We start from the raw sequence: 138,443 nt of genomic DNA on the forward strand, positions 1-138,443 counted from the left end.
GACTAGAGCAGCTAGTCATAATTTGGGGCCCTGAGGATGTTCCAGTTGGGAGTAGAAATTGGTGATAAGGATTTCTTTGATGCAGTTTTGTTTATTTAAAAAGAACATGCAAACTTCTGTGTCTCTGAATGCAGAAGGAATCAAATAGTAGGAAATTGCTTCTTTGGCTCACAGCACCAAGATCACTCTTTACAGCCTGCCCCTCCGACCCAAAAATTCTCTTCCCAGGTTTCTTCCAGGTCAGATACTAAGCTGTCTCAGTTTCTGTGTGTTCTTCCCTCTCGCATACATCCATGCCACTGAACATAAACATTACACAGCAAAAATTTCTGGATGTGTTCACATATTCCTTTTGTCTTAGGTGAAGTTTATCTTTACAGTATGTTAACTTAAGGGTGCAGTCACACCTGTTAATTTCAATGAGGTTTTAACTCAACCCATAACAAGATTTCACCCAGCTCCTAACAGACCCCTTCTTGCTGCCATTGAAATAAATGGTAAGGTTTGCATTGACTTCAGTGGAAACAGGATTAGGTCATTACTCAGCTGATGGAGGTGGTAGAAGGAGAGATGGGTTTGACCAATGCCAATTGTTGGTAACAGTCTGTTTAAACGTTTGTAATATGAACCCAGATATAATTCTGTGGATACAATGTGCATTTTATAACAAATTAATAAATAGTAAAGCAAAATAAAAATAAAAAGAGCTTCAGATGGACAAAATGCCATGTTCTCATCTCATGAAACTTTAAATGCCGCCAAGATGATATTTTCCACTCAAAGCTGCCAGGCTAATAATTTGTAATCTATTCTGTTAGCCTGGGGCAAATCTTGTGTGTAAGAGTTTAAGAATATTTGAAAAGCAGTTAGAAAAGAAACGCAGAAACCCATTTCTGTAGGTACCTCTGAGGACTTCTGTAATCCATTTTAAATCAAGAAAGACTGGAATACATCCTAAATGTATGATAGTGCTTAACTCTCTCACTCTGTCTGTGTGTGTCTACAAGGAAAAAATCCCCCAGATAAACCATGGAAAGCATCCCAATAATATTGGAAAATATACCTCTGAAAAGATCACTATTTGTGCCTGAAAAGGGGAACTGTACATTTGCTTTTGAATAGTAACATGTGATAGACATGTCTGCTATGTTAAATGTGTAATCAGAGGTTTCACTCGGTTTAACAAAATCGTTAGAAATAACATATCTTTGGGTGTCTTAACATGCTCACTCTGGAATATAGTAACATAGAGGGATCTGATGACTGTATCACTGTACCTCTCTAACCAAAAGCCCAGTGTTATAATGATTATTGTATTGTCTCTGATATTTACACGGCGAGGATTTGTCAACCTCTTAAAACTCCCTAAACAAACAAGTAGAAACTCTAATGGGACCGAAGAAGGAACCGTAGCAAACATCCAAGAGCCCTATCCTGCTCCCATTCAAGTCAACAGCAAAGTCTCCCCGGGCTTCCCTGAGCAGCCCGAGGGAACCGTTCCTGCTCTCCTAGAGGTAGGCGAACGAATGGAGAGACGCGCAGGGACCTCCGGCCCAGACTCCGCACCCTCCGCCGGAGAGGGACACAGCCCAGTGACCCACAGAGATTTCTGATGCGGAGCAAAACCGAACAGGAGCGAACTGTCCGTCCTCTCCCAGAGGAAATAGCTCACTTCTGGGAACTAACAGCTCCCTTCAGCAGGTGGCAAAGCTATCAGCCTGGCTCCCCAGGCTACAGCCCTTTCCTCATCTCGCACGCGGCCGGGCGCCTGGGTTGCCCAGCTTCGCGTTATTTCCCTTTAAACTGGTGTCAGGTACCGGGGAGAGGGAGAGCGGGGGGAGGAGATGGCTGGCGGGTTCCACAGGCTCACGCAATGCAAACTCCGCACGCAACTGGGAGGCGACAGGCAGAGGAGGGGGAAACTTTCCAACTTCAAAAACCCTGAAGATGAACGCGATTTTCCCTCCTGCCCCAGAAGTCCGCGATCCCGCAGCCCCGCCAGCCGTTCAGCTGGAACCGCTTGGCTAAACGTTCACCGAAAGGCAGGAAACCTCGAAGGCTCAGCCAGTCCAGACGGGTTGGGGCCAAGGGCCATTGACAAAGAGCGGGGTCCCGCAGGGAAGAGCCGGGCGGCTGCGATTTGTCAGTACCGGGCAATTCGAGAAGGGCTAACTGCGGGCTGGGGGCTGCAGCTGCCAGCGGCTTTGAAGCCACGAGAACCAGCGCCAGGAGGCTGCCCAGCCCGGCTCAGCTCAGAGGGACCCTAAACTGTCCTGTAAGCCGCTCACACTCCTCATTTTCTCCCGCAGGTTTTGGCTGCCCCATCACCCGGGCTCCGTGCGGGGATCCCACCTGGCTGGTGTCAACTGAGTCTGAACGAGGCAGGCTGCTGCAGTGCGAGCTCTGAGGGGTTGAAGCGCTTGGAAGGTTAAAACAACGCACGATGCGGGATCGGGTGCAATTGGCATTTGCCTGCACTTGACCTGCCAAGCTCGAAGTGACAAGAACCTGGGCGTCTAAGGAGTTTCCCACCGTCTGCCTGCTGAGTGCCCTGCTGGTGCTGCCCAATTGCACGGATCACAGCTGCTGCAAGCTGCCCGGCCCAGAAATCTCTGATGGAAGCGTTTGCCAACAGGTCAGTTTTATTAGAGATTTTTTTAAAAAGCTGCCTTACCCCTTCCTCTTCCTCTCCCCCCTCCCCCCCCCCACTCAAATTAAAAGACAAAATGTGAAGCACGTTTCGATCGTTGTCTAGGAGCTATTAGTCACCACACTGGTAACTGGTATTTTGGGTCTGAATGATATTCCTGGATCACTGGGGCTGTGCCCATCTCCCTCAACCCATGCGTGCACACGGACTGTTACCAGTTCATGCCTACAGCTAATTCAAGTCAAGAAGGGGGAAATCTTGTCCTGATTTACAGGGTCTCTCACTGTTTCCTTCCAAAGGCAATTAGGAGCGTTGCGCGCATCTTCCAAAGGGACAGACGTGCGGTCACCACAGCTGGCATCACCTGCCAGACCTGTATAAGGAAGGAGCTTCTTGCAGCTTCCACCTCGCGGCAGCTCCTAACAGCGAGCGCATCCTCCTCTTTTCCCCCTCTCCTGCCGCGGGCGCCCGCAGGCCACGAGGCGAACTCCCCCTCTCGGCCGCCCCAGACGCCAGTGGGGCTTCATTGCGGTTTTCGCTCAGCACCCAGCCCCGCGCTAGGCGCTTTCTAGGCACATCTCCGGCTCCGCAGTGACAGGATACGCATCGCTCGCTGGCGCCGGTATCAGACCGTGTTCTATTTACACGGGCCTCCCCTGCGAAGCCGGCACATCTGCATCCCCCCTTTGTCCAGCCTTTGGCTGCACGGCAGATGCGGGCCCATGAACCCTTCCTTCAGAGCCCGACCTGATCTCTCCTTCTCCCCGCAGCGCGGCCCTCCGGCGGCTGGGAGAGGCGCTCCCCAGCATCCCGCCCCTGCAGAACGCCCTGCTGCTGCTCCTCTCCCTGCTCGCCGCCATCCACCTGGCGAAGCTCCTCCTGCGGCAGCGGCGCCTGGAGCCCCCGGGCCCTTTCCCGTGGCCCCTGATCGGCAACGCGGCTCAGCTGGGCAGCGCCCCGCACCTCACCTTCGCCCGCCTGGCCCGCACCTACGGCGACGTGTTCCAGCTGCGCCTGGGCAGCCGGCCCGTGGTGGTGCTGAACGGCGAGCGCGCCATCCGCGGGGCGCTCGTCCGCCAGGGGGCCGCCTTCGCCGGCCGGCCGCGCTTCCCCTCCTTCCAGCTGGTGTCCGGCGGCCGCAGCCTGGCCTTCGGCGGCTACTCCGAGCTGTGGAAGCTGCAGCGCCGGCTGGCGCACGCCACGGTGCGGGCCTTCTCCACCGGCAGCCCGGCCCCGCGCCGCCTGCTGGAGCAGCACCTGCTGGGCGAGGCGCGGGCGCTGGTGGCGCTGCTGGTGCGGGGCAGCGCGGGCGGCGCCTTCCTGGACCCCTCGCGCAGCCTGGTGGTGGCCGTGGCCAACGTGATGAGCGCCCTGTGCTTCGGCCGCCGCTATGGCCACGGCGACGCCGAGTTCCTGCGCCTGGTGGGGCGGAACGAGCAGTTCGGCCGCACGGTGGGCGCCGGCAGCCTGGTGGACGCGCTGCCCTGGCTCCAGCGCTTCCCCAACCCGGTGCGCGCCGCCTACCGCGCCTTCCGCCAGCTCAACCGCGACTTCTACAGCTTCGTGCGGGGCAAGTTCCTGCAGCACCGCGGCAGCCTGCGCCCCGGGGCCGCCCCCCGCGACATGCTGGACGCCTTCATCCGCCTCCAGCAGGAGCAGCCCCGGCTGCCGCTCGAGCACGTGCCCGCCACCGTCACCGACATCTTCGGGGCCAGCCAGGACACCCTCTCCACCGCCCTGCAGTGGCTCCTCATCTTCCTCCTCCGGTGGGTGCGCTCGGGCGGGGCCAGCAGCTCCGAGAGCCGCCGCGGGCACCCAGCGCGGAGGGGCGGGGGCTTAAAGGCAGGGGTGAAAACCGGGGGCATTTTTTCCGGGGCGGGGCGGGGGGGGAGTAAGAGTTGTGTGTAGAAGATAAAGCCCCTAATATGGGGACAGCTGGTCCCCCTAGCACCAGCGGAGTGGGATGGCCGCCCAGGCTGGGGCTGCCATTGCTCCCTGTCCCTAACCAACGTCCCAACCCTTCACCTCAGCACCCAGCATGAACCGAGCATCCCTGCTAGTGCAAGAGCCCAGCCCTTCTCCTCTCCCTCCAGGCCATGAACTAGACCCCTCCGAGGGGAGGGAGGGTCGAGTGGCTTTGGGTAGGGGAGACCTGGGTTCAGTTCTTGGCTCTGCCATGGACCCGCTGAGTGATCTTGGCTAAATCACATCGTTTGTGCCTCACTTCCCCATCTGTAAAAGCGGGACAATGCTGCTTCCCTACCTCAGTGGGGTGTTGGGAGGATAAATACATTTAAAAGACTTTGAAGAGTGCTATACAAGAAATAGGTATCCCTCCCTTCTTACCTACCGCAAGCGGGGATGAACCTAGAGTCCCCCTTAGTGCATGATCCTAGACCCTCTTCACTACTGCTGCTACATCATCCTGACTCCAGCTGTTTCTTTGCAGCAGCAGAACCCCCTGGTGGCTGTCTTGGGGAAGCCGAATGTGAGAATCTTCTCACAACTTTATGAAAATAAAATCCTCTAAGGGAAACATGGCAATGACCTCCCCTGTTTAAGGCAAGAGCTGCCAGCAAGGGTTAAAATAATTTACAAATACAGAGCCTGATTCTGATCTTTCTTGGGGGGCGGGGGAAGAGATCAAAATCGGGCCAACCTGGCTTTTTGTGGTATTAGGCAGGGTGGGTTTATCATCAGTTTATAAGACCCAGGTATGGCTACATCCTGCTAGCTGAAGTCTAAAGAATAAAGTTGCCCCTTGCCAGTCAAAATTTCAGCGTTTTGGGAAAATATACCCCATCAGTTTCATTAAAAAAATTAATCAGTTTTCTTCTCTTCCCTGCCATGCTTCTGAAATGTGACAGTGAGGTTTTGTCACTGATCACATAGCAAGACTATTGCTTTCCCCACTCCAGTTCCTTCAAACACAATTAGATGCAGCTGTTGGAAAGGATCCATATATAAAAGCCAACTAAAATAAACAATGCTTATAAACTAATAAGTCTAGCTGTGCAGAACATTTTGTGTGACATAAGACAGACAAGTTGGAGTGAATCCTGCAACCAAAATCTAATGTATTAAATATGCTCCATGAACAAATTGGCCCATTATTAGAGGTGAATGCTTAGATTGCCAGTGAGTGCAAGCATCAAGCTGAACTGATCTGGTTATTAGCTCTTTGGTTCTAGTAGAAAGTAAACATAAATTAACAATCCTGTATTTGTGTGCACTAAAGTACCTTGGTTGTTCCTGATTAACTCACACGGAAGCTCTGGGAAAACTGCCAAAAACTAAAGATATTAAAAAAAAAAAAAAAAAACCCCAGTGCGATCCAGTAAACGTTGCATAAAGATACAGGCTGGCAAAAAGGCAACAAAACAAACTCAAAAAGTAACAGATTTTACCCGGTCAAGATCAAAGAGATTGTAGGAACAGGATATCTACTTAAACAAGAGAAAGAGTTCATGCACCGGTTTACAAACCCTCTATTATGTTATTGCTCCTATAATGTGGGTGTCTTTATTACGGTTGCATGACTAGTGAAAAACAACCTCAAAGCATTAGAGCAGGTAGACCCCTTGGGCAGCGTGTGCATATAAACGCACCATAATATTCACCTCGCTGAAAATGATTGGACTCAGCAAAAATCTTATGGTTGGAAGAGGCATTTAAATAGCAAGAAACTGGTGTTTACCTCCTTTTCATCTCCCCGCGTTTCCTTAATCATTTGCATTTTCTGTGGATCTTATCTCCTTAGGCTCATCTACTTAGCTGCTGCTTAAAAAGCGGACATATTTAACACCTGAAAAGTAGGGGGATAATTTCTAATATTTACATAAGCTGTCTGGCATTCTAACTGGAGTACTTTACATTTGGACTTTGTTTGCCATGCAGACATATATTTCACAAAGTGATCTGACCTCAGTCCTCATCCTCAAAGGAAACCTTTACATTTTCAAAAGATGAGCCTGAGAGCTTAAATTCATAACTTTGCAAGACACTAAAAATCCTGGTCTTAGTAAAGACACTGGATTTATGGTTTATTACAACAATTTGTAACCCACTAAATTCCCCTTTTTGTCTTATGTCTACAGAGGTGTTAATGGGCCACTTCACCTCGAATAGTCCCTTAGTTTAGCATAAGTAGTGCTTTTTTATCCGTTTGATCCTTGTATTAGCTGTGACACTCTGAATACCTTTCCCAGACTTGAGGAAGAGCTTGGTGTAGCTCTAAAGCTTGTCTCTCTCACCAATAGAAGTTAGTCCAATAAAAAATATTACCTCACCTACCTTGTCTCATGCAGACATACTGAGAGAGGGGGAGATACAAGAACATGAAAAGCCCAAACTTGATGAGTTATAAAAATCAAAACTTCCCACATCTGTAATGTTTTGAAGACAATAGAGCTATGTTGCTTTTAGACAGGGAAGGAATGAGGGCTTAAAAAAAAAAAAAAAACTACAACAAGGAGATCAGTCTATTTTTTCCTCTCTCTCTCTGACATTTTTGCTTGTTTATTTTTTTTATAATCTCTCACTAGGAAATCCTTCTCCAAGTTTATATAACAAATTTGGAATAATTTTTTGCTAGTGATCCGAAATACAATGCAGTACCATGAAAAAGTGTATTTTGATATGTAAATATCCACAAACAAAGAGCTCATGAACTTTCTTATTATGATAATTTATCAGATAAATATTTTAGTTTTAAAAAACACTATATTACACATGGTTTAGAGCTGTATGTAGTCTCGTATGTGTTAATTCAAATACCAATGCAAACAGATTTAGAAGTTACATACAGAGCTGGTTAAGAACCAGAATTTCCATTCTGTGAGAAATTCCTACTGGGGGCGGGGAAGGGGAGAAATAATTCTGATTTAGAAGGAAAGCTGAAATTTAAAAATTTTCTACAGAACAAAAATTCCAAAAAGATTCATTTAGTGTCATTTAAATCCATTTTGTTTCAACTTTTATATTGCATTAAAATATATAATACACATCTGAAATATTAAATGTAATATAAAATAAAAATTTAATATAGCAGTCTAAATTAAACAAATTGAAACACTATTGAAACAAATCATTTTGACTTTTTCCCCACTGAAAATTTGTCAAAATCAACGTTTCCATGAAATACTTTATTTTGACACAACTGCATTTGAGAAAAATTGTGACAAAGTTTGAGCAGCTCTAGTTAAATACAGTTCTTTCGAAAAGGAAGTCTGTTGTTTGAAAATGTAGATTATATTTGCATAGATGACTTGTATATATGTAATAAATATATTTTAAATCCCAACAGATATCCAAAGGTGCAGGTTAAAATGCAAGAAGAAGTGGATAGGATTGTTGGCAGAGATCGCTTGCCCTGTGCAGAAGATCAACCTCATTTGCCCTATGTTATGGCTTTCCTTTATGAATCCATGCGTTTCAGCAGCTTTGTGCCAGTCACTATTCCACATGCCACCACAGTCGACACCTCCATAATGGGCTACCTCATTCCAAAAGATACAGTCATATTCATCAATCAGTGGTCAGTGAATCATGATCCAGAAAAATGGTCCAACCCAGAGGATTTTGATCCAACAAGATTCCTGGATGAGAATGGATTCATTAACAAAGATCTTACTAGCAATGTGATGATTTTCTCATTGGGTAAACGTAGGTGCATTGGAGAGGAGTTATCCAAGATGCAGCTCTTTCTCTTTACCTCCATACTGGTACACCAGTGCAATTTTATTGCTAATCCAAATGAAGACTCTAAAATGGACTTCACCTATGGGTTGACCATTAAACCTAAGCCATTTACAGTTAATGTCACTCTTAGAGAGACTATGGATTTGCTAGATAAAGCTGTCCAAAGATTGCAAGCAGAGAAAACAGCTACTGAAAATCATCTATCAGCAAATCTATGAACACTGACATTTGAATAAAATATATAAGGATGCTCCCGCCTCTCTCTTTTTAGACTTAAAATAAAATAAATAATAATAATATGCTGTGCTGGTGAGCTCTTTGTAATATACCAAGTACCACAAAACACAGGGGAGTGGAATTGCCCAAGCATTAAGCAGGTCCTCTTTTTTAATTCCAGAGAGAGAGAGAGTGTGCCAGGGGAGCCTTATAAATACATTAAGTGCTGAAATACAGGCAAAAAATGTGTGATTTGAAAGTAAATTTGTTTTTGGTGAACAGGCAGAAGAAAACAGTTATTTTAACACCCTCCTCATTAACTGCCTGGCTGCAGTGTCCTGTCTGCCACTCCTTGCACAACACTTTCCATGTCTCATTGCAGCTCTCTCAGCTCTAGTTTGCCTTCCAAGACTCTACATCCCAAAGTGAAATCTTATCTGGAAACAGGTGCCTAGATTGTTGGAGCCAGATTCTGCAAGTGCCCTATGCAGGGAACTGCCATGGGCTCGTGTTGTGTCCTGGGACGTGTGCTGGGATGTGTTTCAGTGCCTTGATGATAAACTTTCAAATGAAGTTGGGTAAAATGCCAAGCTTGCCTTTAACATTCCAAAGTATTTAAAGTATGACTACAAAGAGACTTGTTTATGAGCACAACAGAATTTTGAAATGTATTTCATAATCTATATGTGAACAAATGGAATGTACTGAAATTCATTACATCTCAAGCAGAAAGATTAAAAGTGGTAAGTCACCAAATGGCAGATATGATATATAATCCATTAATTTATTCATAAGCAGAAGCAAAGGTACTGATCAAAGGAAAAACAGTAGATATTTTCATTAGGAAAACCTAAAGGATGGCCTTTTATTGTGGATTGTTTATTTTCTCAGCTAAAAGCTTATGCCGGATTTTGCCAATCTTTAGGCACATGCCAACACTTAATCACATGAGAAGTGCCATTAAAATTCACATAGATTTGCAGGAGCACTTGTCTCTTAGAACTTGTGTGCCACTAATCAAATAACATGTGGAATAGATATAGTTATGTTCCTATAATCATTCTATTAGCTGGAGTTAAAATTATGCCTATGATGGTTCATCATGTACTATTAATGTGATCTACTTCCTGTAAGGACATGAAACATAAAATAATGGGAGTTTGGGTTACATACAATTATTGGGGCCCAATCAGGATAATTTGAACATTTTGTAGTTTGCATTATTTCACAAAACACTTAAAAAATTTCAAATAAAGAGCCTTGTGATCAGCTGTTAAGTAAAATATACATGAGAAGTATTTCAGTCTTGAACCACTGTGTAATGGTTATATGGGACAATGAACAACACTCAGAGAACTTGCTTTTTAATATATAAAAGTGCAGACCCTGCAAAGTGTTGGGCACCTCCTGTGAGACACAAACCACCCTCTACTCTAAATGAAATCCATGGGAGTTAGGGGCACTCAGCACATTGCTTGAGGTGAATAGGCTATTGCAAAATCAGACCCTATGGTATATAGAGGAATATGGGCCTGGTGCTATAAACAATGGGACTACCTGATAGAGTGAGGACTGTTCACATGAATAAAGATTTGAAGGACTGAGCCCTATATTATACAGTAGGTAACAATCCTACCCTCTATTGATAGCAATGGCAAAACTCACAGTGGTGTTGGATGGGAGCAACACTGAGGTCCTGATCCTGATCCCACTGAAGTACATAGGAGCTTTGCTATTAACTTCAAAGGAATCTGTCAGGGTCTTTAAAGCATTGCTCCCTAAACCCAGGTAGTAGGGACACACCTGACTCAGCTATTCCAAATCTCTGATTCTGTAGGGAATGTACGTCCATGTTTTTCAAAACTAAACATTAAAAATCAAAGGCTTTTTTAAAATCTAAAAGGGGTATCCCTCAGTTATTTTGTGGACTACATAATATCTTTGATATCCCAGAACTTAGCCTATATCTGTGAAATGCTGTATAACATACTTAACATGTTCATACTCAGATCAACACATTTTTCATTTATACTTTTATATGTCCATAATAAAGGCTCTAACCTTCAACAGAATAGTTTTTCTAACTCAAGGATCATTGTTTTCTATTTCAGTAAAAAACCAATACCTTTTTTGTAATTTTGTACTTCTCCCAAAAGCTTTAAAATATGTATGTGGCTTCTAACATGACTGTCATTCATACAGTCAAAACTGATTTCTGTGGATTTCTATGATCAGGTGATACACAGTATAAATGCTTGTCATATATGTGCATCATACTATCACTGTAAAATTCTTCAAGTTTATTAATACTCAGAATGTATGCAGTTCTTAAACAGCTAATCTTTGTGGTCATTTAAAGATGGATCACTGTATTACCAAAATATTAAATAAAAATTATTCTTACAATAAATCTGCTGAGTTTATACTTCATTTTTTGGGATTTGGATAAACAAAACCATTATTTCTGTTGCATGCTTAACCTGGGAAAAGTCAAATGATGGTGTGGCCCCCCCAGAGTTAGTCAGGCCAAAGAATTGCTTTGTCCCTGCTAGACTGCAGTGACCTAAATATTTTCCCCCTGAGATTAAGGCAGAATCAGTTTGGGGCATTATTCTTCTAGTCTTTTTGCATTCTTTCCTCTTTCTCCATCTTTCCCCTCCCCCTTTTATCTTTGGGTGCCCATCCCACCTCTTGGTCTTCCCAAAACTTCCCCCTCACAATCTCTTATTTTTTTCTTCCCCCAATTTCTTTTATGTGAAAAACATTCCCTGCTAGCATAGAGAGATTGTGGCAGAGTTATCTCCCCCACTTCCTGTTCACCTTTCCCCAATCTCTGTCACACCACTTTGTGTTCCTCCTTTCCTGGTTCCTCCCCCTTTCACTGGTTCCACCACTCCTGACTGCTTTTCTTGTCTCCTCTCCCCTTCTCAAGTACCCCCTTGCCCATTGTCTTCCAACTAACCAACCCACCTAATGTCTGTGCTTCATAGCAGAATATATTGGCTAGCCAGCTGTCCAAAGCTGGAACTCAGACTCCCTCTTCAAGGTTAACTGACACATTTTGACTCTCCATTGTTGCTTCTCCAGTGCTAACAGACCCTCTTGTGCTGATGCAGCCAGGGGAACTTGGCTTGCGGTTTAGACAGGGCAACAGCAGCAGCCTGTTCCTGCCAGTTCTCAGCTAGCCTGAGGAAAGATGTGGGGGTAGAATTTACAGTTGCTGAACAGGCAACAAGAAACTTCTAAATCATGTCATTTTAGGCCAGCAATCGCAGCGTACAGAAGTGAGGCTGAGTGAAGTGCTAAACTTTCTGTTAGACTCCACCAGATCCCAGTTTAAAAATGATGATGGCTGTAGCAATGATTCTAGATTGGGCAAGGGTGTATCCAACAGCAGACAAGTCACACCCCCGTCAGATTTCCTAATGGCATAGGGTCGTCACCTCCCTAACCTGTGACGGCGGTTATTATGGCAACAAGGGAAAAATGGGTGGTGCTCTGAGACCTATCTGCATCATGATAGAAACAAGTAGAAAAGTGAGTCACAGTTAAACAAATACATTACAGAAATATCTTATTCAAATCCCCAAATTATTTCTGAAATGCTCTTGCTGTGTTGTAAAAATGGGGGCCTAGCAGGTCTACCCCAATTGTGACCTCAACGGTCAGAACCTTTTAAAAACCCACTTCCCAATCCCTTATAGCAATAAGCGTGGATGTAGAGAGGTATAAAAGGGAGACAGAACAAAAAAAGGAAAAGGTCTCCTGATACCATCCAAGGAATATGCTGAGAGTATGTCTGGTAAACAAGAGAAGAACGAAACCAGAAATTAATGGATCAAAATGGGTTTATTGGAGAGTAGGTCTATGGTGTCAAAATAATGAGAGCATGGGCTTGTGACAGATGCTTTGGAAATGGAATAGTCAAAGACTATTGTATTAATGTTATATGTATCTTTAAGGCTTTGCTAGTGATTGTCAGCATGCAGGAAGTAAAGACACTACAGATAATTAATGCAAATCTTCACTGCTGAAACAATGTGGGCAGAGACCCAAAGTACTTTAAAAACATGCCAGGGTCTTCTTGTAGACTAGAGGATGAGTGATCACCTGGTAAGTCAGGCATGCATACAAGCTGTTGATATTTATTTTTTAAGGTAAGTTTTCTTTATCATGCTTTTGTTCTGAATCAAGAGTACTTGGCTTTGTGAAAGTTGGCTAGTCACTGAATAACATTTTCACTGCCTCAGAGAACAGGACTGCAGGTGCTGAACTGAAGTCAGATCTGCTCAGGTGATCACAGTGAATTGTGGGAGTCTGCAACCTAAAAACCCAGCCAGGAAGAAGAGAATGGCAGAATTCTGTCCCCAGAAAGGTGACATCTACAGACCAGAGACCAAAACGGGGTGCCTCGAGGTGACCCTTAAGGGGTCAGAGGTGCAATTAAATCAGGAATTGTGACAGGGCTCTCCTGCCCATCATCTGCTTTCGGGGTTCATAAAGAGAGACGTTGGGGTGGGGAAATTGAATGGGGATTCCATTCTTGGGGGATTTTCAGGGGAAAGGCTGATAGGCCCCCACTTCACTCCAGATATAGTCCTTTTTCATGAGCCTGAAGGGTCATAATGACTCCCAGACCTCAACGCATCAGTGAGGACCTCTGACCATCATCCCTGCACCAGCGAGGACATCAGCCGTATACATGTGAGATTCTTCTGTCTTTCCTCCCCTTGTATGTTCTTTTCTATCCCTCACTGTCTCCCTTCCCTTCCCCACTGTCTCTCACTCAGCTTTTCATCTGATCCTGAGACCAGCTGTACCTCATGGCACAAGCATAATGAGATGAGACAGCATATCTACTTCTGCCCAGCCTGAGACAGACCGGTGAAGGAGAGGGACTTGACCAGACCAGCCAGATGACATCCCAGACTGCAGAAATGAGCCAGAGTGCAGAACAACAGCTACCATAGCTGCCCTTGCATGATTGTCTAGTAACCTTGTACTTCAAGATCAACAAAAGCTGAATTTCCCCCACATTTACTGTCCTCTCTCTCTCTCCCCCTTGTGCCTGTTTTGTCAAGGGCAAGGACAATGATCATTTGCAATTCAGAATTGAACAGAAGAACTAACCTTTTCTTCCCCACTATGAAGGAATGCTAGAGAAATAAGAAACTAACCCAGTGGTTTTCAACCCATGGTCCTGGACCTCTGGGGGTCCACAGACTATGTCTAAGATTTCCAAAGGGATCTGCATCTCCATTTGAAATATTTTAGGGATTTGCAAATGAAAAAAGATTGAAAACCACTGGACTAAACAACAGCCTCTCTCTGAAGAGGAGACTTTGATAATTTTTGATTAAGCTTGTTCTGCAAAACCACAATTTCAGAATGCTTTATATTTTGTTTCAGATTCTTTTCCTGCTCCGTATCCTAGTCAATAGATATCCAAATATTGGTGTGAATTTATGAGTGCGTTTGCTATGGAACTCAGCAGGCCCATGTCTTCATACTCAAAACCCCAAACCATGTGACTATTTAGTGTTGAATAATGGCAAAATCATGTTAATGCCTTTGACTGTCCTGGTCCTTTTATTCCATCGAAATTAACACAAAAGGTCTCAAGGGCTCAGTGATTTCACAGAGCTTGTGAAGACAGCCTCCAGCACGTTCATCCTCTTCTCATCGGAAGAGTTATCGCTTTCTTTTCCTTGTCTTGGTCAGCTCCTGAAAGCACTGTGTGCCTTCTATTCAGGCTGTGAATTGGGTTCAGTGGTAATAAAGAATTGGAAGATACTGAGAGAGTTACACGGCTGCCATGGGTTTCTTGGAAAATCAGTAGCTCCTGAACTGTGTCAACATACATGCAAGAGAGGGAGTCATATAAGCTGAAGCAATAAATACAGTAGAAACTAGGGACACATACTAACCAAGGGCACTATCATGTTTCCATTAAAGCCAAAAGCAAAACTTCCATTGACTACAATGGGAGCAAGATTAGACCCAGAATGAGAAGAACAAATGACAAAATGCTAAAGAACCAGTTCTGTGGTGGAAAATGATTTTCAGTGGCTAGTGGGAACCAGGTGAGCAGGGTCTGGGGAACAATTCACAATCAGTAGAAGGAGAGGCGAATGGGGCCATCAGCCCAGGACCAGGGAAATTATGAAGGAGGTGAAGACAGACCTGGAGAAGATTAACAACCAAGACCTAACTGAGAGGGTCTTAGGGTATCAATGGGGACTGCCCAGGCAGTGCAATAATGCAGACTGGGACACTGAGCAGAGAAGCACTAGCACAAGAGAGAGGGAGAAAATGCAGCTTACTCAAGAGAAGCTAAAAGGAGCCACAAGCACCAACTTCAGATGGAGACAGTGTGAGACAATCAGGGACTGGAAACAACTGTGGTGTGCCCATACACCATGCCAGCACATTTATGAGCTGCCTGCCACCTTGTCCTGCTCCTGTCACCTACACTGGTCACTCGAAGCTGCTCCATGTACTGAAGGACAACTAGTCCTTCTTCAGTGGTATAACTAAAATGGTGTAAGTGGTGCAGTCACACCAGGGCCAAGGTTATGGGGCCCACCCAGGGGAGCTGCTGGGAAGAGTGGAGCCTATTGGCCCCCTAGGGCAAGGACACGTAGAAAAGGCATGTGGGGGGGGGGGAATCACAGTGCCAGGGGACGTGCAGGGGTGTGGAGATGCACCCTCCCAAGAGGCACGGTGCAAGGTAAAAGTATTTTGCCACTTTGCATGGAAGTGTGGGGGAAACTGGGGGAGGAGGAATTAGAGCGGGAGGTGGTGGGGGTTGGAATGTGGAGCTAGGGAATGGGGAGTTGGACTGGCACTGTGGGGGAGATGGAGAGGGCAGATTTCAAAATTGGAAAATTCTTGCCCCAGGACCCTCTGGGGCCTATTACCCCACTGTCCCTCAGCACTTGGAGCAGTTTGTGCTCCCTCCTGAAAGTATAAAGGTGGAATGTGCCAGCTCAGAGCAGGGCCTCCTGCTCCCTCTATTCTCCACCCAGTCTGAGGGGTGAAGATCCACTAAGGCTGTTCTCACCAGATCTGGGAATGGGAATGAAGATCCCTTGATGCTGGTGCTGGAGGGTGACCTGTGTAGGCGGAGTGCATCAATTGACGGAGGGAGTGAGGTGTGGTGGGGGATATTAATTCTGCAGGAGCCTGTGGAGAAGGCTGTGGGGATGACCTGTGTGGGAAGGAGTGTTTGAATTGTGGAGTAGCCTGTGGAAGGGGCTATGCAGGGAACATGAGTTGTGTGTGTGTGCGCATTGATTACAGGGGGGCTCTGTATTTGGGGAGAATCTGTAAAGTGTGTGGAGTCTATCTTTTGTGTGAGAAGCTGTGTGCGTGGGAAGGTCTGTACCAATCGTGGAGAGGATCTTTACTGTGTGGGGATTTGCATCAGTTATGTATGGGCTTGTGTAGACAGGTCTGTATCAGGGGTGTGTATGGAGAGGCAGAATGGAATGGGGTAGAATTAAATAGCTGTACTAAGGGGAGCACCAGAATGAACTGGTGGTGGGTGACTGACTCAGTTATTGATTTTCAGTGGGGGATGGAATTTCTTTTTTTGTGGAGGGGAACCCTCACTAAATACCACCACGTATTCCTTCCCCACCCCTCCCCCGCATCTGACACTTGGTGATATTGTGACCCAATGGTTCAGTAACTAGAGATGGAAGTCTGCCATCTAATCCATATCTGAAGGTGAATCTAAATTATTCCCACAAGAGGGAAAAGACGACGCTTTCAGTTCTTTTGTACATATGTGTAATCATAATAATGTGGCTGAAATGGAGAGGTCATTTCTGCCTTCCTTGTTGAGCAGTAAGGCTCTGAAAAGCTCCTTATGTCAGATTCTGATGGCATAAAATGAGCGTGATGTCCAATCTGCTGCAGAGCACTGAGAATTGGTGCTGCGTACCTCTTGAACATTGTGTGAGAGAGAAACCGGCCTCTCTATCATAGTTTATATTTTAACCCTGTTTTATATTTCAATTGATGGTTAATTATAGTTTTTTCACTCTACTTAGAAAACCATAAAAGGTATGGACCATGGACTGATTCTCTGTTGTTCGCTCAGGCAAAAAGTGCCACTGAAGATTAAATCAGCAGCTTTCATAGTTACTCTAATGACAAATAGATTTAAAAAAAAAAAAAGAGAGGAATCGGTTTGTATCATGGCTTTCCCTTCGCTTGGTGAAGTTCATTCAAGCATATAGCTGCTGGAACACAGTGTCATGCTTCCACTTGTTCCATGTTAGAACTACACTCATCTTTCTGTTCCTGGCAGAGAGGAGGTAGAGCTGTACCTACACTGTAGAACAATATGCCCTGCAGAGAAGCTTTCTGGGTATCCTTTCCAAGTGGCACAAGAACAAAGGGGAAGTGTTTTCCGTAAGCTTTCTCTCAGGTCTCTCTCTTTCTGGGACACCTTGTGTATTCTTGCCAAGCCAGCATCTTCCAAGTGCGTGAGAAGTAAACCTGCCACAGTGAGTTGACTGCAAATTAGCTAATACATCCTGAGAAAAAGTACTTCCGAAAATAAAGTTCAAAAAAATGAAACAAGGTCAAATCTTGAAGATAGGAAGAAATCAACCTGAGACAAATCTTTACTATATTTGTTAAGAAGCATGCAGTACAGTTTAGAAACAGATCTAGTTAAAGCAGTGCAATCCTCTAGCATGGCAGCAGTTATTCCAGTATAAAGGTGCTTATATTGCTATAATATATTCCTCTAGAGCAGTGGTTTTCAACCTTTTTTCATTTACAGACCCCTAAAAAAATTTCAAAGGGCGGTGCAGAACCCTTTGAAAATATTAGACCACAGGTTGAAAACAACTACTCTAGAGGAGACACCCCTAGGGAATAAGCTACACTGATACAAGCACCTTTAAATACTGATATACATGTGTTCACACTAGTGGGTTGTACTGATTTAACTATATTGATTTCTGAATTGATAAAGTTATGGCAGCACAAAAAGTGTGTGTGGACCAGCCTTTATTCTGTTCTTTTTCAATTTGATATACCACCCCCCCCCCCCCCCCCATGGCTTCTCTTTCTAGCATCTTCTGTTTGGAGCAGCATTAACTTCATCCTAGGAATTTTTGCCAGTGTGCTACAGGAGCATACTATTATGGGTTGGATTTTAACTTATGAGTCAAGCGTAACCACCACTTTGCATTCAGGATAAATCTAAGGAAATCGTTGCAATCATATGACTGAAACAATTCACCCGCCTCCATCCCAAACACAGGCCCACATCCCCAGCTGAAACTCAGAAATTTGAACTACATAGGCCGGGACTGAGCCGGTCGTTGTTTGGGTAAGGGTGTGTTTGAGAGTGAGAAAGAGGGCAGAGACACAGAAGCAGCCAAGCAGAGAGTAGCAGAAATGCTGGTAATGGGGCCCCGAAAGAAAGCTAAGAAAGAAAGCTATTTAGGCCCAGAGTGCTGGCTGGAAAGGCAGGTTTGGAACAGCAGCAAAGGAACTGTCTCCCACTGTTTGATTGCAACTGTGTTCAGAGAAACAGGACTTTACGTAATCTTTGTAAATAAAAAAAGATGGCATCAAAGAAGTTACTTGGCTTTGGCTGCATCCATCAATTTCTCTCCCTAACTGGAACAACCCACAAAACCACCAATTTAGCTAACTGCTCAGTCAAAAGGGGTAACAATACCATGTTGAATGGCTGGTTGATGTACCCCAAACCTGCGTTGTTCCCTGGAGGAGCATCCACTGGTGTAGGAAGAAGATAAGGCAATGTAACATAGCCACTACTGCCCTCCTTCTGGTTCGTTAGGCCAGATTTAATGTGATTTTATGCACATTTTGTTCCTTCTGAGTAATGTAGGGGATCTCTTGGCCCAGAATGATCCATCAGAGGCTTTTCCGCTGCTGCATTGTCCTAGCAAGTCATTCATGACTTCCACAGATGGTTCTGTTTTCTGAACTAATGAGAACCGTATGCACTGTCTAATCTCCCCTAAAAACCAATCCCAGCACAATCAAGAGAAAAATTCACCACTTGACATGGGGAACCAAGAGCTGTCTTGCCCACAGGATCAGGACAAGAGTAATCAGGAGCAAAGGACAACAAATGGAGAACTGGAATCTTTAGGTGTGAACAAGTCTCCATCAGTGAAAGTTCCCTCATCTTTTAATCAGTTTTAGCACTATTAAAATTTTGAATGATGTCATAATTCCCCTTTGAAAAACAGAGAACTGTAGGCATTTAGCTTCACTGTCAGAGCTCTTACCATACTGACACTAAGCAGAATAGCCATTCTGTTTCAAATAAGGATTGAAACAGGGCCTTGGTTACCCAGTGCCAGTTTGGCATATGAACTCAGTCATTTGGTTGAATATTGAACTGTGATGTTTGAACATTTAAGTTTTCCTCCCTGTCATTCCAAAAGTTACTTCAATACTATTACTATGAACATGTGTTTCTGTGTGTAAATATGATAAATGTGTGTTACTCTAGAATTTGTTTTCTTTTACCTTCTGACTACAAAGTAAAAATTTGTTTGACTAATCAACATTAGCAGGGTTTCTTTTAATCCTTTCCTTGCTGTATAATTTGAATGTGGGTATCCATTAAATATAAACAGTTCTCAAATGAAGATACACTTCAAATATGGGTAGGAGCAATTCAGATAAAAAATGAAATAAAAATATGAAAAATGCAATTAGAAATTAAATTCTGCTCCCTTGCTCATCTCTGTTGATCTCTTCTTTGCCTTCATCACTTGCTGCTCAGGACTAAAATTACATGCTCAAAAGAATTGTCTTAAACCATAGTAAATGAAGACCTACAAAACCCCAAACTAAGCTTCATCATGTTATTTTAATAAGACCAGTACCCAATGACTCGTGTTAGAAGACTGGGTCTTTTCCCAATACCCTTCCTGATGCTTGTACATATTCACATATATCTATAGATAACTGATGCAACCAATTTTATTCATTATACTCTAGGAAATGCATCCGCCCTGAGAATTTTAGAAGGTTCATAAGGTACAGTGCAGTTTCTCTTATATTTAAGAGCGTGGTTTATTGTTTTACCATTTCCATTGCTAAATGTAAACATTGTAAAACTATCTCACCAAAGATGACGTATTACATTTCACTTGTTCATTTCAATGGAGTTGTAAACCTAGGTAGTTGTCAAGGTTCCTTCCCCACTCTGAACTTTAGGGTACAGATGTGGGGACCTGCATGAAAGACCCCCCTAAGCTTATTCTTACCAGCTTAGGTTAAAAACTTCCTCAAGGTACAAACTTTGCCTTGTCCTTGAACCCTATGCTGCCACCACCAAGCGTGTTAAACAAAGAACAGGGAAAGAGCCCACTTGGAAATGTCTTCCCCGAAAATATCCCCCCAAGCCCTACACCCCCTTTCCTGGGGAAGGCTTGATAAAAATCCTCACCCATTTGCATAGGTGAACACAGACCCAAACCCTTGGATCTTAAAAACAATGAAAAAGCAATCAGGATTTTAAAAGAAGAATTTTAATTAAAGAAAAAGTAAAAGAATCACCTCTGTAAAATCAGGATGGTAAATACCTTACAGGGTAATCAGATTCAAAACATAGAGAATCCCTCTAGGCAAAACCTTAAGTTACAAAAAGACACAAAAACAGGAATATACATTCCATTCAGCACAGCTTATTTACCAGCCATTTAAACAAAAGGAAATCTAACGCATTTCTAGCTAGATTACTTACTAACAAGTTCTAATACTCCATTCCTGTTCCGTTCCCGGCAAAAACATCACACAGACAGACAGACCAACTCTTTGTTCCCTCCCCCTGCTCCCCCCCGGCTTTGAAAGTAACTTGTCTCCTCATTGGTCATTTTGGTCAGGTGCCAGCAAGGTTATCCTAGCTTCTTAACCCTTTACAGGTGAAAGGGTTTTGCCTCTGGCCAGGAGGGATTTTATAGTTCTGTATACAGAAAGGTGGTTAGCCGTCCCTTTATATTTATGACAGTAGTCATACTAAGAATCAAAACAACGGCCTATGCAAATTCTTACCAATGTCCCCTCCACACAAAATTTGGAGGACTGGGGAGGGAGAAGAGGAGGTTGCCTCATTTATAACCTTTATCCTAGTGGTTGGGGCACTCATTTATGATGTGTGAGGACCTGGTATAATACCTCCCTCTCCCTGATGAGCACAAAGGATCTAAACAGGGGTTTCTCACATCTCCGGTAAGTGCCCTAATCACTGAGCTATGGACTATTCTGCTGTGGCTCTCTCTCCAGCTCTGTTGTTTTAGCTGTTCCACTGTGTGTTAAATAATTAAATATTAAATGAGCCAGAGAAAAGTGAGAAGGACTATAGCTCAGGGCTAGGGCACTCACCTGAGAAGTGGGGAACTCATGTTCAAATCCCATCTCCTCATCAGGCAGAGGGGGAACTGAACTGAACCAGGGTCTTCCATATCCCAGGTGAGTACCTTACCCACTGGGCTAACAAGTTATAAAGGAAGCTGCTGCCTCCTCTGGCCATTTTGTGTGGTGTTAGGCAGGCAGCTAACTCATTCTTGCAAGAATTGGCCTCAGGCACCTGACTCCAGGCTACCTTCAGCTCTTTGCAACCTAGTATGTTTTTAGCTTATAAAATGATTAATCTAAAACAGGATGAGAATAATGCTTGTTCTTGAGTACAGGGAAATTGGACAGCTCTGCTAAAGTCATAATAAGATATGATTATCACATACTCAAAAACCAAAGTGTTCCGAACATACTGCAAAAGCAATATGCATAAAAACATCTGGTTTTGTACCTACTGTTCCTGACATTTGAAGACAAGATACAAAAAAATATGAAGAAATGTATCCCATTCAGAGGGACCACACAAGATCTATGTGCCATTTAAGTCACACTGAAATCTTCATAATAGATCTTAAATAATGACATAAATAGCACGTAAGCCTGGTGCATGTTGTCTGCACAGGAGGATTTTCACCATGGACGATTGCATGTTCGAGCACGTCTAAACTGCATGAACACTGGGAAGCCTGAATATGAATACCAGTAGGAGATCCCTGCCCTAGTCACCCTCCAGTTACACCGGTTGAGGATTTCTCTCATGGCATAACCGGATGCACAGATTTTAAGGTCTAGGGAACATTATGATAGTCTCTAATCTCATGAATACTACAGCTCATAGAATTTCACGCAATTATTCCTGCGCTGACACCAATAATCTGTCAAACTTTTGGTCTCCTTAAGAGAGCCATCTGGTCTTAACTTAGAAACACCAAGTGATAGAAAATTTAACACCCAGCTCCTGAATGTGATTACATCAGGCTAAATTTTCATTTTTGAAAAAAATGTAGGTTTCTTGACCTCAGGGTTATGAAGAAAAGTCAGAAAACATGAACCAAGTGTATCTATTGGAGTGATCCCTGCCTGAGTCTACTGAGAGCCTGAGGTATCAGCTCCAGGAGATGTGAACTGCTCCATTTATCTCACTGGAACGTGAGCTCCAGGAACCACCACTCTAGGTTATCCCGCTAACACTAACACAAACCCAGAAGACAGTGTGTGTGGCAGGAAGAGATGAGTACAGAGGGCTTGGCTCCCCCACCCAAGTAGATACATGACAACTGCTCAGCTAAGTAATGAGGGTGCCTCCTGCTGCAGCCTCTGCTTCGGGAGGTGGGGGGAAAGGAGGCAGAGAGTGGATCCCTGCTACTACCCTTAATGCTGCTCCTCAGAGGTCTTATGCCAATACCTGCATAGAAGGGGACCCCACTTCTATGCTACTCCAAAGGAGGGGTGGGACCACAGCATGTGAGCAAGGCTGCAGGGTTGGAGCCATTAGGAGCCCCATGTTATGTTGTTCTTTTGGCTTTGAATTGCTTTAATTCAGTACTGACCACATCTATTGGGGGTAAGCAGGCAGTGGAAGAGAAGATTTGAACTCAAGGTCTTCTGGCTCGCAGCACAGCACCTCTTCACCTAAGCTCCAAGATATCACAGTTCGTCATTCGAAATGAAAACTGCTGAAATATGGGTCTTACCACATGAGCTGGGACATTAGAATTCATGGGTTGCTTATCTTATCTAGCTGTAAAAGTGCAACTCTCCTCAGAAAAGCGATGCTGTGAACATGGTAGAGAGCGATTCTGCAGCCGGAGCCTCCCATATGCTACCAGAGCCAAAGAGTTCAGTTCCAAATAAAAAGCCGTTTTAGCATACTGTCAACACTGCAAACTGGAGATGGTTTGAGCACAGACAAACCTTGCCCTTGTTAGCGAGAGCTGTTCTGTTGTAGAAAGGGAGGTACAATTTGAATGGGTCACGCAGAGGGTGCGCGGCCCTTGTGCGATGAAAAGACCCACTCTCTGGGGATCCCTTGCAAAGGGCAAGTAAGGTACAGGAAGGGGGTCCCACCAATGTATAGCAGAGTTGACTAAGGGGCTCTGGTGAGGGGGATTCCTCACCTCCCCACACACATCTGCCCTGCGCCCAGGCCAGGCACAAAGGTGAGGATTTGCCACCGTCAACAACAGCATCAATTTGCACTTTGGTGGTTTGTAAATGACTAGTGTCTCTTGGAACTAAAAGAGTCTGTTGTTTGCTTTGTGGGGGTAGATTTTAAGAACATGCACATACTTTATATGCCACAGCTGGAAACACTTTCTGACTGCACCTGTTTTGGAGTCACAGACTACTTACTTGTCTACATTGGTTTTAAAAAAAAAAACAAAAAAAAAACCAAAACTTTATTACTTCTTTTTTCTTTTATCCACACAGGAAAAGTGCATTTTTCCATCTTTCTATAAAACTCACACCAAATTAGGAGGCATATTTTATGTTCCATTTCACACTCTACTGATGTGCTTGTAAGAATTACCTTAGCGGGTACCCTCTCTGGTCTCTTTGAAATGGGACCAACCATTGTTCACATGCAATAGATTACATACAGATTTAAATTATTCAGTGATGGTTCCACTTTATTTCTAAACCTTTACAGCTAAAGAGTCCTAAGCAGGTAGCTACTCAGGTGACAGCGAATGGAAAATATTCCATTTACTTGTGGCCAAGGCAATTCACAACTGATTTCCCCAACCTGATGGGGAACTGAAAATCTGTTACTTTAAAAGAACAAAACTCTCAACACACAGAATGAGAACCTAGCACAATGCGAGTCATCTGTTTCTAGTATATGGGAATCAGTTGAAACAGAAATATAATACTGTTGGTAGATGAGTGGGCCAATATGTACTATGGTGTTCATATGTTATAACGTTAAAGAGGAGTCCGGTGGCACCTTAAAGACTAACAGATTGATTTGAGCAGCTGAAGAAGTGGGGTTTTTACCCACAAAAAGCTTATGCTCAAATAAATCTGTCAAGTCTTTAAGGTGCCACCGGACTCCTTGCTCTTTTTGTGGATACAGACTAACATGGCTACCCCCTGATACTTAACATTAAAGAGGGACTTTCAAAGGCAGCTAAGTGACTTAAGACCACATGTGATTTTCATGCTTCTTTGGCATTTCTGAAGGTGTCACCCTTAATCGTTACATTAAAATTGAAAACAAACCACCAAAACCCTACATAATCTCCACACAAACTGGCAGCAGAAACACTGCTAACTACATTTGAGTATTTGCACAGAAAAAGAGACATGTGCAACTGGTATAGTTAGCGGTTTCCTTTTAACTAAGCTATGGAATATTCTGATGTGGGTCTCCCTCAATCTCTCCTATTGAAGTTGTTCCACTTTAATTGTATAAAATAGTTAATTAACTATTAATTAGAATGACTTCATAGTCTCGTGGTTAGGATAGTCATCTGAGGGGTGGCCAATCTCTGTTCAAATCCCTTCTCCCCCAGAGGCGGCGGGACTTGAACTAGGAGTCTCCCACATTCTGGGCGAGTACCTATCCATGAGGCTAAATGTTACGAGAGAGCTCCTCCCTCTTTCCCCCACTCAGTGTGAACTCACCTGAGGGGCCTCATCTGGTAGAGCAGCCTCTGAGCACACATACCAGATTTCTGCCCCTCTCCTTCTCCCCACACACAACTCGGGTGGCCAAAGGACTTTCTTCTCTGGCCTGTGCATCACTCTGGGGCTTAGATGACAGATAGGTGCCCAGGTGCCTAGAGGGAGGAAGCAGTGTACATCCCCAGACAGACACATAGGAGCCTAGGGAATTTTTACTGCAAAAATTTAAGTGCCAAGTGAATTTAGGCACCTGTAGGGTCAGGAAGCTGCCAAGTGGGAGTTTTGTGGATTACAGTGACATCTAAAAATAGGACTTGGGCACCTAAGTACCTTTGTGGATCACATCCCAAGTGAGTTGCCCAAAGTCAGACATAGAAAGTTTAGCAGAGAGAGAAAGCAAAGTCAGGTTTCACCAGTCCCCAGTGAGCACTCTAAACCCACAGGACCACCCTTCCCTGGGATTGGGGTCAACAAGCATATTAGCTGATGAGATTTGGAACATGGTTTAGTGTAGACCAGAACAAACTATGTCTACCATCATATCAGTGAACCATGATTAAACATAATGTTACATTAGGCATGAGCTTAAGCACCTCCCTGTATGCTGTAGCGAGGAACATAAGAGGCGATATACATGGTTAATTTTATGTCAGCTTTCCTGCCTTCATAATCTGAATACTATAGAGTCTAGCAACTGCAGTGTGCATAGAGTTAACCAAATGTTTTACTGTTTAGTCGTCAAAACCGTCAGGCAGAGAACAGCCTACCTCACCGCTCAGCAGCTGCGCAAGCAGCACGAGATCACGGTTGCCATCACATCATCTTTCTATATTTTCATTTCTTTTTACTATCAATACTATCAGAATAGCTAAATAGTTCCACATGTTGGGGTAGAACTAGGCGCTTTCATGTGGTCACTGTTCCTAGGAAAACCACTCTAGTACTGGATTTCATGTTTTAAAAATCTAGCTCTCAGACGTGCTTCCCTGCACATTAACATGGGGGGAAATATGGCAAAAGGCACAGATAGGGAAAAAAAATCTCTAAAACCACTTTCAGTACAGCAAACCTTTGGATGGAGTAGCAAAAATAGTTCACAGTTAATTTCTGGAGACATATGGTGATTAAACTGGAGGGATTTTTCAACTTTATTTTTTATTGCTTCTGAGATCATGGGCAGGCAAAACCTCAGGAATCCGCTATTTTCTCCCCATCCCAGGGACATATATTAGGTCAATTTTGTGGTGTATGTGATGCCCATGAAAGGGTTAATTTGGAAGCTGAAGCTTTCAGAAGCTGCTACAAACAGCACTATGCCCTCAGAGTAAATTCAGCCAAAGAGAAAGTGTTCTGATTTGTGCTTCATTGTGAGTCTGTCCTCACTTACCAGCCTGCTGGGGGATGGAAGGGAAGCCCAGGTTCTCTCTGCCCTGTGCATTCACTTCAGTTCCTATTTAGCTCAGTAGTTTTTCTAAGTTGCATTTGGATTCTTAATCTGTTTCTCCACCTTAGAATTTGATATGGATGTCCATCACCATGGTATCTGAGTGCCTTCCACAGAAAATCAATAGCAAAGTCCCTAGAGGGCTTCATGAAGTCTAGTCCATTCTATATTTGGTCTTATATGGCACTCATCACCGTAGTCTGAGCACCTTCCACTGGTGCATTAAGCAACATGACTTAACACCCATCAAGTGTTGTCCGTTCTCTCATCCTCTCCCCAGAGAAATGGGTGCAGTGGAGTGTCTTGTTCTGGTAGTTATTGGGTTTTTTAAAACATATACGTTGCATGGATTAAAACCACCTCACAAAATAGGAAAAGAAACCCACAGATACAAGCCCACCTTTTACCATGATGATTATGAAATAATGAATGAAATACTACACACTCATTTAAAAAGTTACCCTCCATGAATGAGTGGGTGAGTAATGGGATGTTGCAGTCTATAGGATTTTATAAAAATATGCTAATCAATATGAATATAATGTAACTGGAATATGCTTCATGCAAAAGGTCTCTTGTAAGGTATCATTACAAAGCTTATCATCCATTGAGTGTGGTCATCCTATTTGTATAAATGTATCACTCTTGTATCTGAAACTAGAAATATGAAATATAACTCTGAAGGCCTATTGTAATTATGCAAAGTGTGGGCTTTTAATGGTGGTTTGGAATCTTGATGGCTCCCATTAACCAGGACAGTTGTCTGTAGATAGTTCTGTTTTACTTGTAAGTCTTCCTGTATGTGTGTGTGTGTGTGCTGGCAAGTGGGTAATGAAGTCTTACAGTGACATGTGATCACGTCACCTGAACTGGAATCCATCTTTAACCTGGTGCTTTCCATTGAGAAGGAGGGGGTGGGAACCCAGAGAGGGAAAAAGGATTCCCACCTTATGCAAAAGGTATATAAGTGGGTGGAACAGAACAAAGGGAGGCAGCCATCATGAGAATCCCCTAGATACCACCTGAGCTGGAACAAGGGCTGTACCACGGGAAAGGATTGTGCCCAGACTAGGAAGGTGTCCAGTCTGTGAAGAAAAAAAAAAAACTTATTGGAGCATCTCTAAGGGTGAGATTTTCTGTATTCAGTTTTTATTACTGTACTAGACTTAGACTTGCGTGTTTTATTTATTTTGCTTGGTAATTCACTTTGTTCTGTCTGTTACTACTTGGAACCATTTAAATCCTACTTTCTGTATTTAATAAAATCACTTTTTACTTATTAATTAACCCAGAGTATGTATTAAATACCTGGGTGTGGGGGGGCAAACAGCTGTGCATATCTCTCTGTCAGTGCTATAGAGGGCGAACAAGTTATGAACTTTATACAGGGTAAAACCAAATTATTTGGGGTTTGGACCCCAATGGGAGATGGGCATCTGAGTGTAAAAGACAGACACACTTCTTAAATTGCTTTCAGTTAAGTCTGCAGCTTTGGGGCCCGTGGATCAGACCCTGGGTCTGTGTTGGAGCAGACTGGCGTGTCTGGCTCAGCAAGCTGGCGCTCGAGTCCCAAGCTGGCAGGGAAAGCAGGGGCAGAAGTAGTCTTGGCACATCAGTTGGTAGCCCCAAGAGGGTTTATGTGATCCAACCCGTCACAAGTAATTTCACAGGGCTTTCTTTCATCAAATCTATTTTTATTTCCTTTTGCTCATCACAAGAGACACTGCTGGGGCCTAATCCAAAGTCTGTTGAAGGCAATGTCTGTTGAAAGAAAGACTTCCAGCGACTTCAGTAGACTTTGGACCATGTCTTTAATAAGGTCTGCCACCTTGTCCCAGATTAAACAGGAAATGAAACAAAGTGGGCAGAAATAAAACTGTTCACTGAGCTGCTTTTGCCTCTCCATAAATCTTATCAGGCAAAGGAGGCTCAAGGCAGAAGAACCCATTGAGCTAGACTGTGAGTTGGGAAATGAGACTATGGGACAAAACAGAAGCAAAATACCAAAGCCCTGATTCAGGACTGACGTGCTTCAGTCCTCTTGACTTCCTGAAAATGGAGTGCTTTCCTGAATTGGGCCTTAAATATATCTTATTGTTCTCCCAGTGCTTTTCTTGTTGCTATAACTGCCAAAATATCTTTGATGGATAATTAAAAAGGACAGACACGTACTTCAATTAAACAAAGTGATTAACTGTCCAAGGCAGGTAACAAATGGAAATGATGCAAAACCCACTCAAGGCCATGGGAGTCTTTTCATTGGCTTCAGTGGTCTTTGGATCAGGACCTTAATGAAAATTTTATTTTCACCAAATGTCAAATGAATGAATGTCTAGTTTCAGACGGTGACAGGCAGAGAAATAGTATTTGTCAATGTGATGGTTTTCACTGTAAAGAAATATTGGTCTTGTAATGCAGACTTAGTTTCTCTTGCTAACCAGAGGGGAAACAGCTTATAATCATAGAACTGAAGGACTGGAAGGAACCTTTATAGATTGAAGGACTTGAGAGATCTTCTATTCCGGTCCCCTACACTCATGGCAGGACTAAGTATTATTTAGACCATCCCTGACAGGTGTTTGTCTAACCTGCTCTTAATCTCAAATGATGGAGATTCCACAACTTTCTTGAGCAATTTATTCCAGTGCTTAACCATCCTGACAGTTAGGAAGTTTTTCCTCATGTCCAACCGAAACCACCCTTACTGCAATTTAAGCCCATTGCGTCTTAATTTTTTTCTCCTTCCTCCTTGTAACAGCCTTTTATGCACTTGAAAACTGTTATGTCCCCTCTCAGTCGTCTTTTCTCCAGACTAAAAGAATCCTGTTTTTTCAATCTTCCCTCATAGGTCATGTTTTCTAGATCCTTAAATCATTTTTGTTGCTCTTCTCTGGACTTTCTCCAGTTTGTCCACATCTTTCCTGAAACTTGGAGCCCAGAACCGGACACAATACTCCAGTTGAGGCCTAATCAGCATGGAGATGAGCAGAAGAATTACTTCTCGTGTCTTGCTTACAACACTCCTGCTAATTATACATCCCAGAATGTTTGCTATTTTTTGCAAGAGTGTGACACTATTCACTCATATTATATAAGGGTTGAGTGAATAAGGGGGCTGGCATGTTTGGGTTAACTTTCCTTAATCTTTCTTGTCTTAAACCTTTCAGGTGCTTCTGTACTTCCTGGTTTGGGCTGAAATACCAGGAAGAAAGTTATGCAGAAACCACTAAGGGCTGGGAATCTTGAGTGGAAAAGGCTGTTCTTTCCAGTTGCCTTGTCTGATTTCTTCGGCTGCTACAGTTTCACTGTATCTTCCCAGTTTTGGGAAAGGCAGAGAGGGGACAGATTGTTCAATATCATCTCATGTTAGTTTGTGGCTAAATTACATTTATGTCACTTACAATAAGACCAGTCTGCATTCAGACAGTGGACACACACACACACACACACACACACAAAATACAACCTATTCTCATGAAAACACTACCTGACAGGTCATGCGGGGGGGGGGGGGGGAGGGAGGAGAAGAGATGACATGACTCCAGGTCAAACATCTTCTGACCACAATCCAACCCAGTTCTGCTAGTGCAAGATTAAGGATCGAAACAGATACAGAAATAACATCAGTTAGTGTATCACCTCCTCCCTTGCATTGCACATGCTGTATGTATTAAATACAATATAAATTAAGTAGCCTAACTAGTAATCAAAACTACTCTGCATGTGGCTGTGGGAGAGCAAATTTTACTTTGAGACTCTTCACTTCTGTGTTTTCTGACTGTTTAGTGTGTCAGGGGAATCAGGGAAAAGTCAAAGCCAAACTTCAGGGGGTGGGAACTATGCAAACAGACAACAACATACAGGAGTTTGCCAGAATTCCTGCAAACTAAAACCATCAAGTTTTACACAGTTCTGCCCAGGATTTTATTTTTATGGACATATTTCTTTCTGGGCACAGGCTCATCTGTCTCAGGTCAAACCTATTGACAGGCTTGTGGTTGGTGTTGAATGGCCCGCCCATCTGCTTGGTGCAAAATCACTTAACAAGCCTTGAAATCCTGGCTCTAAACTCATTGGCTTAAGGTTACGTTTTGGCTCTTTCTGACTTGGAACTCGACTGAAAATACCATTTGGTTTGGCAAGAAAACTGGAGTGGATTTAATGCAGCATTGGTGGGTGGTTTGCTGATTACAATCTTGAGATTATTAGCTCTTTAGGGAGGAGGAGGGATACAGATGCACATTCTAGTAATTCTATACTGGGCAGATACTACAGCCTGGCTTTTGATTTAGGAAATTTGGGCAGTGTAGCTCCGCCACAAAAAGGCAGGCAGAGGAACACTAGAAGACTGCCTCCCAAAGCTCCCTAGTGCACAGAGGAAGCCTGCACAATGCTATACCCCTTCATGTGATTTGGTATACTCCCCCCTGCTAGCCTGGTCTGCTGGCTAGCATGTGGCAGGGGTCAGAGCCATGGTTTCACCTGCTCCCTTCCTGGATCCATGCACCACTAGGGAAGTAGTGAGGGACTCTTTGCACTGCCCTGAGAACACAGACTGCAATTTGATCAGAGCCCTACCTAGGCTGCAACCCCTAATGCATAACAGCCATGTTTAACCAATTAGAAATAATCTCCTGCAAGGAAGACAATTCAGCAAAAAAAGGGAACTAAAATTAACAAAACACATTGGCACTTTAATGCCCTTGTATGCAAGATGGGAATATTCAAGAGTACAAAACACTTTTTCTTCAAGCCACCTTATCCTTCCAAAGAGTGTAAATTAAAAGTTCCAAAAGGATATTCTGGAGGACAGCTGTTTTAGTACTTTTCTATGCTTCAGGGTCTTCAATTGGTTTTGGATCCCTACCCTCTGCACTATATTTTTTGTACCCATTTTCTTTTAAAAAAAGATTTGAGAGTGAATTCAGAGCTCAAGATGATGAAGGAAGCCAGGCAAGTGCTGAGTAAGCATTTCTCCTACCGCAGCTCAGTACTCTGCTACAGTACATTTGCTGTGCAAGTGCCAGACCCCCTTTAAGTAGAGACTTTTTATATTCATGCTGAATTGTGTGGTGGTTTATTGATATACATCTGCTAAGAACTAGAGAATTGAGCTAAAGTCCACTGAAGTCAATGAGAGTCTTCCCATTGACTTTAGTGGGCTTTGGATTACAACCTTGGAAAAGAACAATTTTTCTCTTTTATGGACTCAGATTAGGATCTGAACTCAGGTCCCTAGCAGAGGAAGGTTAACACATTGATTTGCAACAGCCTTTACCCTTCTTCCGTCCCTCCCTGAAAAAGGGGATGAGTGGCCAGTGACAGAAACTGACTGGCCTACACCAAAATCAGTGTGCATTGTGTGACTATTAGCTAGCACTTTCTCCCTCTCTAATAAAAAGTCCACAGCTGCTCATATCTTCCTCTGATAGAGTAATTATCTCCACCTAGACCCCATCCCATGGCTGAGTTCCATTGGAGTTGCTGAACTTAAGGTAGTCAGCTGCAATTTCTTATCTTTTTATAGGATGGGTTTTAACTCTCTCCCTACCCAACACTGGACATGGCCTATATTATGCCCTGTCTTATCCTGTCTCTTGGGAAAAACACTTTGTGAACCCACCTAAACCCCTAAACACAAAAAGGCCAAGTAGTTTTTGCATAACTCCAAGATGAACTACTGCACAAATCAAACTTCACAACTCCACTGTTTAATGGTTTTTAGAGAAAAAATGTAGTCCTCATCCATTTTTCATATCTATACATTCATTTCAGTATTCAAAGGTAAAGCAGAGATTAAGAACTTGAGTCTGATCTGATTTACACCAGTGCAAATCAAAATTATTTTCACAGAAGCCAATGGAGTTACACTGGTTTCCAATGAAATCAGTCAAGCCCCATGGTTTTTATCCAATAATACTCAACACACAACATAAATAAGACCTTACTGTATGCTATTGTTCAACTACACACTGTTCTTCATCAGGAGAAACATTCCCTCACTCAACAAGTTTCTACTACTCTCTGGATTTTTTTAAATACCTCAACAGATTGATCATCTGTTTCAAAGCTTCTCACAGAGTAGTTTTCACTTAGAACTGCAAACCAGATCCTCAGCTGGTATAAATCAGCATAGCTTAATTGAGGTCAATGGGCCAGACCCTCCTTTCCCTGTCTAAACTGGCATAGCTCATTGCTAATAGAGCTACATAAAGGAGCTATACTGATTTACATCAGCTGAGGAGCTGACCTGCAATGGGTACAGTACTTTTATAAAGGTCCAGTAGTGAAGACTGTAATTAACCAGAGTAAGAAGAGATTAAATAAAACAATACAAATCAAATAAAAAATAGTCACATTAGCATTTTGGCGCTCAACCCACATAAATCTTTGTTTTATGTTAATTAACTGTTCTCAGACAAGGCAACAAGTGGCAAACATATTTACACTATTAAAGGTCTTTTCCTTGTGTTGTATTTTAAAAGACTTTTAGTGTGCATGAAATTCTGCTAAAAATTAAAGTGCTGAAAATTTCTAATTATATGCAACATAAACAATGATCAGAAAAATCAAGGTGTTCAACATTTTTTCAAACCCTTCATTCCGTTATCCTACTTACCAATGCATATAAACATGAATGCTAGGCGCAGAGAGAGAGCACAAATAATCCATGTAGGAAATGGCTTGTTTTAGTAACTAGGGCCCCAATGCTGTAACTGGCTCAACACAGGTAGGCTCTTGTGCCCTCTGGGAATGCCATTGAAGCCACAGGGACCTAATCGAAGTCAACAGGCTCCACACAGGCATTTGTCTTCCTGCATGGAACAAAACTGCAGGATCAGGGCCTTGAAGTCCTCCTTTTCAGGACATAAGGGATTTCATAAAATAAATACTATCATGCCTATGGGTAATATCCCTACCAACAGTGCAGGAAGTGAAACCAGATATTATAGGGATAACAGAAACATGGTGGAATAGTAGTCATGGCTGGCATACAGGTATTGAAGGGTATGTGCTGTTTAGGAAAGACAGAAATAAAGGCAAAGGTGGTGGAGTAGCATTGTATATCAATGATGAGGTAGACTGTAAAGAAATAAGAAGTGATGGAATGGATAAGACAGAGTCTGGGCAAAAATCACATTGGGGAAGAAAGCTACTAGAGCCTCCCCTGGGATAGTGCTTGGGGTGTGCTACAGACCACCGGGATCTGATTTAGATAAGGATAGAGACCTCTTTAATATTTTTAATGAAGTAAATACTAATAGGAATTGGGTGATCATGGAAGACTAACTTCCCAGATATAGACTGGAGGACAAGTGCTAGTAATAATAATAGGGCTCAGATTTTCCTGGATGAGATAGCTGACGGATTCCTTCATCAAGTAGTTGCTGAACCAACAAGAGGGGAGGCCATTTTAGATTTGGTTTTGGTGTGTAGTGAAGATCTCATAGAAGAAATTGCTGTAGGGGACAACCTTGGTTCGAGCGATCATGAGCTAATTCAGTTCAGACTAAATGGAAGGATAAACAAAAATAGATCTGTGACTAGGGTTTTTGATTTCAAAAGGGCTAACTTTAAAAAATTAAGGAAATTAGTTAGGGAAGTGGATTGGACTGAAGAACTTGTGGATCTAAAGGCGGAAGAGGCCTAGAATTACTTCAAGTCAAAGTTGCAGAAACTATTAGAAGCCTGCATCCCAAGAAAGGGGAAAAAATTCATAGGCAGGAGTTGTAGACCAAGCTGGATGAGCAAGCATCTCAGAGAGGTCATTAAGAAAAAGCAGAAAGCCTACAAGGAGTGGAAGATGGGAAGGATCAGCAAGCAAAACTACGTTAATAAGGTCAGAACATGTAGGGATAAAGTGACAAAGGCCAAAAGCCATGTGGAGCTGGACCTTGCAAAGGGAATTAAAACCAATAGTAAAAGGTTCTATAGCCATATAAATAAGAAGAAAACAAAGAAAGAAGAAGTGGGACCGCTAGACACTGAGGATGGAGTGGCGGTTAAGGATAATCTAGGCATGGCCCAATATCTAAACAAATACTTTGCCTCAGTCTTTAATGAGGCTAATGAGGAGCTTAGGGATAATGGCAGGATGACAAATGGGAATGAGGATATGGAGGTAGATATTACCACATTCGAGGGAGAAGCCAAACTCGAACACCTTACTGGGACTAAATTGGGGGGCCCAGATAATCTTCATCCAAGAATATTAAAGGAACTGGCACATGAAATTGCAAGCCCATTAGCAAGAATTTTTAATGAATCTGTAAACTCAGGGGTTGTACCGTATGACTGGAGAATTGCTAACATAGTTCCTATTTTTAAGAAAGGAAAAAAAAGTGATCCGGGTAACTACAGGCCTGTTAGTTTGACATCTGTAGTATGCAAGGTCTTCAAAAAAATGTTAAAGGAGAAAGTAGTTAAGGACATTGAGGTCAATGGTAATTGGGACAAAATACAACTTGGTTTTACAAAAGGTAGATCGTGCCAAACCAACCTGATCTCCTTCTTTGAGAAGGTAACAGATTTTTTAGACAAAGGAAATGCAGTGGATCTAATTTACCTCGATTTCAGAAAGGCATTAGATACGGTTCCACATGGGGAATGATTAGATAAATTGGAAAAGATGGGGATCTATATGAAAATTGAAAGGTGGATAAGGAACTGGTTAAAGGAGAGACTACAACGGGTCATACTGAAAGGTGAACTGTCAGGCTGGAGGGAGGTTACTAGTGGAGTTCCTCAGGGATCAGTTTTGGGGCCAATCTTATTTAATCTTTTTATTACTGACCTTGGCACAAAAAGTGGGAGTGTGCTAATAAAGTTTGCGGATAACACAAAACTTGGAGGTATTGCCAATACAGAGAAGGACCGGGATATCATACAGGAAGATCTGGATGACCTTGTAAACTGGAGTAACAGTAATAGGATGAAATTTAATAGTGAAAAGTGCAAGGTCATGCATTTAGGGATTAATAACAATAATTTTTGTTATAAGCTGGGAACTCATCAGTTGGAAGTAACAGAGGCGGAGAAGGACCTCGGAGTATTGGTTGATCACAGGATTAGTATGAGCCGCCAATGTGATATGGCCGTGAAAAAAGCTAATGCAGTCTTGGGGTGCATCAGGCAAGGTGTTTCCAGTAGAGATAAGCAGGTGTTAGTACCATTATACAAGGCACTGTTATACAACATTTTACAAGTACCGTTATACAAGGCACTGCAGTTCTGGTCTCCTGTGTTTAAGAAGGATGAATTCCAACTGGAACAGGTACAGAGAAGGGCTACTAGGATGATCCAAGGAATGGAAAACCTGTTTTATGAAAGGAGACTCAAAGAGCTTGGCTTGTTTAGCCTAACCAAAAGAAGGCTGAAGGGAGATATGATTGCTCTCTATAAATATATCAGAGGGATAAACACCAGGGAGGGAGAGGAATTATTTAAGCTCAGTACCAATGTGGACACAAGAACAAATGGATATGAACCGGCCATCGGGAAGTTTAGACTTGAAATTAGATTAAGATTTCTAACCATCAGAAGAGTAAAGTTCTGGAACAGCCTTCCAAGGGGAGCAGTGGGGGCAAAACACATATCTGGCTTCAAGACTAAGCTTGATAAGTTTATGGAGGGGATGGTATGATGGGATAGCCTAATTGCGGCAATTAATTTATCTTTGACTATTAGCGGTAAATATGCTCAATGGCTTGTGATGGGATGTTAGATGGGGTGGGATCTGAGTTACCACAGAGAACTCTTTCCTGGGTGTCTGGCTGGTGAGCCTTGCCCACATGCTCAGGGTTTAGCTGATCACCATATTTGGGGTTGGGGGAAGACTGGCAGAGGCCGTAGGGGTTTTTTGCCTTCCTCTGCAGTGTGGGGCACGGGTCACTTGCTGGAGGATTCTATGCACCCTGAAGTCTTTAAACCATGATTTGAGGACTTCAATAGCTCAGACATAGGTTAGGGGTTTATTACAGGAGTAGGTGGGTGAGATTCTGTGGCCTGCATTGTGCAGGAGGTCAGACTAGATGATCATAATGGTCCCTTCTGACCCTAAAGTCTATGACTCTAATTTCTGTCTTCCTCTTTGTTAGCCCCCCCAAAAAAATAATTTACCTCCTTAAGGGTAACCCGTCTTCCAGGTGTTGTCAACAGCAAAAAGGGCCACGTTCAATTTTCTGGAGGTTCCTTCTGAAAACAAATATCTCCAGCTTGAGCCCCCACCCAGAAACCTAGGAAACTACATACAACCACCCTGGGTGCCCTTGATAAGCAGTATTTCCCTACTCACAAGCACCAAGTGTAGGAGTTTAAAACAGAGAACTTTAGAGAGAGGAGAGAGGGGAACAACAGAATGAACTTGGGAAAGGCAGCAATTACTACATGAACAAGATCTGTTAGGCAAGACTCCCACCCCCACAGGCTGTTTTAACAGTAGTCCCAACCTCAGACCTCCACTTGCTCTCGGGAGTGGCTCATACATTCTACCCACTTCCCTCCTGCCCAGCTTCCCCACTCACAGTTTGTTGTCCTGGGTGTGTGGTATCCAAGCATTCTGGAAAGTCAGTGAAGCTCCAGAGGCTTTACAACCTGACCCAGCTGGAGTGAGGTCAGCTTTGATTGCTGCATAGGAAGGCCTACACCAGAGTCTTTCAAATAGGCTGCTGCAACTTCAGCCCAAGACACCTCAACTCCGCATTATCCACTACCTCAAAGCCACCTCAGCTCTAGAACATCCACCCACTGTCTCAGCTGCGTGCTAGTCACTGTTTTGTAGCTAGCTCAGCTCAGGTCTTTGGAGAGGGCTCTACAGTACACAGGGCCTATAACAGAATCCTTACCAGGAGACACCCTCCCCTCAGAGGATAGAACCTTTTTCTTTCCCGCACTCACGTTCTTTCTCGCTCTCTCTTAAAGCTGCCCCACCCAACTGTAGTAAAGGTTAGGGTGACCCCTCACTCCAGACACAGGTAGTGCAGTTCTCTTGTCCCTTAATTTCCCAACAGGAACCATTTTATTGCCCCCAAATGTAGAACGTTAACTGTTTGTTAACCAAAATGCCCCCAAACTGTCACAACTGAAATGCAAATAGGGCCTGGCCCATTTAGTCATTCTCTGTTGTTCACCAACAAATGCTGGCAAAGCTCCCTCCCCTGTGGAGCCTCTGTCCCTGTGCATGAGCTCTCAAGCAGCTCTGGGCTGCTCTTCTCCCATTTCACCAACAGATGTCAATAGCGAACTCCCATCTCTAGTGCTTCAGGACACAGGTTTACATCAGGATTCAGATACGGACTTAGGGGGACAACTTTAGGCACCCAAATTTGACAGTGATGGCTACAATGCCTGCAGCACTGTGTGTGCTAAAAATACTTCCATTCTCATTTGCCACAGTTTTAAACATCAATTTCTCCAGAACAAAAAGAGACTCGGATTGAAACAGAAATGCACCTACCACTACAAAGCCACCAGCGGGGTAGGAAGAAGAGGCTGAGGCTGACTTCTGTTTCAGCCTTTAACCTAGTGGCTGGTGTAACTCACCCAGGAGGTGGGAGACCCCTAGTTCATGTCCCTCCTTCTGCCTAATAAGGACAAGGGATTTAAACAAGGCTCTGCCACCCCTCAGGTAAGTGATCTAACCACTGGGATAGACAGTCATTCTATAGTCTAGCGGTTAGGGCACTCACCTCAGAGGTAGCAGATAACTTCCTCTTCTTCAGGCAGAGGGGGGAATTGAATTAGCAGTTTCTCACAACACAGGTGAGTGCCCTAGCCAGTGGGCTAAAGGTTACAAGAGAGGGGGCCGTCCCCTTGGCTGTTTTGTAGAGTTAGGCAACCTTTGCATACACCTAATGGATAGGGGTCCAGGTTTGTCACAGAAGTCATGGATTCCGTGACTTTCTGTGACTTCTGCAGCGGCCAGTGTGGCTGACCCTGCGGCCAGCTGCTCAGGAGGCCCTGGGGGCAGCCCCCAATGGCCGCTGCTGAAATGGCTCTGCAGCCAGCCGCTTGGGCAGCCCCACAGTGAGCTGCACTTGTGCTGCTGGAGCAGCCCCAGTCCCGGCTGCTGCTCAGACGGTCCCGGGCAGCCGGCCCAGGGGACTGCCCGAGCAGCAGCCAATGCAGCTGGCCCCAGGGACCGCCTGAGGAGTGGCTGATGCAGCTGGCCCCGGGGACCGCCTGAGCAGTGGTCACAGGGGCTGCAGGAGCCCCTGTCCTGGGTGCCAAAGGCTCCCCTCCTCCTCCAGCAGCGCTCCTCTCCTAAGATTCAGTCAGGGGTATTTATGGTATAAGTCATGGACAGATCATGAGTCATGATTTTGTTTCTTGCCCGTGACCTGTCCATGACTTTTACTAAAAATACCCATGATTAAATCATAGCCTGCTAATGGATAAGGCCCCACTTGTGACTCAGCCAGCCACATGTCAATCTTCCTTCTGGTTTGTGGATCACTCTGGGGCTTAGGTGGGAGATAGATACCCAGATGCCTAGAGTGAGCCAGCAGCACACATGCTCAGAGGCAGAAACACAGATGTCTTCAGAACTTTTACTACAAAAAATATAGGCACCAGAATACTTTAGGCACCTACACGGTTAGGTTGCAGATGAATAGGAATTTTTGTGAATCACATTGGCACCTAAAAACAGGACTTAAGTATCTAAGTACCTTTGTGAACCCCACCCTAAGTGATGTAATTAGACACGCCTTCAAGGCAGCATAAACAGTGTAATAACAGGGTGAAAAACTATAGCCTGTGTTATATAGGAGGTCAGACTAGATGCTCATAACAGTCCCTTCTGGCCTTAAAATCTATTAATCTGTACTAAAAAATATAGAACTAATGGGTTTTAAGAAAACCACTGCTGATGGACTATTGATTCAAGCTATTGCTGAAATGACCATTTGTCCTGGTTTTTCATATGATGTCCCATTATCCCAGGAACTTCTTTCAAGATACCGGAAAAGTCTCAGTTTTTCATTTAACCAATAAAAAAATTAGTTATATAATAACTGCAAAACATTTGTTCAAGGCTTTTCTATAATGAGTAGAATTTACTCTGGGTGAGATTTTCAAAAGTGCCTAACTGCTAAGGAGCAACAAATCCCACTGAAAGTCAGCTGGCTGCTTTTGAAAATCTCACTCTCAGGGTGCAATCCTGACCCCACTGAAGTCAAAGGGAGTTTTGCCATTGATTTCAGTGGGGCCAGGATTTCATCTGGGCCTTTGCCAGGAATAAACAGTCCAGTACAACCAGTGTTTAGTGTGATCCACAGTGTGTTGAGCAAACAGAAAAGTCAAATGAGTGTAGATACTCCTCAAACTACTCTTAACTGAATGTTCATTATGATTGTGCAGGGTTACATGATAAACTCATTCAGAACATTAAGCAGAACACATTCTCCACTCCGGAGCAAAGAGCACATGTTCTGCTGAGTCAGAAGCTGGCATACAGTGATGCCAACACGCATTCTTAAATGTTCTTTTGTATGAATATTTTGTCACACTAAAAATGTTCCCACGAAAGCATCCTGTTTTTTTATTTTGAAGATCTGATAACCTTAGGTATTGCTTTAAACTTAATACATTACTTTATATTGTGAACCGGAGGAGAGACATTATAAGATTTTACCCAGTGTTTTGGAAACTACCCACGCTAGATAACAAGACACAATCAGGAGTCTTACAGAAGATTTTTATTTCCCCCTAGAAGATTCTCTCCAGCATCAGCAAGATGAAAAAATGAACGTCTGAGTTCCTAAGCTTGGGAAACAACTTGCACCAACTTTGCTATCCTGGCCCTTATTTGACTGATCAACATTGTAAAGGAAATGTTACCCTGTGAAGTAACTGCAATTCTTTCCTCGGATGGGTGCTCCACTTCAGGTGCACAGGCACCTCCTGAGCCCTTGATCAGAAATTTCTAGCTAGCAGTGCCCATTTGGCCCACACAGGTGCCCTATGTCTCCTAGTGGCAGACACCAAGACCGGGGCTATATAGGGGTGTGTGGGTGAACCACCCCCAGTTCCTTTTCCTCTCAGTCATCCCCTAGGGAACGACTGAAGCAGAGGGGAAGCAGGATGGGTAGTGGAGCACCCATAGGGGGGCACATCTTGAAGAACTATAGTTTCTGTACAGGGTGAGTAACATTTCCTCCTCCTTCGAGTAGCATCCCTAGAGGTGCTCCACTAGTATACAAGCAGTATCCCCCAGAAGCAGAAAGGAGCTTCAGACCAGGATCCAGAACTGAAGATAGTACTGCAGAGCCAAGTACCACATCAGATCTGATGGCACAGAACAGGGTGTAATGTTTTGAAAACGATGGACTGAAGACCTGGTAGTGGCGCTACCTATCTCAGATACCAGGGTATTCTTCAAAAAAGCAGTAGACGGCACTTGTGATCTGGTTGAATGTGCTCTCACCACCAGCAGGGGCCTGAGCACCTGCTGACTCGACCCAATATCCATTGAAAGTCTTTGGGCAGAAATGGGAGCCCCCTTACACCTGTTCATTAGGATATGAATAGGTGGACACACTAGTGTTCTGTCTTGGGCTGAAGAGGGAGAGAAAGAACGGAGGGTGGTTCACCCACATGTCCCTATATAGTCTTGCTGTCTGCCACAAGGAGGCATGGGGAGCACGTGTGGGCCAAATGGGCGCTGCTAGCTAAAAATCTCTGACCAAGGGCTCAAGATGCATACATGCACCTGAAGTGGAGCATCCTGGAAAAGGGCAAATATAGTGCCCATCTATTAAAAGGGAAATAAGGACAACCCGGAGAATTACAGACCAGTCAGCTTAACTTCTGTACCCGGAAAGATAATGGAGCAAATAATGAAGCAATCAATCTGCAAACACCTAGAAGATAATAAGGCGATAAACAACAGTCAGCATGGATTTGTCAAGAACAAATTGTGTCAAACCAACCTGATAGCTTTCTTTGACAGGGTAACAAGCCTTGTGGATGGGGGTAAGCGGTAGATGTGGTATATCTTGACTTTCGTAAGGCTTTTGATACTGTCTCACATTACCGTCTCATAAACAAACCAGAGAAATACAACCTAGATGGATCTACTGTAAGGTGGGTGCATAACTGGTTGGAAAATCGTTCCAGAGAGTAGTTATCAGTGGTTCACAGTCATGCTGGAAGGGCATAATGAGTGGGGTCCCACAGGGATCGATTCAGGGTACAGTTCTGTTCAATATCTTCATCAATGATTTAGATAATGGCATAGAGAGTACACTTATAAAGTCTGCGGATGACACAAAGCTGAGAGGGGTTGCAAGTGCTTTGGAGGAGAGGATTAAAATTCAAAATGATCTGGACAAACTGGAGAAATGGTCTGAAGTAAATAGGATGAAATTCAATAAGGACAAATGGAAAGAACTCCACTTAGGAAGGAACAATCAGTTGCACACATACACAATGGGAAATGACTGCCTAGGAAGGAGTACTGTGGGAAGGGATCTGGTGGTGTGGACCACAAGCTAAATATAAGTCAACAGTGTAACGCTGTTGCAAAAGAAGCAAACAGCATTCTGGGATGTATTGGCAGTATTGTAAGCAAGACACGAGAAGTAATTCTTCCACTCTACTCCGTGATGATTAGGCTTCAGCTGGAGTATTGTGCCCAGTTCAGGGCACCACATTTCAGGAAAGATGTGGACAAATTGGAGAAAATCCAGAGAAGTTCTAGAAAACATGACCTATGAGGGAAGATTGAAAAAATTGGGTTTGTTTAGTCTGGAGAAGAGACGATTGAGGGGGGACATGATAACAGTTTTCAATTATGTAAAAGGTGGCTACAAGGAGGAGGAACAAAAATTGTTTTTCTTAACCTCTGAGGATAGGAGAAGAAGCAACAGGCTTAAATTGCAGCAAGACAGATTTAGGTTGGACATTAGGAAAAGTTTTCTATTTGTCAGGATGGTTAAGCACTGGAATAAACTGCCTAGGGAAGTGGTGGAATCTCCATCATTGGGGATTTTTAAGAGCAGGTTGGACAAACACCTGTCAGGGATGGTCTAGATAATACTTAGTCCTGCCTTGAGTGCAGGGGACTGGACTAGATGACTTCTCAAGGTTCAGTTCTATGATTCTATCCATAGGGACACTATTCAAAGAAGAATGACTCTTTCGGACATATCCAGGTGTTGAAATTCTATCCACCACACTGGTCATTTCTTTCTATAAACTGGAAACCATAACTCCAGTTCTCTTCACTTGTTAGGCTGGAAAAGTTTATCCCCATTCACAGCTGACAGCCTTTAAATGTGTTTTTTCTATCAGAGCCCCATTGGTACCCAGTGAAAATCATTTATATGACAGCAGTGCCTCATTTGGGCTAGGTGCTGTACAAACACAGAGTAGCAGACAGTCCCTCTCTCAGACAGCTTACAATCTAGGAAGACATGGGATGGGAAAGGAAACAGAGGTGAGGTGACTTGTCTAAGCTCACCCAGCAGATCACTGACAGAACCAGGACTGAAACCCAGAGCTCCTGAGTCCCAGTCTATTGCTCTAGCCCTCTTAATACAGTTCTAAAATCTCTGCCTGTTTACTGAAATTTAGTAAAACGTTTTATTGAAAAGGCTTAACATTTTAAGGAAACAGAAACCTGTTCTCATTTTCATTCTAATATTTTGTTTACCAGTGACATAATGCAGGGCTTACACAGACATACAATGGATCAAAAAAGCTTGCTTTTTATACACTGCCAGGAATGATCTCACAGGCAGTTTGATTTGTTTCAAGGTCTACTTGAGAGGATCTATGGTACATAAAGCACTAAAAATCACAGCATAACTTTATGTATAAAGGAAAATCCAGGTGCTGCAGGAAGTGATGTTGGTGATTAAGTAGGTACTGCTCTCTCCTCTGAATTTGTATTGAATAAATGTTGGAGCATAGTATTCATGGTCACGAGGGATCCACTTCCCATGGAAAAATGTGGAATTTGCATTTTTACAAAGAATCTTTAGTTTTTACATTTTGTGAAAAAAAAACAACCCATATACAATAGAACCACATACCACTAGTGCATGCACAGGAATATAGGAAATTGACACTTCAGCCTTGGGCAGCTGGGCTCTGGCTGTCAGCCCCAGGCAGTGGGGCTCCGGCTGTCAGCTTTCATTTTAATCACAGAAAAAACCGTGCATTTTTGTGTGTTTTTATTGGAGAATTTTGGGCTTTTATATCACGGAAAACTAGGATGGCTGGCGGTCACTGTACCACAGGAGTTGCTGTGTTTTGGATAAGATTTAAAGTATAGGTTGTGACTTCTTGTGCCCATTAAAAAGTCAGAGGACCACATACATTCCTTTGTAGGTAAATCCCCCAAATTCCCTGAAGTTCACTAGGGACTTCATTGGTGCTAACAACTTTACATGGAAGATGTTCAGATACAATCATGAGGGGCAGAAGTAAAAATGCAAAGATCTATATAGAGATAGAAATAGGTAGATAGATAGTAAATCCATGTCTACCTACATTCCCCTGGTAGCTTCCTTTCCATATTTTTGGAGATGCTTTAAATATTATAAGAGTTTTAAAAAATAATTGGATATAGGAGTTTTCACTTCGTTTACTAAACTATTTTGTCACCTAGTGCTTTTGAACAGCTTCTATATTGCTTTGAGAAGTGGTGGTTTAGTGAATTTAGTGAAGCTTGGTAAAGAACTTTGGGATTCTGCAGAATGAAAGATGGTAGCTCTCTAAATGTAAAATTTTCATTATGACATACTTACTGTTGATATACGACCTACTAAATTAATATTACAAAACATGATTGAGACTGTAAGCTCTTTGAGGCAGGGACTGTCTCTTACTATGTGAATGTACGTGCCTGCTGCAATATAATCCTGATCCATGACTAGGATGGAGATCAGCAAGCAATATCTGAGAGTATTACTTTTATTGCAGTAAAGCACTGCACTCAGCCCTATACAACACGGTACAAAAAAATCATTGCCCCAGAGAGCTTACAATCTAAGCATAAGAAAAGAGACAGAGATCCAAGCAGATTGGGAGAGCATAAGAAAACAACAATACTAGTCAGCATGATAAGCAGAGGTCACAGCTATATATTGGTAGTGGCTTGGTCTCTTCCACGCTGCCTAAAGATTCCAAGAAGTTAATGAAGTCAATCAGTAGCTCCCTAAAGGTGATGAAACTAGGGAACCAAGGTGGGTGAGGTAATATCTTTCACTGGTCGAACTTCTGCTGGTGAAAGAGACAAGCTTTTGAGATACACAGAGCTCTCCTTCAGGTCTTTCACCAACAGAAGTTGGTCCAATAAAAGATGTTACCTCACCCACCTTGTCTCTCTGATATCCTCGGACGAACATGGCTACAACAACATTGCATGAAACTAGGGAAGTGAGTGCTCCTCTCCTGGATGTTTTAAACATAAATAAAAATATATGGCCCTTTGTCTGAAATGATGCTTGCTCTTGCTCATATATTCACTGGCTCTTGCTTATATATTCACCTGTTTTTATGTTTCATTTATGGGAACATTTTCTTGTTCTGGCCACATACTTTAATCCAGATTAAGATCATGACCCATAATTCATTAAGGGCAGTTGGAGTTTTTTCACTGACTTCAGTGGGTTTTGGATCAGGCCATGAGCAGACAAAATGATTTCTCTGCCTTTCCTCTAACATTTAAACTCCTACTGTTCCATAAACTCTTGGTTTGATTAAGCAGAAGAAACAGGTCTCAGTTATTACATATGTATACATAAGCCACATTTCACAAATGACATGAAAGATCAACAAATGTTACACATGGGGGAAGGGGCTCTCAAAGCCAGACTGACAATAACGCAACAGGCTATTATTCAAAGACAAATGACCAGGATTCATCTAGCTGGTGGGGCTCAAGTATCACAATTCTAACAGATTTAACCACAATATTTCATTTCATTGGTCCAATTTTTAATATTTTCCCTTCAAGTAACATAAAATATTACTTTAAAACATGATTTATAAAGTGTTCACATTTCCATCTAAAATTAAAAATAGGCTAAAGTCAAAATAGTTTTTTTAAGACTATCCCTTTTTCCTTAACTTCCATCAGTCTTACACATTTCTTGTGAGTAAAAGCAGAGGAACACACATACATAGGTTTATGATGTACCTTCATATACATTTATATAGATAAATTCGTAGAAACATAATTTAATGTAGAAACAAAGAAATTGCTCCATATAATTCTGTGCTAGCATTGCAGTTTAGTTGATTAATCATTCCAAGAACACAGTTAATGCATTTGGTGTTCTTGCCTATGTGGTGTCCATTGCCAGCAGTGGACTTTATAATGAGAGATTATACTTCCAGCAAGAATAATTTAAAACAAACTGTAGATCCAAAAATTAAAAATAAAGCTATGAATCAAAAAGACAGAATGCATCAATTTCATATCCGAATTGCCATCCACTTACAGGGCCTGATCCAAAAATGACTGAAGTCAAAAGTAGTCTTTCCACTAGCTTCCATGAGCTTTGCATAAGACCCCCAGTGACTAGTTTCTATGGTTCTTCTACAATATCATCACGGCATGAAGAGCTAAAAGTGCTTTTCATCACAGCTGCAATGTTAGAAGTAAAGCTTCTAAATCTTTCTGGGCTTCTTTATCCTAAGACAAGAAAACAAACAAGCATGCGATGAGATGTGGGATGCCCCGTGTGTTGCAGTGTGTTTTTATCATGCTAATATGTGCTCACGCGCGTTTCTCTATTAACAAAAGATATTATGTAAAATTAATAGCCACGGAATGTCCACAACTACAAATCGTTGAACTAGTTACTTTTTCTTTTTCAGTGATCGCACAAGTAAAACGGGGAGGGGGAGGAGGAAGTAGAGCCCATGGCAGCCTTCTTCATACAGCTCTGACAAAGCACTTCCACCTTACCAGTAATATCCTTAGTGTGGAAGCATTGGTGCAAGGCCCACACTTTTATGAGTACAGTGTGGGTCAACAGAGATTTGGCTTCTATTCTGTGTGGAAGTTTGTATGCTGTGAATATACTGTGTCTAAGAGGATGCGTCTCTGACTCTTCTTTGGAACTCAATTATCCAATTATCAAGAAAATATGAGAAACATACCTAATGGTTTAGGGCCAGATCCTGCCCTAACCCTATATGTCGATATACCCTTCCCTCCCCTCCTCCCAGTTCCAGGCATGGAGTGGAAGAGAAGGGGCTGCATGCCTGGTAGTTCCCCCTCCCCTGTACATGTGGGTGAGGAGTGGAGGGGTGATACAGTCTTGGCTCCACCCCCAGACCCCCCACACACACACACTACAGCCAGTAGAGTTGAGACATCATGGGGGCAAAGGTAGTAATCTGCTACTACTATAGTACGGCAGGTTACTCTCACTTGGAAATAAGCGGGGAGCAGGGAAAGAACTTTGGGCTCCTCCTAGGGCAGTATACAGGTGAACAGCTTACACAAGGCCGTGCCTAAAGGCAAAACCTGGCCAACCGAATTCTTTTGAAGGTCATAAATGATTAGGTTTTGGCCATTAAATATAATCCATTATCCAAAGGTATTTTTGTATTTATACAAAATATCAGCTCTAAAATATGATGATCTAGTCATTGAAGCATTTCTCCTGAAAATTGCCACCTGTGTGTTACTTCTCCCTGCCCATGCACACATTTCCATCTCACAAAGCCAGTATCAATTCAGATAAAGCTACATTTTTAGAAGTCTGTACATGATGCACACAAAGAAGTAGGGGTGAAAACACCTGATTCACACACACAAGTTCGGGGTTCACATGCACCAAAGCATAGGCATGCGCACATCAGGTGTTTTGTACTAGTATTTCCAAAATTAGAAGCTGTGGTTTCTTCAACCGCCAAGGTAATGCTGCAAAGGAAATTTTCTAAAAGAAAATTTTGCAGACTAAGACAGTGAAGCAATCACTTAATTTCAGGATCACTGTGTTATTCAATCAAAGAACTGGAACAAAATACAGAACATTTTAAAATATAGTTTATGGGTGAATAAACTCCTGCTCCTCTTTATTTTGGTTAGTTGTCTATAATGACATGGTGGAATAAAGAGAAATATTTGAAACTGATAGAAAACATATGCAAGAAATGTCAAACGATATTATACTATCGGGCCGGATTAAGGCATAAATACGTTAGCTGTATAAGTCCCTTGAATATGTGCTCTCACTGGCAACAATAGGCTAAACTATCCACCTAATCATTTATCAGAGTCTTGAAAGGCACGTATTGTACAGCCTGTACACTCTTGCCAGAATACTCTTGGTAACAGGAAGAAACATCACCTTATATCCCACACCTCTTAAATTTCATGCCACTGCACCCCCCAGAGTGTCTGGTCTAAGAGTATGGCTACACTCAAAACTTCAAAGCGCTCCCGCGGCAGCGCTCTGAAGTGAGAGTGTGGTACTCCACCTCCACGAGGGGACTAGCTTAGAGCGCTGGGGCACTGTTTACACTGGCGCTTTGTAGCGCTGTAACTTGCTGCGCTCGGGGGGGGGGGGGGGGGTTCATACCCCTGAGCGAGAAAGTTGCAGCGCTGTAAAGTGCCAGTGTAGCCATAGCCATTGGCTCTTAATACAGCGTTGGAAAACACACAATCCTCACATCAAGAGACTGCCACAATCTTGGTTCAGAAGTATAATAGGTTTACAAATTTATGACTGTTCATTCAATGGAATTCAGAAATGATTTTCAGGGCTAAACGCAGAAGTAACTGCACAGGCACTCTCGCTACAGTTAGGAAAAAAAATAGTTCTAGTCTTTTCACACTTCTCTCAGCCAAAAGGTATAAATACTTCTCTCAGGTTCTGTCATATCCTAGGGAATTTTATTCAGTATTTCAAAGACGGATTGAGTTCCTTATTCACACCACAAATTATCCCTTTTAAAAATCATCTCCAAAATAGCCGTGCATATTTCTCTCTTTCCTTAGAAGAAAAACAAGACTAATACATTGGGCAATCTTTTCAGACAGTTGCAACACACCCAGAGCTAAAGGTTGGGCAATCTTTCCTGCATCTGCCTCTGCTGCTAAGAAAAGAAATTAGAGAAAGAAACCAAAATGTGGCTGCTCTAAAAACTACTTGAAAGAAGAGATTGGTAATAGCTTGGAGCCTGTTTAATGGCCTATGTGAATTGAGTTGTTCTATCCAGAGAGAAGAGACCACACTGCAAAAAGCACAACTACTGGAATTTTTGCTGGCAATACCAACAAAGAAACCAAACACTGAATAGAAACAGGTCCCTCCAGGTGAGGGTTGTAGCACATTGGCAGGGAAGAAAAGCTTGCACTGCTGTTGACTGTGACCCTGCTTTATGGAGGAAGAGCTCAGATTCCAGGGCTGTCAACCTGGCATGCGTAGGCGCAATGTGGAGGTAAAGGAGATCACTGATTATTGTGCGAGTAGAGGATCACTGGTCCTGCACAGCTTTCTCCCTTAAGGCATTTTAGAAATTCACTGGATCTCTGATCTTCCAAGGATGAACAATCATATTGATTCATTTGTAGCTGGGAGGATGGGAAGGCCTTGATCTCCTTCTGGAGACCAGGAAAGCAGTTTGTTGGCAAGAGACTCAGTTGTTCACTCCTAGGTTGAAGATTGGCTCTAGCTGAGTAGGTAGGACCAATTGCCATTTTCAACTTTGACTTTCTACTGAAAAACACACATTGGTTAAACGCTTCTAATATATTTTTACAATCAAATGTGAGTTCCATATGTTCTGTGGGCCATAAACTGCTCCCTAAAGGACATTTAAGGTCATGGGCTCATCCACCGCTTTCTCCCCCCTTCCACCCCCTCGCTCCCTTCTCTTCCTGTTGAGATGTCTCTTTTGTCCATCAGCTTCAGGGAATTTAGCAACGGAGAGAAAGATCTGAGGGATTAGAGATAGAAAAAGTAAAGAGAGGCAGCTGAGAAAGGGGACAAAGAGGAAAGGGAGGTTGTTGAGAACAGGAAAGGGAGAAGAGGTTGTTGGGGAGAGAGGTTTGCTAGCCTTAATCTGCGGGTGTTTTGCAGCTAATTTCTGAATGTTTTTCTTTAACTGCAAATAAAAATATGGGAGAAAGATAAAAATCTTTATTTTTACCTCCCATCTCTCAGCTATTTCCTTATGCATGAAACACTCAGCACAATGGATACTTAACGTGTGTTTGGTGATAAAGCCCCAACTGTGCATCACTGGGAGTTGACACACCATGGCAACATTGCAAAATTGGTGCACCAGCAAACCAGAACATAACTTTGTGCTATTGGAGCCAAATTCTAGACTGCTATCCATCAGGTATGACTTCACTGAAGTCAATGGGGCTACAAGGCTTGTTTCATCAGTTCAGAGTTTGGCCATCAGGGTCCAAAACTATACTCTAATATTCATTAAATGGACAGCATTGATGTTACCATGTTTTGAGAACCACTTTCATAACTTCTGGTTATAGCTATATAATTCCTGTACAGGTCAATGAGACACCCTCAAGTACACTACGAGAGAGACCCAATCACACACAATGGTGGCCAATTAGAGTAAAATCTCTTGTGGACAATATATTTAGTTATATAAACTAACCTGCTGCCTGTTCCCAATTTAATATCTACCGTTGGCACTTCGTACATAATAAGCATGACTGCAGTAGTCATCAGTTTAAATATAATTTCATAATATTGCTTTCCTCCTTAGATATTTCAATAAATCACTACAGTCACCCACTTGCAATTTTCTGTGTTGTTACTGTATGTCACAAGACAGGGCGTTTTACAGTCTCACATATTTCTAATGTCTTCCTCTGGACATGAGCCATGATTTTTCAAGGCTTCTAATTATCAATGCCACCAAAATGAAAAACATGCAGTTGACCGTTCGTAATGCTGCATGTTCTAATGACACTTTATTTAAAAAATTATCAAAATGACTGAAAACTCATATTTCAGCTATTTCTAGGATTTGTGTTGCAGAGGTATGTCTTCGACAAACGACTTGAGGTTCAATTTATATTGATCATCAGTTATGTAAAGTTTTATATCCTGACTGGCTCTTTGTCCAACCTTGAAAACCAAATTTCACCACTTAATTTGGTTTCATTTTAGCACAGTTAGCAGCAGCATATCCCAAATTTTTGAAAGCCGAGCCTCCCTTCAGGAAAATGAAACTAATTGCACCTCCCTTCAATCCTGGCATGTGCCACCATCTCAATTTATATTTCTCCTACACGTCCATAACTAGTCCTTGGTGCACCAACATGGCCCACACTTTGAAGATTGCTGCAATCAATCACATTTTTATTGCACTGACAACTATGTTCAAACATTTAGGGTGACCGGATAGCAAGTATGAAAAATCGGGATGACCATTTTTTTTTCTCCCCAGGGCATTAGGTATATTGCATATATAAGACAAAGCCCCTAATATAGGAACGGTCCCGATAATGTCGGAATGTCTGGTCACCCTATTACATTTGAGAGGATGCTGCCATGACTGCTTAGTAATAAACTAATCATCAGTTTCATCATAACATGTTAAACTCAATACATAGAGGTAGGATAGTTTATTAATATGTATAAAAATTACCACACAAGTGTGCCCCCAATCAAAAAAATGCAAATATCCAGGTCATCTCCCCATATACTTTTTTGGACTGTGAAGAATGTAAGCAATAGAAAAAGTCAAGCCTTTTGGCAATAACTTAAAAACCATGTAGATTATAATGTATGAGAGAGAAGTAAAAAAAAAAAAAAAAAAAAAAAAAAAAAGGAGAATATAGAAGGTGTTAATCTTCTGTTGTTTTATAAATTTAGAACCTTAACATATAGTCTGTTTTTAAGCAGCATGTTTCAGTTGTTAGTCTGTAAGAGTAAATTATGGTGCCCCAAGGATTGCCTATTCTGGCTGGGCCCTTTACTGAAATTCAAACAGTCACATTCAGTGCAAAGGGAATCCCCAACCAAATCAATATCTAATGCCTTTGGTATCAATTTCTCCACAAATAGAATATAACCTCCTTCTCTGCTCCAATCATACAACCATGGTGGTTTACCAAGATTTCTAGCTCTCTTCCCACGGCAGGATTATGGAAAAGAGGCAGCCTCTCTATGGTTGAGTTTGAGACTTATTTTTGACGAAAAATCCTGATTCCTCCCCACTCCCAAATACTCAATAAAGGTAATTTCCCCTTAGAATTTGGTACTTTTGTACTCCCATGCCATATCTACAAACCAACTTGTCACAGAAATTTCAAATTAGGTTTATTTGAAGTATCTTGGCAAGACCTAGTAAGGGTGAACAGTTTGTGAGATTGGGAAAAGCACATTTAAGATGATACAGGAGTGTTTCAAACATCAAAATGACCTGTGGGGCGACGAGTTATATACACTCGTGGTGCCTGGGCTCCAGCAATATTCAGGGCCCGGCTCCACCAATGTTTGGGGCCAGGTCTCTCCCCTGGCCCCGCCTGCCGCCCCTCCCCCGAATGCCCCCAGCCCCCACTTGCTGCCCCTGCTCACCTCCCCCACCCCAGAGCCTGCAGCTCACTCTGACTCTGCTCTGCCGGCTCCCCGCATCAACTGCTGCCCCAGGGTCCTAGTGCCCCCTATTCTTATCCTGCCCTCCCGCACCCCAAGCCCCTCATCCCCAGCCCTCATCCCCCCGCACCCTAATCCTCTGCCCCAGTCCTGAGCCCCCTCCCACACCACAAACCTCTCATCCTCAGCCCCACAACCCTTACCCCTGCACCCCCAAACTGCCTCCCAGAGCCTGCACCCCTCATCCCCTCCTGCACCCCCACCCCCTGCCCCAGCCCGGAGCCTACACCCAGCACCCAAACTCCATCCCAGAGCCTGCACCCCAGACCTCCTCCCCCACCCAAACTCCCTTCCAGAGCCTTAGGCAGGTGGGGGGCGGAGTTTGGGGTGGGTGGGTTGTGGGCACCACCAAAATTTCTACAAACCTGCCATCCCTGCGCAGGTACAGCAAAACTTTCAAAGGGGTCAAATGACTGATGCAGACTGCAATTCTCTTTCTCTCTCTCATATACACACATTTATTTTCTCTGTGTGTGTACACATACTTTCTCTCTATATATACATGCGCATATATATAGTGTAAAAATATACATGTGAGTGTCTTTAGCCCTTTCCTATGCAAACTGTTGAAAATGTGAATCTATCACTAGGGAGGTCTGTCATGGTGATTTATATATACAAAAAAACCCTCACAGGCTGAGTTCTTCCCCTGTTGCTGCATTCTTGTCCAATATCAAGGGATTCTTCAGATTTTCACATTTCCCAGCTAAGTACCTTGACTCATCTGCCCTCTACTCTTGATCCCACAAGTTCCAGATTTTAATCCTTGTTTCCAGTCCCATCTGCCTCCTCCTCATGGACTTTTTAATATTTGCAAGAGCTGCTGTAATCCTTAGTAAGTCCCTGGCTCCTGCTAACCTACTACGGTCATCAGGCAGTGGATGCCTGTCAGGAGTAAGGCCCTGCAGCTGCAGTATTCCTGACACCCTAATGAGTCACCTAGGCTGCCCTGCCTGATTAGCTCAGGAAGCTAACAGGCCAGTTCTTAAATACACCCACGCCCTCCCTGCTTTCCTGTGCTTACCTCTCACCAAACCCTGCTCCTCTACAGCTCCAGCCCAGATTGTGCCCTGCATCTAGTCTTGTTCCCATCCTGTCCCAGCCCTGCTCTTACCTCAGAACCACACCTGTTCCTGCCAATAGTCTTAATGCTCTTGTCTTAGTTTTACTCCATTACTACTTGTTATACTACCTTAGACTTAACACTGAGAAGGGAGAAATTATTTGTACTTTCAAATACTCTTGAATGGTTATCATGAGCCACCTTACACCCTGATCCTTTAATGGGGCTGTTCATAGGCAGACCTCATCGACATCAGTGGGGCTCTATGTCAGCCCAATGGGCTGCCTATATGGAGGATCAGGGTATTAATGATCACGCAGTCAAGCTGTATATATTTAGCTCTTAGTCTTTCACTATTGTGACATATATCCTAATATTCAGAGAACGTTATCTTAAAGCAAAATCTAATTTTGTAACAAACTGTAAAATGAAATGGTAAAGTATTCTCTTAACTATAACTTACTTTAATAACATTTTTACTGTAGCAACACATCATTTAATCCATCTGATGGCAAAATGGGTCATATAGCACTCTTGGATGTCATAGCTGTAGTCATATTTGATGTTTTGGTAGCTGGTCAGACAGCTGTATTTGAACATAGCATGTTCAGGATCAGTGCCACACTATTTATGTGTTAAAGTGTTAAAAGAAGCAGTAAGAGATAAAAAGGCATCTCTTAAAAAGTGGAAGTCAAATCCTAGTGAGGTAAATAGAAAGGAGCATAAACACGGCCAAATTAAATGTAATAAGAAAAGCCAAAAAGGAGTTTGAAGAACAGCTAGCCAAAAACTCAAAAGATAATAAAATGTTTTTTAAGTACATCAGAAGCAGGAAGACTACTAAACAACCAGCGGGGCCCCTGGATGATTGAGATACAAAAGGAGCACTTAAAGATGATAAAGTCATTCCAGCGAAACTAAATGAATTCTTTGCTAAATGAATTCCTTCACAGCTGAGGATGTTAGGGAGAGTCTCAAACCTGAGCTGTCTTTCGTAGATGACAAATCTGAGGAATTGTCACAGATTGAAGTGTCACTAGAGGTGGTTTTGGAATTAATTGAGAAACTTAACAGTAACAAGTCACTGGGACCAGATGGCATGCACGCAAGAGTTCTGAAAGAACTCAAACCTGAAATTGCAGAACTATTAACTATGCTTTGTAACCTGTCCTTTAAATCCACTTCTGTACCCAATGACTGGAAGATAGCTAATGTAACGCCAATATTTAAGGGCTCTAGAGGTGATCCCGGCAATTACAGGCCGGTAAGTCTAACGTCAGTACCGGGCAAATTAGTTGAAACAATAGTAAAGAATAAAATTGTCAGACACATAGAAGAACATAAATTGTTGGGCAAAAATCAACATGGTTTCTGTAAAGGGAAATCATGTCTTACTAATCTATTAGAGTTCTTTGAAGGGGTCAACAAACATGTGGACAACGGGGATCCAGTAGACATAGTGTACTTAGATTTCCAGAAAGCCTTTGACAAGGTCCCTCACCAAAGGCTCTTATGTAAATTAAGTTGTCATGGGATAAGAGGGAAGATCCTTTCATGGATTGAGAACTGGTTAAAAGACAGGGAACAAAGGGTAGGAATAAATGGTAAATTTTCAGAATGGAGAGGGGTAACTAGTGCTGTTCCCCAAGGGTCAGTCCTAGGACCAATCCTATTCAACTTATTCATAAATGATCTGGAGAAAGGGGTAAACAGTGAGGTGGCAAAGTTTGCAGATGATACTACACTGCTCAAGATAGTTAAGACCAAAGCAGACTGTGAAGAACTCAAAAAGATCTCATAAAACTAAGTGATTGGGCAACAAAATGGCAAATGAAATTTAATGTGGATAAATGTAAAGTAATGCACATTGAAAAAAATAACCCTAACTATACATACAATATGATGGGGGCTAATTTAGCTACAACTAATCAGGAAAGAGATCTTGGAGTCACCATGGATAGTTCTCTGAAGACGTTCACGCAGTGTGCAGCAACAGTCAAAAAAAGCAAACGGGATGTTAGGAATCATTAAAAAAGGGATATAGAATAAGACGGAGAATATCTTATTGCCCTTATATAAATCCATGGTATGCCCACCTCTTGAATACTGCGTACAGATGTCTGCGTCTCATGTCATAAAATATATATTGGCATTAGAAAAGGTTCAGAGAAGGGCAACTAAGATGATTAGGGGTTTGGAACGGGTCCCATATGAGGAGAGATTAAAGAGGCTAGGACTTTTCAGCTTGGAAAAGAGGAGACTAAGGGGGGATATGATAGAGGTATATAAAATCATGAGTGGTGTGGAGAAAGTGAATAAGGAAAAGTTATTTACTTGTTCCCATAATATAAGAACTAGGGGCCACCACATGAAATTAATGGGCAGCAGGTTTAAAACAAATACAAGGAAGTTCTTCTTCACACAGCGCACAGTCAACCTGTGGAATTTCTTGCCTGAGGAGGTTGTGAAGGCTAGAACTATAACAGGGTTTAAAAGAGAACTGGATACATTCATGGAGGTTAAGTCCATTAATGGCTATTAGCCAGGATGGGTAAGGAATGGTGTCCCTAGCCTCTGTCTGTCAGAGGGTGGAGATGGATGGCAGGAGAGAGATCACTTGATCATTACTGTTAGGTTCACTCCCTCTGGGAAACCTGGCATTGGCCACTGTCAGTAGACAGGATACTGAGCTGGATGGACCTTTGGTCTGACCCAATATGGCCATTCTTATGTTCTTCCCTGACACCTGGTAATCCAGTTTTGATCCTCAGCTCTGATTCCTAATTCTGACTCCGTCTTTAGCATTGGCTCTGTCATTTGGCTTCTGACTCCAGTTCTGACCTTCAACCCTGGTTCTGGCCTTGTCTTGAGCCAGGGCTCTGGCATTTGGACTCTGACCGCTAGGCATGACCGCCTCTGACCCGGTCTCCTGACAATGTCTTCATGTGCATTTCTATAAACATTCAAATGTGTGTTTCTTTTATGTCTGCAGGGTTATTGTAGCCATGTTGGTCCCAAGAATTAAGAGAGATTATGAATGAGGTAATATCTTTTATTGGACCAGCTTCTCTTGGTGAGAGAGACAAGCTTCCAAGCAATGTATGCCGATACATTGTACAACCATTAATATACTTATATATAGTCTCCATCTTAACTCCAGTTTAATATAATTTTGTCTGGATTGGATACATCTCCCAGTGTAAATGGATAGCTCTTCCTGCTTTGCTGTTTTCAGCTCTTCTGAAACGACAACTCTTTTCTGGGGGATAGGGGAGGCAGGCGTTTATAACCACAGTTCCTCATGTTTATTTTTATATGAGGCCATGGATGATTGGAACCTTCCAATTTTTTCGGGTAACATGCTACTAAATCTTTTATTATACTGCTTAGCGATGAATTCATTGTTCCCAATAGACAAGCATGGTACCTTCACTGTGGCCCACATGGAGGATATAAAAGCAAGTTATTTTTCTTGTTTTGCTTTTTATACTTGGACATATTAAAACTATATTTTTAGGTTCTTGCCGCTACAAGTTTCACCACTGACAATATACAAGATTCTTTGTTAAAAACAAGGAATCAGTATTTTCAGTTCTGCAACACTAGGCCTCCTTTGCCTGCTTGAGAACTGTATTTTTAATACTATATGCATACACACACTCACACCTCCTTTTTAAATTTCAAATGACTGTTCATATTTTCAAATTAAATTATCGCATTTTTCTCCCAAGATTTCAAAAAGTATTGTTTTCATTTAGGTAGTTCACCACATCTGCTTTGGACAGAATGTATATAATGCCTTTCACACACTCAGTTCCTCAAACCACATTTCAAAGTAATGGTAGCGTAATGACCACTGGCTAAACAGAGCAGCCATTATGCATTCAACTATAATTCACAAACAGTCTTGCACATTAGGACCTGTTTTATTGAGAGGGCAAATGTTTCCCAGGACCCTGAGGTTATCCACCTGGAGAGCTACCAGAGACAAGCAGGACAACGTAACGTCTCATGCACTTCTAACTTTACAATATGAGATTTATGGCCAGTGGAAGACCATATGATTCATCAAAGCCTTCTGTTTAGTACAGGGGATAAAGGCAAAGAAATCTAATATAGGGCTGTACCACCAATTTAACCCCCAAATCTAGTTTGTGACACTACTCGTGTATTCGCTTGCTTTTAAAAAAAACTGTGTACATGACTGTGGCCCCCTGTTCAGAGATGCCAAGTTGCCCATTACCAAAACCTCAAGATACAGGGACTTATAGGAACAATGACCCTGAAGGATAATAAATTCTCTTTGAGAAGTAGCTTGTCATTTTACTTGAAGACTTCTTTTGTGCCCCCTTTGAAGAATTACTCCCAGTTTGAAACTGGCCCACTGATTTTTTTTTCCTTCATGAGGGATATTGTCTACTTAGAAAAAAGAAAAGGTGTACTTGGGGCACCTTAGAGACTAACAAATTTATCTGAGCATAAGCTTTCGTGAGCTACAGCTCACTTCATCGGATGCATCCGATGGTAGCTCACGAAAGCTTACGCTCAGATAAATTTGTTAGGTCTCTAAGGTGCCCCAAGTACGCCTTTTCTTTTTGCGAATACAGACTAACATGGGTGCTACTCTGAAACCTGTCTACTTAGAGATGCTCCCAGCTGGAAGTGGCCCCCTGGGAATAAGTGCATATTCGGTAGCAGGGAGAGCAGAGAAAAAGAGGATATTTGGATGTGACTATTGTCCTGGGTCTATGTTCATTTAAACCAGCTGAAGATCTGGGCCTATGTTTTCTAGTATCAAAATTCATTAGGGACAAACGTGAATATGATAATGGCCTGATTTTCAGAGATGCTTAGTACCTGTAGCCCCCACAGAACTCAGTGCAAGCTGTGAGTGCTCAGCAGCTCTGAGAAATCAGGCCATCACTGACTATTATTTCTAGTGTTTATGCAGCAGCATAAATTGCACCATAAACTGCTTTAAGTGCTTGTTACTTAAAACCCATTGCTGCACCGCTCCAGAAATTTGTCATTTAGGGCTGGATCCACAAAGGGATCTAGGCACCTAACTCCCACTTTAGGTACCTAAGCCCAAAATTTAGATCCTCAAAACACCCACTAAATTGCTGCTTAACCCAGTAGGCACCTAAGTTTCCTCTGGTAACGTCTCCTGATGACGCCAAACAGCTTGGTGACTATACTCCACCAGGATCCACAAAGTAGGTGTTCCTCTACCTATCTCACCTGCAAGGCCCAATCCGGTAGGCATCTTCAGAAGCCGCCTATCAGATTGCCCCCACCCATCCACCAAAAACGCAGCCCAGGAAAAAGAGGTGGTGATGGCAACAGCGGCACCCTCATAGTCAGAAGTTAGAGAATTCACCCAAGATCTAGGAGACCAGGGTTCAAGCTCCTACTCTGCCTGATGTGGAGCAAGATCTCTTTCCCTTCCCAGGTGTGCGCCTAACCACTGGGCTTTAGGGTGTTCTGGGGTGGGTCACTCTTTCTTGCTTTTGAAGCTGTTCCAATTTGTAGGAAATACTTAAACAGAGAGAGAACAGCTCTCTCGCCCAATGGTTAGGGCACTCACCTGATGGTTCCAGTCCCTGGTCCAGTGAATATCTAACTATTTCATACAAAGTGGAACAGTTTCAACAGGATAGATTCCCACCTCAGAAACCAGTAGTTAGGAACTCATCTGAGAGGGTGGAGACCTGGGTTCAAATCCCTGATACAAATTAGACAGAGTGGGGATTTGAATCGGGGTCTCCCGTATCCTGGGTGAGCGCTCTAGCCACTGGGATATTGAATAGAAGGCCACTATTACCACCTCCTCCATTTTTTGTGAGAAAGAGGATGACTTGGCTTAGGCACCTAACTCCAGGAGAGGGTTCATGGCTGTGAATCCCGAGTACATGAGGCACCTCCTTCTGGCCCAGTATTAAGCGCCTAAGTCCCTTTGAGGGCTGGGGCTTAGGACACATCTCTCTCCTCAGTATTTCCTACAGGCTAGTTTAAGCAGCTCCTTGTCCACACAGTGGCCTTTGTGACTCCCATTCTTAGGCTTCTAACTCTCCCCATGCTTTGTACAGGGAGCCTAGCTGCCTAACTTGAGAATGAATGTCATTAGGTGGCGAGAGACTTAAATGTTAGACATTGCAATGCTGAGACTAAGTCCCCTTTGTGGATCTAGCCCTTAGTCTATTATTTATTATTTGTATTATTATAGAACCTAGGAATCTCAGTCATGGAGCAAGGCCTCCGTTGTGCTAGGCGCTGTACAAACACAGAACAAAGAGACAGTCCCTTCCCCAAAGAGCTCACAATCTAATTACAAGACAAGAGACAAACAGGTGGATATCAACAGGCGGGGGGGGGAAGCACAAGGAAACAATGAGACAATAATATTTATCAGCATAACAGCACACCAGCTGTCTAACCGCAGTCAAGCTTTTTGTAGGCCCTAGAGCACTGGTTCCCAAACTTGCTCCACTGCTTGTGCAGGGAAACACCCTGGTGGGCCGGGACAGTTTGTTTACCTGCTGCGTCCACAGGTTCGGCCAATCGCGGCTCCCAGTGGCTGCGGTTCGCTGCTCCAGGCCAATGGGAGCTGCTGGAAGCGGCGTGGGCCGAGGGACGTACTGGCCGCCGCTTCCAGCAGCTCCCATTGGCCTGCAGCAGCAAACCACGGCCACTGGGAGCCACGACTGGCTGAACCTGCAGATGCGGCAGGTAAACAAACCGGCCCGGCCCGCCATGGGCTTTCCCTGCACAAGCAGCGGAACAAGTTTGGGAACCACTGCCCTAGAGCAAAGTAAAGTTTTAAGGAGAGGTTTGAAAGAGGATAATGAGTTAGTTTAGTGAATATTCATGGGGAGCTTCTCACGAGCATGAGAGGCAGGATGGGAGAAAGCACAACGGTGCTTGCTTGAAAATTTAACAAGTGGGCGATGGAGATTGGCATCATGGGTGGCTCAGAGGAGGTAGTCGACTTTTCATTAGTGAATGAGAGATAATAGATCGGGTGCAGATAGGTCGTGAATGGCCTTGGAAGTAATGACAAGTAACTTATGTTTGATATGACAGAGAAGAGAGAGCCACTGAAGGGATGCAAGGAAAGGGGTGCCATGGTCAAAGTGATGGGCTAGGAAAATGATCTTTGCAGTAACATCCTGAATGGATAAGACTGTATTTGTGACGGCCAGAGAAAAGGATGTCACAGTAATCAGGACACGAGATGAGAGCCTGGACAAAGGTTTTAGCTGGATGGATCAATCAATCGAAAGGTCATATTTTAGAGATGTTACACAGAAAGAATCTTCAAGACTTAGACACAGCCTGGAAATGAGGACTTAGAAAGAGGTTCAAAGCAAAGATGATACCCAGGTTACGGGCCTGAGTGACAGGTAGAATGATAGTGTTGTCCACAGTATTATTATATTATGCTTCTGCTTTTTATATAAATGTACATATTTCTCAAGAACCACCAATATTTAAAAAAAGTATAATCAAAGAATTCCCCTGCTGAATTGACATTTTAAACCACTTGAGAAGATGGTTACAGACGGAAATGACAGATTTCTAGCATGACTGTGACAGCATCTTAAGCCATGTGTCATATGATGAACCTTGAGACTGCACAATTATACTGAAGTAACCTTCACATTGAATACATTCTGCCTGAATTGCTTCTCCTCCTCTCCATCTTCAAACTATGACCTCCTTATTTTCAGATCTGTTTCCACTTTAGAAACTTTACTGGTATCCATTTACTATTTTCTTTCCATGAGCCTATGCATTCTCAGTATGTCTTTCCTCCCCAAAGTAATCTGACTAGATATTCTTCCCGCCTTAATCTCCAAACCCTGAATCATTTCAGGAGCTTTTCCATCACATTTTTTCCAATTTCAATAATAGTCCTTCCCTTATTCAATAAACAGAACAATCCACAATATTCTAATTCAGATGTAATTAGGGCTGACATTTGGCACAATTCCTCTTTCAAATCTCTACATTATATTTACTTGTTTCACAGACTTTGCTTGTTGTTTGATCACACACATTGGTTTTACTGCATTACTCACTGTGACCCCAATGTCTCTTTTTCCTGGACTTTCTTCTAAATCTAATCCAAAACATTTCACATGTAAACAAAGCCAAGTCACGCAAATAACAATCCAGGGCCAGAATGTTGTGATATCTTTAAAATCATGCAAAACAGAAAAGGGTGAATCATTTAAGTGTTTTAGTTGAACAAGTATTTTGTTGCTAAGAGGTGCTCAATTGGTCCCCACTCTTAGGCCTGTCTACACAGTGGGGTGCTGCGCTCTACAGGGTGTGATTTCTAAAGCACAATAACATGCTGAGCATTAGTTGGTCCATGTAGACGTTGCTGGTGTCCAAATGTTCTCTAGTGCATTTTAACATAGTGCTGTTTGCCTCAAGCTTTCTTCAACCAGTTTTCACATATATCTTGAAGAGAACTGATCCTTTTGGCTTGCTGTATTTGAGGGATCGTGTGTCCACCATAACCTTCTGGGATCTGTCTGTTCTATTTTGATGCATTTTTACTGTGTAATATCTGAAATGATTTCCTCTACTTTTTCACCCAGAGCTCATTGCAACATCATGTGGATAGCACGAGGGTGAATATGGGGGAAAAACCATTCAGCATACTTAGTCCTGCCATGAGTGCAGGGGACTGGACTAGATGACCTCTCAAGGTCCCTTCCAGTCTTATGATTCTATGACTAATATGGACATGCTAAACTGTCTCTGCTTAAACCAGTTCAGTTACAAACTGTTCCCCAAAGCCTGTGGTCTTGATTTTTCTACAATCTACTGTGTAATGCTAATTGATGACAGATCTACTGTGTACTACTGTGTTCTGCTAACTGATGACAGATCCTCTTAACTTTAGTATATAAAAAAAAAAAGAAACTCAAGGCATATCTTAGCATTAAGTAAAGAATGAAACACTAAGGAGATTAATATTAGTACCAATATATATTACCAGAAAATGTCATGGTTGATTTATTATATTTATTATATTACAATATACCCTAACTTTGGCTGATACTAAGGCCCACCCAGAAGCTGCTCTTGGTGCAGCAGGCAGTGGTCTGTCTTCTGAGCAGGAACATTTGACACAGTTATCAATCAAACTATGGGGCCACTTAAAGGTCTTATTTCCTTAACTTCAAGAACTGAATGGGATACGGCCATTTCCTCTCAGGAACCACCTCTATATCTCTCTCCTGTCCCACCACATCTGCTACGCTCACAGTGGGGTCTTAGGCTGACAAAGCTCAGGTTTGAACTTGTGACGCTCTAGGACATTAAGGCATTTTCAGTGGAAGGTCTGTAACTGTGGAAGTTGCTTCTACAGGAGATCAGAGAATATGTATGGGTTTTATTGCCACAACCTGGTCTACACTGGAGAAATTAAACCAGTTGAAGTCTCTAGAGTAGTTATAGAACGCGTTGTGTCCACATACCAACGCACTCCAAATGGTCAACAAAGGATCTAATAGTCAGTTAGAACAGACTTTCTTCAGCAGGTGTAACAGGTTCAGACCGTACTAGTTTAATAGTACTGTGGCTGAAGACAAGTTGAAACTTACCCTCCTTCTGCTACTGACCCACAATGCACTGGTGGTCTTGCAGAATCCCCAGGTTCCAGAGTACACTGCTTTTAGAAGCAGAACCAGAAATCCAGAATCCCGAGTCACTGAGACCAACATTATTTAGGGCAGCACAAATGTGGAGACGTGGGGCAAAACTTTGCAGCATGTAAGGTCTGAGGCCTTTTTCTGCAGCCACATTAGGACAGCAGCAGCCATGAGCTAAGAAGCAGAAAGTCACATCCCCACATTCCATGTAAATCGCATCAAAACAACGTAACATCGGGCTGTTAAGAAGGCGCTCCTGTTGTAAGTGCCGACCATCACCAGATAAAGAAACAGATCTTAAGATGCTGAAAGAAAACTTTGTTTGATAGCATTCTGTCTGGCAAGGAATCACTCATCAACAGATGTGACTGTGAAATCTATATTTCTTTATTGTTTGCCTTTATGGTCCCCACTTCTCTATTGTTTAGCTGTATGGTTTCTGTCTGTTACATAACTAATTTTGCAAGATTTATATCAGTTAAGGTGGTGGGGTCTGATTGGTTAAAGAACTGTTTCGTAATGGGCTAGGATTGGTGGAAAATACTGTTTTGTAGCACTTTGATTACGGTACAGCTAAGCAGGACTCAAGTTTAACTATATAAACGGGGGTCCAAAAGGAAGTTCTTTGGAAATTAACTCCAGGACATAGTCCAAGATCAGAGCTGCCAGACTTCAACAGCCTGTCAGCTATATCGTGCAGAAGATGGAGGAGCCCCGGATGACCTGATCCCTGACTGGCCACTAAGAAAAGTTCATCTGCCTTATTGGGAGTGATGAGCATTGTATGCTTAGCGTGTGTATTCTGTTTTGGTAACTGTTAATAAATAGAGGTTAAGGATATTACTCTGTAAGGCTCTTTCACCGGTATAAGGCTCTGCAAACCCACTCTAAGCCTTAGGGTGGGTACTTAAATTAACCAGGTTATGCCCTGAGCTCTATGGGTGGCCCTGAGCTCTAGGAACTGGGTAAGGATAGGTGCCTAGGAATTGGGAAAGGGTGAGGGTGCCTAAATTAACTGGGTTACGCCTTGAGCCCACAGAAGGGTAAAGTTGGGGTGCCCTGGACTGTGTGGGTAACAAGAATGGCTAGTGTGGACACACGGAACAGTTTGAGCTTAAGTTAGTGTAATACAATTAGATGAATTACAAATGGGTCAACTCTTTGGCATAAACCAGACTCTTTAGAGCAAGCTTTAGGAAGCTTCCCAAACAACCATTTTGTAAGATATTTCACACAGATGCAATCAACTATTGTAATAAACTGGCTTAAAAAGAAAGGAGGAGGGTTTCACCTTCAAGAGGTAAAGTGGTGTAGCTTTATTACCATAGTGCATTTGGACACAGTGATGAGTGCCAAAGAGAGGACAACAATCACAACAGAAACTTGTTGTCACTTTCGGTACTCACCTCATTGGTAACTGGTAACACTGATGATGCAAAATCACAGTATTTCAGTGCATTACTTCTATGGCCAAGATCTTTGTAGCACTGAAAGAAAAAAAACTGTGTAAAAACTAACCAGGCCCTCTATAATACCAGACTCTATGAATTATATATATATATTTTTTTAAAGTAAACTGTTTTAGTTACCTTTGCCAAAAACACATAATTGTATTTGGAATATCCAGGATGCATTTCTTCAGCCTGGATAATAAAATACAGGAAACAACAGAAATACAAATATAGCGTGATGAGACTAATGTGATCAAGATTCAATTTCCAATAAAGCACAAAGCTTCCTCAAAGATTTAGGCTGGGTCCCTTCTGTCTGAATCATCTCATACCAATGCTCCATAATCCCTTTAGCACTGTTTAAAAAAATATACATGTAACATTCTTATGGTTAACATGCAAAAGCTGGAAAAGTAGTTTTTTGAGACTTTGCTCAAGTCCTGGGGCTTCTGTCTCTTAAACGCTTGTAAAAGGATAAAGAAAATGCATCACCCCAGGTACAAAATCAACAGCGTTCACCCATTCATACCAGGTGGAAGATAATTTTTTTTCAGAAAGTGGTATTTTACTCTGCTGTCAAATAACCAAGAAACCATTGCTCACTCTAGGCAAGTGAGCAAGAACTATGCACAGTTGCTTTAACGATTTTTTTCACCCTTCCCCTCTTCTCCTTCCCTCTTTTATCTGTGTCTCCACCCTCTTCTTCACCCTCTCTCCGGGAAGGTTCAAGATGTCTTTAAAATATATTTGGGAGCATCTGACTCCCCTAATGCTAACTTTGTTGTAAGAGCTCTGGATAGACTCCTCTGATGCCCTGCAGAGTTGGATACATGTATTCAAAAAAACTTATTTCAGCACGAGCCACAGATATTACCCCTTTTTGAATATACAAGAGATGTGCAAATCTTAATGATGATTGAACACTTTACAAAATAATTGGTAACCATGAGGACAGTAGTTATGAAGTATCTCAGCGGAATTTACTACTGCTGCTATTTCTTAGGCCAAAACATTCGCTGTTATTGGTGGTGCTGCGGAAAAAAAAATGCACACACATTTATCATCAGGCTTTAGACAGGTGCGGAAGATCACTTAAAACTACCGTTAGTTACTTTACAACACTGGAGCCTGAGCCAAAGTCCACTGATGTCAATGGGAGTTTTTCCACTGACTTAGTGGAAAGTGACCCTTAAATAGAATAAACATTGGTTATATAGGCAGGGTGGTAGTGTAGATGTAGATACGTATTGTCCAACAATACAGGAATTTGTGTTTATTTTTAAACAAAGTAGGGACATGAAAAAAGCAAGCTTGATATTGAGGAAAAATGTGTTTGTCCAATAAATCTGAAAAATAGCTCAAGAAGGGGATGGAGACCTAAGTCCTGAGGTAAGTGGGATACAGGGAGGAAACACAAAGAGGAGGATGCAACAGGGGAGGTCTCCTGATTCATACTGAGAAAGCAGGGCAATCAGCTAGTTACCTTAGGTGCCTGTACACAAACACAAGAAGCCTGTGAAACCAGCAGGAAGAAATGGAAGTCCTGGCACAGTCAAGGAACTAGGATGGGATTGGAACAACAGAGACTTGGTGGGGTAACTCACATGACTGGAGCACCATCATGGATGGGTATAAACTGTTCAGGAAGGACAGGCGGGGGAGAAAAGGTGGAGGAGTTGCACTGTATGTAAGAGAGCAGTCTGATTGCTCAGAGCTCCAGTATGAAACTGGAGAAAAGCCCGTTGAGTCTCTTTGGGTTAAGTTTAGAGGTGAGTGCAACAAGGGTGATGTTGTGGTGGGCATCTGCTATAGACCACTAGAGCAAGAGGATGAGGTAGACGAGGCTTTCTTTGGACAACTACCTAACAGAAGTTTCCAGATCACAGGCCCTGGTTTTCATGGGGGACTTCAATCACCTGGACATCTGCTGGGAGAGCAATACAGCAGTGCACAGACAATCCAGGAAGTTTTTGGAGAGTGTTGGGGACACCTTCCTGGTGCAAGTACTGGAGGAACCAACTAGGGACCATGCTCCTCTTGACCTGCTGCTCACAAACAGAGAAGAATTAGTAGGGGAAGTAGAAGAAGGTGGCAACCTGGGCAGCAGTGACCATGAGATAGTAGAGTTCAGGATCCTGACAAAAGGAAGAAAGGAGAGCAGCAGAAAATGGACCCTGGACTTCAGAAAAGCAGACTGACTCCCTCAGGGAACTAATGGGCAGGATCCCCTGGGAGGCTAACATGAGGCGGAAAGGAACCCAGGAGAGCTGGCTGTATTTTAAAGAAGCCTTATTGAGGGCAAAGGAACAAACCACCCCAATGTGCAGAAAGAATAGCAAATATGGCAGGTGACCAGGTTGGCTTAACAGAGAACTCTTTGGTGAGCTTAAACACACAAAGGAAGCTTACAAGAAGTGGAAACTTGGACAGATGACTAGGAGGAGTATAAAAATATTGCTTGAACATGCAGGGGTGTAATCAGGAAGGCCAAAGCACAATTGGAGTTGCAGCTAGCAAGGGATGTGAAGGGTAACAAGAAGAGTTTCTATAGGTATGTTAGCAACAAGAAGGTGGTCAGGGAAAGCGTGGGACCCTTACTGAATGGGGGAGCAACCTAGTGACAGATGATGTGGAAAAAGCTGAAGTACTCCATGCTTTTTTTTGCCTCTGTCTTCACAGACAAGGTCAGCTCCCAGACTGATGCACTGGGCAACACAGTATGGGGAGGAGGTGAGCAGCCCTCGGTGGTGAAAGAACAGGTTAAGGACTATTTAGAAAAGCTGGACAGGCACAAGTCCATGGGGCCTGATGCAATGCATCCAAGGGTGCAGAGGGAGTTGGCTGATGTGATTGCATAGCTATTGGCCATTATCTTTGAAAACTCATGGCGATCAGGGGAGGTCCCAGACGATTGGAAAAGGGCAAATATAGTGCCCATCTTTAAAAAAGGGAAGAAGGAGAATCCAGGGAACTACAGACTGGTCAGCCTCACCTCAGTTCCTGGAAATATCACAGTGCAGGTCCTCAAGGAATCCATTTTGAAGCACTTGGAGGAGAGGAAAGTGATCAGCTACAGTCAACATGGATTCACCAAAGGGCAAGTCATGCCTGACCAACCTGATTGCCTTCTATGATGAGATAGCTGGCTCTGTGGATATGGGGAAAGTTGATTCCTTGACTTTAGCAAACCTTTTGATACGGAGTCCCACAGTATTCTTGCCAGCAAGTTAAAGAAGTATGGATTGGATGAATGGACTATAAGGTGGATAGAAAGCTGGCTAGATCGTCAGGCTCAATGGGTAGTGATCAATGGCTTGATGTCTAACTGGCAGCCGGTATCAAGCAGACTGCCCTGGGGTCAATTTTGTTCCATATCTTCATTAATGATCTGGATGATGAGATGGATTGCACCTTCAGCAAGTTCGTGGATGACACTAAGCTGGGGGAGAGGTAGAACCTCCTGGAGGGTAGGGATAGGGATCAGAGTGACCTAGACAAATTGGAGGATTGGGCCAAAAGAAATCTGATGAGGTTCAACAAGACAAGTGCAGAGTCCTGCACTTAGGACGGAAGAATCCCATGCACTTCTATAGCCTGGGGTACGTCTACAGTACGAAATTATTTCGAATTTATTCTATTCGAATTTTCGGAAGCGATTTTATACATTCAGTCTTCTGTGTCCCCACTAAAGCCCGTGAATTGGGCGGAGTGCGTCCACAGTATCGAGGCTAGCATCGAATGTCGGAGTGGTGCACTGTGGGTAGCTATCCCACGGTTCCCGCCGTCCCCGCCACCCATTGGAATTCTGGGTTAAGCTCCCAGTGCATGATGGGGCAAAAACATTCTCTCAGGTGTTTCTGGGTGTGTGTCATCCGTCGCTCCTCCCCTCGTGAAAGCTACGGCAGACAATCGTTTTGCACCTTTTTGGCGTGCAGATGCCATACTGCTTTCAGTCACCGCTGCTCTCCTGCTACTATGAATCCACCTCACATTTCCTCTCGTCATCTCTTGTATCTACTCATTCTCTTCCTCATCGAACACTTCCGCTGCCAACTCTGCTTGGCCATTGTGAACCAAGCAGCACAGCTTCCGCCGCCAACTCTGCTCTCCTGCTCTTGCCGCGCTACCAAGCTTCTCCTTGTTGTCTGTCCTGGGCTCCCGCATCCGTGAAAGCTACAGAAGACAACCTTTTCCCGCCTTTTTATGGCTATTGTGAACCGAACAGCACCTCTTCCGCTGCCACTCTGCTCTCCTACATTTCGCACCCTTTTTCCAAGATTACCCATGCAGGCGACATAGCCTTGGAGCCCGCTCAGATCTCTGCTGCAGTTTTGACCATTGTAAATACCTCGCGCATTATCCAGCAATATGTGCAGTGCCTGCAAAATCAGGTGAGGAAGCGATGACAGCGTGATTACTATACTGATGAGGACATGGACACAGATGTTCCTAGAAGCACGGCATGTGGCAATTGGGAGATCATGGTGGTGTTGGGCCAGGTTCATGCCATGGAACGCCGATTCTGGGCCCGGGAAACAAGCACAGACTGGTATGGGATGATTCCCAGTGGCTGTGAAATTTTCCTATGCGTAGGGCCACTTTCATGGAACTTTGTGACTTGCTGTCCCCTGCCCTGAAGCGCAAAGACACCAAAATGAGAGCAGCCCTCACAGTTGAGGAGCGAGTGGCCATAGCCCTGCAGAAGCTTGCAACAACCGTCAGTTGGGAATCAGTTTGGAGTGGGGAAATCTACTGTGGGGGCTGCTGTGATCCAAGTAGTCAACACAATCATGGACCAGCTGCTATCAAGGGTAGTGACTCTGGGAAATGTGCAGGTCATAGTGGATGGCTTTGCTGCAATGGGGTTCCCTAACTGTGGTGAGGCGATAGACGGAACGTATATCCCTATCTTGGGACCGGACCAACTTGGCAGCCAGTACGTAAACCGCAAGGGGTACTTCTCAATGGTGCTGCAAGCACTGATGGATCACAAGGGACGTTTCACCAACATCAACGTGGGATGGCCAGGAAAGGTGCATGACGCTCACATCTTCAGGAACTCTGGTCTGTTTGAACAGCTGCAGGAAGGGACTTACCTCCCAGACCAGAAAATTACTGTTGGGGATGTTGAAATGCCTATAGTTATCCTCGGGGACCCAGCCTACCCCTTAATGCCATGGCTCATGAAGCCGTACACAGGCAGCCTGGACAGTAGTAAGGAGCAGTTCAACTATAGGCTGAGCAAGTGCAGAATGTGCGTTTGGACGTTTGAAAGCACGCTGGCGCAATTTACTGACTCGGTTAGATCTCAGCACAACCATTATTCCCATTGTAATTGCTGCTTGTTGTGTGCTCCACAATATCTGTGAGAGTAAGGGGGAGACGTTTCTGGCGGGGTGGGAGGTTGAGGCAACTTGCCTGCTGGCCAGTTTTGCATAGCCAGTCAACAGGGCTATTAGAAGAGCGCAGCAGGGCATGCTGCACATCAGAGAAGCTTTGAAAACCAGTTTCATGACTGGCCAGGCTATGGTGTGACAGTTGTGTTTGTTTCTCAAAGTTACCCGCCCCCGAGCTAGACTGTGGAGTGGGGGGGGAGTATTAGGTTAGGGGGGTGGAGGAGGAGGGAAGGACAAGTCCAGAAAGCAAATCAAAATTTCGGATATGCCAGCTTTCTGCTGCTTGTGCAATCCTCTGGGGTTGACTGTGTGGATCCCTGTAGCCTTCCCCCGCCCCCATGTTCTTGGGCGTCTGGGTGAGGAAGCTATGGAACTTGGGGAGGAGGGAGGGCAGTTATACAGGGGCTGCAGCGGCAGTCTGTGGTCTTGCTGCCTTTACTGCATTAGATCCACCATACAGCAGAGCATGTCAGTTTGCTCCCCCATGAGCTTGACCATAGCATCCTGCCTGCTCTCATGGCGTGCGTCCCTCCTCTCTTAGTATTAATTGTTTGCCTCCACGCATTCAGCTGGGCCCTATCAGTGTGGGGGGGACTGCATGAGCTCGGCAAACATGTCGTCCCAAGTTCGTTTTTTCCCGCCTTCTAATCTGGACCAGCCTCTGGGACGGAGTAGATAGGGGCCACGTTGAAACATTTGCACCTGCAAGAGGAGAAAAAGGGAGGATAGTATCTTTTAAAAGATACATTTTAGAGAACAAAGAGGACACTCTTTCTCAGTGAAACAGGCAATTCATAGTACACAGCACATGTTCTTTCTGCACACTCTTATACTGAAGTGACTGCCACTTTGGTGTGAGTAAGCCATCACATGCGACCGGGCAACAGAATTCAGCTTGCAGGCAGCCATGGTAAGCCCTAGGGGCACACGGGGTTCTGCTTCTTCCACATTCATTTCAATGCTTTCAAACTGCCAGGCTCTCTGGGATGATCGCTTCACACAACACCCTTCCTCCTCCCCCCCCCCCCCCGCCGCCATGTGGCTCCGATGAGGTTCTGAGCAGGGATGAGCGAGCCCTTTAAACTAAACACGAACACCCCAGCGCAGCTGGGTTTCCCCCCACCCCATGGCTCCGATCAAGCTCTCACTCACCAGAAGTGTCTTCTCCAGGGTCATGGTCCTTGGGAGTGAGGGGAGGCTATTGTCTCCAGCGTTAAGAATAGTTCCTAGACGGGGGAAAACTGATTTCCCACTTGCTACCTGTGCACTGTCCTCCTCCTCCAAAAACTCATCCTCCTGGCTCCGTGTTACTCACCCCTTGCAGGTGTCCACGAACAGTGGTGGGGTAGTGGTGGCGTCACCCCCCATAACTGCATGCAGCTCACGGTAGAAGCAGCATGTATGGGGCTGTGACCCAGAGCGCCTGTTCACCTCCCTGGTTTTTTGGTACGCTTGCCTGAGCTCCTTGATTTTTGTACGACGTTGCTCTGTGTCCCTGGAGTAGCCTCTTTCCGTCATGGCCCTGGAGACTTTAGCGTACGTATTTGCGTTCCTTTTTTTGGAACATAGTTCTGCCATAACAGATTTGTCTCCCCAACATGCGATGAGATCCAGTACCTCCCGTTTGGACCATGCTGGAGCTCGTTTGCGAATCTGGGACTGAGTGGTCGCCTGTGCTGGTGGACTCTGCACGGTCGCCTGTGCTGGTGGTGACCAAACAGGAAATTCAAAAGTTCCTGGGGCTTTTACGGCCTACCTGGCTAGTGCATTGGAGTTGAGAGAGTTGTCCATAGCGGTCACAAGGGAGCATTCTGGGATAGCTCCCGGAGGCCAATAACGTCGAATTGCGTCCACAGTACCTGTAACCCGGAACTGCGATCTCGATTTTAGCGCTACTCCACTTGCCGAGGTGGAGTACAGAAATCGGATTAAAGAGCCCTTTAAAATCGAAAAAAATTGGTTTGCTCGTGTGAACGGAATCAGTTTTATTTCGAAGTAACTCGGCTAATTCTGAAATAACCGCATACTGTAGACCAGGCCTGGGAATTACAGTGGACGAGAAGCTGTATATGGGTCAGTGTGCCCTTGTTTCCAAGCAGGCTAATGGCATATTGGGCTGCATTAGTAGGAGCATTGCCAGCAGATCGAGGGAAGTGATTATTCCCCTGTTTTCAGCATTGGTGAGGCCACATCTGGAGTACTGCGTCCAGTTTTTGGTCCCCCACTACAGAAAGGATGCAGACAAATTGGAGAGAGTCCAGCGGAGGGCAACAAAAATGATTAGGGGGCTGGGGCACATGACTTACGCGGAGAGGCTGAGGGAACTGGGGTTAGTCAGTCTGCAGAAGAGAAGAATGAGGGGGGAATTTGATAGCAGCCTTCAACTACCTGAAAGAGGGTTCCAAAGAGGATGGAGCTAGGCTGTTCTCAGTGGTGGCAGATGACAGAACAAGGAGCAACGGTCTCAAGTTGCAGTGAGGAAGGTCTCGGTTGGATATTAGGAAACATTATTTCAGTAGGAGGGTGGCAAAGCACGGGAAGGCTTACCTAGGGAGGTGGTGGAATCTCCATCCTTAGAGGTTTTTAAGTCCTGGCTTGACAAAGCCCTGGCTGAGATGATTGAATTGGGGTTGGTCCTGCTTTGAGGAGGGGGTTGGACTAGATGACCTCCTGAGGTCTCTTCCAACCTAATCTATGATTCTAAGGAATCACATTTATGAAAATTTACCCTTTTGAATTTGTTAACTGGTTTATACTTATCAGCTGCAGAAATAGCAGTAACTGATAAAAGTTGCCCAATGGCAGCTTTAACGCGTGCACACACAGTTTTCTTAAAATTGTGAATTCAAAGACAAATGCACAGGAACATGCTTCTATGTGATGGAGCCATCCATTTTGCTTCATATTACGTGCACTCAGTATTTACTCATCTCCCACACAAGGAAGAATGTCCCACTGAAAGCTACAGAATGCAAAGTTTAGATTAGAAAGAGGAAACTGCCACAGTGTCAGAGTTTTCCATTGAAATTGCATAAAAATCTTCCTCACTTATGCAAGTCCCTTAAAAAATGGGCTTAACATAAAAGTTATTCACTACGATTACTTTTGTCTTGAAGGCATCCGTAGCTTTGACATGAAATCTGACAGCAATTAACCTGGGAGGTTACTGAAATTTTTAAAAAGAGAATAAATAAGTGGTGCTACTCACTCTACCCCATACTAACTTTTTAAAAAAAAAAGTATTGCAGAAATGTGATAGAACCTTGAATTTATAGCTGCTACACTGATCTCTTGAAAACAGTCACACAGAGTATTTGGTAAATAGCTACTCAGAAAAACTGTTGGATAGGATCTACCTTAAGGAAATTCTGCAAAGCTTCCTGTACTGTTGAAGTTGGTGGAGTCCCAAAAAGAGTAGCAGCTACTTTCTTCTCAATCCAAGACAACTGTGCTACCTATAATAAAATCAGAGAAGGAAAATATACTTAAGGCTTATTTTTCAGTTGTGGAGCAAAATATTGCCTTGTATTACTGTATAGTTATACAATTTGGTGTGCAAAGGAACACCCAAAGGAGTCTTTAATAAAATATTTTTGCTTCACTACCCCAAAGAGTATACACACACTGAATATTTGACATAATTTAAAGGGTTTTTTAATAAATACACTACACACATCATGAGAAATTCAGTGCAAAATACTGGTTAAACCGACATGAGATTATCACTACCCACATCAGTTTTATAATGTCTGAGTTAGAGGGTATAGAAAAATAGATGGTATAGCTTGATAGCCCATCTACTGAACGTTTCTGACCATTAGAGGCAGTTGTTGATATGGTCGTTATGTGGGTAGCTAATGCTCTTCTAAGACAAGTTCATTTTTTGTGTAGTGGTGTGACACAGATATCACTAAGTAGGTGTCCAGCTGTCCGCTTGAATTCTGACCAATAGCACATGCCAAGGAGCCTCTAACTTCCCAGGATTACAGGCTGGTGTAAAGGGACCTTCTGGAGTTTTCTTCATTCTGTGTTGCCATTGTCACACTACACTATATACTGTATGCCATTTCCTTCCCATATATATATATCTAGGCATACTCCAACAGTCACATGAAAGGATTCTTGAGAGTGAGTGGGTTACTGCCATAATATTTTTAGTTCCACCACCTAACCCAATGAACCAGAGACTCTAAATCCCTAATCAAAGCAGGAACAGCAAAGAGATGACAATACAACAGTGGTTCTTGAACTTTTGTACTGGTGACCCCTTTCACATAGCAAGTCTCTGAGTGCAACCCCCCCCTTATCAATTAAACACTTTAAAATATATTTAACACCATTATAAATGCTGGAGGCAAAGCGGGGCTTGGGGTGGAGGCTGACAGCTCATGACTCGCCATGTAATAACCTTGTGACTCCCCGAGTTTTCCCCTGGTTTTCTCAAATGGGATGCCACTTCACTGAGTGGAGGAACTACCTGTTTTCCCCCAACTAATGTCTGGAGGAAAACTAGTGCTTCTGGAGAAGAAAAGCAGGATGATTCTCCTGCACATCTGTACTTTAACCGTACACCTGATGCTTACTGAAATTGACTAGGACTCACAAGGCATATGCCCAAGAAGTTAGGCACTACGATTCCTTGGCAACTGCTGGCATGACGTACATAGATGGGCCAGAGAAGAGGGGATGCAGCCAAAGAATGAAGAGATGTGAGGAATTCATGTGAGAACCAGGAGCTGGAAAATGTGGTGAGCCAACCCAGTCTCAGCTTAGACAGAGCGTCACATTGTAACCAAAGACTTGGGCCTTTAAAATTCATATCTCTTCTGCCACAGTACTGATGACTGGTGGTGAATGAGAAGGGGATGGAGAGCTTCAGAACCCTCAAACCCTTACTTAGTTGCTCCTCTGCTCTTTGCTGCTGCGGTCAGCTATTATCCACCAGATTTTGAAAGCTGATAGCTTTCCATTAAAAAAAAGAATCTATCCAGAACTAACTATCATAACATATGCCTAGCCACTGCCATCCACTACAATTTTTTAATTTTCACGGGATGTGAATATTTTAATATTTCTTATGATAAACTGTTCTATAAAATATGCCATTGCAAAGTATTAATTTAGCCAGCATACAACAGTAAAGTGTATACAGACTATTTTGTTGTCTGACCTCAATCATTTTGGCCAAGTTTGAGTAGCATTGCATGGAGACAAAGCAATCTGGCCAAGTCTTGCTGGTCTTCTGGCAAAAGCCAGTTCCTGAGGAATGATTTCATCAGTTAGTCTTTCACTTGAAACCACTAAAAATAATATTCTGAAGATAAACAATATTAAGAAGTAACTTTAGCTATGTTCATTATCTTTCTCCCTCCCAATGCCTCTTTCAAAGACCTGGTTTCGAGAGACATATTCTTTGACAAGCTCACTATTTCCTGTTCATTAAAACTTGTTTCACCCCTTCAATGCATAGTGCCAATATTGTGCTACTAAGTGCAGCCTGTGAGTTAAAACATACAAATGTAAGCTAGTGTGTAGATAAAATGATTCCTCCTCCTCATGCTGCACTTTTCACCTGCTCTTTATTTTCTAAAACTCATTGCGTGGGACAGGGAAGTTGCAGCAGAGTTTAAAAGAATATATTGCTTTCTTCAAGCCAATCCATTGCCGCAATGATCTTCGCTCTCTTGGAATGGGAGGAAGTTATTACTGATATCTTTAGGTCCATCTGATCCAGGTGCAGTGAACCCATTAGTAGGGTAGGAGAGAAAAAGGAAGGGAGAGAAACTGCTCATATTGAACCTCTCTGGACCACCCAAAATTCTAGAGTTATACACACAGACATACTACATAGATACAATCACTACACACACACTCCCCTAATATGATTCAATAGTGAAGGGACTTCCAAGTTTTTCCACGGTGGAATTTATAATTAGCTGCTTTAATTCTGCAACCTGAAATTTAAATACAAGTTTTGTCTGGCGGTTGTCTTGTTTTCTTACTAGATTTAATCAGAATTACTTTACTGGGGTCTGGTCTTGTATTTTGGCTGACTTGGGTGTGCGTTTGCACTGCTCAGACTAAAATAAATAGCTTTGCTCTGCATTTTTTATATTAAAAAGAAACACTAATTTAAAGCAACACAGTTATCTTCATTTTAAAAGTATGCATGGGCAATATTTCAGTTTTTAATAATATTTAATGTGCACATGGTTTGGTACTATTATTATGGATAATACATAAGCATCCTACTGGCTTCTACAGAGCTTTAAGCATTCAGATTTATACTCTAACCGCTTCCCCTATGCAAAGAGAATCCCCACCCATCCTATTGGAGCTGCTCTCCATCCCCTTTGTGTCATGGAAGTGGTGCAAAAATAAAAGGAACAATGTTGGCCCAGAATGTGTATTATTTTTTAAAAGGTGTTTCAGGGCTATAATGATGCCAAGAAAGAATTGTATTGGAGCTGTTGAATTCAAATTTATTCCAGTTTAAAAAAACCCCTTTAATTACGATGTTCAGGGTTATCCCAAAGAGTGTGAGATAGCTGGGGAGGCCTGTACAAGAGGGGTTTCAGAAAGACTAGGTGAAATGTGGACCCTCTCAATGTCCGTGGCAAAATTCCCTTGACTTCAGTTGGGCCAGGATTTCACCCACTATCTGCTTCCTGGGCTCAGAACCACAGGTTCCTCCTGGGAGTGGAGAGCAGAGCAGGACGTGGCTGATATCACAGGAACACAGTAAAGGAAGAACAAGCCATCTGCAGGCCTTTGATTGACTTTTGAACCTTCCTTAGGTTAGTATTTTTGAAGCTAGCCCATGGCTCTAACTTAATAGCTTGAAGCTACCCTGACGGCATTGCAAAGGGCAAGGGAGGAAGCATTATGGTCTCATTTCAGAAGAAACATTAGGTTCTTGTCACCGGGATCCTTGAGGGTGCCTGTCCCTTCTACTGGGACAGTGGGTTTATTAGCATCTTACAAATGGGGGAATCCCCTTTGAGATCTCTGGAGAATTTTGATGCTCTCCCTCTTTGAACTTTATACACGTTCTGGCATAACCTGGTGATGCTCCTCTTTTTGTGGGGTCTTTCCATTCAGAGTCCATTATACTTTCTGGAAATCAGATATTGAAAACAAGGCATCATCCCAGGATTTTATTGTTTCCTGATGTCCCTTGGAGGAATAGAATCCATACTACCATCAGGATCAATTTTGAAGGATGAACAATTAGCTTTTGGAGGGTGTCTTAAAAAAGCCTGCTTTCCCCACTGGAGTCTGTCATACTCCTGGGAGTCTGAAGAAGACGACCATTCTCTACCATCTGAGGATGAGGGGGGTTTGGTCTTTTCCCTTTCCCGTGCTTCTTTTTGAAAAAGGTACTTAGAGGAGACAGCCCAAGGAGTCATCAACTCCCAGATTAACCCTACTAATGTTGAAGGGGGAGAGGTCACCAAGATATCCCACCTACTGCCAAAAGAGGGGAACAATCAGATGACACCTCCAGAAACCATGGAGGGGGAAGGGGACTGGCAGCTGAGTCTCTCTGTTGCTGCCAGGGAGGAAAGAAAGCTACCCCATAGGCTGCTGCCAGAGGCAGTGGCTGCCAAAAATCTCATACAAAATCCTGCTATTGGAGGATGGGGAGCAGACTTCAATTCTCTACTGGAGATTTTAAGGCTACATGAGAAGTTCCTAGCAGCCTCCCTTTCTCCCAGGATCCAGCAGTACCAGAACTTATTGCTATCAGCTAATTAACAAAATGCAAATTGTGTCCATTCAAAGTCTTTTTCAAATACCGGGAATCTACTATCAAGGACACAAACCCATTCAATCTGAAAATTCAGCCTGGAAGAGACTTGCATCCCTAAAGAATTCCCTCCCTCAGTGCTTCCTTGGTAATAGCTAACTAAAACACACAAAACAATTGTTCTCAATAAAACCTTCCAATCCATCCAATTTTAGCAAAAATATTACTGTCACCTACTTAAATATCATGAGAGGTTCTTTTTGTTTTTAAGTATATTAACATGGAATTGAATTAAGTAATTGTATAATGTCTCAGGACTTTTGGCAGAAATTAAGTAACTGGACAGCAGCCTTGTTGTAAACTATCAGCTTCCAACGCAAATACTTTCATGTTTGCCGTGTAAGAGTTGAGAAATGCCATAATAGTCTGCATATGTACCTACCCATTTATCCAGCACAAACTCCTTAGGCTTTTCACTTACCAGTGAATGAGAGGAAGAGAATTACAAAGAATATGGTATAAGTAATTGGGTCAAATTGATTCCTTGTGTAACATCACTGAAATCACCTGAGTTACACCAACGGTGAGTCTGGCAATTGTGAGTAATTCACAAAAAGAAAACTCAAGAGAGTCGACTTTTAACATTTAAGTGGCCTTTATTAGAGGCCTTGGTGCAGTTTCACTGGTATGTTTTGGCTGTTCTGTATCACTCCTGTGATACAAAGCAGCCATAACTCCATCTCAGCCAGACACTTAGGTCAGATTTACAGCTCCTTTACATTAACTGGAGCAATGAAAAACTTTATTATAAAAAAAGCCATGTATTTGTTTGTATAACTTTCAAGAAAATCTAACAAAGCTACAGTACTAAGATGGGATGTCTGCCTCACCTGGGGCCTGAAAGAGCTAATGTGGGCTGGGAAGGCCAGTTATGTTCTTGGATGCACCGGGAGGAAGAGCCAGATTTAATGAAACATGAGTGCCAGCTGGGAAGGAGCTGTGTGGTTACTAAAAGTCAGGAAGTTAAAAGCAGAAAAGGGGCTGCAGGGAGAATCGATAATCAGTCTCTGAAAATAGAGAGGTGGGGAGGAGGAAGCCCTGGGATCCTAGCCAGAGTAGGAGAAGGCTGGGAAGACAAGTTGGGAGCAGGAGAAGGAAAAACTCCTGGACTGTAGGCCAAAGAGAAGGGCAGGACTGGGTGAGGACTTTGAAAAGGGAGGTAAGCCCTAAAACAGGGGCCAGGCTAGGAAAGCTGTGCTATAGAAGAAGTACCAGACTAAATGGGGGGAAAAAAAAAAAAAAACCAATAGAGGGGCTTGCAGAAAGGAGCTTGTACCTAACCACCCATGCTTCCTCTCCAAATCTTAGTTACCATTGATATGTGTAAATAATAAAACAAAATGCAAAACAAGGGGCTTTGAATAGCAGTATGTGGTATAGTTAACACGTGGGAGAACGATGGGCAACAAGGACAGTCTGTATTAATAACCAGGCACATAGAAATGATTTCATGACAAGTACATAGCAATGCTTTGTTTACAGTTTCAAAGTTTCCACTTCAATAAACGTGTCATTTCTCTCAGATTTCAGTTACACTATTCCATTGTAAACACATTATCATTTTTCAGCACATTCAAATCAACTGTTAGGCATAGAAAACAACTTACTGAATAGCACCATCTTCCATTTAGGTAATATAAAAAGGGATCTTGAGGCTTAAGTTCAATTGCTTTGTCTAGATGCTCCTGTCAGAAATAAGTTCAAAAGAAAGAAAATGGGATATTCATTTCTGGTTGGGAGTTGCCTTCAAACTTTAAAACTGCATTGCAAAATCAGTGCAAATTTATTTAAATTCTCTTTTGTGACTGCTTTTGCTACAGTTCAAATGATCTGTAAATATTTTACCTGGCAATACCCTTGCTTACAGAAGAAAACCACAAACACAATTATTTAACAACTCTGCACATAACGTACCATAACATTGCATTTAGAATATGACCTAACAACACTGAAGTTCAAACAAACAGCTGAAAGAGCTTTAAAACAAACAAACAAACAAACAAAACAAGAGACTGATGTACTCCAAACCTACTAAACTTTGGTTTTATCCCTATTGGGAATTAGAAAAGTATAGTGCATCAACCCCATGCGAACACTCCTATTTTGCTTCCTAGATACTGTATGCTTGAACTAATGATCAACCACTGAAGTGTAACCTTCTCTGGTGTGGAACATGGCACCACATAACCTTTTGTATTTAGAAGCAGGACCTGGTTTTCTGAGAGGTGGATAATGTGAAAATACATCCACAACAGGTAGTCAGAAACCTAGAATTAATTGGACATAGGACAGGAATTGAACCACAGACCTAACTTTTCCATTGAAATGTGACTTGAAGTACAGCTCCTGTGCCCGCACCCCGCAGTTCTGGAGATAAAATGGCTCTGAATTAAACAATACAAAGGATAATAAAAATCAAATGAGATGTTTTCTTCCAAACCCACCTTTCCCCTCCTCCCTCCATTTTCAGGTCTCATTTTTGAGGCGAATTATTTCTGCATAATCAGTATTTCAAGAATAAGGAATAAGGAGTTCTTTCCAACCCTGATTTATCATTTGCCTCTCAACATAACTCAATTGTCAGATACTTTAGGTTTCACTTTTCCTACATCTCTATTTTTTTTTAACTAAGCCAATCACTAAAATAGTGGTATTATAACTTCTCATCTGAACCACTCAAATGATTGTATTCTTGCAGATCTGAGAGCTCCCTATTTCAATTTTTTTGGCAAACTATTCACATATATACTACTCTTTCAATCTATTTTTCCCTGTAATTCCCATGTTTCTATATTATTCATGTGATTTCAGAAGTTACCTCTGAAGAGGAGAATCTTGCTGAAAATTGTACTGTTAACATTTGAGACTCTTCTTAAACTCACTCCTTTTATAACTGCAAAAATTGCTTCTTAATTATATGACTTCTTGTAATTATATATGGCTCATGATCAATCCATTTTCCTCAATTCTCGCCCTTTGCTGTGTGTCCAGATATTCTAGGCTTTACTCACTTGATACTGTTAGAGTGGAATGCTCTCTAAAATGAGATGTGTACTATATTGATAGTAAACAATATGCTTTTTTACATCCCATCTTAAATTACACCTTTCAATTTAGATAATTGCTAACAATTTTACTTAATTATGGAAGCATTTTCATCGATATAAACTGCCTTATTTGGCATAGGTGTTTATTAGTTGTGCTTTTTTTTTCCTGTTCTTTTTGTTATTTACTGTGTAATGTAAAATGCCCTGATACTGCTGAATAGTGCTATATAAGAGACAATTCTGCTACCCTTGCTCTTGTTGAATAGCAGCACAAGTTTATCAGCCTTCTATTTCTGGGTCTCATTCATTCATTGGGACTACTTGTGCAGCAAGGTGGTATGCAACATGGATCGTATAGGTGTGTGTGGGCCTCAATAAATAACATGTACAATATAATAGCAGATGGCAAAACTTCTCCTTAGACACCTTTAAGTTACAACTAAAATTTTAAGCTTTCTGTGGCAGAGACTTAGCTCCTTCTTTTTGTTTTATAAAGTGTGATGTACATCTATGGTGCCATGTAATAGATAAAAATTAAAAACATCAAAAGAAACCTTAAAAACTGGAGCTACAAAGGAAATAACACAAAGACACTGGGCACTGATTGGTGTAGCTAATAGAAGCAGGGATGCTAGCCACGGCATTCTTTTGCCAGTATCCTAGGGGCCAGGATTTCAAGAAGCAGGCTGAGGGTCTCTGGGGGGGGGTGTAATCTGCTGCTGTAGAGGAGATGCTGGAAAGACGTTGAAATACAGGCTTGGGGGAGCAGAGATGAGTCAGGAGAAAAAGGCAGATTTATGAGTCACCCATGTAAAGATGATAATTGAAGCCATCTGTGTGTATGAGAATCCCTGGGAAAGATGTAAAGCTAGAAAAGGAGGATAAGGACAAAGCCCCCGGCAAGACCTTCCCCCATGTTACAATGCTAAGTGACATGGCCCAAATTTCTGAATGTGAAATATACATGTATCTGCAAATGGAAAACATTAAACAAAATTATCTCTTCCCCAGGGTGACATGAAGCAACACCAATCACTGTAGGAAACTGCTGCATTTAGTGCTAAACTTGTTTCAATTTTCTATTTTTTTTTCTTTAATTACAACAGCAGAATCACTTTTCCCCACTTTACTTAGGTCAAGGAATAAAGCAAAAAAATCTTGGCATTGATATAGGAAGTCATATTTAAATCTTTGTAGTTTGAAAGCTAATGGACAATATGTGGTAGGAGCACATACAAATAATTTCTTAACCATAACACTGGCATTGAAACATACCCTAAGGCTAAGTTAGTTTGCTGAAAAAACCTCCCTTTTATACTATCGGGGAAAGTAAATTAAGAAGAGTTGCTAATGAAACTACCAAAAAACATACCTTAAAGAGACAGCCATTCTTGATTTTGTTTTGTATACTGTCAAACTCAGACATATAGCCACACATAATTGCAAACCTGGGGGGGGGGGGGGGAAGAAAGGGGGAAACAAAGCAGCAAAAATAAAGTTCACACATTTATGATCATTTTAGTCAAACCCCTTTAAACCAAATTATAAAATATTTCCATAATTACCTCATACATTGCTAGACTATTCCTGAAGATTTACTGGCTGGCCCAAAATTTAATGTGAGTTGTGCATATTTGGAAAATAGAAAAACATGATAAACTGGCAGCAAAAAAGTTGCCAGACCCTGAGAAAGTATAACTGATTTAGTCCATCAATGGGGTTTGAACCAGGGACCCTCCTTCAGAGCTGAAAGTATGAGTTTCCACTACTTAAGTCAAAGGACTAAGGATAACATTTTTAAAAGTACCAAGTGACTCAGGCACCAAAGTGCCAATTACAAAAGTGACCTAGGCACTTAGGAGCCTAAATCCATTGACTTTCTCCTGAGTGTCTAGGTCACTTCCCCCCCACCCTCCCAACTGGAATTAGGCACTTCTGAACATTTTTACCCTTTATTATAGTTGACAGCTAGAACCCAAACTAATTAATCTTATGTGGACCAGCCACGAGAGGTGGAGAAAGATCCACAGTCTCTTAATATGGATTACATAAGCAGCACACATATATCCTGGCATACAGAGAAGGGTGAAAGTTGCCACAGATGAGGTTGTCGAGCTTGAAAAAGGAGCCCAGCTCGCTATACATAGAAAACAGCATTATCATATCCTGTCTTTCAGAACTTGGAGCCAGCAGTGAATCTGCTGGAGCAAATCATTTCACCTCAATGGTGGAACAATCAGTATACACAGTACCACAACTAAGCAGCACCAAGTAGATTAGCTGAACCCTATGTTGTGTCAGTGATATGTCAAGAATGCCAGTGGGGGTGACAAGACAGGCCCCAGACAGCACCCAGGAAGGAAACCCAGGATGTCCACAAGCAAAGACAAATACTCACCTAATAGATAGCATGGAAATACTGAGCTTGTGATCATACCAAGGTGTGCTCAGGGGCATGGACTTAGGGCAAGGTGGGCAGCCAGCATGAGTTGCAATTATTTTAACTGCACGAATTGACCATGAGATATTAACACCATCCCCATCTGCAAACACCTATCCTCACATCAAGCTGCTACTGATAATATACCTGAGAGGCGAATAAGGCCAGCAGGACCACACACATTTGATAGGAATGTAACTGCAGAAATTGGCAGCTGTGATTGAAAGAGTACTAGATTGGCTCTCAAATCACATGGTTGCATCATTCATGTATTCACAGGCTAGCAAGATTCACAGAAATAGTTCATTAATTATTACAAGAATGCAATGATTGTCACATCAGTTACATGGTGCAGGAGAGGTTTGATAGGGATGTTAGAAACATGAGTGAAAGCAAAGGATAAAACTGATAGTTCATGGCATGCAGAGCTCACAGAAGATCTTGTACGTACATCTTCTGTATAAACGACTTTCACAGATTCTGTTTGTCTGGCACATGCAGGAAAGCACACAGAAGTAGAAGATGCAGCTACACAGAGACTAGTCTATGACATTGTATTTGAGAAACTGTATGTGATCATGTAATTAAAGACTGTACCAGCCTGCATATTCATGAAGGATAGGTCCGTCAATGGCTATTAGCCAGGACAGCCAGGGATGCAACACCATGCTCTGAGTGTCCCTAGCCTCTGTGTGCCAGAAGCTGGGAGTGGATGACAAGAGATGGATCACTCAATGATTGCCTGTTCTGTTCATTCCCTCTGAAGCACCTGGCATGGGCCACTGTCAGAAGACACGATACTGGGAAAGACGGACCATTGGTCTGACCCAGTATGGCCGTTCTTATGTACAAGGGAGAAGAGTGTTAAGAGTGTGCACAATCTTAATTCCCATTTCTTGACTTGTGAATGCTACCTTAACTTTCTCTTGAGGTAGATTCTGTTATGGAAATGTATATAAATAGATTACACTGTACTCGATGATGTAGCACTGGGTATAACCAGAGTATTCTCAGCTAAAGGTGGGGCTCTTTGTGATGTGCTTACACTCACGAGTGAACAATCAGACTATAAACAGACACTTCAAATCTTATGTATTTTATTTATGGCTTTTTCTGCTATAACTGAGTTAAGCAATGTTTTCACTCTTTGCTGCTGCCTAGCTTTTTAGAAGTTTTTCAAATATCTTAGTCGCTTTTCAGAATGTCTCATCTCCCTTTTACCCATTCCTCCATGTTCGTTAGTTGTTCTGGCGTTTCTAATATTCTTTGTCTAGTTAATTTTTAAATTTCCTAAAATGTGTGTTCCGTTACAGCAAACCACACAATGCTGCTCTTTCCTTGATTCCAAGCCTAGTCACCTACTGACTTCTATCACATTCCTCCCCTCTCAGTGCATCTTAGGACCTGTTACCTTAATTATTTAAAAATAATAATAAATTTCACAAAGAAAATTCACACCTATTTTAAAAAAAAACACCCTATCATATCTTGGTTTTTTTCTCCTCCCTGTTTCAATATGAGCCCATGATCAATTGTTGGAGGTAAGCAGCATTTTAACAGGGCAGCCATGAGGTCCCAGTTGAGCTATTTGTTTAGGCCCCAATTCTGGAATGTTTATCTTTTATGTACATCGATTTCTATGGGATGACTCACGGGCATAAAGTTAAGCATGTACATTAAGTGCTTGGAGGATCAAGGCCTTCATTCCAAACTGTCTATAATTATAAGACTTTTCAAATTATGATAAATTACTAGGTATGGAGACATTAGCATTTCAAAAGGAAATTTAGGGCCCCTCAAAAAAAAGTTAAAATTGGGGACAATATGCTGTTTTAGAAATAATTTTAAATGGACTCCCTCTCTAGGTTTGTATTATCTGAACAATATTCTCATCTTCTTGAAACTCCAGGAGCTTATGCATGCTTACTGATGTGCACATATTACTTCAATTATAATGGAATCATGCATGCATATAGAGAGGAAAACAGACCCCCGTAGGCCTGATTTTAATTTGCCCTAAGGCCACTTTACACCACTGTATAGAAGTATTAAAGCAGCATAAACTCATAAATATGGTTTCTTAAATCTTGTAAAGTTCGGCTAAGACATTTAAGATTTCACAATGCATTATTAAATCAAAATAAAGAGTAATCTAAAAGAGAAAAAATAAGTTGAAGTATCGAGTTAAAGTGAGAATTATGCAAAAAACTTAGCAAGTAAATGACAGTAAAAGAAGAACAGTCTATGTTAGTATTCATTTATTTTAAGCATTATTAAATCTCAGCTTTATTGGATTTTTTACAACATTTAACAGTTCAAACTACTAGTGAATCCTTGTTAAATGTACATACTGTAATTGTTGACACAAGTACTAAAATATCGTTTTACTGCTTATAAATAAATCCAATGCTTTTACTATAAAAATCAACGATAAAAGTAATCATGTTATGAACTGCTGATTTCTGATACTGCCAATCTTTCCTGGTAGGGCATTAAAGTGGGCATAACAACAGTTGTTGAATTCATGTGACTCTCAGACAGATTGTCAAACATTGTTGAGCAAGATGTACACTGAGCAGAATCTGGCTAATCACACTGGTACGGAGTCAACTTAAACAGCGTGATTTCATATGGGAAAAAGCTGGTGAGGAGGAACGAAACTAGGAAGGTCAAGAAAGTTCAGGTATTTAGAGAGTGGGGAAAGGTACTAAAAATGTTATTTGGCATAAATTACTCAAATCTAGGCAACATGTCTCCTACCCCCTTTACTCATTAGGTGCTAATCAGATAAACTCAGCATACCATAGCTAAACGGATTGCTGCTGGAAAAGAAAACAATGAAAAGCGAACAAGTTAATCCCGCATCTTGCAGTATTTTCCTGTCTGTGCGTGACAAAGGAGAAAGGGCCCTAGCTTAAACCAGTTCAGAGCAGTATTTTTATTTATAGCGATTATCTCTAATATGAAGAGATCCCAACAAAATACACACAAAATGAAAAACAAACAAGCTAAAATATCAATTTTAAATACATTCCCTTTTCTAAAAATAAGGAAATCTCTCATATACTTGCTGCATTGTTCTACTTTACACTTTTCTAAATCTGAACAAACAGTAATGCTGGCAACTTGTGTGTACAAATTACTTAATTATGGAGTGTTAAAATTGCAAAACACGTTGGACAATCATTTGTGGATAGTGGTTGGTTAAAGACAGAATTCATAACTTTTCAGATTTCCAGGTGTGGATGCATTTGAGTACAAATAAAAGAGGGTGGGGAAGGTGAAATTTTATCCTTATTTGTAAATTGATAATCTATTAAATGGATTAACCAATCTGGACACCTGTGGCTAGTTACAGGAGCACCTTAAAACACTAAACCAGAGCATGGGACTAAGAAAACATGTGCTAATCATTGTCCTGCCCAACATTTTGGATGTTACTTGAAGACAAATAATACTTTCACACCTGGTAAAATGTTTCACTAGAGAAAATAAATCAAGGGGAATTAAACAATCAACAGCGAGATGAAAGAGTCTTCGCTGCATAAAGATCCCTGTATGGACTTCTGGCATATTTATTAGCAAAGCTAGCAAAAGAAATAAAACTGGAACATTGCTTTTATTACACATATTGCAATATTAACAACTTCCTTTTATCCAAATTCATCATTTATCTGCATGTTCAGGGTTCAGAGCTGCGCACTGCTAGGGAACTTCCCTCTTAAGAGTACACCACTCCACAGTCACTTGCCCCATCTAGTGGTTCAATTAGGAACCAGCAGACACCTTTAAAGCGGGGAGTATTTAGTAATTCTTGGTATGACAATGTAATTCCACTACAGTATTATAAAATTTGTGAAAAAGAAAATGTTCAAATACTGTATAAAAAGAATAAAACTTTATAACACCTAGGTCTGGAAAAATAAAGAGCAAATCTTTAAAGACTAGGGACCTACAACAGTGACACCACGACTGAGTTAATGTTAGGTTTCACAGTAGCAGCCGTGTTAGTCTGTATTCGCAAAAAGAAAAGGAGTACTTGTGGCACCTTAGAGACTAACAAATTTATTTGAGCATAAGCTTTCATGAGCTACAGCTCACTTCATCGGATGCATTCAGTCATCTGATGCATCCGATGAAGTGAGCTGTAACTCACGAAAGCTTATGCTCAAATAAATTTGTTAGTCTCTAAGGTGCCACAAGTACTCCTTTTCTTTCTGAGTTAATGTTGGTACTTAACTAATATCAAATACCCATACATTCAAACATGCTCATTAAACAAACATAATGGATACAGTTATAATTACTTTTGTATGAGCAAACATTGTTTGTTAAAGTTAAATCAAATTATGAACTTGGAAATATGCTTTAGTACAATCACTGTATAAGAGACACTGAAAAAAAGCATAAACACAAACAGACAAACCAAGAAAAATGGAAATGAAGGTAAAATGTCTAGATATCTGGAAGAAAAAACTTACTGAAAAACAAGAATTATTCTCCTGCAGTTAATGTTTTTGTTTGTTTGTTTTTGCACAAACACACACAATAAAAATCAGCTAGCTTTCAGCAGTCACCAAGGATCTGATCTTGGAATGAGCTTTGGCTGGATGGATCCCAGTGCCCACATGGAGACCTGTCGAAATGAAGCTCTATGCAGGGTCTGCCTACATGGAGCTCCTTGAAGATCAGCATACAATGAATTAACCTTTCCTCTGATGGTGCTCCAGGTGGTCTATTGGCATTCAGTCAAAACTAAGACATATTAGGGCATACCTGTTACAGTCAGAAGTACAGCAGGTTCATTCAGCCCATTTTACCTTGCATGTTCATAAACAGCCCAAAATGTTAACACAGAAAATGTAGATGGTTCTAGGATTTATATCTGTCTTAAAAACAAGGAAATTTATGGATTAACGTTTGTTCTACATAGTCTATCCCCTAAATCTTGACAGAAGAAACATGATTCTCAGCAGATATGCTAGGGGCCTAAGTTATTCTCCTGCAGTAATAAAACAAGATGTAGTTTAAAATATTTGCCAAAGCATCTAAGTGACTTAGGAGGCCATCCAAATCAGCACAGCTGAAGAAGAATGTATAGGCTGTTTCTGAAGTTGTCAATGAAATAGCTCCAACTAGTCTGCTTTAGTAATACAAAATATTAAAACCTACAAGACAAATCTGAGTTTTGTCTTCATGTGTATTACAACAGTGTGTCAAATATGAAAAACTCTACAGGGAAACCAAGATCTTAGCCCGTAGTCAGTCCTGGGACCCTCTTCTAACTTCTGTAAACCCATCCTTCTCGGTAATAAATGGATCTTGCGTCATCACACTTTTATAAACAAGTAGAGGCGTACTGTTCAGAAAATGTCCTGTAATAGTTCTAATAAATGTGTGAAGTATCTCTAAATATAGTCATGTTGATTAAATGACTCTTAAGAGTTATTTTGCATGGTATGATTAATTTTGAAAATGCAATTCAACAATAATTAGTAGCAATTCTGCTGCTAGCCTTGCTAGGAATGCTTGAAGCATATTGCTGCTTCATCGGTACATATAGCTAATACCACCGTCCCTCTGCCCCATTCACTCAGGGGAAGTAACATCTGACATGTGACTGCTTGCTGCACACCCATGAGATTTATGATGTGATCTCGTAAACAAAGCCAAAAGGGTTTTGTGAGTTTGGCATGCCATTCAGAAGATAAAATCCAAGAATTTCTAGAATCATTATTGTTAATTTTTCCTACAGAGGCAAACTCTAATGATCTGCTAAACATTAATGATACAGATCATCTCTGCACAAGCATGAAAAGCAGAGGGAGGGCATATTTTCAGTGGAAATCTCTGTGAGGATACTTTCACAGCGATTACTCCACCCCATGCCATTGATGGAAAGGGGAGGAGAGAGAGGAGGCTGGGGTTTGCCTAAAGATCCCTGAGGGCTGATGGAAAGGCAGAGTCATCACTACAGAAGCCTCATATCCCGTTATTACTCTGGACCCTGGTGGTCTCCTTGTTCATATTGCAGTGCGTCCGACTTTAAAAGGTCCATTCCAAAAGAGTGCCTCATGCCTAGGACATGTAATGCATGCATCAGATTGAGACACTCCTAAATTCATGACTTTCATCTTCTGTATTGGCAGCTCTAAATGGTTGGGTGCTAGCAGCCAGGGGTGCTCTCTGGCAACATAGCCACCTGCATGGGTCCCCAGGAGGTGGATCCACAGCAAAGGCTGTTATTTTTTCCAGATAAGTTTCATGAGCCCAGAGCCAGGGAAATGATATGCAACCCTCTAGACCTGCTCCTGACCTACCCACACCTCCCTCAGTCCACCCCAGTTCCTGCTCTCCTTCCCTTTCCTCCCAGATGGACCCTAGACTGGACACCCACCCACTCTTCCCCCACAGGAGAAGAGCTTTGAGGTCTCCTAGGAAGGTTTTAAACATTCTCATTTCAATAGGCCTGGGCTCGCTAGATATACTGTAATCAAACCTCTATAATTTGGAAAACAGGGAAAGGGTTAGTGCTATTTGTGAACGCCAGGCAGTTTTCCATTCATGGACATTACACACACACACACACACACACACACTCCTGTTCTCTTAGTGAAACTTTTTATTTAAAGGGTAATGTTCAAATACATGCAAAGCCCAGGAAAAGAAGGGTTCATTTTCACACAGTTATCAATGCTGATCCTGATTCTCTCCCCCCCCTGCCCCCGGCCATGGGAGCCTCATTCATCCCCTCCCTTTTCCCTTTCACTGCTCCTCTCTTAGAGGTCCTGTCTCACAATTATCATCCCGCCACTGGACCCCCCCCCCCGCCCGAGTCCGTCCGCAGAGTTCCCTGTGTCAGCCAGAAGAGCAGCACACTCTCCCCCCTCCCGTGGGTGTATGTGCTGCTTACACAGTATTCACAGCCTCAGACACACACGGATTGCTTCTGTGGCAGTGCAACTAGCCTCCTAGGCTTCCTTTCTAAGTCTGGCTTTGAATGAGATGTTAAAGCCTTATAGAGTTGCTCTCAGCTCTGTGATTTACAGTGCTGTTTATGATTACTGTTACTTTACAGATATCATGGGTTTGTACCTAAAGTTATAGCCTTTCTTACCACTATTTATAGAGTGTTTTAGTTATAAAAATGCATCTGATTAGTCTCAGGGCACACAGAAAGCATCAGTGGGATGCTCATTTACTTATGTTGGTGAAAGTGTGGGGTTAGGAATCTGCAAGCCTGCCAAGATGCAAAGTGAAGTCCTGAGTTTTTCCTTACTTGCAATGCAACAGAGCCTACACTGTAGACTCTGGCAGGAACCAGGCCTGGAAGAAAGAATTTTGGGACCTTGTGCACTGTGGAAATTGCCTGCTCTGAACCTTTCACAAAATAGACAGCAAAGCACCCCCACCTCCTACGTGTCCCACCCCCCACACATACTACCAATTCCCCACTCTCCCCACAGACCTCCGAGTGCCCCTCCTACTCCACATATTCTCCAACAAGCCTCCACTTAACCTGACAGCCCTCACACACATTCCAGCAACCCAGACATACATCCTGTTCACACAGCCCTCAGCCCCACTGGGCACAGCTCCCAACATCCGAGCCTCCAACCCTGCCACCGTCAACATCCCCAACTGCTGACTTCACTAAACCCATAGCCCACCATCAACTCACCCACCATCCCCGCAACCTTGCTGGCCATTCATCAGTGCCATCCTGGGCTAGGGCAGCTTCTCCTGGTCCTGGTTGCCCAGTTCTGCTTGTTCTGCATCGGTGGCGGGCAGCCAGGCCAAATTTGAGCAAGTGGCATTGAAATGCAGTGCTGCTCAGGGTTCCCCCATCCTACCCCTGGTCATCGGATGGCCCCCGATGAGATAGGGGCCCTGTGCAAGTTCCAAGAATACACATTGGTTAATCCAGGCTGGCAGGGACAGTAGTTTTTGTTGTAAGATCTCATAAAAGTAATAAAGCTGAGATCCATGGAAATGTCAGGTGCAGACGACACGTGCAGCTAACACAAGCAAACACACTGGAAAAAAACCAACAGTTTTAAAAAAATACCCACACGAATGCAAACTAAATTTGAGAATTTCCCATATAGTAAAACATTGTAAAGGACACAGCAATACACAAAGAGGAATCCAAAGGCACACATTTTAGACTAGTATTCAATGCAGATTAATTTGTTGTACCCAAAACAACAGAATATTATGGGCCTTCTGCATTTCTGTGGCCATGGAATTTGTAGCAGAACTGTCCCCTAGAAACTAAACTTTAATTTTTAAAATATTTGTTCTTATCTCGTATGGCTGCAGATATAACTCTGAAAATATAAACAGAGCATAAATCAACAGTCATATCTTCATGAATCTGCACTGTGTGAAACAATAGCTCTCAGAGGTGTGAATAGCTCTGTTAATCTCAACTGAGTGTTCATTCTGAAACCTAACTATCATAATTTAATTGTCGTTATTTCCTTTACTGACTATTTTAACAGAAACATCCAACTGGTGTGTTTATGCCACAATCCCAAACTATGTCCCATTCACTTATGTGAATTGTTGCAGAATTTCCACCAGAGTGTCACTAATCAAAGGACCTTGCTGCAGAAGGTGCCTCATACCCCTCTATAAGCTGGGTTCTATCTCCCATGATTCACCGTTCCCCTTCACCAAGAAGGAGACCACGGTTTATCAAGGCTATGTTTTAGTCACGGGTATTTTTAGTAAAAGTCATGGACAGGTCATGGGCCGTAAACAAAAATTCATGGGCCCGTGACCTGCCCATGACTTTTACTAAAAATACCCCCATGACTAGGGGGGTGTTTGGGGGGGGGGCTTCCTACCCGCCTCCGCGTTCCTGCAATCCTAGGCGGCGGAGGGACCAGGGCAGGGGCTCCGCTCCTCCCACCACAAGTGCCAGCTGCCACAGCTCCCATTGGCTGGGAACCACAGCCAACGGGAGCTATGGAGGCGGGGCCTGTAGGGGCGGGCAGCATGCAGCGCAGAGCCCCCTCCCCGCTGCCGCATAGGAGCTGCAGGGCCATGCCAGTGGGAGCCGGGGAGTCCCCCACCCTGAGTTAAGAACCCCCCAGCACCCCATGCCCCTAGCCCCCTCCCACACACCCAAACTGCTGACCCAGGGGCTGCATGCCTTGGGCAGCCCCTGAGCCAGCACCAGCTGCTGCAGAAATCACAGAATCTGTGACTTCCATGACGGACTCACAGCCTTAATCATGGAAGATGTAATCTGACCAGGGAGCCTATATTATAAAGGAGTCTGGGAGCATGAGCCACCTGAATTACAACTCCCAGGAGACTCTACATAGCATTTTCGAATAAAAATATTTCTGTTTTCTGCAAATAAACAAATAGCCTTAAAATTTTCTGCAGGAAAAAAATTACAAACAACTCTAATCACTAGCTTCAGCAATTAAGTAATCTTACTGCTGTAGCTCTCTACCAGTTGTCTAAATGTGCATAATTTACCCGCTTAGAGGCTAGAAATACAGAGTAAATTATATAAGTTCTCCCTTAGGCCCACTTACCAACCAGCAATTTGCAGCCCCTGAAACATCTTTTCTGCATCTGGGCCTATATATTTGAAGTTTTACATTACTTCTGTCAAAATAATAAGTGATTAGTGTATACAATGTGTCGACACTAAGCATAATTAAAAAACATAAAAAAGCATAGATCCTTACACACACACACACACGTTAGTTGTGTCTCCTCATAAATCAAACATGGGAAAAATCTTTCCCCAACCTGAGACATTGTTATGCCAAGTTTCAGCTGAGGGCAAGTTTTCTGACGAAAGTGTCAATCCTTTAAAAAATGAAGAATTTATAATGGAAACAGCTGCTCACCTCAGGCACAGTGGTGCTATCTGGCTCAGCTATAATATAAAAATATCTGTGTAATTCAAGGAGAAAAGTGTTATGAACCTTAGCTATAAAAGTGTATAAAAATATTACTTCCAAGTTTGAAAGTTTCCTTAGCTGTAAATTATTACCCTCACACATATTTCTGTCTTGTGTGACAAAGTTCCTCCTCTGCCTTGGTGGGTCCTGCACTTTTTGGCAGATTTGCTCATCTCAGAGGTTCACAGCAGCCCTCAGTTTGGCCGCTTCTGCTAGAGGCTCAAACCTGCAGTTCACTCAGCTAACCTCATCACTGGCCAGAATGGGGGAAACAGAGAACAATCTCCGCAGTCTCTGTTGTCCCACCTAATGGGTCAGGGACAGGCCAGAACCCTTTCCAAATTAGACCTTCCCTTCTGGTGTTGCTCACAGACCAGCTCTTCCTGTGTCCAATCAGGAGTTGCGGGGATGAGGGGAACCCGAGCCCACCCACTACACCGGGTTCCAGCCCAGGGCCCTGTGGATAGCAGCTCTCTACGTCTCCTGTATCAGCTGTGAGACAGCTAAAGCTTCCTGGGCTACTTCCCCATGGCCTCCCCCCAGCACCTTCTTTATCCTCACTGCAGTATCTTCCTCCTCAAGCCTGATCACGCTTATACTCCTCAGTCCTCCAGCAGCACACCTTCTCACTTCCTGCTCCTTTCACACCCCCCACTAACCGATGGGAGGTCCTTTTTAACCAGGTGTCCTGATTCGTCTGCCTGCCATAATTGATTCTTGTATGTTCTTAATTGGCTCCAGGTGTCTTAATTAGCTTGCCTGTCAATTGGTTCTAGCAGGTTCCTGATTGCTCTAGGGCAGCCCCTGCTCTGGTCACTCAGGGAACAGAAAACTATTCCTCCAATGGCCAGTATATTTGCCTTCTATCAGACTCCTGTACCCCACTGGTCTGGGTCTGTCACACTTGATGAACTTTGTTTCCCTAGGGAAATATTTTACAGCCATTCCCCCTTCAAACCCTGACATTATCTAGAACATTTCTGCTATTGTGGGGGCCTGCCAGCATTCTCTATTTTGCTGGGAACTTTCTGTAAAATCCCTTCAGCCCTGTATTAGATGAGGGTTAATACAAAGATTTTTCCCCCATATAAATAGCTCCCTTCCCTAGCCCTCTCCTGTCCTCACACAACTCAAATACTTTAAAATTTGAAATGTCCAAGTTGCCTAGCCCTGAGGACTAGATGCTTTTGTTAGTCACACATGTGCACAGATGTATAATAACCAAGTTAAGGCATTTACAGACTTGGTTTCATGCACATGCAGTAGTAACTTCTGCTAGGACTGGGAGCGTAACACCAGCTGTGAGTTGGGTGAAGCTTAATCCTGGTAAAGTCAAAATGATGAGTAAGAGTCCCAAATTATAATGGGAATGGTTATAATGCATGTCCCTACTCCTGAGGGAGCTGTTCCCCTTTAGTTCAGGAAATTCACAGTTAGAGTGCATTCAGATCCCTGACTATTTTTGGATTCTCAGGGGTGATAGGAAGCCGAAAGCACCTTCTGGCTGGGCATTTACATAGCCAGACATCTCCATGACTTTGCAATAAGCCAGTCTGGAAATTACAATGTGCTCTACATTGGACTTTTGCTCTTTACAAAACAAACATAACACAGAACAACTACCCTTAATGTCACACTGAAGTTTAAGCCAGTAGAGCAGGGGTGGGCAAACTTTTTGGCCCGAGTGCCACATCGGGGTTGCAAAACTGTACCGAGGGCTGGGTAGGGAAGGCTGTGCCTCCTCAAACAGCCTGGCCCCCGCCCCTTATCCGCCCCCTCCCACTTCCCGCTCCCTGACTGCCCCCTTCAGAACCCCCGACCCATCCAACCCCCCCGCTCCTTGTCCCCTGACCATCCCCTCCCCGGAAATCTGCCCCTAACCACCCCCTGGAATCCCACCCCCTCTCCAACACCCCCTGCTCCCTGTCCCCTAACTGCCCCCACCCCATCTACACCCCCACCCCTGACAGCCCCCCTGGGACTCCCACCACCTAACCAACCGCCCTCTGCTCCTCATCCCCTGACTGCCCTCTTCTGGGACCCCCCCACCCCTAACTGCCCCCCGGGATCTCACCCCCTTATCCAACCCCCCCGCTCCCTGTTCCCTGACTGCCCCCCTGACTCCTATCCACACCCCCACCTCCTGACAGGCCCCCTGGGACTCCCATTCCCAACCCTCCCTGTTCCCCGTCCCCTGACTGTCCCCCCAGAACCTCCACCCCATCCAACCGCCCTCTGCTCCCTGACTGCCCCCCCCGGGACCTCCTGTCCCCTTACCATGCTGCTCAGAGCAGCAGGAGCGCGTTGCCCGGCCGAAGCCATCTGCGCTCCCTGCACTGCCCAGTAGGAGCGGCAGGCCAGAGCACTGCCCGCGCGGCGGCATCACTGCAGGGGAGGGGAAGCCTCCCCGGCTGGGAGCTCAGGGGCCGGGCAGGACAGTCCCGCAGGCTGGATATGGCCCACAGGCCGTAGTTTGCCCACCTCTGTAGTAGAGCATACAAATGACTTCCTAGTTGGCAGTGTTAACCTCAGAGGCCCAGATCCACCAAAGGACTGAGGTGTAACTGCATGTTGCAACACCTAACTTTTACGTGCCTAGAAAATCCCTGGAACAACAAGGGGACCCACAAAGCCTGAGTTAAAAGCCTAAGCTCCCTATACAATACATGGGGAGAGACAGATGCGTGAGAATGCAATCCACAAAAACCAGCACACTATGCAGGGAGCTGCCAACGACAGTCAATAGTCACCATCATACCAGAATATCCCGCCCCAGCTGGCTCAGCATGGTCAACTATAGAATTCACTTCCCCTGCTGATCTGACAGACCCTGAGCTTTTGCTTAACATACATGTGCATGGGGAAGAGGAGTGGTGGGTGCGGTTGTACTGTGTGCAGATTTCACTTTGAAAAGTCATTTGTATTAGACAGTGTGTGTGCGCGCTCTCAGACGTTCTGTAATCAGCGACATCCTACAAACGCATAGAAATAATTAACTTACTGCCGCAGTTAGTTTTGTGGCTAACATATACATCGGCCCTGTTAAGTATAGAAAACGTTCTGTGTAAACAAATGTCAGTCAAAAGAGATAGTATTTAGAAATCTTTCTGCTCTTTGCAGAGCTTGTAACCAACCTTCCTCATCCAAAAAGTGGGTACGGTGGATTGAGCAGTGGCATATGAAAAGTGTAAAGAGAAAAAAGTGTGGAAAATTTTGCTACTCACAGAGAAACATTTATTTAGTTTTACCAATAGTTCTAGAAAAGTGGCTTAGAAAAAACAGCAGAATGGGATGTTTTCATAAATAATGCTGTAGCTGAAATAAAAAATGTACCCGTTATATTCTAAGAGCTCCTAGTATTTATTAAGGTAATAGAACAGTGGTTTTTAAACTAGGGTCCCCAAACTATGTCTAAGATTTCCAAAGTAGTCCTCATCTCCATTCAAAATTTTTTAGGAGTACGCAAATGAAAAAAGGTTGAAAACCTCTGACATAAATAGGGCCCTACCAAATTCATGGTCATGAAAAACGCATCACAGGCCATGAAATCTGTTCTCCCCTGTGAAATCTGGTGCCCAGCTAGGAGCCCCTACCCCATGCAGGGCTCCAGTTTCTACTCCCGGCCAGGTACGGGGAGGGACGGGACTTGCTCTTCCCCCGCAGGTGCCACTCCCAAAACGGGGCAGACCTACCTCTGGGAACCTCCCCCGGCTGCAGGAAACTCAGCGGCTCTAGCTGTCACCCGCACCCATCTGCACAGGGAAGCTGCGGCTCCAGCTGTCACACACAGACACACCCACACACCCCTGCACAGGGATGCTGCTGCTCCAGCTGTCAGCCCCACACTTGGGCGGGAGACTGCCAGGAAAACCATATGGTAATCAACCCCACATACCTCTGACCATGACTTCTGAGCTGCTGCTGGTAGTGGTGCTGGCTTTAAAGCAGGGTGTCTGGCCAGCAGCCTTCGTCTCTAGCTGCCCAGCTCTGAAGGCAGCACCCCTGCCAGCAGCAAGGCAGAAGAGTGGCAATTCCATGACCCTGTTACAATAGCCTTGCAACCCCCCCTGCCCCAACCCTGACTGCCTTTTGGGTCAGGACCCCCACGGTTACAACACAGTGAAATTTCAGATCTAAACATCTGAGAACATGAAGCTGACTAATTTTATACCCCCGGCCATGAAATTGACCAAAATGGACCATGAATTTGGTCATAAAACAATAACAAGATTCTGTTTGAGGTTGCTGGGTTTGTTTTTTTTTTTTTTTTAAAGCTGGTTAACTGACAAATGCCAATTTTTGCATTCCGCTCCCATGGAACTTGCAACAAGTTCCACAAGTTAAAATGCTGCAAGGTGTTCAAACATCTGAGTGCACATTTATATCTTTTGCTAAAATCTTACTATCGTTCTAATCCCTCTTCACAGGCTACTGGACTGATTAGACATGAAAATTACAGCTGATTTTCATTGTCAGTTTTCTTGAAAGTAACAGTTTAAAATATCTCTAATCAAACGAACAATCTAAAGGCTTCATGATATATCCAGGAACCATAAAATAAAGTATGACCACTCAGCAGCTGAAGTCTGGATGCATCTATTAATTTTGAGATTATTAGCGGCTGAAAAAAAGATCGATTGCCAAGGCTGACTGATTGATAAAAGATGTTTTGGTCAGTACTTTCTATATTTATCCCACTGATTAAATTTAATTTGAAGATGAATATTGAGTACCTGGCAAGCTGCTGGTAAAAACACTGATTAGCTCTGGTACTGATATCTTTTTGCCAAAAAGATTATCTTCTGCACTGACAGATCACACAACTAAACACAGACAGGCAGTGGGCCCAATTCCAGGCATTTTTGTGGAGGCAGATATGGAAAGTAGTTAAAAAATGACCTTAGCTATATCAGCAAACCTTCCTAATGAAGACATTACTTATACCAGCAAAAGAGTGTTTCTGCCCAAATAAATAACTTATACCAGTTCCGCAAACTAAAAGAGATATACTGACACTAGGTCTTTTTTGCTGATATTACTGTGTATACAATAGGGCTTTTGCCAGCACAGCTATGTTAGTAGGAGTGTGTGTGATTTTTTTCATATTCCTAACCAACACGTTATGCTAAAAAACTTTTAAGTATGGAGATAGGTAGACATGAAGGTATTTTTTTGTTGAAGGGCATATTTGTCTTTGCCCAGAAAGCCCATCACTTGTTCTCAGATCATAGGACTTCTCTGAACAGACTAAATGAAGTCACCAAGTTGACATATAACATATAGAATATGGTTACCAGGTCAAATAAATCTAAAAAAATCTGTATGGGTGGGAAAAGAAGGGCAGAATTAGCAATTTCCCCTCAATCAATTATACTTCACACAGTTGCTGAACTTCCTTCGCTTGTACATATAGAAATTTATGTTCTAATTAGAGCTCCTAATTATTAGAGATAAGCTCCTAAGAAAAGCTTTCAAAGAAGCCTATTATCCTAATCCTCTGAGACATATATTTTATGTTCCCAATAGACAAACAGAATAAAATCCAGGGAAACATTAGTGCCAATTTATAAAACAAGTTTTCTCCCACAAAAGGAAGGAATAACAATTTGATGTACAATTTCAGAGTTGTCTAATTAAAGTTCATTTCTCCCCAAATTATTAGATTACAAGTGTCTGTGTAATCAAGGAAGAGAAAGAACTGTACAAACTAAGGCCATGTCTCCACTTACAGCAGCACTTGTGTAGCCACGAGAGACCTCTCCCATCAACATAATAAAACCAGCTCAATGAGCACCGGTAGCTATGTCAGTGGGAGAGCATCTTCCGCCAACATAACGCTGTGCACATGAGCGCTTATGCTGGCAAAATTTCTATCGCTCAGGCAACAAAAATTTTGCCGACGTAAATGCAAGTGTAGACATGGCCTTAATAAAAGCAGATAAGTAGACTTAGCTGCCTGCTAGGAATTATACTATAATATTATTGCTTTTATTATTGCAGCCCATCTGTATCACATTTGCAAAGTGAATTAGAGATAACCCTTATCCAGTACTAATCAGGGGAATAATATCAAATATTACAATATTCTTCATAAACAAAGTGGGATTATAAACTACTTTAGAGTCTATACCATATTAATCCTTCAAATCACCACCAATGCTGAGCACTTGATCATTCCAAACTAACGAAACCTACAATGCCATTATACTTTTGGAAAGCCACCGTACCTCTGGTTGCATAGTAAAAGAAAAGTTCACACTTACTAAGGACAGAAATACAAGGATGAAATTGTAGAACGTACATAATTTTTTTCTGCAACAAGACACCATGGGATTTCCTTCCACACTTCAACCTCTAGAACAAATTTTTTGATCTATCTAATTTTGGGACACCTTTTCTTTCCTTACTTTTGTACTTATTTTTCCCTGCTAGCGGAGCCTGTCTTTACTTCTCAACTATGACACAGTCGGCAAGGAGGAGGGGATAAATTAAAAGTCTCAAGGGGTAACGTCCTCTAGCACAGACTAAACTCCCCTTCCATAGTATACCTCTTTAATGGCCCAGAGCCAGAAAGCAGAGCTGGATCAAGAAGAGGTGAGATTAACATCAAAGAAAGGGGAAATACACCATTTTAAAAGCATAGCAACTCTCTCAGGAACCCCTGTGCAGGGACAACACAAAGTGCGGATCTCAGCATAGCAGCAGACAGACTAAACTGATGCAATAATTAGCAAATAATTAATAAACTAACACTGGAATGAAAGAAACAGAAACAAAACTTTCATCAGAAAGGAGAAAAGTAAACAATAAATAAAATAGCAGCACTGAGGAGACCCCAGCTAAAGCTAGCAGAAATTTTTTTGATGGAATATGTTTCTGTCAGAAATGCTGATTTGCCAAACTTGAAACATTTCATGGGAACATACAGACTTTGATAAGTGATTTATTTTAATAAGGGAAAAACAATTTGTTTCAACTAAAGCAAAGTGCCTTAATGAGGTCATTTTGATATTGCCAAAACTAAATTTTTAAAAACTTTTGCGACAAAGTTCCTGCTCTACCTTGGTGGGTCTTGCGCTTATTGGCGGATTTGCTCACCTTGGTGCTTCAAGGCAGCCCTCAGCTTGGCCGTTTTTCTGAATTCACAGTCCAGGTCGACTCCTCCTGTGTCTGACCAGGAGTTGGGAGGATTTGGGGGGAACACGGGCCAGCCCTCTACTCTGGGGTTCCAGCCCAGAGCCCTGTGAAATGCAGCTGTCTAGAGTGCCTCCTGGAACAGCTGTGCGACAGCTACGCCTCCCTGGGCTACTTCCCCATGGCCTCCTCCCAACACCTTCTTTATCCTCACCATAGGACCTTCCTCCTGGTGTCTGATAATGCTTGTACACCTCAGTCCTCCAACAGTCCACATTCTCACTCTCAGCTCCTCACAGGCACACCACAAACTGAAGTGAGCTCCTTTTTAAAACCAAGGTGCCCTGACTAGCCTGCCTTAATTGATGCTAGCAGCTTCCTGATTGGCTTCAGGTGTTCTAATCAGCCTGTCTTAATTGTCTCCAGAAGGTTTCTGATTGTTCTAGAACTTTCCCTGTTACCTTACCCAGGGAAAAGGGACCTACTTAGCCTGGGGCTAATATATCTGCCTTCTTATTACTCTCCTATAGCCATCTGGCCTGACCCTGTCACACTTCTTTTTTCAGGAAATTTTGACTTTTCTGTTCCAATTTGGGACTAAAGACAATTTTGAAATGTTGGAATTTCTCATGCAAAAGAAATTCTAAATTTTGCCCAACTCTATTACCAACTTTTCATATGTCATTTTGTTCATGATCCTAATTTTTACATCAAGCTACAGGAAAAAAAAAATATATTAATTTTCAAATGTAAGACAGTAAAAATAGTTCTGCTAGTGTAGAAAGCAGTGGTTTATTTCCTATGTATTGTTCCTCACAGGGAGCACATCACATTTGATCTTTATGATCTGCACTGGCCACCAACTCATTTCTAGGTGTAATTTATGTTATTGGAGTTAACCAGGAAAGGCCTAAACATCTCATAAATCACCTACTCCTCACAATATATTAGGAGATTAGCTGAAGGCTGCAGCAAATAACTCCCTTGTTTATAACAGGGGGCTGAAGATATGATTTTGGAGCTTCCTTTCCCTATTGGTCCACCAGAACCAAAATTTGTTGGTCTCCAATTAATGCTGCAAGTCATTAACTATGCTCACAGTTTCCTTCTTGTTGTGTGGAGGAGGAATTAATTTGGGAAGAGTGATGGAAAAGTCTCAATTCTGGGGATGTGGGAGGATTTTCAATTTTGGATGGACAATGGGCCAATAACTTGAGGTCCCAAACCACCACCATTTCAGTAAGCAACATGACAAAATGCAGAAATTAGTATCCAGATATACCCATATCTCCAAATGTTCACACAAGCCATACTTTTCCATTTGTCTCTCTCTTCCATTACACTGTTTACTTTTCGTTTTGTCTTTTTTCATAATTAGCTATTCCTAAAGTATTCCTATGAATATAGTGTATATTTAATTTATTATTACAATGCATCTGTCTAAAACTCTGGATTCCAGAGGGAATACTTACATAGAAAGATACTACTCTATACATACCAGAATGTGGCCCTATTGTTTAACTTTCATTGCTACAGATTGTAAGTTCATCTAGAGCTTTGGATGGGTGCATTTGAATGACATAAGAAAAATAACATCAAAAAGAAAATCGTGTTAAACAACTGTTTTGAATAGTTTAGGAAAAGAAAGAAAATGGAAAATAGTTTGTATGAATGTTATGAGATACTTGTATAATCAAAATACTCATTCCTGTATTTCATCATACTTACTGGAAAATTGTTTAGTGTGTCACCAAAAAAAAATGAGGTTTCATGTACTATAGCAAGCTTTTCTCAAAATACTTTAATGTAATTATTAGATGTAACTGCACTATGCTGGGTAAATAAAACCATATAAAGTTATAAACAGCTAACTTGCAAAACTGATATCCAACCAATAATCTACAATGATAAAGTATGAAGCCTGTAACTCTTATAGGACTTGTTGTGGAAATTGTTTATAGACAATTTCAGCTTTCTGACTTTGCAGAAAACCAAAATACAAACAATATTTCTCCATTATTCAAACTTACCATTGGTGGCTGTCAGCGCTCATGGTATCCAGCTGAATAGCTTTTTCAGCTACAATTTTTCCTGTAAAAGAAAAAGATATACTAAAGCATCTCTCCATCTTAGATTAAGCCAGGAACTACATTATGAGATAATATATTTTAGATATAAAAGAAACCAATCTGATTTTCCATTTAAACACAGAGGGATATTGTAACATTATGGATTCACAATACATACACAAATGTATTTTTTATCCTTTTGTTTACTTAGGATAGTTCAATTCAGATGCAACCAACTGGTTTTCAGTGATGTTCTGCTTTTGACGCAGGAATGAAGAAATTAAGCGACTTGGCCAAATTCACATTTTGAGTAGGAGTCCAGATGATGAGCTTGCTGTTTCTAAAGCCTTAGCTGTAACCAATTAAGCCACAGTTTTTATTATTATTATTAAAAATAAACTATAAAAGCAAGAGGTAAAGCAAACAATCCTCTGTCCTGGTGGAATTAAAAATAAGTTACTGTGCCAAGTCCGCTTTAGAAACAGTTCTCTCTGAGCCTCTTCCCAAACTAAAAATAATTAAAAAATGCTGCAAGAGACTTCAGAACTTGGAACACCCAGCCATTGCAGGATAAATATCTGAACAGGCTGTGATGCCGCACTGCTGATCACATGAATACCTCTGACCCCTTTCACATACCACCATTGCTTCTCATCTCTCCCATCAACAGGTGCTAAAATTAATCACAAGCAGCAGCAAATTATGTGAGATCAAAGTATATTTTTATTATTATTTTATTATTTATTTTTGGTAGCTCCAGTGTGCTGAGCACTTTCCAAACAAAGAAGGGAACATCCCTGCCCGAAGGAGCTCACCGTACAGACAGACATGTAAACAAATGGACAGCGAGTAAGGGGAAGGGAGTAACAAAGATATACTTGTGTTAATATTAAACACATTCCGAGCTTGTAAGTTATATCCAAGTTAGTCGTGAAGCAAGACAATGTCAGTTAGCAAGTTTCTTATAGGAATCAAGACAGAGATGAGTCTTCACAAGAGATGTGATGGCAGACAGAGTAGGTACCCTGCAGAGCAGCTCAGGAAGGACACTACATGTGTAAGGATAGCAAGAAAGAAGGCATGGAGGTGTGTGTGTGTGTGAGAGAAGCTGTCAAATGAGTGGTCCAGGCTGGCATCCCTGGAGCAACAGAGTGGGTTAATGAAAACTCAGAACAAGACAAAGAGATAAGTACGGAGAGGCAGGATTATGTAGGGTTCTGAAGGCAATAGGGAGAAGTTAAATTTGATGCAGGGGGAGCCAGTGGATGAGGTACAGAGGGAGTGATGTAATCAAAGAGATGGGCAAAGAGGATTATTTTGGTGGCAGTGCGTTGTATGGACAGGGAGGGGGCAATGGGGATGTCAGAGAGGCAAGAGAGAAGAATTTTGCAGTAGTCGAGGTCAAGACAGCCTGGGTGAGAATTTCTCATTGAGAAAGGAAGATGCTAGAGGTACTGAAAAGGAAGAGGTAGCAGGATTTAGATACAGCTTAAATGTGCAGGACCAGGGAGAGAAAGCAAATGACGACCTCCCAGTTATGAACCCGAGGGATGGCCAGGTTGGTGGTGCTTTGGAAAGTTGCAGAGGAAAAATGGAGGTAGTGAGAGGGGGGAAAAAAATCAGGAATTTAGTTTGGACCAGTTTGAGATTAAGCTGACAACAGGACATCTAGGAAGAGATGTTGGATACACAGGCTAGGTGCAGTGGATGCAGCATGTTCTGCTTTTCATTCTTTAGCACTGCTTCTAGTCCACAGTATTCCCAGGCTCCCGAAAGAGCCATATTCAGCCCTCCTCACCTGAGATGGGGTTACTAAACTGTGGGGCCGGGGGAGGGTGAGCGGAGAGGAAACCCTGGACCCCCACCTTTGCCCTAGGAAAAAAATTGCCTTAGTCTTGGCATTTATTTAGCTGTCATCAGGCTCTTGATTCTTTTTATTTTAGTTCTGTGTCAGTCTGGCTCACATTTAAGGATTAAAAGCACTGACTGGAGCCAATTCTGACTGGCAAAACCCCCTCTAATCCAGTCCTGGACCTCTTTTCAGTAGAGTGAAACTAAGTGCTTGATGCCAAAACGCATGGCAGTTTTATCATGTGAAACATTTTCATCAAAGTCTAAACGCTATCCTTATAAAACCAGATTACAAATTGCTTGGACTATGACATTTCAGGGAAAAGTACCACTAAAAGTTCACAGTATGAGTCTTTCTACAATAATCAGGTGTCATTTTATCTAGCCAGTTTTTTGCTCCCCCTACCATTAGCAACATATTTCTTCTTTTCTTCAACCTCTGTAGTCATCTCAAACATATCTCCATAAGCTCGTGCAAGTCTCCAAAGAAACCCTTCATGGTTTCCATACTGAAAGGAGAAGGAAGAAGCAGATATATTAGACCATTAAATTGACCAAAATGTAAATTTAATTTTATACAGTTTCCTTGAATAATAGTTAAAATAATTTAACACATATTTATTCTCTCCCCTCGTTCCCCTCATTGAAAGATGGTGAATCTTGGGCTATTTTTATTCCTGCCACACTGTGTTTATTATGTTTGGAGAGCAAGATAGATGAATTTTTCCTCTAGGAAGAGAAGATAAATATTGGGACACTTAGCTGGAACCCATGTATTAGGTCTGTTCAGGTTTTTTTTCCTCTTTTCTTTACAAAAGGACTTTCTATAACTAACTGTTCATTATTACAATTAAAAAGGTAATCCATTATACAAATATCATGCAGTAAGCAATTACAATGTTTTCTTTGTGCATGAAATAAAAGTCTCATCATACACTCACAGTAAGTATCATATCTACCAGTCTGACAGCTATTTTCTACACTTATTAAATGAGGAACACTATCAGAAGCACTAATATATGCCTAACCAGAAGAAATGTATGAAGAGTGAGCACTGTATTGATTCCTGCACCTAAAACTCCCTGTGATTTCAATGACAGCGTAAGTGCTGAAAGGTCAAGCTCACCTTAAAGGAAAAGTCCTGGAGCAGGGATAGTAAGTAGGCAGACTGCGGGCCAAATTCGGATTAACAGACACTTTTTAACGGACCCTGAAATCTTTTTCTTTACTTATCATCATTATTGGGTTTATTATTATTATTATTTGCTCTGGAGTCTGGACCTTGACTATACCTTGACCAAGAAATTTGGACTTTGGCAAATAATAATTGACTATCCCTGAGAATATACCAGACAATTGTAACTTTCTACTCGTTTTTCAAATCATTCTTTAGAATTTAATAGAGAATTATATCCCTCTGTAATGGGGTGTACTGGGCCTTTGTGGCCCCCTGCTGGAGGTCCTGTGGTCCTACTACACCCTGCCATTGGAAAAGAGCAGCAAAGGTGGGTCCTATAGGCCTGCCTAGACAGGCTATATGGAAGGAGCCAAGCAGAGCCCAGTAGACTCAGATAAAAGAAGCTGCGAGACCTGAGCAGGTCAGTTGCTGGTCGTGACGAGAGAAGCAGGGAAGGGTGCTCCTCTCGGGTCACAGGAGCTCCAGAGGGAAGCAGAAGGGTTCTGTGGTATTTGCATTCAGAGAGGAGGAAGAGGCTCTGAGAACTTCACCTCTGAAGTATGAGAAAAGGCCCAAGGAATAGCAGCAGCAAACTGGAGGGAGCAGTAAGTGGCTGCTGTGTGTTGGTACCTGGAGTAGTAAATGGATCTGTGTCCCCCACCAGCAAGTGCTGGAGTGGCCTAAGCCCTGGAAAGGGACACAGCTAGTTTAAAAGTCCAAGAAAAGGGACTAGATTTAAAGGGCCAAGAAACAGGGCCCAGATGAGGGCAGACCAACAGTCCTCGTGTAGCTCTTTACTAAAAGCCCAATAAAGAGGCTAGACTTAAGGGTCCAGAGACATTGCTGAAGACACTAATAAGGACAAACTGGTAGTCCTTGTTGGAACCTTGTTACCCAAAAGGGGTTCATTCATTCATACGGACTGTGAGACGTGGCTGGAGAGCTGAGCCACTGAAGACCCACCAAGAGAGGTTGACAACCTACAGACAGGTGCAAGAAAGGCCCACAATACCACATCCAGCCACTAGAAGGCACTCGAGGCGAGTGTGCCATCATACCCTCCTATAGGACACTTAAAAAAACTACACACTAATGATCACTCTATTCGATCTTATGGGGCAGATCCTCAGGTGATGTAAACTGTCATAGCTCCATTGGCTTCAGTGGATCTCTCCCCTATTGGTTTTTAGTGTAATTTCGATAAACACTTGTTAAATTTCTTTAGACCCCTATTGGTTTCTTCACTATTTAATTCCATAGGACTTTTCCATATAGACAAATTTAAGAGCTGGAAAAACTATGGTCTAAAAAAGTCCATGCCATGTCTGTTCCTTAAGAAGCTGTAACAAACTGGAACTTGATATATTTTAACTTTAGTGCAAAACAAAACAATTAAACCTTTACAGCTATCCTAATAAAAATACTGATGTGATGATACTTTGAAAGAATTTTTGTTTTTAATGTCAATTGTTGTACAAAACCTTCTATTCTTCTGTACTATAGTTCTAATATTTCAAAGAGTTAAAAACGATGACATATACAGTAGTGAACCTAGAGCCAGGACCATGAAAATAATTGTACATTTATCCCTCAGTACCTTTTCCTCTTTCTCAAGTAACAGTCTGAAGCTCTCCTTTTTATCATCATCTGAACCACAATGCAAACTGTCCACCTGCTGCAGAAGATTAAATAATTCTGTTTCCTTTTCTGGTCTCGCAGATTCTGCGGGTAAACTAATCCATCGCCTTTCTTCTTCGGATTCTCCTTCAGTATCAGTGTGAGCTGTAATATAGCTAAAATTATAGAAACAATAATTATATATTCTAAAAATACTGACAAAACATTCTATAACAATTTGTGCCAGTTCCCCAACTTTAAAAAAATTAGCTCAGTTCCCGATAGTTTCACATTCATTTTACAGTATCCCTACTCTGAACTGGAGAATAGATTCATTATCACTAGCATATTAGGCAAATAATCTTGATGCATTCTGCCAAAGTCTGCAAAACGTGATTGTCAGAGGCATTGCCTAGTGGTTAGAGCACAGGAATACGGAGAGTTCTTATTCTGTTTCTGACACTGTCTCTGTAGTTGTCACATGATCCCGTTACCAGATATGGGCTGGCTACAGAGCTTGCTTCTGAGCAAGATACATAGCAGGTGTGTTCATCATAAGATCCTTTAAGGCACTGCCAGGTGTGGCTGAGGCTAGCTTAAGTATGGTATTTTATGCACAGAGACATCTAGTGCCTGAACCGTACAATACAGTTTAACATTCCATTACAGTAGCCTTGAAAAACTCACTTGACCTCTGTGCCTCATTTTCCCCATCTGTGACATGCAGGTGTAAATACGAGCCAACTGCATAAGAATGTTGCAAAAATCAATGACACAGCATTTTAAAAATGCTTTAATGATGTCAAATGCTATTTACATGTTAAGCATGATCAAATACATCAATATATTTTGTACATTCAGAAGATTAATATCCCACACTGGAAAAACTAAAGTAGTTCACTAACTTCACTCACTGAGTTATGGGAAAATACAACTAAGGAAAGAATCCTATTTTATAAATTGCCAGGCAGAGATAAATAAGTGGCCTTATTTTCCAAAGAGCTGACCAGCCAACAATTTCCACTAACTCCAAAAGACATTTGAAGTTCTGGCCATCTATTTAGGTGCACATACCCAAAAGAAAAAAAAAAAAAGTAAGTAACTGTTGACATCCATTTTTTGAAAATCATGTTCTTATGGAAGAATCTCTTTGCAGTAATCTTTAGAAATTATTTGCTACCAAGCACAAAGCACTCAAAGTTATCATGACCAGAATAAAATACAAATTGCATATTTTTAGTATTTATTTCACACCTTAAGCAATAAATAATTCCCTCAAATTTGCTCAGAACAACCAAAACACACAAATGATTTTATAGAAATATGATCACTATAGTGTGTTGGAAATATAGAGCTAAATGATTTTTGATAGGATTATTTAAATAATCCTGTCTTCAATAAATCATTCTAAGAAAACTACCAGAATTAAAATGACACTGTGCATTTACATCTTGCTTGGATAAGTTAAAGTACGTATGCAGCTGCTTACTGAATAACAGAATTGCCAGATTTAGCACAGTAGTTTCTAAACCTAAATTACCCCACTGGTAAGGGAAAGAAGAGGAACACGAGCTTCTTAGTGAAAAATTGAAAAGCGAAGTATGATGGACTAAAGAAGTGAAATATTCAGAACAGATTTTTATATATTTAGTTTATTTATTTAGAGCTGAATCCTCACACCACTGAAGTCCAATGGCAAAAGTTCCCTTGACTTCATTAGAGTCAGGATTTGAAAGTTGTTAAATATTTACTGTAGTCTGCTAAAACATATTTAAAAGTGCAATATGTTGCTATTATTATTTTGAACTGGTTGTAAAGCTATTGCATATGTAATGGTGTGTATATGACGACTATATAAACCACCAAAAAAGCAGTACATTTTTAGATGCTTCTTTGGCTGTAATGCATGCTTCAGTGCTGAACTCCTCTCAAATCAGTTGGAAATCTTACTCAGGTAAAAAGGGCTGTTTTAACTACGAATTGAAAATGCTTGGTTAGATACTGTAAAGTAGCAATGATTAAATAGTCATTGTAAATGGAACTACATGTTCCGGGAGGACACTAACTGTAAAAGTGTAGAGTTAAAAGCTTTTCCAAACCACATCAAACACCCTTTAAGGTTTGAAGTGTTTGATTTTACTCATGGGAATCAAGGTCTCAGTGTTATCAATGATCATTAACGATAACTAGCAGAAATAACATCTCCTCCCCCATTTGTTTCTTTTTCCCCCTGTAAAAACATTGTCTGTCCAAGGCTGAAAAACAGACTAATAGGATTACTGCAAGATGTTCCCATTAAGCAAAAAATGCCAAGGTCAAGTTTATGCTGAGAAGCACTCAAAAGCAAGCTCAAGAGAACTCCAAGGGGTCTCGTGTCAACCTGACAATACCAAGCATCAGCTCCGGACAGACAGGTCATAAAATACTATTTTTCAGCAACTTCACTTGGAAAATCTGTAAGCAGGTCACAGCTGAGCAATATTTTGTTTTGGAAATTATAACAAGTGAATAAGCTTCATCAATAACAAAACATAAAAATATCAGGGAAGTAATAATGTTCTATGGCCAGATCATATCCCCATCAATCCACATAATGTGCCTTTCCTCACTTCCCAGAACAAGGGAGAAGAACTCCTTTTCCAGTCCACAGCCTGTGCAGGGGAGGAGGGAGGAGATAAGGTGAGTTGGAACAGGAATGGGCAGGTGGTTGCACATCATCCCCCTCTGATCCCATGGAAGTGCATTTAAAAAAAAAAACCTCTCCTAGTCTGTATTAATATTCATATGTAGCACTTCCTCACCCCAATGCTTGTGAATCTTCACAGAAACATGTGGAGGAGACAATCTGTTCCCTTGATAAAGATAAATGACATTGTTCATTTTGATATTGTTTTCTTTTTTTTTTTTCTCCTTTTTTTTTTTTTTTTTAAGTATCTCAAATCATTTCTGACAAAGGAAAAATGCTCGGTATATTATTAAATGAAACATGCTGAAACAATTTTATATTATTAAGGCAAAACCACTGGTTTCTGAGAGCTATAATGTATTATACTACAACTCCATTCTTCCTGAAAAGAGTCACAAGACACTCAATTAGTCCACCAGGGAACTGGGCACCAAAAAAAAAAAACTAGCAGTGATGGATGCTGATAGCCCAGATGTAGTACAGCAATTTTTAAAATCTTCTCCTAGCTTGACCTTTTCACAGTTTTTCAGATAAGTTGAAAACTACTTGTCCCCACAGCAAAACATCCAAAGAGAGTACAATCTATGGCTCTGATCCTGCAAATAGTAACACATGCATAACTTCACACATTAGTAGCCCTACTGACACAGGGCAATGAGAATACTCAAGTACATAATTTAAGCATCTGCTTAACTGTTTGCAGGATCAGGGAACAAATACATTTTGAGTGTCTTTGACCTATGAATTTACTCACTATTCTCTCCCCTACACCTTTATAAGATATTTTAAATATTTTCAGTATGAAAGCATTACATACTAAGAAGGGAACACAGATATTACGACAACTAATCAATAAAGGTATCTTCTCATTAAAGCAAGGATTATATGCAGTTTATCAGTTTGAATCAGAGGCTGTTTTACCTCAAAGTAGAGAATTCTTCCAATTGTTAAATGACAAAGTAAGACAATATTAAAAATTACTGATGTGAAAAATGCTAAAGGGAGCCCAATGACTGGTTTCACTGGAACAAACTAGCAGCCTTTTATATCACCCTGGTTCTAAAAGTTATGCGTAAAGATTGGAAAACACCCGACACATTTTAATCAGGACTAATTTTAATCACATCAGTACTTCCACTGAAGTCAATGGGATTACGTATGTATGTGCTTAAGTACCTTAATGAATTCGAGCCCTAAAGAACTTGCAATCTAAGGCCAACCTTGCAAGCACTGACCCATGTGTGTAATCTAACTTCTCATGTACATAACGTTAGGCTCATACGTAAGTGTTTGCAGGATCAGAACCTAAACTTAGAAATGATCCAGTGAGTGAGAGTAACAAAAGGTGGAGAGCACTATTATGAGCAAGCTTAGATTTCAGAGCAATATGTTTCAGATTCAGGTTAGGCACGTGCACAGCTTCACAATTCAAGTAAAAGGTAGTGTTTAGGGGTTTGTTTTTTTTTTATTATAATTGTGATTCTTATCGGTAACAAAGAAAAAGTGAATCTTAAGGAACAATTTTAGTGACAAGAGGGGCAGCTTTGCACTTAGGTGTTTTGTTATATTGTGTATATGCTTTGAAATTTAAGTAAAGTTATTAAGCATTTGTAAAGGAAAGACTACTGCAAAGAACTATGATGGTAAGGTGTAGAGTATCCACTCAGGCTCAAAATAAAATATATTTTCAGTAGAAAAGTGTTGTTCTACAGTTTCACCTTTGCAGGTTACCTTAGTACGAAAAAAATTGCTACTGATTATTTCAGCCTCAGGTAAGTCTGTATGTTATTAAAACATTTTCCTGTGACAATCAAACTAATAATCCAAGAATATCATAGTTTATTATTACATTAATCTGATCTGATTTAAAAGACACCCTACATATAACTTCAAATACATCTGGGGAATATCTTAGTGCTGAAGTCTAACAACAACTTATACAAAATGATTATTGTTGGTCAAATATATTTGATTAGTTAAATTTACTAATTTTCAGTTTTCAGAGTAGCAGCCGTGTTAGTCTGTATTCGCAAAAAGAAAAGGAGTACCTGTGGCACCTTCGAGACTAACACATTTATTAGAGCATAAGCTTTCGTGAGCTACAGCTCACTTCATCAGATGCATTCAGTATTCATGTTAGATGCAGTCTACTCTACACATATGTAACATTCAGACACAACAGGTTACCATAATATGCAACACCTGTTTATAGAACCATTCAATAACTACCTTTAAAGCCACTAGAAGTCAGAAATAAAAGAAAAGGCATAAATACCGAAAAAGAGCCGTTTTGTATTTCTCTGATGGTATCACACCTTTAGGAGAGAGACAGAGGCTCTCTCTGCGGAATTTACCTACTAAAACACAATTAAACCAAAAGCATGATCCCAGAACTTTTGCCTTCATCACATTAAAGACCGATCATAGAAGCTGGCTATCTATAATGACTTAGACCAGGGGCTGGCAACCTTTCAGAAGTGGTGTGCCGAGTCTTCATTTATTCACTCTAATTTAAGGTTTTGGGTGCCAGTAATACATTTTAACATTTTTAGAAGGTCTCTTTCTTTAAGTCTATAATATATAACTAAACTATAAACTAAATAAGGTTTTTAAAATGTTTAAGAAGCTTCATTTAAAATTAAATTAAAATGCAGAGCCCCCAGACTGGTGGCCAGAACCTGGGTAGTGTGAGTGCCACTGAAAATCAGCTCACGTGCCGTCTTTGGCACGTGTGCCATAGGTTGCCTACCCCTATCTTAGACTGTTACTAAATGCAGGCCTTTACAATTCTACAGTATGTTTAGAGTTGAGTGCAGTCATTCCATGAGGATATTTGCATGGACATAAAGAGAGCTCTCTTCAGAACAGTCTCTAAGTGGTGTAGCAGATTTGTCAATATATGCACTGAAGAGTTGAGAACACACAGTTGGGGCAAACTGCTCATATTTCTTTCCTTCCCTTAAAAGGGAAAAAATTAAATTATAAAAGTAACCCATTAATAAAATTCCACATAATCCACCATGACAACTGGCATTTATTTGCAGCCCTAGAAAAAAGGCCAAGGACTGAATGGTACGGAGACCTCTTGACCCGAAAAGTGGGCCCTCCAGGTCAGGATTTAGATGCATTATCAGGGCAATATTGTGAAATCTGTATTGCCACTGCCCATGTTGTACCTGTTTAAATTTACAGAAAGTGAGACCCGAAACTGAAGCTTAGATTCTGTGTCTCCAGGCCAGCAAATGATGACAGCACTAAGAAAACAGTATACTCACTTCTCAGGCAATAGGGAGCATTGAACACAATTAGTAATGAGTATAACGCACTTTGAAGGGAAAGCACTAAATAACTGTTAGACACAATCGGGACCCTTAAAAAATGATCCAGGAGTTTCTTTTTAAACATCCCATCTGAAGTTGTGGCGATATGGGATGCTTCCATGAGAAGGTCAGGAGCAGAGCTATGCAGGAGCCAGAAATTATGTTATGCAGGAAATTTCAAGATCTGTTTTCATTCTGAATAGGAACAAACCCAAAAAACTTAAAATTTCAGGCAAAATAAATATTTTAGAAAAAATGATTTCAAATCAAACTGTTTCATTTTGATAAAATTGAAACAGTTTGTTCTGATGTTGACCTCTAAAATTTTATATTATAATAGAAAATTAAATTTCAATATTAAAAGTCACGTTGAAACAAAATATTGAACCATCCCATCCCATTTGTTCCAAAATGCTTTATTTTTATTTGTTTTTTCATCAAAATTGAGACATTCCTAGAAGACCTGTGCAAATCAGCCACAGCAGCGTACAGGATCTGGCCCTACTGATTTGGAAAGCTTTATCAGATGCTGAGATATAGAATAACAAGTACACGTGAAACATAAATAAATTGGACTGCTGTTTACAGAACATAAGTCCACATATATGGAATGTTTGCATGCCAATTTTAAAGTGTACTGTGCATGAAATATTTTAGACTCACCCGCCTTCGCTATCTGCCTCCTCAGAACTGGTAGTTTCAGTTGCTCCATAAGGTGTCTCAGCTCTTCTTTTTCTGGTGGCTCTGTGGGAAGGGCTAATCCGACGAACATCAGCCTTCCCTTGCAGCTCATCTCGAACAAGCTCTTCCAGCTTTGGAACAGCTTCTTTAAGAAACTTCACCTCTCTCTTCAGTTCTTCCATATTCAATAGTAAGCCATTCAATTTTTCCAGTATCTGAAGCTGTCTTCTTTGTAAAGCCATCACTGTTCCTTGCTCGTTATGCATTTCATTTTGCAAATCTACATAATGAAATCTGTTGCGTAAATCTAGGAAAGCAGTTGCCCCAGGTTTTCGGATCTTGTGATACCAAACCAGTACCAAGCTTATTCCTGCAGCCCCTGCCATTATGCCCAAAATCAGCCCTTTGTTTTCAGAGTGAGACATTTCTGTTTATCTGAAAATGAAGGAGGGGGGAGAGAATGAAATCTACTTTTTCACTCTGTCAGAATACTCTTACCTTTAAACCATAAATATAAATCTATACCAGCCAGCAGATACGGTATATATTTATGTATCATACATTTATTAGTCTCAGTAGTAATAAAATAAAATACTACATACATGCAATGAGGGCGACAATGTTGCAATGATGACCTTAACTTATGTACTTCCCAGTTTTTTTGTGTTCAAGGGCCTCCGTTCTGCAAACACACTTACGTGTGTGCAGGACTGGGGCCTTCATTTGTAACTTTAATATTGTAGTTAATGTTCTTGGGCGTTTCTGTTTTAAGAGAAGAAACCTGTGTAGTTTGGTTTTATAAAATTCTGTGGTTTTTAAACTACAATATTTTCTAACAACACTTAACATTTACTTTGGGATTTATATTTTCACAGCACTTTACAAATTTAAGCCCTGATTTTACAGACTTTTTTTGTGTAACTTCAGATATGGTCCTGCCTGCATGCACTTAAAAATTATGTACATGCATAAGGGTTTGCAAGATCAGGGTCAGATTCTGCATGTGGATCTGCCCTCCTGCAATGCCCCCAAAGAAACCGTGAAAGTCAAAGGGGGCTACCTTAGTTTGCAAATACGCAAAATACCTAGCTATGGCTCTATGGAGTGGCAGAGCCTGTTTTACAGCAGGCACTTTGACATAGTTTAATAAAATGTCTATTGTGCGTGCATGGAGCCTTTTAAAAAATGGCTTGTATCTTCATAATTTTTAAATTATTTTCAAAGACACTCAAGGATTACCTTGGCGTTTGAAAGTTGGTTTAGAGATTTCCATGCACAAAAGTAGTCGTAACAATTTTTTTAAGAGGTAGAAGCACTATCTTCCCCTCACCCCCTTGATGAAAAACAGCCAAAAGGGACAGATGTCTTCAGACTTCGCAAAAGTCTTCCCCTGCCAGCTGACCCCCAAGCAGGGCACGTTCAGCCCAAAGGGGGGATATTTTATAAAAGCACAAGGGAGTGAAAAGAGGGACAGGTTAGAGGAGCAGAGGAAGATACACCTGCCCCGGCACTGGAGCGTTCACTGCGGCTCTCTCTCGCACCCCAGCCGGGACATGTTAACTAGGGAGCAGAGAGCACAGTCCAAGGCCATCCCGGTCGGCGGCGTCAGGGACCCGGGGCGTGTGACTGACCCCTCAGGCCCCTTCTCCCCAGGGAGCAGGAGCTGGACCCTGCCTGCGGGGTCAGGTGCCTTTGCCGAGCTGGCGCCTTCTCAGCAGGCGGCGCGGGGCGACTCGCCCGGCCGGGTTTCTGAGCTCGGGGCGCGGCGGGGAGGGCAGCTCCACAGCCCATACCCCGGGCGGCCGGGCTGCACCCCTCTGCGGCGTGCGGAGCCCGAGGCACCGCCTCCTGCCCGGCGGGAGGCGGAGTGCTGGCGGGCGGCCTGCAGCCGGAGGGCGGTAGCGGGACCCCGGGGGCCGATTCAGCCCCGGTTACGTACCGGGCAGCGCGGGGGCAGCGGGGCTCCGGCTCGGAGAGGAGACGCGGCTCCGCCTGGGAGGACGGAGCGGGCGGGCGCAGCGCAGGGGGCCGCCCAGGAGCCGCTGAGACCCGGATACAGGTGGGCCGGGCGAGCGGGGCCGCTCCGGGGCTGGAGACTCCGAGGACTGCGGCCCGCTCGGAGCCCGTCCGCCGTGGGGCGGCTCCTCCTTGGCGGCGGGAGCCTGGCGGCTGCAGGCCGGCAGTGCGGAGCCAGCTTACCCGGGGACAAGGGCCCGGGGTGAAATCCCGGCCCCGCGGAAGCCTCCTGCAACCCCCCGTGACTTCAGTGGGCTTCCCCCGGGTGCGCCCATCCCAGCGGGGCTCCTGGAGCAGCCGGGCTGGGTCAGGGACCCAGGGCGGGGACGCTAACGCTGCCCTGGACAGCCCCCTGGCGGAGCAGTGCCAGGCGGGTAACGCCCTTCGGAGCCGCGCTGCTTTACAGGTGGCTTCAGAGAAAAGAAGCGAAAGGGGGCCAGGGATTTCTGCAACAAGGCCCTCCCATCACCTGGGATATATTTTTGATTATTCGTGTTCCCGTAGTGCCTGGGGAGCCGCAGGTGTGGAGCAAGATCACATTGTGCTAGGGGCTGTGTGAGCAGAACATAAAACAGGTCCGTGCCCCAGAGAGCTTACAATCTGAGTATAAGACAAGAGACAGGCGGATTTGGACAGATTGCTGAGGAGGACAAAAGACAATGAAACAGTATTGGTCAGAATGACAGGCAGTGGTCTAGTTGTGCCAGAAGCTTAGTCACTGTAAAGTTTTTGTAGGCATCACAATAAAGGAGGGTTTTGAAGAAAGATAATGAGATAGTTTTGCAGATGTTTACAGGCAGCACCTCCCAAGCAGGAGAAGTGGCATGAGAGAAAGCACAAGGTGCTTGAAAGTTTAACATGTGGGCAATGAAGGCAGTGGTGGCAAATGACAGATGATAGGTCATGAAGGGCCTTGAAAGTGAAGACAAGTAGCTTATGGTGCAACAGAGAAAGGGGTGCCATATCTCACACAGGCTTTTACATTTCACCCTCATATAAGAGCTCTGTAAGGCCCAAATCATGTAAAACACACACACTTTGATTTCAACAGGATGATTCACAGAGGTAAAGTTAAGCATGTGAGAAAGTGTTTGCAGGATCAGGGTCTTAGACTTCAATGCCTTGATCTCTGTGCCCACACAGCGGCCCACTGAGGTTTCACATGGGTGCAGACCCTAATGGAGCACCTTGTAAGAGTGAAGCCAAGTCCTTTACAGTTTGGTCTGAGATTGATACATTTGACACACTTATTACAAGGAATGGCTTTATCAGGGTACTTTTATGGCTCCCATCACACCCTTATCTGAGCACTTCTAATACATTAATAAATTTATTTTATTTTAAAAGGAGACTAAGGGGGGAGATGATAGAGGTATATAAAATCATGAGTGGTGTGGAGAAAGTGAATAAGGAAAAGTTATTTACTTGTTCCCATAATATAAGAACCAGGGGCCACCACATGAAATTAATGGGTAGCAGGTTTAAAACAAATACAAGGAAGTTCTTCTTCACACAGCGCACAGTCAACTTGTGGAACTTCTTGCCTGAGGAGATTGTGAAGGCTAGAACTATAACAGGGTTTAAAAGAGAACTGGATAAATTCCTGGAGGTTAAGTCCATTAATGGCTATTTGCCAGGATGGGTAAGGAATGGTGTCCCTAGCCTGTGTGTGTCAGAGGGTGGAGATGGATGGCAGGAGAGAGATCACTAGATCATTACCTGTTAGGTTCACTCCCTCTGGGGCTGGATTGGCCACTGTCGGGAGACAGGATATTGGGCTGGATGGACCTTTGGTCTGACCCAGTATGGCCATTCTTATGTTCTTATCCTCACTACACCTCTGATACAAAGAATTATTATTATTATTCTCATTTTACAAGTGGGAACTGAGATAATCTCAATAGAGATTAAGTATCTGATTTTCAAAATTTCTGAACACTGACAATTCCAGTTGATGGGAGCTGTCCGTACGCAGTCAAGTCTTAACATGGTCTCAGAGGTCTGAGCACCCGCACCTTGCACCGATAGTAGTAGGAATTGTGGGTGCTCAGCAGTTTAGAAAATTAGTTTAAAAAATCTTACGTAACTTGGAAACTTCATGAAAATATTAGGTATATTATTTCCAAAGGATTGGATTTTAGTATAGTGAGAGTTATAATTTTAAGTTACATAATACAGCTTCTATTTTTAGACAATAGGATGGTGCCAGTCTTCTAGCTAATTGTGTTTCAGGTGTTGATGTTCAGGAACAAGTGTAGCAAAAACCTTGCTTGCAAACCTGTATTTATATTTTAATTTTTAAGTACTATGCCAAATATATTCATGCAAGCTAAATAAAGCTAGAAAGGATTACCAAAGGTGAATTTACTAGCACATGACAGATGCAACACAATGTTGAAATAAAAGATTACAGATGCAGCAACCAGTTAATTTTTTGTTTCAGTGGGCTAAGATTTTCAAAAGTAGGTGCCTAAAATGAGGCATCTAGATAAGTGGTCTGATTTTCAAAAGTACTTCCAAGAATTTTAATGGGGGTGATTGTCCAGTGCTTCTGTTAACTTCAGTGGGAGCTGTTCTTCCTGTTGAAGAAGAAAAGGTATTTTACGATTTTGCTCATAAAGATTTGAACTGTGAGGCTGCGTGGTGCCCCTGCCCAACCCTCTCCCGTTATCTCATGATGAGCTACCCACCGTGAGGCAGTCAGGCATTAGAAGTGGCTGCCATAGAATATGTATTTATTTTTCTCCATGACCTACAAAGTGCATTGGGGCAGTACCTGGAACTGACTGGAAAACAACAATTCTGTTTTGCAAAAATTTGCAAGGTTTTGAAGTTCATTTTCATTCCAATGCAGAAGGAAAATGAGGCCTCTTGAAATCTGTTGTCAAAAAAACCAAGGGAGACAGAGACCCCAGAATACCAGTAGTTGGGACAGTTTTCTCGGATGTGGGAGTCCCCAGCTTAAGTCCCTGAACTGAATCAGCCAACGCAGGGACTTGGTCCTCAGGCTCCTACTCACCCGGTTATAGAGTCAGTCTTTGTTTCTGGCTCAATGAATATTTATACCAAGTGGAACAGCTCCAACAGGAGAGACTGGCAGTGTCTGAATCCAGCATTCTAGCATTTTAGTTGGATTGAATTAAGCAAGTGGCCAGAGGTCACCTTGGAGCTCATAGTTGAGCTCATAGTTTTCGTGTCATGGCTACTTGGAGCTTCACAGCAACAATGGGGCTAACCCTCAGATCTAGAGCAGGATGGGAATTTCTTCCTGAAAGGTGCTTTCATTGGAAAATGCTGATTTGTTCAAACCGAAACTGTTCGTGGCAGGGTGGATTTGATTTAAATCAAATTGATTTAAATCATTATTTAAATCACTAGTCAGGAATACTCGATTTAATCATGGTTTTCTACATAAACGTGCATTCTTGTTGGTTGTTATAAACTTAATACATATTCTTCACAACTCAGAAATAGATGTAGATTTCATTTTTAGAAGATACACACTATACATTTTTAAACAGTGATTTATTTTGAAAACTTTTCAGATTAGTTTTACAGCTATATCATAAAATGAATGATTGTTTGGTTATTTCATTTACCAAAGGTAATTGAAGCATGTAGGATTCATAAAGGTTTATGCGCTTGGCAACATTCAGGGCACACCCGGAGTGTTGTGTAGGAGTAGTGCACACACAGCTCCTTTCAAGGGCATCAACCTTGGAATCTCGCCAAGATGATATGAACCATGGGAAGCCTCCCAGGACTGGGCTCAAGGCCCGAGAGCAAGGAATGCGGTAGATAGAAATTGGTAAATAAGAATGTTAAACAAAGCCAATGTATTCCTTTTATCTGTTGGAGAATGTAATGCGCGGGGGGAGAGAGAGAGAATAAAGGGGAAGGTGGAAAGCTGACAGGCAGAAGCCCGTTAGCAGAGACCAGCCTGCTTGCTTGCTAAAAGCTGTGTTCTGTCTTGTCATTGAACCGCCACAGAAGCAGATATTTATTAAGTCATTGGGAGGTGAACTATCTCCAATTCAACAGGTTAATCATTAATATTTGGAGGATTTTCTTGCCATGCTGTATTAGGAGGAGAACATCACCAGACAGACATTTAAATTGTTTTATTTAATTAAAACAACGTTAAGTATTCTGGATTTTTTTCTTCAACAGCAAACATATAATAGTTTAACAAAACAAGCATATGTCCCTCGCTTCTCACATTTATCTTGAGACTTCTTGTCCTTGTCCAGATCTATTCCGCACCCAACAATCTTCTATTCACTGAACTTTTTGAAACTTTGCACTTTTATAGAGAGGTAAGGGATTGACTCTGTGTACACAAATTTGCAGAGAGATAATAGTGTTGAGGTCTGTTATTTCTCACCTCTATATATTATTTATTTATTTAAAACATTTTTGCTGTTAACAAGCATGTTACCTCTGGAGACACAAATCCACAGTCTAAGAACTGCAAAACTAAGCATCTCTGATGGTATCTTCTAGACTGAGCACTGAGTCCCATTGGGTAGATAGAAAGATTAACCTAAATAATCTATACAGAAGCCCCTGGAACCCCATAAGATTGGGTCCCTAATCCATGAATGATTGGAACTCATTTACAAAACTTTTTCTTAAATGTTACATGAATATATTGTCTCATACTATAGAATTAGAATTTATAATCCCTATTCCACGATGAGATATCTTTGAGCTATAATGTATCTTAATTAAAACTATCTTTACATAGGTTTTTTTCCTCAAAAAGCATGTTATCAAAAAATCCTATTTAAATTTTAAAAATCAGATTTTTTTTTAAATCATTGATTTTTATCCACCCTGGTTCATGGAAAAAGAATGGTTGTGACAAATTTCCCGCTTAACAAAAAATTGAAAAAATATTTTCAAAATTATCGAAAGACCTCCACATCACTTTCAACATTTTCTAAACAAAAAAGTTCTAATTTTTTGGAGGTGATACAACTTTGTTTTGAAATGTAAGTTAATTTATAATAAAACAAATTTAAAAATTCTTTACATTCACTTTCCTGTTTTATAATGAAGCCCATCATAGAGGTGTCTAAACCCAGAATCCTTCGCTTCTCTGGCTGCCCTGAAATCCATTCCAGACATAATTAAGGGATCTTCAGAAGGCTGATGAATTCCTTGCCATAGGATTAACCTTTATAGTAGGTTCTTCTTATACAAAGTAACTGTTGGAAAGGTCTGATCAGGTTATAATCTAATAAAGCTATCCTTAATGCCAATAGGACCTGCGCCAACATTCATTATGAGTCTTTCTGTCAACTTCGTTGACTTCACTAGGTTTTGAATCAGATTCAGGAAAGAGGAACCATTTTATCCTCCACTGAAATGCAGCTACCTCTGGGGAGGAAGGTGATAATTGTGCAAGCTCTGGGAAAACTGTTGAGGACAAGTATTTCAGAAAGTATACTATATTCAAAGGGGAGTTGGGTAGGCAGATTGTAGCTTCTTATATTGGTATTTGGCCAGGAGAGTGTTTGGGACTAGGATTTTTGAGCACGAGAGTGGTGGTCAGTAGCATCGTTTTCCATCTTTGCCAAAAAGCTGCATGGGACATTGATTCCAAACTGCCTCAAACAGACCATGCCTCCTACTAAAACATCCACAGTACTCCCAACAGCACATTTTTTGTTTTCTTTAGAGGTCACTTATCCAAGCACCAACCAACCCTGCTTATCTTGTGAAATCTTACAACAGCACGCTACTCTATGGATACAGACGGCATATAATTGCTTTTCCAGTGCTAAATATATGCACCACTCTCTGAGGTTGTTCATTAATGAAAAGTAAGCAGATGATGCTATAATCAGTGTGTATCTGCTGCTAACTCACCCGGTCTCTCTCATGCTCTCTTCATATAACTCTGCCTGCTTCTACCCTGTATTACTGCAAACTGCTGGTAGTTCCTTTTCGAAGAGAGAGAGGGGGTGGAGGTGGGAAAGGAGGCAAGATAAAGCACATGCTAAGAGAAGGAAGAAAGCTAATTTGGTGTTATGGATTAGGAGCCAATACTGGATAAATAAATTGCCCTGAGTAGTGTGTGCTTGTAAGTATTGCTTTATTATTCCAACTGAAAGTGAATGATAGAAAATATGACCAGAGTTATCTTACTAGCAGCAGCAGGGAAATGTATAGATTCACAGATTTTAAGGTCAGAAAGGACCATTCTGTCTTCTAGTCTGACCTCCTGTATAACAGGCCATACAATGTCACCAAGTGGTTCCTCCATCATACCCATAACATGTGACAGAGCCAAAGCACGGCTTTTGGAAATGCATCCACATGCATGAGAGCCAGGTGGCTAAGAGAAAATCTTTCTTCTGTAGTGATGTGGAGTTAAGGGACACAGAGAAGAAGAAACCCTCGAGTTGGGCTGAGACTAAAGTTAGAGCAGAGAGGCCAGGATAATCAGAGCTAGGGCCCAGGACTGGCAAGCAGACGACCTGCTGTTTTCTATTGCTGGCTTTGTGACCATGAGCAAGTCTCTTCACCTCTGTGTGCCTCAGTTTCCCCAACTAGAAAATAGAGACAATCAAGGTTTCATTTATTATCCCCATTTTATGGGGTGGGAGACTGAGACACAGTTGGGGCCTGTTTACACTATACGATTATAGTGCATTTGTAAGCTGCTAACCCCTACATGTTGCTCAGTGCCTCTGGATAACACAGCTCCTAAGCATGTGTTTGTTCTGTGCTTAGCCTCTATGTAACACCAGGGCTGGATGGCCTTTTCCTGCTGTGCTGTAGGCATAGGTGCCAACTTCTCCTGGCACGGGTGCGTGCTCGCACCCCCTGCTTCCAGCCATGCCCCCTCCTGCCCTTGCCCCTCCCCCATTCCAACCCCTTCCCCAAAGTCGCCGCCCCAACTCAGCCCCCTCCCAGCCCCTATTGGACTGCTTCCCCAAATCCCTGCCCTGGCGTCACCTCCTCCCCTGAGCATGCCACGTTCCCGCTCCTCCCTCCTCCCTCCCACAGCTTGTTACACCGTGAAACAGCTGTTTGGTGGCAAGAGCTGGGAAGAGAAGCGGGGACGGCATGCTGGGGGAGGAGGCGGAGGTGAGCTGGGAGGCAGGGGTGGGGCAGGGAGCTTGGCTGCCGGTGGGTGCAGAGCACCCACCAATTTTTCCCCATGGGTGCTCCAGCCCCGGAGCACCCACGAAGTCGGTGCCTATGGCTGTAGGGAGCAGGCATTTGGTACTAGGGGGGTCTGAAGAGGCTCTCAAGAACTAATTTTTTAAAAATTTTTATCAATGGCTGGAAGAAAATATAAAATCACTGCCGATAAAACGTGTGGGTGACAAAATACTAGCAGAGTTGTAAATAATGATGAGGACAGGGCAGACATATAGAGCGATCTGGATCACTTGGTAAGCTGGACCCATTCAAACAAAACAAGTTTGAACAGAGTCAATTGCAAGTTAATATACCTAGCAACAAAGCATGCAGGCCACACCTACGGAATAGGGGTATCCAGGAAAGCAGTGACTCTGACAAGGTTCTAGTGGTCATACTGGGCAAGCTGCTCAACATGAGCTCCCAGTGTGATGCTGTGGTGAACAGGGCTGAAGCCATCATTAGCCATATGAGCTGAATAGTGAGTAGGGTAGGGAGGTGACACAGCATTAGTGAGACAGATTGGAATATTGCAGCCAGTTTTGGTGTCCATATTTTTAAAAGATGTTGAAAAATTGAAGAGATCGTGCAGCAAACAAAATGTTTTGAGGGCTGGAGAAAAATGCCTTCTTGTGAGCCATTGAAAGAGCTCGATCTGTTTAGCTTATAAAAAAGAAGGTCAAGAGGTGACTTCATTGAAGTGTCTAAGTGCCTTCATGGAGACCAAATATCAAGTATTAAAGGCCTCTTTAATCTTGCAGAGAAAGGCATAACAAGACAGAGTGGCTGGAAAGTGAAAACAGACAAATTCATATTAGAAATAAGGCACAAATATTTAACAGTGAGCATGATTCACCATTGGAACAACAAACTACCAAAGGAAGTGGTGGATTCTCCATCTCTTGATGTCTTCTAATGAAGACTAGATGCCTTTCTGGTAAGTGCTTTGATCAAAACCTAGCTATTGTGTTATACAGGAGGGCTGGGATATGCGGAGGGTCAGATTAGTTGCTCTAGTGGTCCCGTCTGGCCTTAAAATCACTAATTTAAACTGAGTGTTGCATAGGGAGCAGCCTCTGAAGCTTTACTGTGTAGCCGGCTTGATCCCCAGACTCAACTGTCATTGAGTGGGGTGATCCACAGGAAGTACCTCAAACATCCAGAGAGGCTGGCCAGGGGCAGGACATCAGCCTTGCAGGGAAGGGGTGGGTGTGGCAGTGACATTAAGTGACATTAAGCACACTTCTTAATTTAAAAAAAGCCTCCAAGTTAAAAGGGGCTGGGTGATTGCTCATTGATCTTCAGATTAACACATTTATTTTTTTTCCACTGACAGTTCAAATTGGAGTACTGGAAACTATCTGTAAAGGGTCATTGATGCCTTGGCAGTATTTATTTTGAAATATGTTCTTCTGTCTGCATACATTTCTTCTGCTTGTCAGGATACTCAAGGACATCTTTGTCAAAATGTATTATCCCAGTGCACATTCACTTTTTGGGCCAAGGTGCATGGTTCACTTTCATTGACCTAGGAGATAAGAGCTGTCTGTCCAGAAGATAGAAGACTTTCTACAGCGTGTGTTCAAAATGAGAAGAAAAAGTTAACAGGCCGGCCAGGGCACAGAAAATGTAAGGGGTAATTCTATACTACTGGCCTAATTTCCTCCTACACAGAAATAACCCTTACCCAGAAACCATGCTGCAAATACTTGGATGCATTCCAAATGACTGAATTAGCAGATTTATTCAGAAGACAAATTTAAGAAATGGCTTAAAAATATAAGAATTATATAGTCCTTCAGAAGTCCAAGAAAGCTTTTTATGCTATAATGAACATATGTTACAGGAAATCTTCCAAGGTTTCAGACTTTGAAATAACATTAAAGTTTCACATTATTTAATCCTTTTTCCCTTATGCCTGGTCTACACTAAAAAGTTAGGTCGACCCAGCTATGTTGCTCACAGGTGTAAAAAATCCACACCCCTGAGCGACGTCATTGTCGACCTAACCCCCGGTGTCGATAGCGTTAGGTAGACAGAAGAATTCCTCCATTGACCCAGCTACCGCCTCTCAGGGAGGTGAATTAACAGGAGAACTTCTCCCGTAGTGTTTACATTGAAGCGCTACCGCAGCACCACCATAGCGTTTCAAGTATAAACAAGCCCTTAGACAAGGGATGTCCATCTGTCCTTTATCCCTGATGTGCAACTTTAGAATATTTAAAAGGGCTGTGACAATTTCCATCTGCAGGAGCCACAAGCGAGTGAGCCTTCTTGGACTCTACAGGACAGTTGCTCACGTTGGTATTGGGTAGCAAACTACAGTTTCCTGCTGACACAGTCTCACTTCCCTGCCTGCCTCCTCCCACAAACTCATTCTTACCCATCTGATATAATTAACCCCACTCTCTCTTAAGCAAGTCTGATCTAGTCTACCTCTTTTCCTCTTGTCCTCTCATCTGGGCTGGGCTGGCTTCTACCCCTTAGGACGGGTGGGCAAACTTTTTGGCCCAAGGGCCATATCCGGCTATAGAAATTGTATGGCGGGCCATGAATGCTAACGAAATTGGGATTGAGGTGCAGGAGGGGGTGCGGCTCCAGTATGGGGCCAGAAATGATGAGTTCAGGATGTGGGAGGGGCCTCTGGGCTGGGGCGGGGGGGAGGTGAGGGCTTGGGCTGGGGGTGCGGACTCTGGGGTGGGGCTGGGAATGAGGGGTTTGGGGTGCAGGAGGATGCTCTGGGCTGGGATCAAGGGGTTTGGAGGGCAGGAGGGGGACCAGGGCTGGGGCATGGGGTTGGGGCGTGGCGGGGGTGTGGCTCAGAGGTGCAGGCTCTGGGGTATGCTTACCTCAAGCGGCTCCCAGAAGTAGCGGTATGTCCACCCTCTGACTCCTAAGTGAAGGCATAGCCAGGCAGCTCTGCTGTGCACTGCCCTGTCTGCAGGCACTGCCCCTGCAGCTCCCATTGGCCGCAGTTGATGGCCAATGGGAGCTGCAGGGGGGCAGCATGCAGAGCGGAGCCTCCTGGCTACCCCTATGCATAGGAGTCGGAGTGGGGACATGCCGCTGCTTCTGGGAGCCGCGCAGAGCAGCCTCCAACCCTGCTCCAACCTCCCTTCCCTCATCAGCGCTAGAGTGGGACAAGCCCTGGACCCTGCTCCCCAACAGGAGCTCGAGGGCCAGATTCAGCCCATGGCCTTAGTTTGCCCACCCCTGCCTTAGGAAGTGTGACTTTCTGATGCAAATATCTCTTAGAGGGCTGGCAGGGCTTGGATCTGTTGTTAATAACAAGTTAGAGGAATGAATGTTGGGATTTACAGGTAATAAATTATGAAAATTTCGGCATGACACCTAAAGCACTAAGGGCCAAGTTTTCAGCCTGTCTCCAACTAGACAGTGGCAGTAGTTGTCAATCCCTGAAGGATGTATGCTTTTATTTAAATACAAATGGTTCTAGCCAGTTGCAGGGAGGATTTTCAGAATTTGAACTGAATATAAACCAAAGCAGTCTTATCAATTCTCTGGACAAACTAAAACACTTGCCAAGGGGGATGAATTGCCCCATTCATCAAAATGAAGTCTAACGCTGACAATACTATTAACTATTTCATTAATCATTCTAATATATACATCTAGGTATTTCAAGTTCTCCAGCATTGTCTATTGGTGAGATGATGAGACTGGCAGTCAAGGGCTCTAGGTTCTTCAGATGGAGTACCACTGTATGCTCACATATTTTCATTGTCCCAAGCACAGGGATGTCACCAACAAACTTTGTTAGGGGCACTAGCTAGTCCTGTCCTAAACAACTCTTCCATCTAGTCCGCTGCATGTGTTAGGAACGTTTTACCACTGTGCTTGCAAAACTTCTTCCTGAAATTTCCAGCGACTAATATGTACCTGGGCTATAGTTAATGCTGTATCCAGGGAATTAAATTCTCACTGAGCTCGTAGGGCTGGTGCTGAGCTCTACCGCACAAGCGGCCGTTGTCAAAGATGTTGGGTGAGGAGTGCTGAGGCAGGCCGAATGCCTCCACTGGTCCTGGGGTGTGCGCTCATGAACTGTCTCATCAGCAGCATGCAGTCCTCCCAGCAATAGCCTTTAAGCACTAGCAATGGGGGCAGACCATGCTACCAATTTAGGGTGTGGAGTACTGCTGGCTCCACTTACTCAGCTGTGTAACACTCGGGGAGTGCAAGCACCAGAATTCTGGTTGTCACCTGTGCTGGTGCAGAGGAGAGTCTGAGCTAACAATTTCCTTCCTTCCCTCTTGTAGCCCTGCTCTAAGGCAGCCACAGTCCAGTATTTGGAGACTAGGGCTATGTCTACACAGCATTTTGGAGCCTGCGGGATTGAGTCTCCAAGCCCAGGCTGACAGAGTTGGGCTAGCAGGACTTGCACTAGTGCTCTAAAAATAGCTGTGTAGACAGTGCTTTGAAGTTGTGGTTCCGCGTCGAGCTCTGAAACTTGGGGTGAGTGGGACAGGAGGGGGCAGGAGCTTCAGAGCCCTTCCTCCCCTCCAGGAGGCTTTTAATGTGCGGGGGAAATAACAAGACACTGAAAAAGATCACTGTTTGTGAGTGATAGCTTTTTAATGTATCAATATACAGAAGGAAAAGTGGTGAAATGAGAAGAATTGAGGGGAAGGAAGTCATTCACAATATGTTATAGGATATTTGCTATATACAACCATAATTTTTATCTGTGATTTAGGTTGCTTCTAGCAAAAAGAATTCTGTAAAACCTCTCCGCTTTGTAGGAGGCGGCACCTGACACCTTTGGATGTTGCAAGTCCCCCCGGGTTTTATTTTTCAGCAGTTGACTGGTGTGCTAATGTACAGTGTGTCACGTTTTGGGGTGCAATCCAGGCCAGTAAGGTACTGTGTCACCACCTGCCCTGTCACCCCAGTGCCTTAAATGCTCTGCTGCTGCGGCTCACAGCTCGGATGCCCACAGCCAGCAGACAAGCGTGGAGTATCCTAAGTGTCTATGTGACGTGCGGCCCTGGTTCAGTCCTTCTGACCCCAGCAGCCTGCCACAACACAACAGAAGCCCTGGGTTTCCACGAACTTTGGCTACACCTGGCAAGATGGCCCAAAAATACTTCCAATCCCAAATTTCCCCACAACCATCTTCCCGGAAGTGTCTGACCCTCTTCTAGGCCACTCAGAGAAATAATAGCATTAGTTTGCTCTTTTAAAGAGACAGTACCCATCAGTTAGCCATATTAAATGGAGTTAACAATTACTTCAATTCAAAAATAGCACTGGGATGGCTTAGATTATTTATTAACAGCAGGACATAGGTTAAGTGATGCCAGGTAAAAGAAATAAAGCTAGAGATGGTTACAAACAAATAAAAGTGAAAACACGCATCTAAAAGTCTAAAACTTAATCCAGCAAGGCACAATTTCTGTTTAAGATGGTTTTATTCACCAATTACTGTTGGTCCAGCATGGCTGACTGTCTCTCCATCAGGACCTTCCACAGAAGTATGAGATGTTGGTTTCCCTTGTTGTCTTAGGTGTGAAAGAAAAAGATGGAATCTCCCTCTGTCCCTTATATTCCCAAAGAACTCTCTTTGTTCTTAGACATAGGAAGGTGTCCTGGGGATTCAGCCTCTTGTGTCTCTCTGCGGTGCAGGTGCCATGTTAAATCTCTGTCCCTCAAGTTCATGCTCAAGACAGCCTCTCCACCCCCACACTGGTTTGCTTAATAGCTTTGTTTATGGCTCATATGTAAACTGAGGTAGGACAGACCTGTTTATTACCTTTACCTAAGCTAGGCTGTCCTCTTAAAACTGGCCTAGCAACATTATAAAGAGGGAATTCATAACTTCACATATAAGGTTAGCACATGCATTTTACAATTATATTAATTACCAGTGTGCTGTTAGTTTTCAAAGTTACCCTACAAAGCATCTTTTGTACAAACATCATTGCACTAGTGTGTGAACACAGTGGTGCTTAGGGTCACACTGTGTAAATTCAGGTTTTTATTTTTCCTCTGCAGTTTGCACCCAGTTTTACCTTCTTGTGTCATTTTTCATGGCTGACTATCAGCTACAAATTAAACTGATCCATTCTTTACCAGAAGATGAAAAAAGTAGAGATAGTTTCTTGACCTTCAATGGGATGCTCAGTCTTAGTAACACTTCTTACCCAATAGTGCTACCAATGCCACCTTGTGGGAACAAATGTTATAGCAATTGTGATATTAGCTGTCACTTTTCTTGTGCAGAGGTCAGTATTAGAATTAAGTGGGAGGAACACAAGCTATATAGCTTTTCTCCATATGTTTTCTTCGTTTTCATTAGCTTGTGCCCTTATACAGCAACTCAGTGAAGCAACAGCTTTGTCACATCTGAAGATTGACTAGTGATGCCACCCTCAAAAAGAAAATTTACTGACAATAATAAATGGAATATCAGTAACAAATTTATATTGTCAAATTTTCAAATACCCAAATATATTATTTTGCACTTTAATAGGCACATTAAATAGTGATTACATATTATAAAGTATTCATACTCTCCAATTTGGGAAAGCGTTTAAGCACATGCTTAATTCCATCTCTATTCAGTAAACATGCTTAGTGTTTTGCTGAATAGGGATAGATTGCTGAATTAGGATCATAGAGATTATTTCTGAAGATTACACAGACAAACTCTCACTGACTTCACTTGGAGTTCTGCATGGATAAGGATGGCAGGATTAGACCTCCAGCCTGCAAAATAATAATTTGTTCAATGCAATTTGACAAAATTATATTAATTTCAGTGGGACAATGTCTGCTCCCACAATATGTAGTGAGTTTTAGAGCAATTGTTTATCCACTGGTGTTTTAAATGTTGTTTCAAGATTTTGAAGAAGGCTTTGAATTCAGTTTTAGAGTTGCTTCAGGATTAATAAAATATAAACTGTTTTCTACCTATAATAAAATCTCACTTTTAATTTTGTTTTGTTTTGTTTTTTTACAATTGTTTCAAGGATGCAAAACATTTTATTAAAACATTTAAATGCAGTAGATCCTGTGGCTGCAAAAAGTTGTATTTTTAATATTTAGAAGAATTTTTAAGTTGAAAGCAATCCCTGGGTTCCCATTCTCTATTCCTTATCCATCCAAAATTCCTACTGAAATCAACAGGACTTTGGGGGGTGCACAGAATTCACAACTGTGTCCCTGAACATATCACACACCAAGTGGTTTTGTGCAGCAAATGACACAGCTATGTCAACAATTCCACTGTCTTAGGCCCTGATTCAGGAAAATGTCCCTATGCAGGAAGGGTGCTTCAGCATGTGCTTAATTTCAATTTGAGGCCTGAATCGGGGCCTAAATTGCTATTTGTTTCCATCGGTAACAAGTAATGCTTAATATAAATTGTATAATCACACAGCATTAAGTATGAGCTGTGAAGATGATGCAATCGACTAGCACTTCTCTGCCATGCACAATAGAGGCACTGTTGAATGCAGGCAGGAATTTGAAAACATTGGAAGAGAAAGATTAGGCTCAGGGCGGTCTCATCTAGATTAGTGAAATCTGCAATTGTGTAAATACCTCAGTGTACTTATACCAGTGCAAACCCCTAATATAGGCACACCATACTCGTTTAAAATGGGGCTTAAACCAGTAATACAGTGCAGTAAATTCCCAATGTAATATGTCTGCAGTAGAGGTTTGTAGCAGCATTTTAGTACCTGCTATGTTGAGGTGGACAAATTGCAGAAATATAGCTCCCAACAAGACAACATCACCCTGTGTAACAAAAGTAAAAAAAGAAATGTTTACATAGCTGGATCACAGATACATGTGATTTGATTTCTTTATTTCAATGTATTTACAAATAAGTATCTATTCCAACATCTAAGTAGGTTAACATAACAAATATAGCCCTCCAATACTGGGTGAATCAAATATAAAGTACGTACCTTAGAAACTGTGCTCTTTTATTGGAGCTGGATATTCCTGGGTTCTACACAGTATTAATGCTACATAACTTTTTACAATTGTACCCCATCAAGATCACTTCATCCATCATTTTCATTTGACTCAATGCTTTCTGCCTTTTCAAAGATAATGCATGTTTAATAGCTACTTTGTGTGCCATACAGCAAGCCAGGAACATCTTACACACTTTGGCATGACAGTATGGTAATCTTTTGAAGCACAATGTTCTCACGTGTCACCTGATTTATCTAGACATTTAAATCTTATTTTTAGAGATGCCAAAAGTTCTTGAAATTACCACTCTACGAAGTGGATGGACTTAAGTATATTTTATTTCTAGGATTGAGAAATAGGAGTCATAAGCCAGTTTTTCAAAGGATAGCTAATTCCCTGCCACTGAAAAAGGGGGAAAATATACACAATGTATGTTTACATTTAAAATCTTTTATACATAGTATCCAGCAATTTACATAAATGCCATTCCATACCTTGGGGGAGCGTACTGTAACACCCATATTCCTCATTTTCATATAATCGTGATCTTACATATAAAGCATGCCTTGTAAGGTATCAGGGGAAAGGTTATGATCTGCTGAAAGTCATTTCTCTATCCATACATGTGTATCATTAATGCATATGAAGTTATGAGAATTGTGTTGTACGGTGGTCACTAAAACAGGCTGTAAATTGGGGAATCAGCCAGATATTAGCTCCCCAGAGGCAACAGCAAGGAAAGTAACCAATGCCTGGGCGGGGTGTCAAACAACCCATCAATAAAAAGAACAGGAGTACTTGTGGCACCTTAGAGACTAACAAATTTATTTGAGCATAAGCTTTCGTGGGCTACAGCCCACTTCATCAGATCCATAGAATGGAACATATAGTAAGAAGATATATGTACACATACAGAGAACATGAAAAGGTGGAAGTTGCCATACCAACTCTAAGAGGCTAATTAAGATGAGCTATTATCAGCAGGAGAAAAAAAAACTTTTGTCGTGATAATCAAGATGGCCCATTTCAGACAGTTGACAAGAAGGTGTGAGGATACTTAACAAGGGGAAATAGATTCAATTTGTGTAATGACCCAGCCACTCCCAGTCTCTATTCAAGCCCAAGTTAATGGTATCTAGTTTGCAAATTAATTCCAGTTCAGCAGTTTCTTGCTGGAGTCTGTTTTTGAAGCTTTTCTGTTGCAAAATTGCCACCTTTAAGTCTGTTACTGAGTGACCAGAGAGGTTGAAGTGTTCTCCGACTGGTTTTTGAATGTTATGATTCCTGATGTCAGATTTGTGTTCATTTATTCTTTTGCGTAGAGACTGTCCGGTTTGGCCAATTTACATGGCAGAGGGGCATTGCTGGCACATGATGGCATATATCACATTGGTAGATGTGCAGGTGAACGAGCCCCTGATGGCATGGCTGATGTGATTAGGTCCTATGATGGTGTCACTTGAATACATATGTGGACAGAGTTGGCATTGGGCTTTGTTGCAAGGATAGGTTCCTGGGTTAGTGTTTTTGTTGTGTGGTGTGTGGTTGCTGGTGAGTATTTGCTTCAGGTTGGGGGGCTGTCTGTAAATGAGAACTGGTCTGTCTCCCAAGATCTGGAGAGTGAGGGATTGTCTTTCAGGATAAGTTGTAGATCTTTGATGATGCGCTGGAGAGGTTTTAGTTGGGGGCTGAAGGTGATGGCTAGTGGCGTTCTGTTATTTTCTTTGTTGGGCCTGTCCTGTAGTAGGTGACTTCTGGGTACTTTTCTGGCTCTGTCAATCTGTTTTTTCACTTCAGCAGGTGTATATTGTAGTTTTAAGGATGCTTGATAGAGATCTTGTAGGTGTTTGTCTGAGGGATTGGAGCAAATGCAGTTGTATTTTAGAGCTTGGTTGTAGACAATGGATCGTGTGGTGTGTCCTGGATGGAAGCTGGAGGCATGTAGGAATGGCTGGATCATTACACAAATTGACTCTATTTCCCCATGTTAAGTATCCTCACACCTTCTTGTCAACTGTCTGAAATGGGCCATCTTGATGATCACTACAAAAGTTTTTTTGTTGTTGTTTTTTTCTCTCCTGCTGATAATAGCTCATCTTAATTAATTAGCCTCTTAGAGTTGGTATGGCAACTTCCACCTTTTCATGTTCTCGGTATGTATATATATATCTTCTTACTATATGTTCCATTCTATGCATCTAATGAAGTGGGCTGTAGCCCACGAAAGCTTATGCTCAAATAAATTTCTTAGTCTCTAAGGTGCCACAAGTACTCCTTTACTTTTTGCAGATACAGACTAACACAGCTGCTACTCTGAAACCCATCAGCAGCCATTGTCCAGCAAGGGAGCTACAATGCAATGACTCACCTGCATGTGGCCACACCAGAGGAGTTGCTCAACCTTGCATGGAGAGACTCAGCAATGCCCTCCAGACATGCCTGGACTTGTGTTCCCCAAGCACATGGACTGAGGGTATAAAACAGACAGAGTGGACACATACTGGGCCCTTCTCCTGCCCCCACCTTTGCTGCAAGCAACAAAGGGCTAGTCTACACTGGCAACGCTAAAGCACTGCTGCAGCAGCGCTTTAATGTGGCTTGTGTGGTCGCAGCAGAGCAGAATCTAAAGCCACCCTCTAAAGAAACCACCTCCATGGGGGGTCTAGCTACTAGCGCTGGGAACATAGCTCCCCATGCTGGTGCACTGTCTACACTGGCACTTTACAGCACTGAAACTTGCAGCGCTCGGGGGGGTGGAGTTTCACACCCCTGAGTGAGAAAGTTGCAGCGCTGTAAATTGCCAGTGTAGACAAGCCCTAAAACACTGAGAAGAAGACAAGACTCCAACAGAGGAGATTGGCCCAGGTTTAAGAAACAAACCTGTATATTAAGGACTGTAATGTCCAGTAGGGTGACAAAAACTGCTTAATATAGATGCTGCCCAGTCTAATAGGGTTGAGAGTTTAGACTGCGTGCTTATATTTTATTTTATTTTGGTAACCACTCTGACTTTTTGCCTATCTATCTTTGTAGTTAATAAATTTGTTTGTTTATTCTACCTGAAGCAGTGCATTTGGTTTGAAGCATGTCAGAGACTCCCCTTGGGATAACAAGCCTGGTGCATATCAATTTCTTTGTTAAATTGACGAACTCATATAAGCTTGCAGTATCCAGTGGGCATACCTGGACACTGCAAGACGGAGGTTCCTAGGGTTGTGTCTGGGACCGGAGATATTGGCTAGTGTCACTTGGTTGCACAATCCAAGGAGCAGCTTACATGCCAGAGGCTGTGGCTCCCAGAGTCAAGGATTGGAGTGACGCAGCAGACCACCGGTCTGGATAACACCAGGGGAACATCACTACATAATATCCAGCAATTTACACAAATGCCGTCCTAGAATACCGTCATTACAAGAAAGTTACACAAATCCTGAGTAAGAGTTAATGAGTAGTGGCTCAATACTCGATGTTAACCAGCTAGCACATATATAGACATTTCTTTCCTCTGGCATGTTCTGAGTGAGTGGGGAAATTTACAGTTTCTGAATTTTGCCTGATTACAAAGGGGAAAAGAAAACAGAATATATGTACAGTATATTTGATACAGGACAAAAAGTTATAAAATTATTGAATATTTTAAAGTTGCCACTGTGAATCTAAAGCCACCCTATAATTTTTAAATTAATTTAATTTATATGCATTCTATGGCAAACACTGTATATTAATAAATGTCCAGTAATTTATTTTCCCCTGATACACTTAGAGTATGTCTCTTTAACAAAGCTCATGGGTAAGGATTTCATTCTCCTACCGCTACTACAGGACCCCTTTCAATCAGTTTGTACTTTGAACAGAGGAAGGGGCGGTGTGTGTGTAGATTTCTGTCCCCTCTACCGTTTACTTTACGATACCACCTGGCTTTCAACCAGCTGCAACTTCTCCTTCAGTTTTGTACAGGAGAACCCATCTCATCTCCTAAAGCATTACATTCATAACTGCCAGTGCCCTTTCTGTATAATCCTGGGCCTTTTAATTTCCAATTGTTCTACAGGAAAGGAGTGTCTGGGGTGTTTTTTTAAGCAGGGATTCAGTATTATTCAATTGAATTCACCTTTGAGAGCAGGAAATGCCCTGAAGAAATTTTAAAGCCTGTAAAAGCAATATAATGAATGTATATCAGTATCTTCCCAAAGCTTCTGTCACCTCCGGCTATTAGAAGAGTGTTACTGCTTTCTCTATCTGAGAAAGTACTCCGTTCTAGACAACCACGTTACATAATTCTAAGTGTTGTGTAAGGACAGCTAGAAGGGATATAAGGGTTTACTATGAAGGTATTTTTTCCCATACATTTTTTCTGTTGTTTTTTTAAATAAACTGAGTCCTCTTTGGTTCCATAGGTTCTGCAGAGCGGACTCTAAATTAAAACCAGAGTATCTCCTGTTTGTGGCCCAATGTACTTGCCAAAGCTTAAAATCAGCATTTTGACCTGTGGAATTGGAATCAACCAACATGAGGGAAACAACAAAAACCAGTAAAACAAGTAGTTCCCAATGAGGCAGACAGAACTGCTGCTATATTTAAATGGGATCTGAGATAATTTTAGGTTTATAATTTGCATCCCTCCTACTAAATTATATAATAGTCTGTATGATGAGTGTGAGCCTGATGTGCTCTGAGCCTGATGAGTCATCTGAAGTAATTCCCTGCGAGTCCTAACAGTCCAGCCAATCCATAAGCAAGCGTCCAACCAGGTCACTCTGAGGCAGGTATATAGGCTCCTAATGAAAGCAGTCACCCCAGCTTGGTCAACATTGCTACCAGGGCCGTCCCTAGCAATTCTGGGGCCTTTGCAGCCCCTCTGTGGGGGGGCAGGCCTCTGCGGGGGGGGGGGGGTGGCTGGCTTGGGGGGCAGGGAGGAACCACCCCCCAGCACTCACCAGTGGTGCGGCTCGAGCCCAGTCGCTGCACTTGCCGCCGCCGGTGAGTGCAGGCCCGGCCCTGCTGCAGAGCTCCTAGGAGTGGGGGCGGGGCGGGGGCAGAGCAAGGGCGGGAAAAGGCAGGGCTGGGGCGGGAAAGGGGCGGGGGTGGAGCAGGGCAGGGGCCTTGGGGAAGAGCCGGAGCAGGGGCTGGAGCAGCACGCAGCTACACAGGGCACCAGGAAATTTGGTGCCTCAAATTTCCTGGTGCCCTGTGCAGCTGCATACTTTGCATATGGGTAAGGACAACCCTGATTGCTGCCTTGCTGGGGATAGTCCCATCTGCCTGGTAGTTCTGACAGACTGTGCCTTCTCCTGTTCCTGCTAAAGCCACGACCAGTCGCCTGGCTGTCTGACAGTCTGTGTATATTTAGGTGTAACTGCGTTTGTAGGGGTGGCTAGATGTGGTGGGGGAATCTATTCAATATATCATACACAGCGCAAAGTGACTTTAAAGAAGCTGACAATGGCCCTTGTACAGGGGAACTCTCTGTTGATAATAATCTGGCAAACTATCCTAAATCTACCTACCACCTCCACTCTGGATGTAAGGTGGAAAAGAGGCCTGTTTAGGGTTACCAAACCTCAAGGAGTGTTCTGGAGTCTCCAGGAATTAAGGGTGAATCTTTAATTAAAGACTATGTCATGTGATGAAACCTCCAGGAAAACATCCAATCCAAATTGGCAACCCTAGGCCTATTGCAGGCATTCTGGATTCAGGACATGGGTGGGACAGGGAGGAGGTGGTGTGGGAGAGCTCTGCGATGTTCAAGTCTCTGACGGCATAATTTACAGCTGCCCCGGTGCAGCCATAACTGGCACCAGAGAATGCCAGCTCTGAACCATGGAGCCATAACTAGCTCCCTGCAGCTGCCCCTCTTGGGTATAGTGGATAATCAGATTCGGTGTAATGAAAGACTGCATCAAAACACATATGGGGAAGAGGGCAGGATTCAGGTGGCCTGACCAGCCTTATCTCTTTTCTTTTCCTTACACCTGAACACTTCATTTTGCAATCTTACCATTCTTTTCATGTAGTTTTTCTGTACCGGACATTTAGCTCCAAGTGACTTCTTGGTACAATGTGCACTAGTCTGATCAAAACACTTAAGGCAGTGGTCCCCAAGTTGTGGGGTGTGTCCCCCTAGGAAGGAGGGGAAGAATGTTTGGGGGTGCACGCAGCAGGGCCCCTCCCTGCCCCACAAGAGGCAGGGAGGGAATGCCACCCAGCCCTGTTCTGCGCCCCAGTCACAGCACTGCTCTGCCACCTGCTCCACCCCCACCCTGGCACTGGCATCAGCTGCAGGTCCACTCCATCCCTGCTCTGCCCTCATTCCCTCTTCGCCCCCAGCCCAGCTTTGTTTCTAGCCCCAGCTCCTCCCCCATCCCCAATGCTGCCCCCAGATCCACCTTCAGCCCAAGCTCCTCTGCTGAGCTGAGCCAACTATGCAGTAATGGTTGCGGGGGTGGGGTTGGACAGATTCCATTACTGATAATGGGGGGCATGACAGGAAAAGTTTAGTTACCACTGATTTAAGACTAAATGGAGCTCAACTCCATGCCCACAAAGCATTGGTTGTTTCCTGAGCTTGACTACTAGCTCCTTAATTAAGGGGTGGATTCTTGTACTTTGGGGTCCTTATGCAGGGGAACTCCTGTCAACAGTTTTTTTGCAACAATTTTTCTTTTTTGAAAAAAGGCCATTTTTCAATGGACTTTTTACATTTTAAAAATTTCAGTTAGCTCTAAGCATTACAGACATTAACAGGAGAAGAACAGATTATCTCTGCTCATGCCCAGGAAGTCTTATAACTGAGTTTGCTGATAAAGGAAAAGAAAACAGGTTTGTAAAACAAAAGGGTAGTGATGGTCATTCATTGACTGGAGATGTGGCACTGCCAAATGCTAACAGTTGGGTCCCAATTCTGCAAAGTGATGAGCTCCTCTTGAGAGGTGGTAAATGTCAACTTCCATCAGAAAGACAAGGTGGGGGAAGTAATATCGTTTATTGGACCAAATTCGGTTGGTCTCCCTAATATCCTGGGATCAACATGTGTACTACAACACTGTATATATCAACTTCCATTGACATTACAGTGAGCTGAGGATACTCACCACCTCACTGGAGCAGGTTCTGAGGTTATGGGGCATCTAGAGGTTCTTCAGTCACAATGGAGGCAGACAAACACATACCTGGTGAAGCATCTGGTAGGCTTTCTTTGCTTCAGTAAGAAGGCACAACTCTCATGGACTTCAGTATGAATTGCACCTACTAACTCCCAAGCTAAATTTGGCTCTGAGAGAAATTTTCCTTTTGGAGGCTGGCGCAGTGTTTCCTGACAAGAGTGGGAGAAAAGGTCAAGACGACACAGAAATTTAGGTCCAAGAAGATGTTTCAATACTTTGTACGTAACATTTTCCATCGAGTTTGGCCAGGCTAGAATATTTTTACACCTTTTTTTCATTTTACGATTTAACTCTACTTCAAGTAAATTGCCAAGAAATACTACCAAATATTATTTTGTTTAAGAGAGTCTGAAATAGTTCTCATAACTGTCAGCTGAATCAGTAGTTGATATGCACTTTGGAGAGAGCATCCAAATTCTGGGGAGGCAGAAACAGGAGAAGGGAATAGAGGGGAAAACAAGACCTAGGGCATGGAGAAGTTTGCATTCCTGCTACCTAAATTTTATTACACATTTCATTTTGTGATAGTACCCACAGTGAGAGACACAATTTCCAAACAGAAATGAAAGCCATGAAAAGTCCATGAAGAATGCCTCAGGAGGTGTGAAGGTCAGTGTAGTCATGGACAGTACAAAGTGATCTGAAATATACTTAAGAGACAAGGTGAATGAGGTAATGTATTTTATTGGACCAATTTCTGTTGGTGAGAGAGACAAGCTTTCAGGGAGCCTGAAGAGCGTTGTGGAGTTCAGAAGCTTGTCTCTTTTTTCAACAGAAGTTAAATTAGAGAAGATGGGGATGAATACTAGAATTGAAAGGAAAGTAAGGAACTGGTTAAAGGTGAGACTACAATAGGTCATGCTGAAAGGTGAGCTGTCAGGCAGGAGGGACGTCACTAGTGGAGTTCCTCAAGGATTGGTCTTGGGACCAGTATTATTTAACATTTCCACAAAAAGTGGGCGTGTGCTAATAAAATTCACAGATGAGGTAAAGTTTGGAGGTATGGCCACTAAAGAGGAGGACAGGAATATCATACAAGAAGATTTGGATGTCCTTGGAAACTGGAGTAATAGAAATGGGATGAAATTTAATAGTGCAAAGTCATGCATTTAGGGACTAACAACAAAAATGTTTGCTGTAAGCTGGGGCTGTATCAGTTGGAAGTGATAAAGGATAAGAAAGACCTGGATGTATTGGTGAATCACAGAATGATTAT

The 138,443-nt window shown here is 42.7% G+C and overlaps 2 protein-coding genes across 4 annotated transcripts; one reads left to right on the top strand and one right to left on the bottom strand.

The window, feature by feature from the left end:
- The first annotated feature begins 2,615 nt into the window (after positions 1-2,615).
- On the top strand, positions 2,616-10,649 carry CYP1B1 (cytochrome P450 family 1 subfamily B member 1). Its single transcript, XM_074947615.1, has 3 exons — positions 2,616-2,635; positions 3,421-4,416; positions 7,956-10,649. Exons 1-3 carry the CDS (start codon positions 2,616-2,618, stop codon positions 8,566-8,568), a joined length of 1,629 nt encoding a protein of 542 aa, XP_074803716.1. The 3' UTR covers positions 8,569-10,649.
- Positions 10,650-26,632: 15,983 nt separating this feature from the next.
- RMDN2 (regulator of microtubule dynamics 2) lies at positions 26,633-115,045 on the bottom strand. 3 transcript variants are annotated; one of them, XR_012638879.1, is made up of 12 exons: positions 114,886-115,044; positions 112,929-113,381; positions 106,240-106,435; positions 103,872-103,974; positions 101,576-101,636; positions 81,415-81,490; positions 78,603-78,680; positions 72,542-72,640; positions 63,928-63,981; positions 63,745-63,825; positions 45,455-45,648; positions 26,633-27,088 (listed from the first exon to the last, which is right to left on the bottom strand). XR_012638879.1 is itself a non-coding variant. In XM_074949009.1 (11 exons), the coding sequence occupies exons 2-11, from the start codon at positions 113,369-113,371 to the stop codon at positions 27,002-27,004; spliced, it is 1,278 nt and encodes a 425-aa protein (XP_074805110.1). In that variant the 5' UTR covers positions 113,372-113,381; positions 114,886-115,045; the 3' UTR covers positions 26,645-27,001. The 3 variants fall into 3 exon arrangements, 2 of the variants coding, with proteins under 2 accessions (XP_074805110.1, XP_074805111.1); XM_074949009.1 differs by lacking the exon at positions 45,455-45,648 and having other exon boundaries at positions 26,645-27,088; positions 114,886-115,045; XM_074949010.1 differs by lacking the exon at positions 26,633-27,088 and having other exon boundaries at positions 44,955-45,648.
- Positions 115,046-138,443: the final 23,398 nt, after the last annotated feature.

The sequence above is a fragment of the Natator depressus genome, chromosome 3, assembly GCF_965152275.1.
Source record: "Natator depressus isolate rNatDep1 chromosome 3, rNatDep2.hap1, whole genome shotgun sequence".
NCBI lineage: Eukaryota > Metazoa > Chordata > Testudines > Cheloniidae > Natator > Natator depressus.

Excerpts from the sequence above, each read along its gene's own strand:
- CYP1B1 (XM_074947615.1), top strand. The coding sequence starts at position 2,616 with ATGGAAGCGTTTGCCAACAG. Across the intron at positions 2,636-3,420 it reads ATGGAAGCGTTTGCCAACAG|CGCGGCCCTCCGGCGGCTGG; the intron begins GTCAGTTTTATT and ends TTCTCCCCGCAG. Across the intron at positions 4,417-7,955 it reads CTCCTCATCTTCCTCCTCCG|ATATCCAAAGGTGCAGGTTA; the intron begins GTGGGTGCGCTC and ends AAATCCCAACAG.
- RMDN2 (XM_074949009.1), bottom strand. The coding sequence starts at position 113,371 with ATGTCTCACTCTGAAAACAAAGGGCTGATTTTGGGCATAATGGCAGGG. Across the intron at positions 106,436-112,928 it reads GAGGCAGATAGCGAAGGCGG|CTATATTACAGCTCACACTG; the intron begins GTGAGTCTAAAA and ends CTATAATTTTAG. Across the intron at positions 81,491-101,575 it reads AGCGCTGACAGCCACCAATG|GTTTGCAATTATGTGTGGCT; the intron begins GTAAGTTTGAAT and ends CCCCCCCCCCAG.